Below are 144,179 nucleotides of genomic sequence, written 5' to 3'. Positions count from 1 at the left end.
CCTTGCCATAATATTCCAGTAGATGACATGGTGAATTTCACTTGCTAAACAGAATTTAGACATTTGAGTCTTTGGCTTTATGTAATATCTTCTACTAACTAAGTATGCTACGACAAACTTGACAAATGTCATGCTGTGTTCAGAAAGAGGCCAGTAAGTTAAAATGATATAAAAAGTATGAAAAAAATGGAATTTAAAATTAGTCTTAGATTTAAAATAAATGTTGAAGAACTTTAAAATTATGAAAACTTTAGCCAAATCACTGAAGCTTTAGAAGTTCCTACTTATACTTTGTTGTTGTTGTACTTTAGAATGAATAACAAAATCGTAGAATTTTAGACCTGGAAAATACCATAAAGATCATATAGCCAATCCCCTTTTTTGGTGAGAAATCTAAGCCCAAGAAGTAAAGTGACTTGTTCACGGAAATGTTAGCAGAGCTGGGGCTAAAATCCATGTCTTTTGATTCACCAGTTGCAGTACCTGTTCCACTGTACTATACTTCTTCCTTTTTCCCTTTTTTGGTGAGGCAATTGGAGTTAAGTGACTTGCCCAGAGTCACACAGCTAGTGAGTGTTATGAGGTTGGATTTGAACTAGGTCCTCCTGAATCCAGGGCTGGTACTCTATCCACTGCACCATCTAGCTGCCCCTATACTTCTTCCCATTAAGGAAACCAGAATGATACAAATAAGAGCTGGAGAAACTGTTAATGTTTTTACTTACAATATTCATGTAACATTTTAAGTATTTCTGATATTTCATCCAAAATTCATATTTCACTTTAAATATGCAATTTCAAAAAACAGTTGTGTTATTAAGTGTGACCTAGGACCAAATTATTCTTCCATGCGACTCTTATTTCATAATGAAAATAGAAAAATTACTTAGCAGTAATTTACTTTAAGGGAAACTTTGTTGAAATATATCTGTTTTGCCAAGTAAGGGATTTTTCTTAACAACAATTAAACTACATTGATTACTAGATTGTAAATTCTTTGAGTGCAGATAACTTGTCCTATTTTTCTTCAGGAACTTGCACTGTTACACATAGTGTGTGCTTAACATGAAATTCCATAACAAACATTTATTTTGCTCTATAATGTTTTGTTCTCCAAACCTATTAGAACATCTAAATTAACTGACAAGTTCTGTTTTCCTTTCTTTCCTTTACCTACTTTTTGATTGAAATGAGAAATATCCTAAAGTTAGGTGGCAGAAGAGCAGAAGAGAACAAAGAGCTTTGATAATACACCAACAGGATAATTAGATACAAAATAATTGATGCTACTCTGCTTCAGCAAAACTTATCTACCACAAAGACAGGGACATTTTTGGATTGATAATAGATTTTACGAATGTTTTGACCTGAAGTTGAAGAGATATAGATATAAATATATAGAGAGATATGGAGACAGAGAGAGAGAGAGACACACACACACACACACACATATACATATATATGTATGTATACATGCACATATATACATATGCACACATATACATATATGTATGTATGTATATATGAATAACATTTTATTTTCAAGCTTCTAAAAATGTTATTTAGATTTTGTTCGATTTAAGCAGAGACTGTTAATAACAACACTATTACTTTTTCCACAGCTTAACAAAAAAAAGAAATCACATCTGATTTATAAACGTGGCCAAAATTGAGTGGCATTCTACTCCACAAATCATGGCACTCCCCTTCCGAAAGGACTTGGAGAAGTACAAGGATCTTGATGATGATGAACTCCTTGGTAAACTTTCAGAGACTGAACTAAAACAGCTGGAAACTGTTCTTGATGACCTTGACCCTGAGGTGGGTATTACTGAGAGAGAGGATAAAAGTATCTTGTTTTTCATCCAAATACATTTTTAGTCCCTTCTTCCTCTCCAGCTTTTTCCTCTTCTACATAGAAATCACTGTGCTTTCATTGTTTCCCACTATAGGCTTTATTCTTGCTTTTATTGACATTGGTACTCATATCCAAAATGATCTCCCCAAATCCCTATCTTCAGAACCTCTTAGAACCATGTCCTCTGTGAAGTGTTTGTTGACTGAACTAGAAGGTTGGGTGTAACATGGAATGTAGTAAGATGAAAATTCACAAAAGCTATTTTTCTATCCACTTCTTAAAAGCTGTTTTGCTTCCAGGATTATTGCCTTCCAGAGAATCTTTGACAAGTCTTACTTGGCCCTACATCAGGTCATCTGTAGTCTGAAGAATGCTGATCGAATGAATAATTTTAAAGTTGTCTTTCAATGGGCCTCAGGTAGCTCTACAGCTCCTAGTAAATTAGAGCTTTAGCAATACACAAAATTCACTCTAAATCTATAGTTTGACCAGAAGCTGAGCCTCCATGGTTTTCTTTGAGTTAGAAGTGGCCTGTGGCTGAAGTAAAGAGCTATGTCAATCTTGATTTAGATTTGTACTCTTCAGGACTTCCTTAGAGTCGAGTGATATACTTGGGGAAATGGCTGTTTGCCAAATTACATCCTATTCCATTCTAAGTTGCTTTACTTTGCTTATTGAATATTAATTGATGATAACACTGCATGCTGGGACATTAATTATAAGTGCTTATTTAGGATAAATTTTGGCTTTTCTTTAGTAAAACTTTTTTTGATATTAAAAGTAATCTACTGTCACTACCACATGTATATTTCTTTTGGGTATAACTTCCTTGTTTTTGTATTTTTAGTAAGACTAACACTTTGTTTTTTAACACTTAGGTAATCTGATTAGGTAAATATTGTAGATAAAATACTTCTGTGATGGATTCTATGATAAATAAAATTCACAATAACAGAAATATATTCTAGTCTGGAGGATTACCCTGTAATAATAATGTTGTGTTCATTTTATTGCCCTGAAGTTCTGTGCTTGGAATAATCCAACATGAAGAATCTGTCATCCCAGTATAGTACAGTGGAAAGAGTGCTGCATCAGAGGACCTGGGGTCGCTCTCTGGCTTTGTCACTACTTGTGTGACCTTTGGAAAATTTTGTTAACCTCTCCGGACCTCAGTTCCTCATCTGTCAAATTAGAGGGTTGGATTAGAGGCCCTCCCTTCCAATTCTAATTCTAAAAGCATATTTAACAGTCACATATTGTAGCAGAATAGTTTTTGACACCAAATGGATACTAATAAGCCTTATTTGTTAATAATTTACATTCTACTTCTTAGAAAGACTTGACTCCCAACCTCTTTACATAGCATTTTTTCAGACTTCCCCACCCCACTCCCAGATGTTGCTAGTTGAGTCTTTGAATAACATGATTTATTCCATGACATTTAGCAAAGAAAGGGTGCTATGCCATTTTACAAGTTAGGGTGGATTCCTCTTTATCCTCCCTCTGTCCACATCTCCTCCTTCACTACAGTGGGAGTTGGATTCTAAAGATATTAACTGGCATCGTCATGTGAAAGTTAAACAGGAAAAGGAATGCCAAATTCTTGTGACTTGTTTGTTTTGCTCATAGGGAGAGACATTTAGAAGCAATTCAGTGTTCCTAGGTAGAATAATAGCAAACCCAGTTGCCTTAGCCAGAAAAACATATTAAAGATCCCACCAACTTTACTTGCCCTTAGCAGGGATCCAGGAGGCAGGGGAGAAAAATGAAAGGTGGGTGGGGTAAGAAAGATTGTACAAGACAACTCTTTGTAATATGAGAGTTTGTCTTCCTCTTCCCTACCATTTTCAGTGTACTAATTCATTGCCCATTTCAGAGTAGTTATACCACAAGCACAGAATGTTTGTACATCAGCTTTTATGTGTCATAACTAACAAGGAATGAGAAAAAAATATTTGGATTCCCAGGAATTCCATCTTAATGAGAGCTAACCTGCTTATTAATTTTTATTTATTATTAGATTGTTTAATTAGAGCATGTTGCTCAGGGTTCATATCCCATGAAAGCCAGTTAGCCATGATTTCTTTCATGATTCATACTCACAAAGGTAAACCAGGATCCTAACCAGCCATTTCACAGATGTGTTTTATAAGGGGAACGAACCTGGCAGGAAAGTACTGATGAAATTTGTGGTAGTGTTGCAAAAAAAACAACTTAAAATACATACCCTTCTGTAATGTCTTCATATGTGAAGGATTGCATATTTTGTTGATTTGCTTTGAAAGCATTCCAAAATCTTTTTCATGTGCATATGTCATATGTCTCCAATTACATTATTAACTGTAAGGACAGTGGCCCTCTCTTGTTTTTTAAAATTCTAGTGGAAAATTGGAGTTGGGAAAAAAACAAAACATGCCCAATGCAGTATCAGGAACTGACTTCAAAACTTTTTTTTTTCCATAAATGAATCAAATTGTTCTATAACAAGTACCATTACAATATAAATGCAATTAATTATGGATCCCTGCAGATGGCCCATTGGGACTGCAGAATTCTCTACAGTGAGTTATCCAGTACAATAAATGTTTTCTTTGGTCAATCATTTTCTTTAAAAAGCGATTTTTTTTAAATGAAAAAATATCCATTACCTGATAGGATCCATGGGGACCAGTATTACCACTGTCACTAAGGTATATTACAAAGCATCATCAGTCTTCCTTTTTGCTTCTTGAATGGATTCTATTTGTCATCTGTCTAATAACAACACAGGAATGCCTAGAAATGGAGACAACCACCTCTGTTTGACCTTTGTTTTTCTAAAAGGGATATATACTACTTTTAGCTGTTCCCATGATGTGCTGGTAAGATCCTAGAGAGACAGTTTATTCTGTTGTCATTTGAGAGCCAAATTCATAATGCTTGCCATTTGTGACCATTTATGATTATTCTTGGACTATACTGCTGAAAGTATAGTATGGGGAAAACAGATGCCCTTTTTCCCTTGCCTGCAGCAATCCCATTCCCTTCAGGCCCTTATAGCATTGCATTGTCATGTAAGGAACCTGATAAATAGCCCCTACTATGGGCTTCTTAGGAGAGTTCTAATGCATTTACAGCAGCCGTGAATTAGTTCAGGGGCTGTCAGTCCACCTATGAAATCTGCAGCAATCAGCAATAGAGCCACTGAAACTTAGATTTGAAAGGAACCAGAGTGATCATCTGATCCAAAGTGTGAATGCCCTCTACAATATAATAATAATAATAACTAACATTTATATAGTGCTATAAGATCTGCAAAGTGCTTTATAAATTGTTGTTGTTGAGTCATTTCAGTAACGTCTGATTCTTTGTAACCCTATTTGGAGTTTTCTTGACAAGATGCTAAAGTGGTTTGCCATTTCCTTGTCCAGCTTATTTTACTGATGAGGAAACTGAGGCAAAGAGGGTCAAGTGACTTGCCCAGGGTCACATAGTTAGTGTCTGAGGCAGATTTGAACTCAGATCTTTCTGACTCCAGGCCCAGCACTCTATCCACTGGGACACCTACTTGTCCCCAAACTGAAGTTTATTTTATTTTATTTTATAAATAGTATTTCATTTGATCTTCACAACAATCCTGAGAGGTAGGTGCTATTAATATCCCATTTTACAAAAGAGGAAACTGAAGCACAGAGAGATTAAGGTAAAAGAATTAAACTAGTGCATTGATATAGCTACTAAGCATCCCAGGCTAGATCTGAACTTCCTGACTACAGGTCTCACGTTCTGTCTGCTCTGCCTTTTCCCAACAAGTGTGGTCATCTGGCCTTTGTTTGAACACCTGCACATGAGACAGTCCATTCCGTTTTTAGATAATCCTAATTGTTAGGAAGTATCACATTAAACTTTCCTAAATAACTTCCATTCTAGTCTTTCCACTGGATCTATGTAGAAAGGTAGTTTCTCCATGAAAGCCCTTCACATATTTGCACATAGCCATCATACCCTCCCTAAGATCTTGTCTCCAAGCTTACATATCCAAAGCCTTCAGTATTTCTTTAGTATAACATAGTTTGGGTCTTCTCACCATCTTGGTCTCTCTTCTCTGAATGTATTTCGTTCTTTCAGTTTCAGTGCATCTCTTAAAATATGGTATCTAAAAGTGAATTGAAAAGGGGTCTGACCGGTACAGAGAGTAGTGATATTGTCTTGTTCTGGAGTTCTCCAAATTGTAGTATAAAATCACATTAGCTTTATTGGAAATCAAAACCACACTGTTGGCACACATTGAAGTTGGAGGTAGCTTCCCATTCTCAGTTTTGTTGATTTTTTGAACCTAAATTCAGGAGTTCACATTTATGTGCACTAAAGCATCCAGATATCTTTTTGGACCCTGTTATCTAGTACAACAGTACATTTACTCAGAACAAAAGCAAATGGTTTGGTATATCACTTAAGTATTTTTTGCAACAAAATCCTATTGCAATGAAAAGAAAGTTCTTCTTGACAGGAATTTTTGCATACTCTATGGTATAAGGTCCTGAATTCCCCTGGCTGGGGAACCGTGTAACTCTCCTATAACCATATGATGTTCTTTTTGATACCCAAAGAAGAGGCCAAGGATCTCCAGATTAATTGTAGAGAGTAGTGTAATCAATCATTACAAGTACTTACAAAACGAGGACAATCTGGGGCAGCTGCCAGACAATTCAGTGGATCCCTGCAAAGGAAGCCCCAAAATCCCTGTGGTAATTATAGAAGATAGACAAAGGGAGGAGGAGCTAGAGAGTGCATCACTACTGATTGGTGAATATTTTTGGTTTTCTGCTTAGTAATGAGCTTGGGCATTAAGCCAATGTTATGCCCAACATAAGTTTGTATATTGATCATGTACCAGTTACAGATGGGTCACGATATTCTTGTTACAGCTTTCATAGGACATAACATTTGAAGTTATGACTCAGTGTCTCAGTTATGATTTTTAACAGATTACCATGTCCGAGCTTCCACCTTTCAGAGTTTAAGTTTTTATGGCATTTCCCCAATTGGGGCCCCACATGTGGCATTCCTTTTGTGCATGTTAAAAAATATAAATACTAGAAGATCTTCCTCTGACACCTCACCATGGAGTGGAGGTGAATCCCAAGTGCTTCAGGGCTTTCAGTGAAAGTTCAAGCTTTGAAAGCTTCTGCAAAGTTGTAAAGGTATCAGGTATGGGTGTGGATTCTGCCTGTTATCCAAGGACCAGCTAGCCAAGTTTGGAGAAGTTCATTACCACATGGACTGCAGAGTAGTCATCTTTTACAACCATTCCTGCTCTGGAAGACTCAACCAATGTGTAAAGAGCTTGTTATACATTAAACATAGAAGTACCTAATTGAGGAAATAATAGATCCTTGAAATATTGAAAGCACAGGTGGTGCGGCCTTCTGACTGAATTCAAGTTTTACAGAACAAATCCTTTTATTTAGGGGATTTGTTCTGTGAAGTTTGGATTCAGTCAAAGGGCAGCAGTTGAGGACCTAGAGGGCCACATGTAGCCTTGAGGCCGCAGGTTCCCACCCCTGGTTTAAAGTATTCTTTTTTTTTTAAAATGTTTAAAGTATTCTTCTAAGTCATTTTAGATATCAAGAAAATTCGTTTTGTTTAATGTCAAAAGGATGTGAAACTGAATCACTAAAGCATGTTCTATGAAAAAATGAATTATTGACTGATAAAATGAATTCTGTCTAGCGAAACTATTTTTTGTAGTCTTAGTTGAAGAACTTTAATATTTGTTCTCAAAGGTCATGCTATAGAACATTTAATGTTGATACTATGATATTGCTGTGTTGATACACTTTTTCTATATTTAAGTGATATATTCATTTAAACTTATAAAATCATTGACCTCACATAGTACCTGTTTGTAAATGAAAGATATTTTCATGTAAACAAAATAGTCTGACTTATGTGTGGTCTAAATGTAAATTGCCATTGTAATGGTTCTTTTTTATTTTGGGGGTAGAATGCACTTCTACCTGCAGGCTACAGGCAAAAAAATCAGACTACTAAGAATGCCACAGGACCTTTTGACAGAGAACATTTGCTCTCATACTTGGAGAAGGAGGCATTGGAACATAAAGACAGGGAAGACTTTGTACCCTTCACTGGAGAGAAAAAAGGTAAATCCAGGGTATTAAAATTATTTCCTTGATAGAACTTGTTTTATGGTAGATATGGAGGGATTCAGACTTAGAGTTAAATTAATTGGTTGCTTTAAAGATTTTAAGTTTTTGTAATTGCTTTGAAAATCCATTGAATTTTTTAACCCAGTAACAAATTCTTCATCAATTTGGTAAAGAAATTTGTCCTAATTAGTTTAAGTGAAGTGAAATTTTACTGTACTATAATAATTGTTTGCCTTATGGTTTTGTGGGTCAACATAGTGTGGGGAAAAGAGCACTTGACCTTGAAAACCCTGGGTTCAAATTGTAACTCTTCCACGTGATAGCTCTCAAGTTTATTGAGCTTCAGTTTTCTCATCTATAAAATGGAGACAGTAGTGCTTGTACTACCTGTTTATCCTGTGGAATTGTGATGGACAAAATAAATGAATGCTTAGTGGAAATAGCATGGTATCTGTAATTAGAAGAACCTGGGTTTGCAACCACGGTTTTGCCAGTTTAGTACTTAAATAATCTTGGATAAGTTAGTTCCCCTTTCTTAGCCTCATAATGAATGAAATGGGTAGTTAGACTAGCTGATTCTTAAAATCTTTTCTAGCTCCATATGCTATGATTTGCTCTCCAGTGGCTTACTGTGTGCAGATCATTGTGCAGTTTAGATAAGACACAATCTGTATCCTAAGGAATTTGCAATCTTATAAACTATGATTATAATAATATTCTTTATAATGGTGATAATAATTATAATACAACCTCACATTTGTATGAGGGCAGCTAGGTGGTGCCATGGATAGAGGGCTGAGGCTGGAGTCAGGAAGACCTAAGTTCAAATCCAGCCTCAGACGCTTACTAGCTATGTGACCCTGGGCAAGTCACTTAACCCTGGTTGCCTCAGTTTCCTTATCTGTAAAATGAGCTGGAGAAGGTAATGGCAAACCGCTTGAATATCTCTGCCAAGAAAACCCCAAATGGGAACATAAAGAGTCAGATGTGACTGAAATGACTGAATAACGCCACCACCACCACACATTTTTATAGAGGACTTTATGTGATTTTATTTGTGTGTGTGTGTCTGTCTGTGTGTATAATTTGATCCTTACAATTATGTGAGATGTAGTACAAGTATTATTTATATTTTATCTGTTCTTGGTTTTACTGTTTATAGCAATTTCTTATTTGTGTAAAACTAGATTTACAAATTGATAGAGTATCTTAGGACGTAAAGGACTTAACTCTTAGATCCAGTCCTGCTACAAAGGCATTTTAAACTATTGTTTATTTTTTTGTTAGACTTCCCTGGAAAGAGATTTCTCAACTTTCTGGGTAACCTAGTTTCCCATTTGATTGTAGTCATTTTAGGAAGTTGTTTTTGTTTTTTTTTTCCTGAATCCCACACATTATAGTTTAAGCCCATTTCATTTTGTTTTGTCCTTATTGGAGATAGAGAACAGATGCTTTTTGTCCCCCATATGATAATTATTCTTCTACATGAAGTCAGATAAGACTTTCAGCGTCTAGCTTCCTTTAAATTTTTCTTTTGGGTCTTAACTGGCCGGCTTTTCAGGTACTATAATATGAAATGACAAACTGAATTGCCTAATTTTGCACCTATGTATGAACTGTTTAAGCAATTATTAAAACTTCCAGATTCCAGATTCTACCTTATTATATTTCTTAATCAAAATATCGCAGTGTCGTGTAGAAGAGATTGTGACCTGGTAGTAGCAATTGCAAAAGTAGAGGGCAGCTTTTGTTGGCCTCTCTTGTTGTCTCACTAACCCCCAAAATCTGATCCTTGTTAGTAGTATTCAGTAACATCTTTATACAATCTGGCATAGCTTTATGTGGTTGGAAAGCCACAAGACCAGCTTGGCATTCTATAGACAGAGATGGTATGACAGTTTGTTTGTTTTTTAAAACCTCCACAGAGAGACAGTTTCAAATAATGCTATAGCCATACACCAAAGAACCAGATGTATGTATGTATGTATTACATCTAGAAAAATGGCTCATTATGTATTAATCTGGACAGTTAGACCTACAGCAGAGAAAGAATGATTAATCACGTTCAGCATTAACTTCATATAAAAGATGTGATGACCAACCTGTCCCTGTGGCTTGTGTTCCAGGCATATTTCAAAAGGGATAAAGTTTAAAAACGAAAGAACGTGAGATGTTGAAAAGAAGAGGTACAAACAAAAGGATAGAAGGAATTGGGAATATATTTCATATATCAGGAAACAGGTTATGTAAAGAAAAACCTCAATGCGTTGAAATTACACCTTTGTAGGAAAAAAAATAGTAATAATTGTCTCTAGGGGAAAAAAAGTTTGGACAGTATGTACAAGAAATTAAAGAAAAACAAAGCCATGACACCTACTAAAACCTGTCAAAATAGTTCACTGGTGTTTCTGCAACTATAAAATAGCAGTCAGTAGAAGCAGCCAGGATTGCTGTTTGTATAACAGCTCATTTATATGTATGGCAAAAATCCAAACCTATGTTTGTGCCAAAGAGTAGATGCAGTGTGCCAAGATGCTTACTATTTTTTCAAAATCACTATCTGATGTGAACCAGGTTAACAATTTTTGACCCAGGTACCTTTGAATCATAGAACGATAAGCACTTAGAGTTGGAAGAGACCTTAAAGATCATCTGATAGTCCAACTCACTTTACAGCTAAAGAAACAAGGACCTAGAGAAGCTAAGCAACTCTCCTTCACCACAATGTCTCATTGTGCTGACACAAGGCTGGCGCTGCCACAAATGTCTGTCATTGAGTGATACTCAAAATGCCCTTTCCTTTGCGTAGCATATAATCTAAGTTGTAGACCAGCCTGATTGAAATTGGGATTGTTCTTAGTTGTTTCAACTTTATATAGGCAAAAGACTCTTTTAATAGGATTCTAATCTAAACAGTACAGCAGGGAAGGAGTTAGGTGGCCACGTCTTCCAAAAAGAAATCTGCAGAAATGACATCTAGCTATGGCATTAGGATAGAGAGGGAAAAAAAGGAACGTAGCTTTGTGAGCCAGTCAGTTCTCAACACTACTGTGTATTGGGATGTAATCATGATTAGATGTCCGCCGTTTCTCTGCCTGTGTCTATGCCTCCCTTTTATATCTCTTCCTGTGATGTCCCCATATTTTAAAACAGCCCAAGGCCAACTCAACTATAAGAATTCTATCATCATAAAGGGGCAGTTAGGTGGCAAGTGAATAGAGCGCTGGGCTGGAGTCAGGAAGACTCATCTTCCTGAGTTCAAATCTGGCCTCAGATACTTCCTAGCTATGTGACCCTGGGCAAGCCACTTCACCCTGTTCGCCTTAGTTTCCTCATCTGTAAAATGAGCTGGAGATGAAATGGCAAACCGCTTCAGTATCTTTGCCAAGAAAACCCCAAAAGGGGTCACCAGGAGTCTTAATGTAACTGAAAGACAGCTAAACAAAAAGAGCTTTTAAAGGATCTGTATTCAGAAAGTTTTGCCTATCATTGATAGTGGCTATTGTTTATATATTATACTTTACATTCCCTTCTATGATACCTGGGTTGAAAGGGAAGGCTTTGTATTCTATACAATGTGGCAAAAGTATCATCAGCCCTCTGGGGATTTAGCCCTTATCTCTGGCAGTTTTTATATCACAACCTAATCCATGTAGCTACTATGGTTAACTTCCTCCGTTTGAAGTTTTTTGAACTAACCTCAGCCCATAATGATCTTTTTGCTTCATTCTGAATTCCTTTAATACTCAAGTGTTCACTCCATCTAGTATTTGTATATGAATTGCCAAGTGCTGTCATTTGAACTTCTCATATGACACATGATATTCTGGCCTGTATTAGAAAATGTGTGCACATTTTTCCTCTCCCTTGAGATTGCAGATTTCGCCAGGGTAGGAACATTCTCTTCACAATGTTTGTACCCCACTGTATCTAGCACAGTGCTTTTCACAGAGAAAAGTTTAATTATTATGTGTTGGATGAAGAATCATAACTCAAATAGCATATTGTACAGAAGATATCCAGATAATAAGATCTCAAGAAAGGTAGAAATTTATAGGGAGCCAGGTATTTTCAAGGTAGAAATTCAACCAAAAGTTAGGCTAATAAATTGATCAAAGGAACAAGGTAGCTGAAAAGCAAGCTAAACTTCTTCTGAAATTATATAAAATTTCAGTCAGAGTCATAGAATGTTAGGGCAGAACAGGACTAAAGAGATCACATAGTTAAATTCATTCATTTTACAAATAAGAATAATAAAGACTAAGCATTACTCTTCTGCATAAAAGTCTACACTTATTGCATAAGAAGTAATTGAATACAGATTCACAGGTTCACAAAGATAAGAGATAATCACATTTTAACATAAAAATTAAATGAGACAAACATGCGGTATTTTATAAAAGTAAACACTGTATAACTGTAAACAAAATAACTTTTGTTCCTTAGTAACTTATCTATTTACATTTGTGTCTTGCTACCCAAGCAGGAAATGAGATAAAACTTTAAAAAGACACAAAAGGAAATAGAAAATACCCTGTTACAATAATTTTGAATGTAAACTTTTTCTTATTTCTCCCAATTTCTCATTTGTTCCTTCCTCCTTTTTTATTCTTTAACTTTCCTTATTTTTCCTTTTCTCCTTGCTATTTTTTACATCTCGTTTTTCTTAGTTTTGGCTCATGTTTCCTAACTACTATCATCTTTTCTCTCCACTCTCTCTATTCCCCTAATACCCTCTCTTAAACAACTGGAGGTAAGGCAAATATTATCTTAGAATCATACAGGTCTACTATAGTATAGTAGAAAAATTTGAATTCAGATTACATGGGTTTAAATCCTGGCTTTCTCACTTATAGCTGCTAACCTTAACCTTAACAAACCTGATGTACCTTAGTTTCTTGGTAGGTAAAAAAGAAATAATAATACCTGCACCAGCTATGCTACAGGATTATTGTGAGAAAAGTGGTTTACAAATGTCCTTGAATGTTGTTCTCCATGACAACACTTTGACGTGTTTGCATATTACAAATTGTTGTATATGATGTTATATATGGTAATATAAATTTATTCTATATTTCTATATTAAATATTAAATATATTACAAATTTATAATAAAACATTACATAATATGAACATAAAATTATTGTATATGTTATGTGAATATGTGACATATTTATATGTTACAAATAGTTGTAATAAAATCAAGAATTATTGTTAAATGGTTATAATAAGTTATGTATCAGAAATCTTAAAGACTATAGTGGATATTGCTTATACACACACACACACACACACACACACATATATAGCATATCTATTTGTAAATACACACACACACACACACACACACACACACACATACATATGTATAAAATTTAAAAATCCCTTAGAGGAGCAGTACGGTGTAGTAGAAATAGCACTGAACTTAAAGTGATAGGCTTGGAGTTTGAGTCCTGGTATAGCCACTCACTGCCTGTGTGACCGTGGATAAGTCATTTATCCTCTCTAGGCCTCTCTGTCTTCATCTGTAAAATTAGGAGGTTTGGACTAGATCACCTCTGACTTTTCTTCCAGCTCTAAATCTATGATCTTAGGATCCTGTGATCTGATGTGCTTTCTTAAAAGATACCAGTAGAGTCACTTTATAAAATAACTGGGTGATACCAGGGTATTATAGATACAGTTTGAGAGGCATGAATTGGATGTTTGTATCAAACTCATATAACAATAATAATAATAATATCTATGTAGTGTTTACTTTGTGCCAGGCACTTTGCTAAATGTTTATTTATTATAGATGGATAAAGCTTGGCTTATGGACCCTGCTCCTGCTCTTAACTACTAATGGCACCCTCAGTTAGAACAGCTCCAACCACTCAATAGTACTGCCATGTTTCCTGCCTGCTTGCTGCAAGGTACATGAGGTTCCACCTTCCAATACCAGTCCTCCTTCATGATCAAGTCAGATCAACCAAGGCCCTGATTTGATCCTCTCAGGAGCTCCAGGAGATAAGTACTATTATTATCCCCGTTTTACAGATGTAATAACAGACTTTTAAAAACAGTGTCGTATGTCATAGTTTTCTTGGTTCTGAGTTCATAAAACATGGTATATTTAACAAATCCAAGAAGCATTTATTAAAATAAAAAATTTAAAAAGAAGCATTTTTTAGGAGTAAACTTTGTGACATCCAGTCAAGATAGCTGCTTGAATGGAAGTAGGCAGCTCAGCTCCCATATATCTACTCCAGGGGAAAAAAATATATAAGAATAATGACCAAGAAATCCAATAGGAGAATACAGTAAGTGATTTCATCTACCTCAGCTGCACAGAAAGTTAGCCAGTGGCCCACAGGTAGTAGCAAAGGGCCAAAACCCCCCCTAAAAATCCCAGAACCAGTGTAGGCAAACAATATGTAAGTCTCCCTAACCAGAGATGCCTGCAAATCTCACAAAAAAGTCTCAATATGGTCATAAGCCCACCGAATGGATTTTGGAAGCAAACAGGATTGGCAGTGACTAGTATGGGTAGGACAGAGTTCACTACCATAGTTCAGGCCCTCATTATCACCTCTTGCTTAGACTTTTGCAATAACTTTCTAACTGGTCCAACACATATTCTGCTCAGCTGCCAAAATTATTTTTCTAAAACAAAGTTCTGATCATGATACTTCTCCTCCTAGTAAAGTCTAATGAATGCTTCCTATTGCCACCAGAATCAAATATAAAGTCCTATACTTGGCATTTAAAGCTCTTCACAACTTAGCTTCTTCCTTTTTCCAATCATTTCACATTTTATTTCCACCCCCCCGCCCCACATGCTCTGCAGTCCAGCCGTACATTTTTGCTTGCTGTCCCTTTTAATGCGTCACCTTGTCTTCTGTCTCGGTCAATGCCCAGTAGATGTCAGTGCTCTCTCAACTTGCAACTATCAGAATCCTTGGCTTCTTTTAAGACTCTGCTAAAGCACCACCTCCCCCAGAAGGCCTTCCCTGATCCCTCTAGCTGCTAGTACTATCTCCTGTATGGCTGCTTGTCTGTGTAATTATCTTATATGTTCTGATTTAAAACTTTCCCATTAGAGTATAAGCTCCTTGAGGGCAAAAACTGTTTCACTTTTTCCTGCTGACTGCCTGGCATACAATAAGCTCTTAATAGATAGTTGTTTCACAAGATGAGAAACGTTAGAAAAAAAATTAAAAGATTGAAAAATACACTATAATATATGTGCTACCAAAAACAGCTAATTGGCAAAACAGAGTTAAATTAAGAATCATCAAACTCCCTGAAAACCATGATTTTTAAAAAAACTGTACACTACATTCCGTGAAATCATTAACTAAAATTGCCTTGATTTGTTAGGACCAGAGAGCAAAGTAAAAATAGAAAGATTTCACTAAGAGCAGAAACAGGAGAATGTTGTACACAACAACAGCCACATTGTGCAATGACTAACGTTGATAGAATTAGCCCTTCTCAGCAATGCAAGGATCTAAGACATCTCCAAAGGTCTCATGATGGAAAAGCTGTCCACATCCAAAGAAAGAACTGTGGAGTTTGAATGCAGATCAAAGCATGCTCTTTGCTATTTTTTTTTCTGTTTTGTTTCCTCTTTCTAGTGGTTCCTCCTATTGGTTCTAATTCTTCCTTACAACATCACTAATGTGAAAATATGTTTAATAGGAATGTGTATATATATATATATATATATATATAGCCTATGTCTGATTTCATGCCATCTTGGGGAGGGAGGGGGAGAAAAATTTAAAACTCAAAAGCTTATGGAAGTGATTGTTGATAAATGAAAATAAATAAATTGATAAAAAAAAATTTTAAAAAGAAAGTCGTCACTAAAAGACTAAAATAAAAAGACTCCTCCTAAAAGAAATCCCAAAAGGAGAAGTCTCAGGAGTGTCATGGTCAAAATCCAGAGCTGCTAGGTCATAGAAAAATACTTCAAACCCCAAGAAAAAAAATCTGCTTAAGTACAAAGGACCAGCTATCAGGATCCCACAAGATCTGGCAATTTCTACCATAAACAAGAAGAAATTTGGGGTATAATATTCTGAAAGGCAAAAGATATACGCTTGTAGCCAAGAATAACTTATCCTGCAAAGCTGAGTTTAATTCTACACAGGGAAAAAAATAGACCTTTACTGGGATGGAAGACTTTCAAGCATTCCTGATAAAAAGACTTGTGTTGAGTATCAACTCTGAAATGAAAGTACAAAAGAAGATTGAACACGCATACATACATACACACACACATATCCATACCATGCATTTATACACAAGGAGAGTTAAGTGTAAAGATATACCAAACTCAGCTGAGAAATAGGATGAGGTTTTAGAGGAAGTGTAATACTGAAGAGGGAATAGTCATAAGTAAAACAACTTGAACTTCTGAGGGCAAAACAATTTCAGACAATCCTGAGACTACTTGTGTGTGTGTGTACATATATATATATACTGAAGCAGAGTCAACTGAGTAAAAGCCAGGAGAACAATTTATACAAGAATAATATTGAAAGAAAAACATCTTTAAACGCTTTAAATACTTATCTTTTCATTTTGGTAGGCAGTGGGGTTAAGTGACTTGCCCGAGGTCACACAGCTAGTGAGTGTTATGTGTCTGAGGCCGGATTTGAACTCAGGTCCTCCTGACTCCAGGGCTGGTGCTCTATCCACTGCGCTACCTAGGTGCCCATAAATACTTCTTATCAAAGCAGTGACCAATTGTGTCTCCAGTGGACTTAGAATGAAGTATGTTACCTACTACTTGACTGAGAGGAGACTGACTCAAGGTAGAAAAAGAATCATACATTTTTAGACATAGTTACTATGTGCATTTGTTTTGATTAACTAAGCTTATTCATTATTAAGTTTTTTCCCATTTTAAATTTGAGGGGTTATTGGTGAGGAAGGAGCTAACAGTGGGGATGCCAGAAGAAAAAGGCCATTGGGAATATTTCTTAAATGTAAAAAAGAGACCAGAAGGAAACACAAATAGACATTACTGTTTTAAAAGCAATGTATTGAGTTTATTACATATCTTTAAAAAAAGAAAACTGGCATAGAAATTCATGATTTCATATCCAATCCTCTTTTTATGTTTGTATATGAAAATGTTCACTTTTGGTTGAAAGGTTCAGAAAAAAAAGAAAACAAAAAAAAGAGTCTGCTCCATGCAAGTGATAGGAATGCAAAGATGAAAAACAAGATAATCCTTGTCCATGAGGAACTTAATTTTCTGCTTTGAGTGGTAGTGGGGTAACAACATTCACAAGAGGGAAAGTGATGGAGTAGAAGAGTTGTACTCAAAGAAGGAAAATTTGAAGAGAGAGCACTTTCCACTGGGGGCTTGGGGAAGATTACATGTGGGGTATGGCTTCTGCTCTGTGTCTTGAAGGAAGAGGAAGAATTCTGAAGGGCAGAGATGAGGAAGCAGTGCATCACAATATGAGGAACAGACACTGCACATGCATAGAGGCAGAAGTGTTGAATTTGAGGAACACCCAGTGGTAGTAGTAGTAGTAGTAGTACAGTTTGGCTAGACATTATATTATAAAAAAGGAAGTAATGTGAAAGAAAGCTTGAAGGGCAGTTTGGAACCATTGTGGGGAATCTATACTAGGTCTGTATTTTGTTCTAAAAGAAGAATCTCCGAATCTTAGGCTTGGAAGGGCCTCAGAGACTGCCTAGTGACAATTAATAACTGAATAAGAATCCTTCCTAAAACATACTTGACAAGGGGTCATCCTGCCTTTGCTGGAAGACTTGCTGTGGAAGAACTCACCAGCTCCCAAGGCAGCCCGTTCTACTTTTGGAGAATTGTGGTTATCAGGAAGGCCCCCCCTCCCTGTCCCTCCCCATCAGCTCTACACTCGCATTTGTAACGAATGCCCATTGCTCCTAGTTCTGCCCTCTGTATCACCTCTCTTGTCTGCTATTTACTCATCTGTTTTTTCTTTTTCTTTTAAGGAATTTATCGTCCTAAACCTAGTACAAATATTAAATGAGGAGAAACATATCAGGCTGGGATAATTCACATGGATTACTGTAGCTGTAATTAGGTGTGTATATATACACACGCATATGCACACACAGTACTTTTAATCTTCATTCTTATTTTTAACATGCTAAACTTAAAGAAATAATGTTGGTTGCTTTACCTATTATCTCTCCCCTTTCCAGTTAGCCCAGTTGTTTTCGTTAATACGGATGGATCTACATCTCATCAGCGTAATCACTTTTTCCAACAGTGCAGATCAAAACTCATGCATGCTTTTTAATCTTATGCAGCTTTTGTCTTTGTCCTGCCATAAATCCTCTACAAGGGATCCTCCTAATGTATGGGGAGTCCTTTTCTAGATCTCTCAACATCATATAGATAGCAATGAAGCACCCAATCTGTTCATACCTACCATGTTCATCTTCTTTTAGGTGTAAGTCAATTAGGTGAGTTACAATTTTGACTCTTTGGAGATTGTGGTGTTCTATTATTCCAGCCATACACTACCACCAGATTATTTGTGTTAGAAAGTGGGGTTTTATTTTTGTTTCCAGAAGAAGCCTGGAGTCATAGAAGCACTGTCGTGTTTCCTGGATACAATCCAGCAGCTACTTTCTTGTTCATTTCTGAGCTAATAATAAGAGGATTGCTGAATAAAGTTCTCTTGCTATATTTTTCATTTTTTTTCCTTTTGTTATTTATTTTTGGCATTCTTTTTAAATTTTGAGTTTCAGATTCTCTCTCTCCCTCCCACACCCGATGAGAAGGCAAGCAATATGATATCAGTTATAGATGTGAAATCATGTAAAACATTTGTTTTAGCCATATTGGAAAAAAAAATGAGAAAAATAAGGAAAGTGAAAAGATCATACTTCCATTTGCACTCAGAGTTCAATCAGTTCTCTCTGTGGAGGTGGATAGCATTTTTTCATCATGAATCCTTTGGAATTGTCTTGGATCGTTGTATTGATCAGAGTAGCCAAGTCTTTCACAGTTGATCATCATTACACATTGTTGTTACTGTGCACAATAATCTCCCAGTTCTTCTCACTTCACCTTGCATTACTTCTTGCTATGTTTTTTTCTGAAGCCACCCCCACCTTGTCATTTCTTATAGCAAAATAATACTTCATCACAATCATATACCACAACTTATTCATCCATTCCCTAATTGATGAACATCCCCTTAGTTTCCAGTTCCTCGCCACCACAAAAAGAGCTACTGTAAATATTTTTGTACATACGGATCCTTTTCCTTTTTCTTTGATCTTTTTGGGATACAGATCTACTAGTGGTATTGTTGGATCAAAGGATATGCACAGTTTTATAGCCCTTTGGACCTAGTTCCAAATTATTCATCACTGTGGTTGGAGCAGTTCACTGCTCCACCAACAGTTCATTAGTGTACCTATTTCCTCTCATCCCCTCCAGCCTTTGTTTTTTGAGGTATGAGGTGGTACCTCCAGAGTTCTTTTAATTTGCATTTCTCTAATCAGTAATGATTTAGAGCATTTTTTTAATATGACTATAGAAAGCTTTGATTTCTTCTTCCGGAAAACTGCTTTTTTTTCCCCCTTTGACCATTTATCAGTTGGAGAATGGCTCTTATTTCTATAAATTTGGCTCAGTTCTATACTCAGTATGTATTTGAGAAATGAAGCCTTTATCAGAGAAACTTGCTGTAAAGTTTTTTTGATATTACTTCATTTTCTGTGGTACCTTTTAGAAAAATGTAGTTTCCCTGCTTATCTCTTTTTAATTAGGTCTGGTTTTGCTTTCACTTTGTCTGAGACCATAATTGCTGTCCCTGCCTTTTTTTTTTTTAACTTCAGCTGAAATGTATTAAATTCTGCTCTAGCCCTTTATGTAAACTCCATGTATGTCTTTCTGTTTCAAGTGTGTCTCTTGTAAACAACATATTGTTGGATACTGGTTTCTAATCTATTCCGCTATTTACTTCTGTTTTATGGGTGAGCTAATCCCATTTACATTTATGATTACTGTGTATTTCCGCCCATTCCATTTTATCTTATTCTTCCTCAAAAGTTTATTTTGCTTCTAACCAGTGCCTACTTTAATCTGCCCTCCCTTTTTTTTAATCCTCCTCCTTTCTCTTAATCCCCTTCCCCTCCTGCTTCCCTGTTGGGTAAGTTAGATTTCTGTACACAACTGAGTATGTATTTACATTCCTCCCTCTTTGAACCAATTCCAGTGAGAGTGAGGTTCAAATGTTACCCTATTCCCTCCTCTCCTGTAAAAGCTCTTCCTTACGTGCCTCTTTTATGGGTAAAAAAATTTCCCATTCTACCTCTTCCCCCTTCTCCCAGTGCATCCCTCCTTCTTTGAACCCCTTCATTTTTTTGGGAGATCATTCTAACATAATTGACTCACTATCTATATAAACTCCTTCTAACTGCCTTAATAATAATAAAGCTCTTAGTAGTTATGTGAACCATCTTCCCATATAGAAATGTAAACAATTTAACCTTATTAAGTCCCTTATGATTTCTCTTTCATGTTTATCTTTATATTACTTCTCTTGAGTCTTCTATTTGAATGTCATATTTTCTGTTCAGCTCTGGTCTTTTCATCAGGAATGCTTGAAAGTCCTTTATTTCATTAAATATCCATTTTCCCCCCTGAAGGATTGTATTCAGTTTTGCTGAGTAGGTTATTCTTGATTGTAGTCCTAGCTCCTTTGCCTTCTGGAAGATCGTATTCCAAGCCCAGTATCATCTATATAGAAGGTTCTTAGCACTTAGTACAGTGCCTGGCTCATAGCAGAAGCTTAATAAATGTTTACTGATTAATTGAATCTTTCTGGCTGCAGTCCCATATCACCACCTGCCTATTTAGCATTAGAAATGGATGTTCTGTAGGCACTTTTCACAAATGTAATAGTATATAGAAAGAAGACAAGACAGAGACTTTAGGGGGGAGGAACAGGAGGATTACGACAACAATAATTAGGGAGTATAACATAGGTGATGAATCAGGAAAGGAGATTGAAGAGTAGATAGGAGGAGAACCAGGAAAGAGCAATGTCAGGAAATTTAGAGGAGAAAGTATCCAGATGGAGAGCATGGTCAGCAGTGTCAGATGCTACAGAGAGGTCAAGAAGGATGCAGATCGTGAAGAGGCTGTTAGATTTGGCAATTAAAAGATAATTGGTAACTCAGAAGACAACAATTCGAATTAAGTGATGAAGTCAGAAATCATATTACTTAGAATTTAGAAAAAAGGGGAGCATTTGGAGGCAAGTTCATAGAAAACTTTTTCAAGAAGTTTGTCTGTGAAAGGAAGGATGTGTGTGTGTGTGTGTGTGTGTGTACACACATATATAAACTTGAAGAAAGAGTATGTCTAATGAGAGTTTTTCAAGGGTGAGGGACAGGTGAGGCTCAGCCATGTTGGGTGGGCTTCTGAGTAAGCCAAACAGTGCCTCCTCTGTGCATTTCAGCCAGCACTGTGAGCAGAACTTATAAGATGACAAGAAAAATCGAAAGAAGTATGTATGTTGGAAGCCTTTCCTTTTATACAACCAAGAAACAAGTCTATGAATAATGGCAAAAGTGGTGACATAAAGAAAATCATAATGGGCCTGGATAAAGTGAAGAAAATAGTACATAGATTCTGTTTTGTTGATTATTTTTCCAGAGCAGATGCTGAAAATGCCAGGCAGTATATTAATGGAATTTGCCTGCATGATCAAATCATCCACATAGAATGAATGGGATGCAGGTTTCAAAGAGGGAGATAGTATGGATAGGGAAAATCTAGGGGCCAGGTAGAAGATGAATATTGAAAAGACTGTGATAATAGGAGAGGGAGCAATGGGAAAATATGCATAACCAATGAGTGATGAAAGCCCATATTTTAAAAACAGACAGCTAACTCTTGCTTGCCTCCTCAATGAAGGTGGGTGAGGAGGGAGGAAGGGAGAAAATTTGGAACACAAAAGTTTAAAAAAAATTGTTTTCACATGCAACTGGGAAATAAGATATACAGGAAATGGGGCATAGAAATCTATCCTGCCCTACAGGAGAATTGAAGGGGAAGGGGATAAGAGAAGAGATAAGAGATAGAAGGGAGGGCAGATTAGGAGAAGGGATATTCAGAATGCATGCCATCTTGGGGTGGGGGGAGGGATGAGATGGGGAGAAAATTTGGAACTCAAAATCTTGTGGAAGTGAATGTTGAAAACTAAAAATAAATTAATTTGAAACTCCAAAAAAACCACCCAAAACGAAACAGACAATTCTGACTGACAGATCCTGCCAAGACCAACACTGAAGTTTTGAAAGCAGTTTACTTCTAATAGGTTCTAATTTATTTCTCTGCCTCAGTACAAGAATTAAGCCCCAAACCTCTATGTGACTTTCACTGAAAATCATTAAAATGTAAGAGGGAATAACACATATTCACTTGGGTATAGAAATCTATCTTACCCTACAGGAAAGTAGAGGAGGAAGAGGATAAGAGAAAGCAGGGAAGGGTAGTAGAAGGAAGAGCAGATTTAGAGGGTAGTCAGAAGCAACTCAAGGGACAGGGTGAAGAGAATAGGGGCAGGTTTGGGGAATAGGGTGGAGGGAAATAGTTAGCAATAGTAACTGTGTAAAAAATTTTGAAGCAGGTTTCTCTGATAAAGGCCTCATTTCTCAAACATATAGAGAACTGAGTCAAATTTATAAAAATAAGAGCCATTCCCCAATTGATAAATGATCGAAAGATGAAGCAGTTTTCAGATAGAGTAATCAAAGCTATCTTGTAGCCATATGAAAAAGTATTCTAACTCACTATGATTGAAGAAATGCAAATTAAAACAGTTTTGAGGTTGTATCTCATAACTATTAGATTGGCTAATAGGACAGAAAAGGAAAATGACAAATGTTGGAAGGGATGTGGGAAAAATGAGATATTAATGCACTGTTGGTGAGATTATGAAATGATTTAGCCAATCTGAAGAGCAATTTGGAACTATGTCCAAAGGGCTGTAGAACCATGTATGTACCCTCTGACTAAGCAGTGTCTCTACTAGGTCTGTATCCCAAAAGAGATAAAAAGGAAAAAGGCATATATGTATAGAAGTATTTATAGGAGCTTATTTCTAAGTGGCAAAGAATTGGAAATTGAGGAGATGCCCATCAGTTGGGGAATGGCTGAACAAATTGTGGCATGTGATTATGATGGGATACTATTGTGCTATAAGAAAGGATGTGCAGGATGCTCCCAGATATACCTGAAAAGACTTACATGAGCTGATGAAAAGTAAAATGTACCATGTACAAAGTAGCAGCAATATTTAAGATGCTCAGCTGTGAATAATTTAGCTGCAGTGTAGTGATCCAAGACAACTCTGAAGAACTTATGATGAAAAATGCTTCCCATTTCCAGAGAAAACTGATGATGTCTAATTACAGATTGAAGCATACTTTTTTTAACTTTCTTTATTTTTCTTGAGGATTTTTTTAATTTATGTTTTCTTTCACAACATGACTAATATGGAAATGTTTTGCATGACTACACATGTATAACCTAAATGGAATTTCTTGCCTTTTCAGTGGCGGGGGTAAAGAAGGGAGAAAAGGAGAGAAATTTAAAAATGAATGTTAGAAATTGTTTTTACATATAATTGGGGGAAAATAAAATACTAAATAAATTTGGAAAGGAAAGGGAGTGTCCTGGGAATTGGATAGATAGTAGACAGTAGTATATGGATTGAGTGTTACATTTGAATAATGTGAACCTCACAGGAATAAAGTTTGCTGAATGATGGTGATAGAGGGAGAGTCTAGACGCGATAATGGGAAGCAGAGTATTCCAACACTCCCACCTCACCCAGTGAGTTAGGGGTTATGAGAGAAAGTATATCAAGTTCTAGAAAGGGTAGTGAGGGAAGTGGTATTGTCAGAAGGGCCGTGCAGCAACCAGTTTAAAACAGCTCCGCGAGCCTCTTGTTATACTCTCAGTGTGAGCATTTATACCTGGGACATCAGCTAACACTAAAAAGGCAAGGTTTGGTTTACTGGTTGTTGTTTTTTTTATTTTCTGGACTTAAAAAAGTGATGGAGAAAATATCATTAATACAAATTAAGCTTTAAAAAAATCGTTAAATGTCAGCAACATTAAAAGTGGCCCTAATGTTGGAGCCTTGAAGTCTTGTCAGCTTGACAGTATGACTTCCTATCACCTTTGAGAACAGTTAGTAACTGAGCAGATCTATTAATAGACATTAACCTAGCAGAGCATACTTTTTCTTTACACAAGATTTAAAAAGTCTTATTATGATCATGTTACTGTTCATGATTTCAGGGGTTAGAATTGTGTGGGATGCCACTCAAATTAAAAAAAAACATGCTTAGAGGTTTTTCAAGGAGAAACAGAAAGTTAATTTATTTACTATTCTTGAGACTAGGGTGTTCCTCCACCAGGATGATGTAATGAGGGGAGACAAGGTACAGAAAACAAAGAGCCAGATTAAATAGCCCTAATGGGTAAATTCCCCCTTCCCACCAGCTGTCCACTTCTTGGCTCACAATCTCAACGAGAAATTCTACCATAGAAATTGAAAACAAAACAAAGAACAATATACATATCCATATTTTTTAGTTTGCTGAAGTAATATTAAAGAAGCAATTAAAAATGTGCAGTCAAGCTAGACACTGTACTGTGTAGCAAGGTCACCATGACCGAGATATAGCAACAGGTGTATCAACAAAATACCGGGGGAGGGGAGGGGTGTCCAAGGGTTTAAGAATGGCATGGGGCGGGGGGGGGGGGGTACCTGGGGCTAGATTCCCGTAAATCAGGTGATTTCTAGTAAATCGAAACTTAGGCCTGTCAGGCTGCTTTGCCTGCCTGGAGTCTCAATACAATTTCTGTTTATTCTTCTAAGAAGTCTTCACAGGTCCGCTCATCCCACTCAGCCTTATCCCAAACCTTAATTACACTGAGAAGTCTTCACTGGGACATCCCATTCAATATGATCATTTAGAAAAACACTACTAATGTAATTTATATGAAATGAGTTTAATGATTCATGCTCTGTTAGCAATACTTTATAAATTAGGACTATTTTATTTCTAAGCTTTTGGAAGATGTTCCATATTTCCAAGGTGGTTTCTAACCCATAAAGATTGCTAGGGAATTCAAGGATGGAGGAGAGACTTAAGCATAAGCATAGGGGATGATAGGGAGAGATTTAATATTTTATAGATATTAAATTATGAAACAAATTTTAAAGATTTTTAAGTTAGTTTGAATCTTTTGGGTACATATCAACTGAATGTGAAGGAATTATCTTAGTAAGGTGTTAGGGGTGACATAAATAAATAGACAGGGATTAAAATTTTTCTGTGATAATCCTTAAGGTGGATAATTTATGTATGTAGAATTGAAAATTGACTCTTTATGAGGCCTAAATATGCATTTTAAGTACTTTTCTGCCACCCTCCCTCCAGCACAACATTTTTGACTGCCTACATAGCATTTCCAGTTGGGATGTTTTGTTATGGTTAAAGTTTAATTTGTCAATAATAGAATTCATCATCAGCAATGAATCACCCATTCCTGAAGCCCCTTGTCTCTGAGCCTCAAGGTTTTGTAATCATTTTTGTCTCCTTTTCCTCTTGTTTTTATAGACAATCCCATCACCAAATCCTGCTGATGCTTTCTCCTCAGCAATTTATTTTGTTGTTAGGAGTGTCTTTTCCATTTTCCCAGGCTATGAGATGTATAGCCCATACGAAACCCTTGAAGGCTTTCCAGGTATAATTCCATAGTTTATTTTGCCTCCACCCAAGGAAACCCTGGGAATGTAATAATCTGGCTCTTTGTTCCCCACCCTTCCCCAGCCTCTAGGTTAACAAAAGCATTTAAATACACAGTAGGTGGGTATTATTATTAAAGGGCATGCAAAGAACAGAAAAGTAACTTTTCAAATCCAGTTAGCAAGGGAGCAATTATAGACATAAAAAACTATTTACAGCTGTTAATCAGATCCCCACTTTATCAGCTGCCCTCCTTTTGAGGTCTGAACTCTTTGTGCTGACCTGCTTTTGTGTAGATTAGCTCCTGGATCTCCTGCTTTTATCTTATCAGCTGGCTTCTGGCTACTGCCACCACCTCTCAGTGTAGCCTCATAGTTATCCTGAGACCTATCCTAGTTTATCTTGGGCACTCTTTGGTGCTTTCCTGGCCAGTGTGTCCAATGCTGATGCCACCACCTCTTGGCTTCTAGACCTTGTTCCATATAACTATGTGACCACACAATCTGGAAGGCTCTTCTTCCTCATGTACCTCAGGCCTCAGTCATCATGGGTAAAGAAGCCATTTAAATTTCTTTAGCCTTAGGTTTATGATATCTGGGGAAAGGTCACCTTTGCTCCTTTCAGAGCTGCTCATTTCATTACCTTCTCCAACGCTAGTAATAGAATTGGCAGCCCCTAAATGCTGCCCCAGGTACTTGTAATACTGTGCAGGTACATGGTTCATTATCGTGCAGCAGCCATCACATTACTACATGTAGCATAGGTTCATTGCAGAGTATACCAGAGTCATACACAGTTACCTATTTACATCACCCAGTAGAATTGTAAGTAAGTGTTGTATACAGTAGACCGTACATATACTATTTTCTGTGTACAGTCCTTTCTTGGAGGCAGTGTGTGGTACTGTGCCGGTGAGCACCACCAAGCTATATGGATAGAAGCCTCACCCATCAGCCCTGGGACATTAGAGATCAGTTTGTTCACTAGTCAGATAATCCAGTCATTTCTGTGTTAGCTATCTGGCTAATGCGTTCATCCTATCCTAGTTGCAAAGTAAGGGAGAGAGGGTCCAGGGGTTAGGCATCCTTAGTCTTTTATCCTGTAGTACCAATCTTCATTCATGGCTTCATCCCAGGGATGATAGAATAAATGATAGTATCTCTAGCCTCTAAGGGGCCCAAACTCTGCAAATGGCCTATGTTCTCCTATGAGTTCCACAGCTGAAGTGTTTGGAAGCAAAGGAAATGACTTCTAGATTTATTTCCTATCTCTGTACAGACAGAAGGCCACTACAAGCTGGAATATTCTTGCAATCTTCCTAAAACTCAAGAAAATACTAAAATTTGGCTTCCGGATTTTGATCAGGATTTTTACTATGTGAGCCATTGTTTGGTGCCATATCACCCTTCCTTTATTCCAAAGACTTTTACTACTGTTTTTCTGAGCAGCTTGTTGGTAACCTTCTTTCATTTTTATGAAGTCATTTCTTAGCTTTTATTTTAAGAAATTGTTTTGTTTTCTTTCAACACAAGAAAATAGTTTAGTGAAGCACCTACAAATGTGATTATGACTTAATAGTGTGTGTTACTTTCCACTAGTAATTCACCCTTGTTTGTTATATTTTATATTAGTTTTATTACTTCTTAGTATTACTTTATAGTTATTGTGTATACTATCCTTCTGACTGTGCTTTCTTCATTATCCGCCACTTTATGTGAATCTTCCCGTTTCTCTAAATTCTTCATATTTGTCATTCCATAAGCTACAATAATATTTGATTGTTTTTATAGTTTAGTTATTCCTCAGTCATGGGCACGTATTTGTTATCCTACATAATGCTGCAGACATTAATGTGCTAATGGTGGTTCTTTTCTTACAGTCATTAGCCTTCTTGGGATATAAATGGGACTCCTGGTTTGAAAGATGTGGGCAATATAGTAACTTTTCTTTTCTCTCTCTCTTTCTTTTTTTGGCTACGCAGTGGGGTTAAGTGACTTGCCCAGGGTCACACAGCTAGTAAGTGTCAAGTGTCTGAGGCCAGATTTGAGCTCAGGTCCTCCTGACTCTAGGGCCAGTGCTGTATCCATTGTACCACCTAGCTGCTCCAATATAGTAACTTTTCTTGCATAATTCCAAACTCTTTTTTTGTTTTTGTTTTACAATGACTAAACAAGTTCACAGTGACACCCAAAGTAAATTAGCATGACTGGCTGTCTTTTTTTTAATTGAATACTAGATGGTTTTGATACTTATGGTTTTGTAATGTAATTTGAGATCTAATAGCACCAAGCATCCTTTATTTATTTCCCCATGATGTAGTTTGAGATCTAGTAGCACCAAGCACCCTTTATTTCCCCTTGATATTCTTGAACTTTTATTCCTTCAAATCCATTTCATTTTTGTTTTGTCTAATCTTGTAAATTATTTATTCAGTAATTTGATTTGAATAAGTCATAAATGGAGAGGTTAGAGTTATGGATATAGAGGTTAACTTCTAGCAAAAACCATTGGATGTTTTCATCTCCTCAGTTTCTTAAAACAGTATTCCATTTCTTTTGTGCCTCCTATTTGTATTTTCTAAATAGTAAGCATTTAGTAAAGTCTTGTTGGTTGCTTGAAGAATTTACAGTGCTACGCCATGTACTTCATAATCCTCAAAATCTGACTCAATTCAGGGCTGGGTCTGACCTTAGATTCTGCTCCCTTGTTCTTTCTTCTGCCATCTTTTTGTTACAGAGTTGTGGTCATCTACAATTCATCTACAACTAGCAGGTAGGTGATAGAGAGCAGGACCATTTTAGGTTAAACATGGAGCAGTAATAGAGTGTATATTGTATATAGAGTGTGTAAGTAGTAAAGTAAATATTGCAATCTGCCCATTGTAGGCTCCAGGAGAACAGGAGCTGTTTTTTTGTTTCCTTTGTAACTCCCCACGTAACATGTGCAGTGCTTAGTGTACCCTTGTCATCAGTATGTACTGTATGTATGATGAGATCAAATAAAGCTCTTTCTCTCAGGAAAGCAATAGACAGTCCTTAATTATTAGTAGTTATTAGTCTTTGCTGAGATTCAGCCCCACTATACTGACTTAGATCTAAGTTCAGCTGGCAGTGTAAGACAAATCAAACCTGTTGTTTCTGGACTATTTTATGTTATGTGCACTAATTCTGGGCTACCTTTACAACATTCTTTGCGGTATATGGGATTACTTTGCTCATAGACATACGATTAAGGATTACTTTGCCATGTTGGCTGGCAGACCCTTGAGTGAAGAAAAGAAAGAGTAGTTTTACTTGACATTTCTTGAAAATGGGACTTCTGAAATGAACTCAGTTAGGGAGAAGCCAGAAAACATCTCGTGATAGCCTCTCCTGACCTGTATATAAGCCTCTTGTTTCTGGATCACCTTATGGTGTAATTGAATCATAATATTGGTCTTTACTCATTCATTATTATTAATGTTTGTCAAATTACTGCCTCGTGAGACCACATGGGGCCTCTTAATCTCCTTAAAAGGATTTGTTCAGTGAAGTTGGGATTTATTCAAAGGGCTGCACTTGAGGACCTAGAGGACCACATGTAGCCTTGAAGCCTCAGGTTCCCACCCCTGGATTAGAGTATGTTGATTCATTTTCCTATAAAAATTGAGGCCTGTGCTTTTTATTGATAACCAACTTTTAAAAGGTGAACTTGTTGAGAGGGAGATACCATTGACACAGACTATGAAACTAAATGTATGAAACTTATGGAACAGTGATCAGAAATTTTACCATAGACTTTTGGATATTTACAACTTGTTGAAATTAGGACTTTGTGTTCCTGAACTTCCACAACCTTGGTCAACTCTAAAGAGATGCTAGCTATATTTATTATTTAGTTATGATAGTTAAAAAAATTTTTTTTACATCTTAATGCTGAACGTTTTAAGCTTAGGTAGTATGCTCCTAGAAGGAGATGTAATTTAGGGGGCAGCTGGGTGGCACAGAGGATAGAGCATTGGCTCTGGATTCAGGCGCACTTGAGTACAAATCCGGCCTCGTATGTGTCACATGTACTAGCCGTGTAACTCTGGGCAAGTCACTTAACCCCATTGCCTAGCCCAAAAAAAAATAAAGGTGTAATTTGGTATATGGTGATTAGAAAACTTCTCAAATGATTATTCCTGTTTCTTTTACTCATAGTACTACTCCTATAATATTTCAAAAATAGGTTCATTTTTGCATATCTAAGGATCAAATTAAATTATTAGAGATGTTTATCTACTTAGGTTTTTCAGTTGCTTTGATATTGCCTTTTTCTTCAGCTATAGATACATATAGGTAAGTATAATATAAATCCTATGATAGTAAGTCAAGAGGATTAATAGGTTATTTTATTTTACAGGGAAAATATTTATCCCTAAACAGAAACCTATGCAATCTTATACAGAAGAAAAAATATCCCTTGATCCAGAATTAGAAGAGGCTTTAACAAGTGCTTCTGATACAGAATTGTGTGATCTTGCAGGTAAGTATCTCTTTCAAAACAAAATGTTGTAGGGCTCATGCACGCGAGCGTGTGTGTGTGTGTGTGTGTGTGTGTGTGTGTGTGTAAGTGAAATTCCCTTCGTTTTAAACCTTCTTCCATGTTATGGTATTCACAGAGACTTGGCGTCTTTCAGGCCCTTTCAGCATCTATGCGGCCCTTTTTCTCATACCCCATAATGTATTGGTCCTTTATGAGGGGAGTCAGAATACCCTTTATCCTCACTGCTACTCCCAGACTCTCCCTTTGACACAGTCACTCAGCTTCGTCTCTTCCTTTGAGATTCATATTACTCAAATTTTATCCAATCCAGATCCTGGAGACAGTTATCTTTTGGCTGTCAAGTCATACTCACTAACCCTCCCTCCTTTCTCAAGGAGCTCACTACCTGGCTCACAGTCTTCTTCTCCACCCCAACTCTTGCCTTATACTTGGGGACTGTTGTACTCATAACCACTCTTATCTCCTAATTCCTTGGCTCATGAGACCTAGTTCTCTACTGTAGCTATATATACATAGGGAAGTTTGTAACTTTACTCTCACCATCAAAAACAGGAATACTACTTCCACAATTAAAAATTATAAAATTCCTTTATCAAAATTGCTTCCTTTTTACTCTGGTCTCTGATTAAGAGTTGGCCTTCCTCCTTGCTAAGGCCAACTTCTTTACATGTATATTCTGTATTCTCTAGCCAATTGCTCCCAAAATTATCCCCTGCCTCCAGCTTCAGTTTCTCCCTGTCTACTGGTTCCTTCTCTGTTTTGTACAAATGTACCCAAGTCTCCCTTATCTTTAAAAAAACCCTTCAATATATCCTGCCATCCTCTCAAGCTACTATCCCATGTCTTTGCTCCCTTTCATAGCCAAAACCCTGGAAAATTCTGCCTACACTCATTCCCTCCTCTTCTTCACCACTCGCTCACTTCTTAGCCGTCTGGGGTCTGGCTTCCTACTTTATCACTTAAATGAAATAGCTGTCTCCAGATTTACTAGTGGTCTTTTAATTTCCAAGTCTAATGGCCTTTCTGGATCCTCATCTTCCTGTCACATTGGACACTGACTATCCTCTCTATTCACTCTTTCAACTTTGTGGATTTTCTTGATATTTGTTGCTCTCTCTTGGTTCTCTTTTTCCTATCTGAAAGCTCCTTCTCAATCTCCTTTCCTGGATCATCATCTCTGTCACAACCCTTAGATATGGATGTCCCCAAGGCTTTGTCCTGGAACTCTTCTCTTCTACTATATTCTTGGTAACTTGGTGACCTCATCAGCTCCCATAGATTCAATTAACATCTCTTTTCAGATGATTCCTAGATCTCTACACCTGCTTCTCTAATGATACACCATCTCTTGTCTCCATTCCTTTGCATTGGCTGTCTCCAGTGCATGGAATGTATTCACTTCACGTCTTTTCCTCATTGAATCTCTGGTTAATTCAAAACTCATCTCCTAACACCAACTCCTACATGAAGCTTTTTTGATTTTCCCATCTGCTAGCCCCCAAAATGACTTACATTTTACATACAGGGTGTCCCAAAAATCTCAGTTCAGTTTTAAGCTTTTGGGACACCCATCTATATGTGTCTGTGTTTGTTTTGTCTCTTCCCTCACACCTGACAGAATTTAACAAGCTCCTTGACGACAAGCACTGTTTGAGTTTTGTCTTGGTATCCCCAGCGTATAGCATTGGTGCTGGTACGTAATATGCTTAATGACAGCTTATGGATTGACTGATTGTTTAAACTAGAAGGAGGCCACTTCAGGAAGCCCCTCAAGGAAGCTGAGGTCCAGAGAGGTCAAGTCATTAGCTCACTGAAGGTTGTGTACTCTACCTAGTGGTAGAGTTGAGATTTAAGCCTAGGTCTCTGACTCTTCTAGGTCTTCTGGTGTTCTTTATACTGCTTTGTCTCCACTAATACATGTATATGCAAATAGGTATATGTTCTTACCTCAGCAGAAGATTAACTATTATCTCATTGGTGTTCTGAAAATATGTTTGATTTTAAACTTTGGCTCTGTCAATCTCAGAGAAAAGGTTTCCACTAAATCTTATAGTGCAGTTTTTATATTGATATGGTTTATTTTACTTTTAGCTTGTCCCAAGTTGACAGTTGCAAACCAAACACAGAAATCTTTATAAAAATATTTTCTCAATTGGCAGGTTTCCCATAGGAAGGGAGAGGCTGGGTATCAACCCAAATATTTAGGCAATAGAAGGAGCCTTTTTTTTCCCTTAAATCAGTGCTGAGTTTTTCCCTGTGCAAGCACATGATTCAGATGGCTGGGCAGTAATGACTGGCAGGTAGCAGAGTGGTTGCTGTTGCTTGGTCATACTTATTATTCTGCTTGTTTTCCAGAAGTGGTGAGGGGAAGAACCAGAGCTGTCACTGTTGCTTTCAAATGGGCCACTCACGTGGCCTAGGCACAGAACATATGCTCTCTTTCTCCCTCACTGGATGGAAAAGGTGAATAGTGGTCTTCAGGAGGAAAAAAAAAGCAACAGTGATAAAGACTAGCACCTAGGGCATAGTTAGGGTTGGTTCCTCATTAGTCAGATGGACAGAGTCATGGCTGATCCACATTTATCTACTCTAAGTATGTATTTGATATCTACAGCAAATAATGATATACAAGCCTACCACCTTCCATAGTATTTTATAAGGTAGATATAAGGATAATAACTCTTTACAATAATTAAATGACATGTTCATCAGAATGGAATGTACCGAAAAGCATTTTATATAACTTATACTTGGAGCCTAATTTTTGTGAAAGATGGCAAAATAAATTTCCCCTCCAAGTGGCACTTTTGAGTAGTGCAATTATAACTTAAACAGTCTGTTCCCATAACATGGTGTTTTTATATGCCTAATAGGAAGTCAGATGTTTGTTGATAATGATGGTGAGGTTGAACAACCTAAAACAAAAAAACGAGGGACAAACGGAGTACAAGAAATTTTGTGACATACAGTCGGTTCTGGCTCAATCCCTAAAAACTGGTTTGGAAAGCAGAACTTCAAAATATTAATATTTTAAGCCTCATAATCAAGACTGTGGGCAGTCTTGATAGAGGGGCTATAATAAAGAGTAGGTATAACAGGAAGACTTGGGTTCAGATTTAAATTGGCCTCAGTCATGATGATCTGTGTTGAGTTCTGCCTCTGACACTAGCTTTGTGACCCTGAGCAATCACTTAGCTTCTATGTGCCCGGGGTAACTGTTTAATACTATAGTTTGTAGGACAGTTGCTAGCTGACATGCTTTGGGAGAGGGGATTTCCTCCCCAGGAGTTTTATAGACTAATGAAATGACCAATCTAGACCGAACTCTGAAAAGTAGGTGAATTTGTAGTTACCTTTTTTTGCCAGAAGAGGGTGGTAATGTTTGGGATGATGCAGAAGATACTATAAATGGGGGAACTGATGAATAAACAGATTACAGTAGGGAGGGAATCCAGTGATATTAAGGCTCAGCAAATTTGAAGGTTGAAAAGTAAGGACTTAACTACCTTTCAGATTAATAAGAGATTATTTTAAGTTGTTTACTTAGGTAGTTGAAAAATAAATTATGTATATCCTAAAGGGATTTGAATAAGAAATAATTTTTCCTTTTTCTGTATTTATAGCAATCCTTGGAATGCATAATTTGATAACCAACACCCAGCTCTGTGATATAGTAGGAAGTAACAATGGTGTGGGCAAAGATGATTTTTCAAGTAAGTACTTAATATCCATTGTATATTCAAACCCCCTTTTAATGTAAGGTAATTTTATCACATATATATTCTTATCACTTAAACTGAGTTTTATATTGATAATGAGTATGACATCTACTAATAATGATGTAGTTAATCTATGAACATGCAACATTAAATATTTAATTGCTTAGCTAAAAGTTTATTCCAGAGGGTAAAAAACACTACTACCACCACAACTGGAAATTAGATTGTCTGTAATAATAGAGTCTAATAAATAAAATGGCAGGTAATCCAAAAATCATCTAGGTTTTTATAATGACATTTTAATATAAGAATCTTTGTTCTGGTGCCCTACAACAGTTCCAATAGAATAATAAAAACATATTGTAAAGCTCTGATTCAGGAGAAGTTAGAAATGTGTGTATAGCTTCTGAACCAGCATGTCTCTGTGCACATGCTGGAAACCTACTAAATATGCTATATAAAAATATATATCAATACAAATTTGTGTATGAATATAATTATTCTGGATTCACAGAATCAAAAGATTTAGAATTGGAAGGAACATAAAGGCCATGTAGTTTAACCTTCCACTCTTGGTAAGCGCTTCTACATCATTCGGCATGGTGAGCTTTCAGCTCCTTCAGCCTTAAGGGTAGGGGAGCTCCCCATCTCCATTAGAGCCTATGTAGACCTTGTGTCTTCTTCTTTGTAATTCCCTTTCCTAGCTCTCATTATTTCTTTAGGGGCAACACAGAACAAAATCTGTTTCCTCATCTGTGTGACAGCTCTGAAGGTGGCAATCTTGTCTCCTTTTGTCTTCCTTCTCCAGGTTAAATGAACTCAGATGACACAGTTTTTAGACCCCTTGCCCTTCTTTTTGATCTGTCTTTGGACATATTATGGTTTGTCAGTTTCCCTCAATATGTGGCCTGACATTAAAACTCTTACCTACCATGTGCTGGCCCCATACCACCATTAATGCCCCACAAGATTGTACTAGGTTTTTTTTTTAATTAATCCTTTCAAGCTGTGGTTCGTATTAATCTTGTCACTGACCAGAAATGCTCTCTTTCCTTTTTCATTACTATTTTTGTTCCCCAAACCTGCACTGCACCGTCAAGCCTTCGCCTTGATTCATACTGTCCCTGGTGTTAGGAAAGCCCTCACTTCTTTCTCTTTCACTGGACTGGATATACTTGCTACTTCAAATCTAAGATAACGTTTTTTGTATTCAACTGCCTAAAAATGTTCAGCAGTGTTAAAGTTTAGAGTATGTGAGTAATCATGAGGAACAAAATCTTCTACTAGATGATGGATTCAGTGATTCTGTTTCCATAATAAGCATGTGAGTACCGGCAACCAGTGAGTCAATCAGTGAGGTTAGTGTTCTTGATTCATTTATGTTATAGATGTGGTAAAGGGTGAAAAAATCCTACCAGTGTTTGATGAACCACCAAATCCTACAAATGTTGAGGAGAGCTTACAGAGAATTAAGAAAAATGATTCTCGTCTTACTGAAGTAAATTTGAATAATATAAAGGTAAGTTCTTAAGAATTAATAATACTATATTGTATTGCTTTTATTCAGTTGAATGTAAGAAGTATCTAAATTTGAATGCATCAACATCTACACTCTGTACATTCACCTATCATAACAGAGAACCATCCCCAGTTTTATATGAATATAAAGGTAGGTTCTTAATTTAATAAGGTCATATTGCATTCCTTTTTATCCATCAGAACCTAGAATAAGAGTTGGCTGGGTTTTAATTAGTATAGTTACTTCTTGTTATTACTTAAAGCTAGGATTTTACCTAGGAACTATATATTATAAAAATTATTTCCTGCATTGCCTCATAAAAGGAAAAATCCTTGAGAGAAAAGCTGAATAGAGAGTGCTGTGAATTAGGGTGAACAACTGGAGCAAGACAAGAGGTTCATTGACCTCTTATTTTCCCTGGGCTAGGCTTGCCCCCTGGAACATGTAGAAAATTACCAGTTCAGCTTTTTTGTTGGTCCTGAATCCTCTCTCTACTTAACACCTCAAATTTCTAAAAAAACAAAAAAAACCCTGCCTAATTTTAGTTTACTTTGTCCCTGCCTTTCCTCAGTTATGTAGAAAAATTTAAAGCTACAGCAGAATCAGCTCATATTTTCTATGGCAACACAGGGAATCATAAAGTGTGGTCCTTCTCAGCAGGGCTAGTCGTGCTTGCTTCCACTGTCCTAACATCTTACCCTCAAGATCACAGTTAGGTTTAACCATTTCAGCTTCTAAGAAAACAGTGGAAAAGGTGTCTGAGAGGGCTTTTGGGATTGTGGTGGTCTTTATTTCCCATTTTTTTTTTTTATTAATTACACAAAAGTAAAATTAAATAATTTAGCTGAGGTACTGCTTTTGAGGAGCAGATTATTATAGATTTAATAATAGTTTAAATTTACTGCTTATTTACTGCATTTTGCCTTCTTTCTAAAATAAGAAATGAGGTCATCCAGAAATTTTAAGAATTTAAAGATATAAAAATTTTAAGAAACTAAGTAATCACCTGGAGTTGGAGCTCTTTTGTTGGCTTTTTATCCTTGCCAGTAAGTAGCTGCATGTAACAAGCCACAGTTGTTATTTATGGGAATGCAGTTTCAAAACATCCTGATTGTATTCACTCCTGTATGTTTCTTTCTTTGTCAGAGACAGCCAGTTGAGATCAAGTTATATCCTATTACAGAGGTTAGAATATGTCATAAACATACCTTTCCTGATCGTTTCAGGGAAAAGACTTCTCATTCTTTTATACTTCCCATGATAGGTCCTCGAGGCAATGAACTGTACACATCAATGGTGCCTCAGACTTGCCAGACTACCGATTAATGGAGGATAGTTTTGTCATTGATAATCAGACAACTTACTTTGAAATGTTTTGGTTTGGTTTTGCAGTAGATACATTTTATTTTACTTTAGGCTAATATTAAGATGTTCTTATTACCCCAGAACATAAAAATAAATTGAAGACAGCTGGCTCAAAAATGGTATCTTCATCTATAATATTAGTGAATTGGACTAGATGGTTTTCTGAGGTCCTTTCCATCTATGAAAGTTAGTGATTCAGTGATTCCTAATTTTAACAGATTTGAAACACTTCAAACCAAATTGGATTTTCACCTTATATTGTTCTTTAGTCATTTTTCAGTTGTGTGCAACTCTGCGTGACCCCTTTTGGGGGATTTTCTTGCTCATTTTATAGATGAGGAAACTGAAGCAGACAGGGTTAAGTGATTTGCCCAGGATCATAGTTAAGTGTCTGAGGCTGGATTTGAACTGAGATCTTCCTGACTTCAGGCCTACCTCTTTATCCTCTGGACCACCTAGCTGCTCAATTTAATTAAGAATATTCAAAATCAGAATCACTCATTTGTGAGATGAAAAGGATTTCCTGGATAGTTACTCATTTCTCTAAATATCTGAGGTAGTGAAATCACACCCTGAGGCTAGAGTTTGTAGATTTAAGAGTATGTAGAACCCTTAGGCAATTGTTTATTTTTGTAGAATCCTAGTTGTATTACTATGCATATTCTTTCAGGGAGCTGGCTTTTCATTACCAAGGACTTCTTATAAGCATTCAATTGATAATAGATGACTCCTTTTGAAAAATAAAAATATTTCAATTTTTTTCAAATTCCTTTTTTCAAGAATATTCCAATTCCAACCCTCAAAGAATTTGCAAAAGCTTTGGAAGACAACACCCATGTGACATGCTTCAGTCTTGCAGCCACCCGAAGCAATGACCCTGTTGCTGTTGTACGTAAGCTTCTGTTGGTAATATATAAAGCCAGGTGTGAGGGGGTGGAAGGGGGAGGCCATTCGAAACTGCAGCCTTTTAATCACATTTACTGTCTTCTTCTCTGATTGTTTAGCTCTTTGATAGATTCTTTCTTAATCATTAATTATGTCTTTGTTGTATATGCCTTGTCTTCCCAGCTGGATTGTAATGTTCCCTTTTGTACTCCTCAGCACTTAGTGCAGGGCCAGCCAGAGCAGATGCTCAGATAATGCTTATTTATTACTTGTATTCTGTATTCTGTCAAAATGCAGATTGTATAATCATGCGTTTTAGGCAGCTAGGTGACACAGTGGATAAGCACACTGGGCATGGTGTCAGGAAGACCTGAGTTATCTTTGGTCTCAGACACTTCCTAGCTATACAACCTGGGCAAGTCACTTAACCGCTGTCTGCCTCGGTTTCCTCATTTATAAAGGATAATAACACCACCTACCTCCCAGGGTAGTTGTGAGGATCAGATGAGATATTTGTAAAGTGCTTTGTACAGTGCCTGACACATAGTAAGCTATTTAAATGTTAGCTATTATTTTAGAATTATAGAACCTTAGAATGCCAAAGGGCCTCATCTCATCCAGCTTCTCCACATTATAGATGAGGTCAGTAAAGCTCCAAGAGGTTTGGTGAATTGTCTGAGGTAGTGGCAGAGCCAAGACCAGAGCCCAGGTCTTCTGATTCCCAGTCTGTTTCTCTTTCCTCTGTAGCTCATTGCTTTCTCTTCAACTATACGTGCTTAGTCTTATACCTCACATCCTTAGATTGAGCCCTGCTTCTTCCTCCTACCTCAGCTTGGTCTTGCTCTCTGATCCTTCTGACAAAAATGTTAGTCCTGTTCTCTAATCGGAGCATGAGATCGTCTGACCCTCATTCTGTTATTTCCAAGGACAATCTCTCCCCTCCCCTCATTTCAGTCAGTCAGCAAATACTTATTAAGGGCAGTGACCTTTGGACTGGAAAGAATTGAATAAAAAAATGGCTCATAGGAAGTTGAACCCTGAGATTAGGATGATTAAGAAAGCACATAGCTATTTTGATAAGTTTAGGTCACTAGATTTAGAATCTCACAGTACTGAAAGTACATACTGACATGATTTCTGGAGAATGGTCAAGGTGCCAGGGGACTGGAGAAGGGGGCTGTCTTAAATTGCCAAAAAAGAAAAAAGAAAGAGAGAGAGAGAGAAAGCAAGAGAATGGGGGTCAGTTGACAAAATTCTAGAACATTTTTCAAGGGATAGTGAATATCTAGAGAAGGAAATGATGATCACAAAGAGCCAACATAGCTTAATTAATAAAAAGTTATGCCAGATTAACCTTATTTCCTTTTTTAACAGAATTAATAGACTGGTAGATTAGGAAGTGCTATAGATTTAGTTTATCTTGATTGTAACAAAACATTTGACACAACCTTTCATGCTTCTTTTTGAGAAGATGGAGCAATGTAGCCTAGGCAGTAGCATAATTTATGGGAAGTCAAAACTCTCAAATTACTGGATCCCCAAAATAATCATTGATGAAGGTTGGCACTTTGGCAGAAGAACTCTAGAGGAATGCCTAGGGATGCTTGGTAGGGAATGCTCTTTAACATTTTGATCAGTGACTTAGATAAAGTCATAGATATGATTATCAAATTTGCAAGTGATGTACAGCTGAGAAGAATAGATAATATACTAGCTGACAAAGTCAGGATTTCAGCAAGCTAGAATGTTGGGCCAAATATAGTAGAATAAAACTTACAGGGATAAATGTAAAATCTTAAACACTTGGGTTTTAAAAAATATCTTCACAAGTACAAAATGGAGAGGAGCATAGTTAGATAACAGTTCATCTGAAAGATATCTTGGGATTTCAGGGGAGTATAAGCTCAGTATGAGTCAGTAGTGGTGATATAGCAGCCAAAGAAAAACTCTAATGTAATCTTAGGCTGCCTTAAGAGAGAGAAAGTGTGCAGAATGAGAGGGTGAAAGTTCTGGGTACCATGTTTTAGAAAAGACATTGAGCAGCCAGAGAAGGGTGACCAGGATGATGAAAGGTTGACTTCAAGATCATGCCATCAAGATCATGGAGAAGAGCCTGAAGAAAAAAAGATTCAGTGATGGATATGGTCTTTAAGTTTCTGAAAGGCTGTCAGTGAATGTAAACTGGAGTTAATGGTAGCACCTACCTCCCAGAGTTGATGTGAGGCTCAAATAAGATGCTATTTGTAAAGTGTTTTGTAAACTTTAAAGTTCTAGATGATGATGATGATGATGATGATGATGATGATGATGATGATAATGTTGCAGAAGATGGGAGTTCCCTATACCAATGAAATTACAGTTCCAATCCCAATCCTAAAAATAAAGGCCTCTGGCTTTAGTTAGATATGGTACATTAAATATGTCAATATTTTTTATAAATTGAGGAATTAACAATTTTAAAATACCTGTGAAGATTCCATGACCAATAACTGTTGACTTTCTGAGACTATTATGTGCATATTGATAGAAGAGTAAATTTTGTGTTCTCTGTCCTAGGAGATCAAGGGGATTAAAAGATTTAGATGTCCAAATTTTCCCAGAATGGAGATTGGGGGATTAAATTATACAGGTAGAGTAGAGCTAAGATAATATCATGTAAAAAAAAGATGTCACATAAAGGATTATCAAGTAAAAACAAAGTATTAACAGTATCTTGAACTTCTTAAATCTAGTCTATGAAATCTTAATTTTGATTTTTGTTTTCATTTTTAGGCATTTGCAGACATGCTGAAAGTGAATAAAACATTGAAGAGCTTAAATTTGGAGTCCAATTTTATTACAGGAGCTGGTATTCAAGCACTGATTGATGCCTTAAAAGAAAATGAAACTCTGGCTGAAATCAAGATTGATAACCAGGTTAATTAGATATAGTAATAATACATTATAATTATAGCACAAAGCAATTCCTGCAGTGCTTTGGAGGTCAAGAAAAGGAAGGGTCAGAGTCTGTAGGATCCATGGGAAGGGCTCTCTGGGTGGGTAGTGGGCTGGAGAGTTATGCTTATTAAAATTTTCATTAAGCCTTTGCGTAAGTGGGAAGTTGTCAAGGGCATACATGTATTATTAATCTTAGCTAAATAGTCTAATGCAGGACTTTAAAAAACAGTTGAATTGCTTTTGCTTCTTATGGCAGATTTCTGCTTTTTCATGAGCAATGATCAAGGGTTTTCCAGTCACCGTAGGATGCTATTCAGGTAGCAGCTCGGTTTTTCAGTTTAGCAGTGTTCCACTGTAAAGTAAGACTGTTACTGCTTTTCCTTCAGGCTGGACCTGTCTATCTCCTAATACATTCAAGTACCCTCATTCATTCAAGTCAGAGGGGAAAACATGGGAATCTATATGAGGGCATGCCAGCCAGTCCATTATGAAATTTTGTGATTTGATAGTTTCCATTTCTCCTGAATAAATACAGGATAACATTCTATATATTCCTTTCTTCCCCATGCCCCCAAGATAAGCACTGATTATAGAAATAACATGGAACCAAAAGCCTGTGGAATGGCCCTAGAAAAGAGTGTAAGCATTTGACTCAAGCACTGATAATCAAAAAAAAAATTGAATTTCTAATTAGAAAAATTGTGAGCAGGATGTCATCCAAAAACTTCAATTTAACAAGTGTGTTTTATGATCAAAGTTTGGAAAAGAGGCCATGGAAAGGAATGAACTATCGTTTCCAGCTTCAGTACTACCTATGAAAAGATACTCGGTAATTACCATGCCAGAACTTGACTGGCCCTTGGAGAAGCTGACCTATTGACTTTTGAATGACCTGAATGGAAATGACCCTTAAAGATTATCTCAGGACCTTAGTTTAGATTTCATATTTGTCAGTTGTCCAGGCACATCCTTATTGGAGAATATGGCGCCCTTTTCAGAAGGGATTGATGGCTGTTTTCACTCAACTGTAAAGCTGGATTGCACATGGAGGGGATTTGTATTCATTTGGAAATCTGGAGGTAGGGTCCCTCAAGAGCTTATATGTAGATTGTCAGATTTCACTAGTGTTACCAAGCCAGGAGCCCTAGTGATGATTGTGATGTATAACTGACCCTCTCTAGAGCCTCGGGTTCAAGTAATAAGCAGCTGCTTCAGTAATTTGTTTAGCTAACTTTTGCAGTTTAGTTACCAAGTCCATTAGAACCTTGTCTCTCTGGTCCCTATCGTCTGGTTTCCTTAGTAATTGGGATAATTTTTGGCTAGGGCAAAAACTAGAAGAAAAGATAAAAGAGGCCCAGTATCAACCCTATTCTGCTTTCCTGTATTACTATTGGGCTCTAGCCACTCCCTTCCCATATGGGCATTGCAGCTCACCGTTTGAAATCCTAGGGCTAGGAGGTGGGACCACCCAGGTCAGAGAGCAGTGAGAGATTGTTCTAAATAAGCACATGGGAGAAGGGCCTCTGGTTTTCTATATTTCCTGACCATGGTCAGTGCCATGCAGCCCACAATCTAGTTTGAATATCACTATTAATAATTCAGGTATTAATATCTGTCAGCTAGCACTTAAAACAATTTTGTTCTCTGTCAGTTTTAGATAACTAAAAAAACCCAAGGGGCAAGAAGAAAGCAAAGAAGGCCTCTGAGATGCCAAAGTTGATGGCGTAGTGCTAGTTCATTAAAACATATGCCCTTTATTCAGGAAAACCCCACAGTTGTGTATTTACTGTTTACTCTGGTTGCGATAACATATAGGGGCAGCTAGGTGGCGCAGTGGACAGAGCACTGGCCCTAGAGTCAGGAGGACCTGAGTTCAAATCCGGCCTCAGACCAAACACTTGACATTTACTAGCTGTGTGACCCTGGGCAAATCACTTAACCCCAATTGTCTAAAAATAAAATAAATTAATAGCTTATATGTTACAAAAAGTAATAAAGGTGGTGGGGGAAAGGGAACCTCTTAGAGACAGACATGGTTACTGCTGACTTCCTAAAGAACGAGGAAGGAAAGAAAAAATAACATAAAAAGGACAAAACGTTAAAAAGCATGGCTGTCTGAGGCTATTTCTTCAGTGGAAAAATTGTTCAGCCCATTCCGTAGCCCATCACCGTTACAGCACAGTGTAATAATTGATGTTCAGACCCTGAATAATCAAGAAAAGGCTAAATTATGTCCAGCATACCATAAAATAAGAAAGTATAGTTAAAAATGATCTCCATCCAAAACAGGTGAAGTAAAAAGTTTTAGCACTTTGAAGAAAACTTTACCATGTAGGGATAACACATTTTTCCAATGATAAATGAGTTGTTAGCTGTATATGATTTTTGAAAGCTTACTACTATTCTTAAAAAATGCCTTTGCAAACTCATAATTTGATCTCCATCCTTTCTTCAGAGATAACAAATTCAGAGTGGTCACCTTTTGTACTACCTAGAAAAGTCATGACTTCACAGGAAAGAGAAAGAAAGATCTGTACCTCAAAAACACAACACAGATTCAGAATTTAAACTACAGCTTTTCACATCTTCTTTTAGAGAACTAAACTTTTGAATCTTGTTCATTTTTCTTATGTATTTTGGCATAAATTTGAAGCGAAAACAGTACACGTTCATATGCTCCTGACTATTTGTATTAGGCCTGGCTTTCTGTGGGAAGTAATTTATTCAAGTTTGTTAATAATATTCTGTTTGTAATTACATTCTAGAGGCAGCAGTTGGGGACAGCTGTTGAACTGGAAATGGCCAGGATGCTTGAGGAAAACACAAAGATTCTTAAATTTGGATATCAGTTTACACAACAGGGACCACGAACCAGGGCAGCCAATGCTATAACAAAAAATAATGACTTGGGTAAGACGTGTTCTAGAAAAAAGGCTATGGTGTCCAGTAATGGTGCTTGTACTTGGAGTTTTTTAATGCATTGATGATGGTGGATATTTTAGAAAAGAAATAATCTTCCTTAAAGGAAGAGTAGTCTTTCTCAAAGGGAGTGAAATTCTTTAAAGTTGTATTTAATTATCATTCTCAATTTGTTGGGACCTAGAACAGGAAAATAAAAATTAATTCCTGTAAGTTAGGACACTGTCAGAAGTGGATCAAAAATAAATGACCCTAGTCAGGAGTACCTGAGTTCAAATCCGGCCTCAGACCAAACACTTGACACTTACTAGCTGTGTGACCCTGGGCAAGTCACTTAACCCCAATTGCCTAAAAAAAAAATGACCCTGTCTTGACAATAGTCTTGCAAGCTTCAAGCAGAGGAGTTTGCCATCTTAATGTTTTAAAAAAAGAGAGAGAGAGAAAGACTGAAGCAACTTCCATGTTTAGTTTATTAACTAAACATTCCAGTAATTGTCTTAGTACTATTTTACTAGCTACACTCTTGCCTCCTCCTGGTACTCTTTGCTTTCTAGATCATCCTAAGTAGGATGCAAAACAGTTGCCCCTATTACATTTTAATGGTTAGTTACATATTTATGTTATGCCTATAATCTAAGAAACCCCATGTGTAAATTTATGGTATTAAGTTCTACATGCCCTCTTATGCCCAAATTAAATTAGTAAAGCTAATGAAGAATACTCAGATATTCCCATCATTCTACAATAACTGAAATTAAATTCATGTTTTGGGAAAATTAGCATTAAGGATCTGGTTTAAAACTCTCCTTTTCTCCCCGAACACATTAGACCCACCTTGTTATGGTCTTTTTTCTCCACCCCCACTCCTCACCCCAGACAAAAAAGCAAACACCCCCCCCCACATCATAATCTCTGAGTTCTAGGAATTTCCTTATTTATGCTTTAGACACAGTCACTGGACCTTTCAACTACAAGTGGGTATTTGACATTCCATTCTTTGTTCTATAATGTGAGCAGAGAATATCAAAATATGAGCTTAGTTATAAACATAAATCCCTGCAATTTAATCCTAAAGTAACCCCTGTTCATCCTAATCCCTCCCTTTCACACACATTCTTGTTGTTTCTCCCTCTCTTCTCTTCCCCTTCTCCATCTTAACTTTCCCCAAATTCTTGGCTGCAAATTTATAGTACAGAGATCTCAGCAAGTTAACCATCTGAGCTGAAAAATAAAAAATTATGGTAGCAGGTTGGAAGAACCAATCAGTGGAAGGCCTTGAAGAGAGATCATAGAATCCTAGTGTTAGCGATGTTAGGAGCCTTTGGTGAGGTGAGGAAACCGTAGCCTAGGGAGATGAAGTGATTTGTTTCTGGTCACTCTGGTAGTACATATGAGAGCCAGAATTTGAACCAAGAACACTTGACCCCAAATTCAGCTCCCTTTGCCATGCTGCATGAATAGGATCTTTTTTTCAAGGCAGTTGAGAGTCATTTTGAACTAGAGAAAAGATATCTATCATCAAAATGATGCTTATGCATTAAGATAATTCAAAGGAAAGGTGGAGCTGGCTGGGAGAGAATTAAAGTAGATGATTAGAACTTAGATCAGGGTAATCATTGGCAAAAGAAATAAGAAGGAGTAGGTCCAAGCAATATAGTAAAGGAAAACCTTGTAGAATTTGGTGATGGATTGGAGATTGCCAGGAAAGGAGCAGGAGAAGGCCAACTCCATAACAAGGTGGAAGAAGGATTATAATTAGTTTCTTCTGCCTGCTTTTATCTTTTCCTCAGAATCAGCAGAGTTTTGCCATCAGTTCTTAGTTCTAGTTCCCACTCTCATTTTTGCCTTAAGATCACAAAGTGGGAAGGGGCTTTGTAATCTAAACAAAATCCTAAGAGTTAAAAATAGTCACAAGTTACACAGCTTAGAATTGATCTGGTACACAAAACCTTTTAGAAACTTTAATTTTTAATTGTCCAATTTCTTTTTTACTTTAGCTTCAAATCTGGAAAATGGGGGAATGTCTTTTTCAGTTACCTGATTTTGATATGTTTTTTTTTTCCTCCCAGTTTCTTAGTCTGAAGTATTCAGAAATATTCCTGCGTAATTTTTTTCCATGTCTCCAGCCAAGAAGTTTCAGGGCTTCAGCGGAAAAAAAGGTTATGGAGTTCACCCAAATGGCCACTGAGTTTCATGTCTGTCTTTATACTCACTTTTTGATCTGCTGTCTTTGTCATTGGTTTCTCACATATTTTGCTTTACTGCATTTTATTTCTGTCTCTCACCTTTGCCTGTTTACATGAATCTTGGCCATATGTTTTAAAAGTTGGTTAGACTACAATGGTACTTCCATTGCACTTGAACCAGTTCCACAGTCTTATTTCTTAAAAGTACAGAAGTTGAACTCTAAAATGAGATAATTAACCTGTAGTTTGCTTTTTAGACATTTCTGTACTTTCTAAGATCATGTGTTAATGAAGTTATTTTTTATTTTGAACATTCTAAAATTTTTTTATTTTTCCATTAAAGCCCAATTATTACATAATCTGTCTTTTAGTATTCATTAAGATTAGGAAATTAGAATCAGGAGCAGAAATTAATCCATTTTCATTAAGCAAAATATGAGATATACATCATCCTACAATAGTATTTATTGATTGCTTGCTGAATACAAGGAACTTTATTAGGTCTTCTAATTTTTATTTTCCTTGTTGGTAGTCTCATAATGCCTTTGGAAGTATTAGAATCACCTGAGCTCATCCTTGAGCCCTGAGCCCAATACTAGGGAAGAAGAAGGTGTTACTTCATGTGACATTAAGTAGGAAACACAGAATCTTTGTCCTGATCATGAGATCAGCTACATATATTAGCTTTCTTTAATTTCTGGAAAAACCATTTGAAGAAAAGCAAACAAGGCATAAGACAGCCATTTACTCTGCTTGCTTTCATTATTTGAGCAAAATAAATCATCCCTTGACTCTGATCTGTAAATAGTCTGTGCTTCTATTTGGAGAGAAGAATGAAAGATTAAAGACAAGGGACTAACAGGCTGGTTTAACATAAGAATTTACTAATTTAAGAATGAAAAGATAATCCTTAAAATACAAAGCAGCTCATTAAGTGAATCTTAAAACTAAATGTTACCAACCATTTCTTTGTCTGTTATAGCAATATATAAAATTTTGCCTTAAGCCAGAAGTTTTGACCAATGAGCCCTCCCTTCCGAGAGAGACAGACAGACTGACTGACAGCTTCTGGTTTCCTGAAGACCTCAGCCTGTTCTCAGTCATTTATGCATTGTCACACTGGAGAGTCTTGACACTCTTGGGAGAGAAGAGAATAGAATGATAGCTAGGACCTTCATGATCATCTAATACAAACCCTTATTTTACAGATGAATAAAGTCCCAGAGAAGTTAAACTGTTAGTTACATTTCTGTCTTTGTATCCATCCCTAGTGTCTAGCAGAGTGCCTGGTATATGATGGGCACTTCATAAGTGCTTATGATTTTTTTCAACCAAGATCATTTAGCTAGTTTAGTGGTATAACCCAGCCCAAGTTAGTCAGACCCTTCTGCTTTCAGCAACTGAGCTGGTTTGTAAAGTCCAGCTGGCAAGACAAAGATTATGGCAGCCAAAAGCGACCTTGAAATCTCAAAGTCAATAAACTGGGAAGAGGTCTTAAATCATTTTAGCTATTTTATATGAAAGACACAGAGGGAGGAAAATAGGGAAAGCAATGAAAAGTTGTATCTATAAAGATAAAATGTGCATCTTTAGTCTGTTACTGCCCTAGATTAAGTAAATTCATTGTACTTTGTAATCAAAAGAGCATGTGACTACTCCTTAATTTCACCTGCCTGAGTGTCATCTTTACTTGATTGTTTTAAGGTAGTTACTTATTCACTAACAAGCAAGTTTTGAAAAATGGTTATGAATCCTTTAAGGAGTATATTGCATGTTTAACAAGTTATATGTTAAGGATTCAAATCTTTGACAGTGAAAACAAGGTAGGAAACACAGACTCTTCTACAAAATTACACATATTAACCTAAGAAATATTGACTGATTTTAGTTTTAGATTTCTAAAGTTTCTTTGGTGAATATATAGACGTTTAAGCAAAGGGTCTATAAAATATTGTAGTAACATTGTTTGAATACTCTTCCCGGGTCAATATGTAAATTAGAAAGGTAGGTAATGCAAAAACTTAAATTTTAGTGAAAATTTAGAATTGAAAATATTAAAAACTAAATTGTAGCATAACACTAATACTTGACAGTAGCTTGTTTATTTTCCTAAAGGTTAGCATTATGAAAACTATTAATTTCTGAGATATATTCTTAAATTATTCTTACAGTTCGCAAGAGACGAGTTGAAGGAGACCACCAATAAATTTGCCAAGTTTGGAAGACTTCAAAAGGTCACCAAGGCCTTCCTGTTGATTTCAGATTTAAAATTTGCCTAGGTAGAAGGGAAAAGACTGGAAACTTCATTCCTTTTTATATATATATATATATTGTATAGATCCTTTTTTCACCTGTGAGATGTTAGCCGCATCAAATAATGTAAAATCAGTAGTAGATGATCTTTTTTATGTTTTGGAGCATTTTTTTCTGCTTTCTGCTCAATCAGTTTTAGTTTAGTTTAAAAGTACTTGCTTGTAAGGAATCATTGGGTAAAGAGGAATCCACTTGATTCCCAACTGATTCCCTTTGAAACCCAAAGGAGAAAGTTGTGAAAGTCGTTAAGTGGAATAGTTAATTATTTTTAGAATAATTTTTTTATTGAAAAGGGACACTGCAGACATTTGCAGTTATTACAGTTGCCGTGACTTTTTTTAGACACTTGGCACTTAGGCTTTCATGTGATTAATCTTAAAATGTCTCCATTTTTAGAATGTGTGCCTGCAATAAACTGGTTTTCTCTTACAAGAGAGAATGTCAGAATTTAGAAACACATTACTTAAAATATAGCCTTTTAAAAGCAAAATCTTCTAGGTAAAAAAAAATATGTTTTTGATACATTCCAGAGTACTAAGCTCTCTGATCTGAAATGTCTAGAATAGTACACATTCAAATGTATTTCAAATATGGTTGTCAGCCTTTTCATGTTACATAACTATTCAAAAATACAGGCAAATTCAAGTTAATGGTAGTTTTTCTTCCAGATAGAGTGTGGTAGACATACTTTCTGTAAAGACACTTCCCTCATTGAATGAATTCTAGGAACATCTATATAGGAAAGCATTTTATAGATGCCTCTATAAAAACATATGCAACTTACTGACTTATTTTTGGTTATTTAGGATAACAGAGGAATTCCTTATTATTGAATACCTCCAAATTATAGATAATAGGACCTATTAATGTTTCCATGTAATCTAATGGCCAGATGTTAGTAAATTTGAAATAGGCATTTTTGCAAATTATTTTAGATATAATACAGTGCAGTAGGAAATGTCAAGCTAGCCATATATAACTGTGCAAACAGTATTTGCTCAACACTGTAACTTTACCAGTCAGTAAGAAAAATTGCTGTTCTTTTTGGTAATTGTCTAGTTTTTCTATTTATTTTTCTTCCTGTTTTGTATTCATGCTGTGCAAAAATAACTCCACACATGAAAAAAAGTTTTCCAGTTGCTATAAAAGTGCCCCAGGGAAGGGAAGAAGCCACTTACTTAGATGATCTGATTGATTAGAGACCCAAGAATCAAGACCCACACAAGAGAATTTGCTTTTGATTCACTCATCTCTGGGATGCCCTTGAAGCAATGAAGTGGCCAAATATATAAACAAATGAAAGAAGTTTAGGAAGTAAGGAGTCTAGTCAACCTCTACTGCATAATTGAGGGTTATAATATTTTTAGGGGGAATTTCTAGAGGAGGAAATTGAGTTTTTAGTGTTTTGTCTTTTAAACTTTGTTGTTGCATTATGTCATCTGCTCCTTGTATTTGCTCTGGACTATCTAATAAGCCAGGAATAATCCTTTTAACTTATGGATTAAGGCTTCTCTCATCATGATTGTGATGTTTACCTTTGTCCAGGGTTTTACAGAGTCTAGAATGGTGGATAATAGTCAGCCTGGCTATTAGTTATTTATGATTATAGGCCTTTTAATTACTTTTTAGATTAACCAGGCTACTCTTTGAATCAGTAGTCAATTTTTGAATTGCACTATGTATTTAAAATACTGCACAATTCCAACAAGATTGAAGTTGGGCTAGGAGTAGAAGAATTCTGCACTGAAAGGTATTGATGAGTTATACCTAATGCCATTTTAGCAAGCCTTCCTCGCTTATGTTCTCATATATATATATATATATATATATATATATATATATATACACACACACATACACATATATATATATATATATGTGTGTATACATACACACACACACACATATATATATATACACACACACACACATATATATGTATGTAGGTATATACTAAAAATCACTAAAGTTATTTTTGAATGTGTAGGTTCTCCCTTCACACCCCCACTTTCATTAAGGTTTAAAAATTTTATAGGTAGATAGTATACATTGATCCTACCTGGATTTTTGTATCATACTTACAGAAATGTCTTTTTCACATGTTCTGTTTATTTAGAGTATTACTGTGTTGAGTCATTCCAGTTAGTATCATTCCAGTGCCATATTGTAATTCAATACTTAATTTGGGGGGGGGGTGGAGAAACTATTTCTCTTGAATTCTCTTCAAAGATAAAGGTGTATCTGTTTGAATGTAGACTATCTTCCATAAAAGAATAAGTGACTGTTTTAAGGGAGGAAACTGATGCTTGCTTTCTAAAAATCAGCACCCCATTAGCAGACTTTGAATACATTTCAGCGATTCCCTCATGCTCTAAAATTTATATTGGCTTAATTGACCAGATACTTCATTGCTTACACCAAAGATTTTATTTTCTAACAATGTAAGTTTAAAGTCCAACCACAAACTTCAGTGTGGTCGTCTTTTTTGGTTTTGGGTTAAAGTTTTTTAGCGCTTTTATTAAAGCTTTAAAAAAAAATTAACAGATAACTTTTTTCAACCGAAGATAACTTTTCCAATATGTTTGCATGTGATTAATTATATGAATTATAAAATCCACCAGTAATGGCCAATATGAGTTTTTAAATGGGTTTTGGTGCTATATAGATGTGTCCCAAGTTTGACTTAGTTATTGTATAAAGTTAACTAAGTAAAACTTCATGTTTATTGAGTGCCTGTCATTTAAAAGACCAAAAAACAAGAATTTTTGACAAAAGTCATCTTTCTGTCATCAAAAAATTTGCATATTCTTATAATATAATTCAGACTGAAAAAGTATACTTTGTATTATGTAATAGGTGCATTTCTGGAAAAGTTGCATGTAAATGTATATTTTTATAAATCAAATTATATTTTCCCATTGGCTTACTACTTGAATTTTGGTCATGTGTTCCTACACATGGTGGGGAGGGGGGACTCTACACATTTGAAAAAGGACACTTAAACAGGAAAAAAGATACTGTGATAATAATGCCATAATCTTATATAAATTTTACTCCTGCTGTTTTATTGTAAAAACTGCAGGGTGAAACAACCCCAAAACACTCCAGAGAACCTTTCATTTTGAGCTTTGGCTGTTTTGAGGTCTACCTTACCTTTTAAGGTAAAAATAGCTGTCTTCAAAACTGTTACAAGTGGTATCTTTTCCTTTTGGGTTTATAGCCACCCCTATTCTTGTAGATTTCAGTACTACCAGGACCTTGCCCTGAAACTTAGAAAGGTGTGTTTTCTGATGCTTTCTAGTGCCTCTTTTTTAAGTATTCCATCAGTTAACTCCTAACACAGGGCTAGCCACAGAAAGAGAGAACAGTGAAATGTCAGAATCAACTCTTGTTACTTCTCCAGAGTTTATTTTGAGTGCTAAAGTTTAAAAATTCTCCCTTTGTCTCGTCCAGTACCTGTCAAGCTTACTCAATTTGTTCCTTCTGATTTGTCAAAATAATCAGAGCTCTATCATTAAGAGACTCCTAATGAGAAAGTTAAAGGAACCTCATATGAATTCTTCTACATATATATATATATATATATATATATATTTTAAACCCTCTTTGTACTGTGAATAATCACATTGCCTCAGATTTTGTATGCTGGAGATTTCATGTTTGAACCCAAAACTTTCTGTATGGGACCAGCTAGATGATGCAGTGGATAGAGTGTGGGCCCTGGAGTCAGGAGGACTGAAGTTCAAATCCAGTCTCAGCCCAGCCACTTGACTAGCTGTGTGACCTTGGCAAGTCATTTAACCCCATTGCCTAGCCAAAAAAACAAACATTCCTATGCTAGGAATGATTTTCTGCATCTGTTAAGATAAATATTAAAAAACCGTTCTAATTCTATGAAAATTAGAAAACTTGAGGATTTATAATAAAAGTTTCTGTAAAATCTTATTCATTTGGATTTCACTTGATGGGGATTTGTAGTAATTCAGGTGACATAGCTTAGTACTCAGTAAAGGAAAGTTTTGATAGACAATCTAAAGAGGATGGAAAGGAGAGTTAACCTTACGACACTAATAATATTCAAGAATAATGACAAATTACTTTTACTATATTCCCTAATATTGCACTTCTTCCAACATTTGATCATCCTATATTATTAGCCTAGTTACTGAATGTTTGAAAATGGCAAAAAAAAAAATCTCATTTCTTTAAAAACCATTTTGTAATTCACATGATCTCCCATTTTTAATCCTAATAGGATTTTATAAAACCATAAAGTCCCAAAGTGGGGAGGAAACTTCAGTACACACCTTAGCAGAAACTCCTTTATGACTCTCCTAACAAGGGATAATCTCCTTTCTGCTTGAAGACTTCCAGTCATTGGGGAACTATCTCCTGAGGCAACATGCTATACTTTTTGGAGAGCTCTAATTGTTATGACATTTTACCTTATATCAAATCTGCATTTCTACCACTTATGCTCATTATGCCTAGTTCTGCCCTCTGGGACTAATCAAAGGAAATCTAACATCTTTTCTATCATAACAGTTCTCAAGGGACATCAGTCTTGTCTTCTCTGGTATAGTGGAAAAGAGTACTGGATTTAGAGTCAAAGGACCTGGATTCAAATTATGGATCTGCTACTGCCCTTGTAATCTTGGACAAGTTATGTAACAGCCTTCCTTGACCTCAGTTTTCTCATCTGTAAAATGAGTGAGTTGGACTAGATGATCTCCAAGGTCCTTTGCAGCTCTAAATCTGAGCCTTTTCTCCAGTCTAAGCATGCATAACGTGGTTTCTGGTCCCCTCATCTTCCTGATAACCTTGCTCTATCTAGCTGGTCAGTATCCTTAGTGTTCTATATGGGATCTCACCACTATAAAGTGAAGTAAACCACTGCCCACCACCCCACTGCTTAACACTGTACTTCAGTTAATACAGCCTAAAATTGCTTTGGATTTTTTGGCTGCTGTAGTCACATGGTTGACTTATATCAAGACCATGGACCTCAAAGTCTTTTTCAAAGAATTAGCATCTAGTCATAATTCCTTCATCTTATATTTAAAGCAAATTTTTTTAACCCAGGTATGTCATAACATTTTTCTCCATCAATCTTAATTAATCTCACCTATTGTTCTAGCCTGACAAGATCTTTGTGAATCTTTATACATATATACTCTATAACTTTAACCAAGTCATTGATTAAAATCTTAAATTTTCTATACGTCAGTCTGATTAATTCAGGTCTTCCATGCAATGCTTCCTAATTGGCCCAGAATTTCCTTCTCTTAGAAAACTGTCAACCCCTATTAGGACATACCAACAGGACAGTGTATAAAAATTTACATCATAGCTGCTGTTTTTGTAGGTATGGCCAGCCACTTTTATGAGCTTTATAACCCCCTTCAGTTTCTAATAAGAAAAATAATTCTAATTCCTTGACTTTGTTCTGAGATTTAAGACTTAGAACTTGGGATATAAAGTACACCTGGACTTATCACTGATAATATTTTGTTTAAAAAAATGCCCTGTTTATGCTTTTGCAGTCTGCAGTAGACTTTTAGGGAGGACATAATTATATCTTGATTTTTATTTTTTTACTATTTTCTTAAACACTTGGGTTTGTGTCACATTAAATGAAATGTCTACAAAACAAAGAGTCTCAAATCCACAATAAAAATTATTTTACTTCTGGAAAGAAGAATGTGAAAGGGCTTCATTACACTGAAACTTGAGTGTTATAAATCATGAATCTCAGATCAGTTAAATTTGAGGAAACACAAGTACTGCAGGGTATTTGGAACAATTGTATTATTTGTTTTTTAAAGTAATTCAATAAAGTTTATAAAATGTTTCTTTGGGTTCTGGCTTCTTTAAAAAGCAATCTCATATTCTCTTTGCATATTAAGAATTGGTATGACCCTGAGTTATTTCATCCCACTCCACTTTAACAAGCTGTTTGACCATCAAAAGAGCTAGATTTGATTGGCATATGGGAAGAAACAAGGCTTGATTTAATGTTAACTTTTATTTACCTTTTTTTTTCAGTTAAACATTGATTTTCTCTCCTCCCCCTCACCACTGAAAAAAAAGAAAAACAAAACTCTCGTAATACATATGCATAGTCAAGCAAGACAAATTCTCATGTTTGTCATGTCTAAAAATATATATTTCATGCTCCACCCTTGGTCCATCAATCACCCTGGTCAGGAGATGGACTTCTGGAATTGTAGTTGATCCCTCAATTGATCAGAGTTCTTAGACTTTACTTCAGCTGAAGCATAGATTTTGTTCTAGTGCTTTATTTTAATTGTGCCAATCTATATTTTCAAGGGTGTGTCTTGTTAGCAACATGTTTTTGGATTCTGCTTTCTAATCCATTTTATGGGTGAATTTATCTGATTCAGTTGTGATCATTGTGTATTTCTCTCCCTCTTTGTTATCATATAGTTTCCTTTGTTTCCCAACCCCTCTTTATATGGAACAGGGTAGAGTGGTGTGTTCTTACATTGGCATCTCTATTTGCTGCAGTCAGCTTCTGCTCCCCTGCCTCTCTTCTGTTTCCCTCCCAGCGCCCAGTCACAGGTTCTTATCGTTTTTTCTTTTAAATCCCTCTTTCAGATTCCCCTTCCTAAAAAGTTTGTTTTGCTAACCTTGAAAGACTTGCATGAGCTGTTGCAAAGTGTACTGTGTACAAAGTAACAACATTGTAAGATGATCAGCAGTAAATGTCAATACAGTGATCCAAGACAACTCTGAAGGACTTATGATGAATGCTGTCCGTTCCCAGAGAAAGAATTGATGGTGTCTGAATGTAGATTGAAGCACTGTTTTTACTTTATTTTTCTTGAGTTTCTTTCCTTGTCTGTTTTCTTTCACAACACGACTACTATGAATGTTTTGAGTGACTACACATCTATGACCTAGATCAAATTTCTTGCCTTCTCACTGCAGCAGTAGGGTGGGGAGGGAGGAAGAATTTGGAACTTAGTAGTTTTAAAAATGAATGTTAAAAATTGTTTTTACATGTAACTGGGGAAAAATAAATACTAAATAAAAGCTTTTAAAAAGTTTGTTTGCTGAAGACTAACCCTCCCTTGATCTCCCCTCCTCTTTCCTTACCTTCCTCTCAAGTGAAATGTATTTCTGTACTCAACAGTGTGTGTATTCTTCTCTCCTTTGACCAGTTCAGAATAGAGGTTTCAAGTACACAGTAAATTTCCCCACCCTTTCTTCCTTGTTTGTACTAGCACACCCCAATTATGTAAAATAATTTTCCCCACCCTTTTTCTGCCCTCCCCCACCCAACATACTCCTTTCCCCCTCCATTTCCATTCTTCTTTTTAAGCTAGCAAATGACTCCTGAACCTTCTGTTTTATTAAGATGCCCTCTATGACTCCTAGATAACAGTGCAGAGGGGAGATATGTATTATTTCCCCATATTAAAATGTAAAGTTTATTCTTGTTTAGTCCCTTATGATTATTCACTCAAATTTACCTTTTTGTGTTTATCTTCACTCCTGTTGAGATCCCAACAGGGGGGTAAAATGAGTAAAACTAGAATCTTGGAATTGGAAAGGATCTTCCAGGCTGGTGAATCAGCCTGCTTCAAGTCTCTTGCCACTCTAATCCATTGTCCATCCAGCCACCAAACTGATTGCCTAAAGTGCAGGTCCAAACATGTCTCACATACTTTTTTTCAAGGCAGTTGGGGTTAAGTGACTTGCTCAGAGTCACACAGCTAGTACACATACTTTCTACTCAAATTCTAGTGGCTCTCTAGTATTCAAAGCCCTTAAAACCTAGTTTCCTCCTACCTCTACAGTCTTCTTACGCACCTTACCCCTGACACACACTCTTTGATCCAATGACAACATTGGCCTCCTGGTTGTTCCGCAAACAAGACACTCCATCTCTCAGCACTGGGCATTTTCTCTGGCTGTCCCCCATGCCTGGAATTCTGTGGATTCGCCTCCATTCTGCTAGCTTCTATGGATTCCTTCAAGTCTCAATTAAAGTCTCATCTTCTGTAAGAAGCCTTTTCTTCTCAATTATTTCCTATTTATCTTACATACTGTATGTTTGTATTTATTTACTTGTTTCTCCCATTATATTATGAGTTCCTTGAGGGCAAGGACTGCATCTTTTTGTATCCCCAGTGCTTAGCACAGTTCCTGGTATACAATAGGGGCTTAATGTTTATTGATTGATTCCTTCCTGCTGTATTACTCTCTCTAAATTACAAGTCATAACATTTTCCAATTAAATTCAACAAAATAAGTATGATATGCAAGGCACTAGGGACACAGGTGAAAAACACCATGAACTCATTGGAAGCAGGAACTATTCAATAACGGAATACATACACAACTATGGTAAAAAGCAAAATGTGATAAGAGCCAGGACAGAGTCAGAAAAAGTACTAAAAACATTTGAAGAGGAAAAAGTCATTTTCAGGTAAGGCATCCTAAGAAAAGTGGTAGCTGATGTCAGAGCCTTAAATGAAAATGTTTTTGATAGATAAGCAGAAATATAGTGGGAAATTTTTGTATATGGAGCCCTAGCAGTAGGATGGAATGAGGGAATAGAGTGGTACTACTAGCTGGTTTCTTAAGTCATAGAACTTACTTTTACAAATTTTATTTACACTAAAATGACACAAAAAAGCATATCAATTCATTTTAATCAAAATAATTTCATCATGTTACATCTGTTATAAAATAACTGTACAATCCATAGAAAACACACTTCCATTTTATGAAATTCAGTCATCATCTTCCTCTTCTTCATCACTAATCACATACTTCTTGTGTTTTTTATTAGCTTTGTCATCATCCTCTGCTTTCCTTTTTCCAGAAGTTTCACCTTCCTAAAGGGACACAAATAAAATTAAAGTTCAATTATGAACTGAGTTATTTCTGGTGAATTCCCCTTTGTTGTTTTGGCCCAGACCCTGTGTGAATCCACCCTCTACCAATGCAAATTGGCAGCTCATCCATGGATTATAACATAGCTGCCTGGCACACTCAGAGATTAAGTGACTTGCTGGTCTTCTGGGAGCAAGGGTGTGGAACTATGCAGATTTTACACCTTTTTTTTAATTCTGTGGAACGACGTTTTTTCCCCAAAATCTTTGTTATAAAGGATGGCCAATTCTGGAAATGTAGGTAATATGAAACTATATAAATCAATTAAAATTATTTTTTAAAGGGCATACTGGTCCCCTGATCACCAAAAAAATGAAAAAAGTGCCAATTTGGAAAACCTTCACTCGCAGAAGAAGCAAAGGTACTTTTGAGAGTTAATAATGAATTTTAAAGATCCCAAAGATAGAACTGCCAGATTAAAATCTGTTGTCTATACTTCCTTAACATATTTTAGAATGTAAAAAAAAAGATTTCAAAGCCTCTCTAGTATTCAGTTTTCAGACTAAATGATTTCTGAACACATGATAAATAGTTTCATTGCATAGGTCTGTACAGTTACAAACGATGCAGTATGATTGGGGAAATGCAATGTGCTATCCTATTAATTGCTACAGATATGTAAAAACAGAAGTTTGAGTAGACACCCATTACTTTAATAATTTAGAAGAAACTTGGAGAGTTTCCATTGAGTAATGAATATTTTCCAACCATAGGTGGAAACTTCTACTGTAAGGCAGGAACAGAAAAGAACAGCTATGGAAGGGACAAGTCCATGTCTGGTAATGTTTAAATCGGACACAAACCTAAAACAGGCATGTGCAGTCCTGGGTATAAGTTGGTGCCTTTTAGTTTCTGCCCCAGTTCTAAACTCAAATTTTTAATTTAACAAACTTTCTATCACCTATGCATAAGGCATTGTGCTAGGCCCTGGAATGACCAAGATGAAATAATCCATTCACTCAAATAATGTGAAATGCCTTAAATACAGGTTGCCCTTGTGTCCACCCCTAGAAGAGGGAGAACATGCTCAATTACATGACAGCAGCAGGCGAGGCCTTCCCTCTGAACACGCTCAGAATCAATGTTTCTACTTTATCATGTGTAGTTTAGTCTAAATCGTAATTTTGAATCCTTCATGTCCAGAACTGTGTCCTCAGTAAGTAAATGTCACCTATTTCTCATATTTCCAACAGAAATCTTAAGGCATGTCCCTTTACAAGCTCTACAAATAAGCCAGGCTTAATTAGTTGTAGAGCAAGAAAAGGAGGCAGGCCAGGTGTAGGGTCGAGACAGAGCTCCTGGAAACAATTGAGCAGAGTCAAGTCAAATGGGACCTTTGTTCAACTCTAACCCTGAATGTGTGTGACCAGGGATTAATCAAGTCAATTAAACTCTCTGAGCTTCCTCTCTAAAATGAGAATAACACCTGCAGTTCTAGTCTCCAGAGACTGGCCCAAGGATCAAATGAGTATTGATGGTGTCTGTAAGTTCCGAAGTGCTCAACCTTGTATTTGTGCTTCTTATTAGATAGTGCAGTCAGATGCCTAGGCCAGAGGCAGGAAGAGTATGGTACCACAGAAAGCCCTGGAACTGGAGTCATTCTCTACCTGGCTGAGCAGAGCCAGGCACTTAACTAATCTGGCCTTCAGTTTCTTCACTTATGGAATGAAGGGGATGACCTCTTCTTTCTAATGTACCTTCCAACTCAAAATCCTTATGTACTCACCATATGCAAGATGATTCTAAGAGGTAATCACAGCCCTAGTCCAATTTACAAACTAAAATGTTATAAGGAAAAAATGTCTTTTGTCACCTATTTATTCTGAGAAGAAAAATTACATACAGGCATTATCCCCCCCCTCCAATCTAATATCCTTAAGTATACCCTTAAATAAATTTAAGGGAAACAACTTTACAAGGGGAAGTTAAAATCATATTAGTAGTGTAAATAAAAAGGAGACCTACTTTTCTGGTTGATCAAAATTCCAACAAATAAATGCTTAATAGGTACAGTAGATGACACTCCTCCTTTCAGCTCCCTGTCCCCACTCCAAAGACAAGATTTTTCACCACGAAAATGAATGGGGAAAGGAAACAACTCCCTTACATCTCTTTTTGTGAAGAGGAAAGAGGTAAGTAATATTTTTGTTATGCAATGGTTTCATCACACCTTCCCGAACCTTCCCATTTTCCCCACACTCATCCCCACCTCCCAGCCTCTTCCCTCTTTGGTTTTTCCATTCACATATATTTCCAAAGCCCTGCCACCACTCTAGCCAAGTAAGAGATGGCCCAAGATATGTCCAACAACTATTTTATGATTAGACTCCCTGCTTTCTACCAGTAAGAGTACTTGCCACCATCTTGAATTACTAAACAGCAGGGATTCAAGTGACTCAAGGCAGGGTTTTGCTATTAAAGTCATGAAAAATGACTAACATAGTAATACGTTTTGCATGACTGAACACATTTAACCTATATCAAACTGCTTACTGTCTCAGTGAGGGAGAGAGAAAATTTGGAACTCAAAATTTTTTAGAAAGAATATTAGAAATTATCTTTACATGTAACTGGGGGAAAATAAAGTATGTTGAAAAAAAATTTTTAAAAAGAAATTGTACAATAGTACATATTCAGATAAAGGCCTAAGCTCCAAAGCGCAGGGGAAGGGGAAGGGTGGTCATGAAAAAGCCCCAGCCTTCTATTCCTGTCTTATAATCATACAAGAAATGAGCAGCCTTGGTACTACCATGAATACCTGTCCTTTAGGGTTTTGTTGAGTGTTCTGGGATATTGGGTGGGTCTGGTTTTACTGACAAGTGTGAGGCAAGTGGTGCCAAACACAGGGATTAGGACTCTGTGAACCCTGGCCGAGAGAACAGGATGTCCCACCGGGGGTGGCGGGGGGACACCTTAGCACAATTATTATTTTAAAGGGGGAAATAATTTTTGATGTATAGATTTTAATCCTATGAAGAATGTGAATCTACATAAAGGATTCTATATTAGGGATTCTACCATGAGTCCTAATTCTGCTGTTTGCCTAACAGAAGCAGGGATTCCTCACAGATTTCCTGTAACAACAGTAGGAGACTGACTAGAGAAGAGATTGGGGGTTTTCTCACACTTGGTCCTCTGGGTCTCCAAGGGACACACTTAGGCTTCTGCCAGGAGAATGATGCAGCTGGGAGGCACAGTGGATACAGTGCTGGTTCTGGATTCAGGAAGACCTGAGTTTAAATCTCACCTCAGACACTTATTGATATTTATTAGCTGTGTGGCACTGGGCAAGTCACTTAACATCTGCCTGCGTAAGTTTCTTCCTTAGGATAGCTATGAAGATCAAATGAGCTATTTGTAAAGAGATTCGCAAACGCTCTCTCTCACTCTTGATCTGTGTGTGTGTATATACATGTATGTGCATATATACCAACATATGTATATATGCACATATGTGCACACACATACATATATACACGTATATTTATAGTTGTTAGAATTATTAACAATGTTTACTGCACAACTTGAAATGGGGCAATAGTATATCTTATCAATATCAATACTTGAAAGTTTTCCTAATTGGATCCTCTTCCTGTTATGAGCCTCTGATGATCAAAGTATGTAAAATGAAGTGGGGGCTGTTTATTAAATAAGCTGCTTATTCATATAGTCAATCAATTGTTCTGAATACCTACTGTGGAAAAGGTAAGATTCATCTGAGTCTCAGTGAGATCCTCTGAGTTTGTGTTAGGTTCTTTCCACTCTCCCCATCCACCAATACAAGTATGGCTTAGGGTAACTTTAGGCAAGAGGGAGGCAGGCTGAGTCTTGAGAATTGTGAAGCAATGGATGGATGGATCAGTATGGATCAACCTGAGACTTTCCCTTTCCCGAGCATCTCCAGGGGAGATCCCTTTTCACCTACTACCCTTGAGATACCACAACCTAAACTATTCTCTCAAAGCTGCAGGCTTGTTTACAATGTCCTCTACCATAATAACCATCTACCAACCACGAAAAAGATAACCAGGAAAAAAAAAGAGTAGAGAACTTCTGTGGACAGAGGCCACATTAACTCTGCTGAACTAGATTTCAGGTATTGCTGAAGAACAGTTTAAGTTTCAACCTGTGGGCAAGATGTAGGTCTATGGGACTGAAGGAAATGGCTCTGCCTCCTATCAGAGAGCAGAAAGTAAAGGCAAGATATCAGATAGACTGACACACCTATCAAGAGAGACCTATAACTTGGCTATTACACAGACAGCTTGTTCCCCTAGACTATCAATGTAATCAAGCACTTGCATTTGTATGTTTAACTATTTGTACAGCAGACACTGGGGCGGGGCGGGGGGAGATATCAGGGGAAGGTAAAAATGACAAGTCATGAATCTTGGGGTCCAATCACTAATAAAAGAAATCCTCCCTGACCTCCCATATGGTGGCAGTGGAAAGCTACCCAACAGAACCCTGCCAGGTGGCTGCCTGCTTGTGTACTGGCCTGGATGATGCAGTTAGGGGGGAAGGAGGGCACAGTTTGCTGGCACTGAGTGTACCTATGTGACTCATTACCCACCTGCCATTGTTTCTTCCTGAACTGGGACAAGAACCATCTCTAAACAGGTAAAATGGCATTTTAGTTTAATTTTGGATGAAGTTTAAATATTTTCCAAAACCTTATATTCTTTACATACTATAACTGAATTTAAAAAGCTTTTAAATGTTAAAATGTAAATGTCCCTTATAGCACTAAAATGCCCAAAAACCTTTAAATGGTTTCTGGCACATGCAACCTTAAATCAGACACTTGGCATGTTAATTCTGAAAGAATGCCAGTCCCTAGTCCAAGTACAACCTGTTCTGAAAACATCACGGGTGCAAGGGCAGGATCTAGGAGGCAGTCAGGTTTACATGGATGCTGTTTGTACAGAAGTTAACCCTGGAAAGCCCAGCAATAGACAATCCTGAAACTTTGTTCTGGGCAAGTTACTGGCTGGGCTCTGCTGGTTTACCCCTGTCAGGAATGATTCTCATAGCTCCTTAAACTTGACTGCAAGAAGAGCCATATGCCTGCAGAAGCTCAGCTGCCCAATGACAAACATTATCTTTTTTGGCTAAGGAATGGGGTTAAGTGACTTGCCCAGAGTCACACAGCTAGTAAGTGTCAAGTGTCTGAGGCCGGATTTGAACTCAGGTCCTCCTGACTTCAGGGCCAGTGCTCTATTCACTGCACCACCTAGCTGCCCCTTAGGTTGAACTCTTTCAAAAGACCCCTCCTACCTTATGGAGTTTGGGTTATTAAAGTTTGCTGGAAGGTATCTATTCTATATATTATTGGATGCTCACATGCTAATTAAATTCACAAAGTAGCACAACTACAGTTGCTGTAGCTAACTACAGAGCTTGTTAAAGAAAATATGGCTACAAAATATACATACCTACAGAATATAAGCACTTAAATATGAGTGGAAAAAGAGTGACAATGCTCAAGCTGTTTCCCTTAAATTCTTATTTTGTCTTATAAAAAACCACAGCAAAATGACCCATTGGTGATTTCGAATGCCCTAAAAATAAGGGGTTTGGCTAAAAACTACCTTTCAATTTTAATTCACAGTTTTTGCCTGCCATGAACCAAACTGCATCTGTCTAGATGATGAATGCCCTGTTTGCCAACTGCTCAGCATACTGTAAATATGCCATTAGGATATTTCCTCATCCTGATGAAAAACAAATCTGTTCCAAGCCAATCCATCAATATCTGCCAAGATGTCACTTCTGAGTTCTTTGGAAACATTAAATTCTATAATTCATATCCCAAAAATAGGCAGGCTGGCTGTGGAGACTCTACACCACAAAGGAAATCTCTCAAAGTACATTTAACTGAGGGCCAAGCTGTGCACAACATTTTATAATTGAAAATAAGAATGGAAAAGAAAGGAACATGAACCAGGTAAACTAACTAGGCACATTTTATATATGTGTATTAGAACAGCATCCAAATGTGTACTGTAGAAAAAAAAGATGCTTACACTTACATTGTGCCTTTATAGTTTTAAAAGCATTTTCACATTATCTCATTTGATTCTTATGATAATCTCCTGTGGTAGAAACAGCAGGTGCCATCATAGCGCCACTTTACAGATCAGTAAACAGTTCAGACTGATTAAGTGATTTGTGCCTTGAACCCAAGCCCTTGGACTCCTAGGCCAGTGCCCTTCCATCCTACCATACCACCTGCCTCTAGCTTGCCTCAGGTCAAATGAGATAAGATCGCTTAAAAGGCTCTTAGTACGGTGGCCTGGCACACAGTAGGTGCCATATAAAGGCTTATTCCCTTCCCTTCATGTCCTGCAGCAGCTGTTGACCCATGTGTATGAAAACATCGTTCAACCAGAATTGTAGTATTACGTGAGTATGGATAAAAAATGCTAATACTGACAGAGGAAACATGCCTGGAAATCATTTAAAATTTGTGAGAAAATAACCTCGAGACATTAGAAGTGCCCAAAATGCAGCAAAAAGAATAAAGGAAATAAAGGAATACCAAGGTTTGATATATTTCATTAACAGTCACATTATAACAACATTTTATGCTTTTTTTGTGATATGTGAGTGAGGGACGTTCTTTCTGCTGTGTATATTACATCGCATGGTAGTTATAGCCTATTAGTTTTAATTAAAAAAAAAGTTATCACATTTTGAAAGGGGTCTATGGGGGAAGAGGGAGAAGTGAATAAGCATTTATACAGCACCTACTATGGGCCAGGCACTGTGATAAACACTTAACAGATATTCTCATTTGATCCTTACAACAACACTGATGGGTCCTATTATTATCCCCATCTTACAGTTGAAGAAACTGAGGCAAGCAGAGGTTTAAGTGACTTGCCCAGGGTCACACAGCTACTAAAATGTCTGAGGCCAGGTCTGAACTATTGTCTTCCTGACTCCAGGCCCAATGCTCCAGCCATTCATTGTGCCACCTAGCTGCCTCTGTGAAGCAAATGTTTAAATTATCAGAAACTTGTGATAAATACAACCAATCAGCCCTGTTCACCAAAGGATTTATAATTTTTCACTGGAATAAATGAGCCTTTAAATCTTTGTGTCTGTTATGTTATAATCAGCTAACTGATCGGGTAATAAAAATTAAGAGTTAAAAACTACTTCCACAAATTTGTTTTGGTCTGAACTTGTGATTTCATCAGCATTAAGAACTCTTTGTATGGAAACATCCCGTGACTTGTGGTGGTACCTGAGGCAAAGAGAAGTTAAATGACTCAGCCCCAGAGTTTTTCTGATGACAAGGCCTCTATCCACTACACCGTGTGGTCTCTCATTTTTACTATTAACCCAGAATAAATCCTCAGCCACCACTACTTACACATGAACAAGGTGAACACACATCTTACCTCATCGCTGGTCAGTTTCTTTGCTTTGAGTAATCGTTGTGCTCTGTCATCATCGGACCCCTCATCACTATCAGAAGAATAGATCCTAGCTCGTTCCTCTGAAAACAAAAGTGAAGTCACTGAAAACGTCTAATTTATCTTGGAAGGGAAAGCTAGAAACAATTCATCCGAGTAAGATCTGGAGGTTGTAGGGGACATCAAGCCCGATGAGTCAACAGCGTGATATGGCATCCAAAAGAAGCTAGTGAAATCTTGGACAGCACCGAGAAGCACAGCTTCTAGGAAGAAGGAGGAATTAGCCACTCTCTACTCTGCCTTGGCCAGACCATATCTGTAATGTGGCATTCAGTTCTAAGCACACCATTTTAGGAAGGACAACAATAAAACTGGAGAGCATGCAGAGAAGGATGGTGACCACCATGGTGAAGGAGCTTCAGCTCATCACATAGAGTAACCAATGGAGAGTTTACCCTGGAGAAGAGAAGAATTAAGTAGGAGATGGTCGCTTTCCAATTGAAGAGATGTTGGAGGCCTGGGTGACTCGGAGGATGATGGGGCTGTAGACAAGGAAGTTTGGAACAAGGGAGGATTTGGGTGGGAAAATGAGTTCTGTTTTGTACATGTAAAGTTTAAGATGTCTATGGGACATCTGCTTCAAGATGTCCAACAGGCAGTTAAAAATACAAGACAGGAGGTCAGGAGAGACACTGGGGCAAACAGATCTGAGAATCATCCTCATAGACATAGCTGAATCCCCAGCTGGTGAATCTCTCCCATGCCTCACAAAATTACTTTGTATTTACTTATCAGTGGACTTGTCGTTTCCTCCAACAGAATGAAAAACATCAGGGCAAGGACTCTCATTTAGTATTTGTATTCCTGGCGCCCAATACAGTGCATGGCACTTGGCGGGCTTAAAGAATACTTAAAAATTTCAATCCATTTAATTTCATCTAAAAAATAAAAACTTACCTCTTATGCCACCTTTATATCTATTTTTAATAGCTGCCAAGCTAATTGACTCTTCCCCCTCATCCTCTTCATCATAGCGATCTGGTTCTAAATAGTTTGCACTAAGTCCTCGCTGATGTTGTTTCTCTCTCATTCTGCGCTGCTGAGACTCTCTGCGAATGGAAGCTCTTAACCGTTCCTCCTCTTTCTGTCAAGGAAATCGACCACAGTGAGCTGACTCAATACAGTACAAATAATTAGCTTCACTGATTTCTGAGCTCTTAAAAGGCCTTTTTTTCTTGAGATTACTAAGCCATTTTTCTGTTCATTAAGCCAAATACCAATGCTATTTTTCTTTAGTTATGGAAGTAAGGGAAATGTAAAGAGGTAAGATGAAACATATTCCTCATCTAGACTGGAAAGAACCTACAGAGCAATATTCTTTAGCAGATGCAGATTGCATTGGAGCTTCTAGTTATATCCCAAATTATGGCTACAAAGACGCTGTGAAGACGCCCATACACAAAAGATTCCTGAGGCTTGCTTGGTGGAGCAGAGAAGGTTATTTTTGGCCACCCTGGAGTACTGGATACAGATTTATCTATCTAGACACTATAAACTGATCACAAGTCTTAGGAGAGTTATGTCTGCTTCCTTCAAGTCACAGACCTTATCACAGCTAAAGTGCACTGGTCATGGGAAACATAGGTAGGTACTGAACTACAATATGGAGACTTAATTTCACTTCATTAGTAGTTGCAGTGGCTGAATTCCTGTGAACTAAGACATATCCAATGGTGTTGATTTCTCCATAGCATTTCTCTGCCCTTCTCACCTCAGTGTGAGCCATTTTATATAAGTACAAGTTCATAACATTAAAGTCCATGCATTTTTTTTAATTTAGCAAAATTTAGTCGTACTAAAAACTTTTTTTTAAAAATCACATCCCAGGGGCAGCTAGGTGGCACAGTGGATAGGGTACTGGCCCTGGAGTCAGGAGGACTTGAGTTCAAATGTGACCTCAGACACATAACACTTACTAGCTGTGTGACTGAGCAAGTCACTTAATCCCAACTGCCTCAAAAAAAAAAAAACCATGTCCCAACTGCAAGAGCTGGGGACAGACTAGCTAGAGGCCAGTTTAACTATAAAAATCTCCACTGAAGCTACTCTGAAAAATAAGTGAAAGAAACTCCCAAGCTAATAATACGCCATTCACTTTTAAGGAGATCCCTACTAGACTCTCCCACCACTCCTGCATGGTTTTTGTCCTCCTCTCAGGTGGTTACAAAGAACAACTCGGGATTTTATGGCTTTTTCCAGATAAGTAAATATCACAGATTCATGTGTTGATTTCACAGTGGCACTATGGCAATACCTAGCTTTGCTGAACCCACTTCTGAGGACAAGAAGGCAGGTTTCCAGAGGGTAAAATGACAGGGTTGGCAGAAAGAGATACAACCAGCAAACTAAGCTGACAATAAAACTGGAGGGCAGGGTGCCATAGAACCTGGCTGACTCCTACCCTCTTCTTCTTCCTGTAACCGTCTTTCCCAAAAAAGGGAAAGAAGCTATATAGGAAATATGGCTCAAAAATGAATGACAAGCACACTTGTCAGAGACAGGGGGTAAGAAAGAAGACTGAAAACACGAATGTCTATAACACTTATTTTGTTTATCAGGAAATATAAGTTATCAGCACAATACCACTCAACTGTCTCTCGGAGGCACCTTGCCAGACAATTCATGCCCTCATTTATGAATTCCACAAATTTCAAATTCTGAAAAGTATACCATCATAAATTAACCTAATACATTCCAACCACCAACTGGTAAGTCCTATTCTGATCTTGATCTACTTATCAGTCCACCTGTAGTTTCAATTCTGTCTCATCCTATACCTAATGAGACTCTCTACCATTTTTTAATTTATTAGTATCTTCTGATTTTATGTCACCATTTCCAAATACCTCTCTCACACACTACCCCCCCACAACCATACCTAGTCACAAAGAAACAAAAAAGATTTTTAAAAAGTAGTTCAGCAAAACCAATCAACAGCAACAATGTGAAAGTGTAAGCCATCCCACACCCCTAGTACCCCATCTCAAACAGAATCTGTAATATTTCACACCCTTCTACAAAGAAAAGAAGAGCATTTTCTCAATTCTTCTCCAGGAATACTTATCATTTCAATCCAACTTTAGAATAAAGTTCTAAACTGAATCTAAATGGTTATTGAAATGTCTTTTCAACCACAGCTTAAAACAAGCAACTGAAAAACTGCTGAAATACCTAGATGAAAACCTGAATCAAACTTTTAAAAAAAAAGTACCTTGAGTTCTACTTTGCTACTATCATCAATGTTGTCATTATGACCACCCTTTAGTCTCATCCTATGCTTAGGGATTTCTGATCATATGAGCAGGTAATAATTATAACATCAGCCAACTAAAGAGCAGGTAAACAAAAATGATACTCTTAACGGACAAAATCATAGGACAAACCTAAGCCAAAAATACCTTAATCATTTCTGTGCGCTGGCATTCTGGATCGCGACCAGCCATGGGTAAGATTCTAATTTTCTGTGTCTTTGAACATCTATCAGCAAGTGACAGGGTCATCTTCCTGTGTGTGGCACTGTCTGTAGAGTGAGGTCTGTCAAAAAATGAGCAAAAATCTATTACTGTTTAACAAATACCTTTGAAAGCTAATCATAATACGACATGAACATGTACATATTTATAAGAATTAACAAGCAACATATGCTACATCCTTTAAGTCTGAATAAAGGAGCTATTTCTAAGCCTTTTTTAATTGTCTAATATACTCATGAACGTCTACATCTGTTGTGGCCCTCAAGGTGACGGGGGAAGAGAGGAAGGGCTTCTGTTCTATATTTCCTAATAACCACTGATTAGAGGAAGTAAAGTGAAGGAATTCAAGGAAAGGGAGGCATAGAGAAGTCGAGCTTTTTTTTTTTTTACAAAGTGTGTCCAACTATGATACTCAAGGTGGAAAAAAAAGTGAAAAATAACAAAGCCAGCTCGGGTGCTAGAGGACCGAGATGAGGAAGCATAGACTTTGTCTGCAACTACATTAATTAGTTCATTTCAGAAGTCCTAAGAAATTAGTTGCAAAGTTCAGGAAGAAGGTCTTCTTAAGAAAGCATGACACAGTGAAAAGAAAAACAGTGTAGGAATCAGAAACCTCAGCTGGAATCTCAGCAGCACACTAACTTGTGTGACAACCATGGATAACTCACTTCCCCTCTGAGGCTTAATCACCTATTCAAAAATTCAACAATTTGTTAAACTCCTACCATGTGGCACATACTATGTTAGGGATCCAGTACAGAAAGATAAAAATGGCAGACCTAACCATCAAGGAGAATATATCCTAAATATACAGGCTTCATAAGACTTGGCAACTTATTAGATGAAAGAAGTTAAGGATAGAAAAAAGTCAAAGACAAAGCTAAGGTTTTAAGCCTAATGATTAGTAGAATATCATTATCAACATTCTATTAATAACATGATGACAATAATAATACTAGCTACCAAGTGGAGTGGACAGAGAGCCCGGTGTTGCAGCCAGGAAGACCCAGGGTTCGGTTCCTCCTCTGATACAAACTGGCTACATGCAAAAAGTAAGTTACAGAGTAGTTGTCCATCTGTACTGGTGGAAGAAATTCCTTAACTAGGAATTTCCTATACCAATAAAGTCACAAACCTGGATTAAATAAACTACAGTTTATTTAACTACAGTAAGAGCTGGTAATATTTTTAGAACGCATAGGACATGATATACTTTGACAAAGGGAATAAAACAGCATAGAACAGAGGTGTCAAACTTAAGTGGGAAAGTGTTTAACAAAATAAATAAATATACAATACAATACAATACAGATAATGTTAATTTGTGGTTTTCTAAGTCAGTGTGGGCCAGCAGAAATCCATTTCTATTTGAATTTGACATCACTGACATAGACTACTTCTAGAAGTTGACAAATAAATGAGAAAGGTGTAAGACAATAATTTGAATGGATAACAGAGGAAATACTTGAAAATACCTGAAAGTATATTTGTAATAAGTGGGTAGATGATTAAAAAGATAAACTCCCACAGAAAAGAGAATATAAAATAAGGGAGCTGGACTGTATCACATCTACTAGATTTAATATTCTATTCTATCAGCTATCATACTATTTTATGACCTAGGCAAACTTGTTTGCCATGATACAAAAATGAGGACGTCATACTATATGTGAGTAACTCAACACAAAAGATAAGAAATATTATGCCAAGTATTATGTTCTCCTATGTGAGCCAAACAAGCATCTATATGCCTTAAAGTACTGTATAATAAATGTTAGTTATTAATGCCACAAGAAATTCCTTTTCTTAATATATTTTACCATTTCACAGTCCTGTCAGGCAACTGATGTCACAACGTAACTGAACATTAAGAACTAGACCTGTGATTTCAGTGAAACTCAGAACTTTCCTCAATACAAATTAGCACCTTCTCTGAAATTTTTAGTCTTAGGAATTGCCTAGAGCTGAGGTGTCAGCACCAATCAGATATAAATGTAACTGGGAAATATTTAACAAACTAAAAAAAAAACACAAAACAAACAATTGAATTTAATATCACTGGCCTAGAGCAGGGGTGGGGAACCTGCTGCCTCAAGGCCACATGTGGCTCTCTAGGTCCTCAAGTGAGGCCTTCTGAATCCAAACTTCACAGAACAAATTCCTTTAATAAAACAATTTGTTCTGTAAAACTTGGACTCAATCAAAAGGCCTCACCCAAGGACCTCGAAGGCCACAGGTTCGCCACTCCTGGCTTAGAGCATTGAGAGGTTAAGTACTTCTACAGGGTCCCACACGATCATGTACCAGAGGTAAGGCCCTGGTTCAAGCCCATCTGGCTTTGTGACTGGCTCTCTCTATCCAATATAATACCACAATGTTTCTCAACTGAACAGAATTATCTTTAGGAAATTCAATATTCAAGAATTTCTTATCTCCAGGAGCAGGGAACAAGAACCTATCATTTGGGGGGCAGCTATATGGCATAGTGGATAGAGCATCAGCCCTGGAGTTAGGAGGACCTGAGTTCAAATTCCACCTCAGACACATACTAGCTGTGTGACCCTGGACAAGTCACTTAACCCTGATTGCCTCCCTTCCCCCCCCAACCAATGCACTGCTAGAAATCACATTCCTAGATTTGAAGATTAAATAGGTCATTCCCTGCATCCACAGAACAAAAACATGTTTTTTGAAGCAAGTAAGTGAAGAAGGAGCATACTATATTATACGTATATATCCTCTGTTCCCTCTTTCCTTTTTCTCTTATTTAGGGTTTCTGTGTATAGTTTATGAGTTGAAGGCATATTTTGTTCAGGGAGCGAAGGTGCAGCAGGATGAGTGGAAGTGAAGGGTGAATACTCTAGTCAAGGGAAAAAACTAAAGAGTTCAGCTTTAGCGCAGCTCTCCCCTTACCAACCACAACATAAATAAGAATCAAGTTGTTTTATTAGAGATCAAATGTTACATGGATAGCAACCAAAGAAAGCATCTATGAACAGTATTATTGATTATGTAACAATGTCACTGGGTCAGCAGCATACTGCCATGGGCCACCTGACAGGATAAAGACTGTGCTATATAAAGGGCGTATACATATTTAGTGGGTACATTTTGTAAAAGAAACTCACTGAATATACTGCCACAGATATAAATTCTGCTTTATAAATAAATTCAAAATAAAATGAAAAATTAATGAAAAGGAGAGGTAGGATTCACAAAACTTATTTCCATCTTTAAGGCTGCTCCAATTTATTTTAAGCCTCAGGGCATACACTAATTTGAATGGCTCCTTTTTTTGTGGTACACGCACATGGTACATGCACACGCACATATGCCTGCTGCCCAAGCGAGTGTCACTTTACTGGCATGACTTGAATATTATGTACATATATGGCAATGAAGAAGGGAGAGTGGGTTCTATTGCTACACAGCTCCAGCAAACTCTGAGGAAGGTTTCTCCCTTGCTGCCATTCATTACCCAAGAAAGCCACTGGACCAACACCACAGTGGTAAGAAGAGGCACCAATCAGGGTTTTCGGAGGCAGCAGACAGTGACTGCCAGCACCATTAGGGACATTTAACCCACACTGGAAACCACTGCTACCTTGGGAAATGCTCCAAAACTGTCAATTTCAGTAGCAGTCTAAACATAACACACACAAACACTTTCAAATGGACAGCTATGTGACTCCAGACTTAAAGAGTACAGACAGCCACAGACCTCTAGGTAAAGTGATATTTACATAATGAGGCCGATGCGGGGAAGGAGGGAGGGAGCCAGGAAGAGGTCCATGTGCCCACAAAAGGAGGGGGCTGGCGGCCGGCACACAGTTCAAGGATATGTGTGGGCCAGGCATAGAGAAGCAAGAGCAGGAGGAGGAACACACAGAGGCCAGAGCCAGCCACGTGGAGGCCTGGCCGAAACGGAGAGGAAGAACACGTGCGGGGCAGACACACGGGGGCTGGAGACAGATAAAAAAACAGGAGACGACGAGAAACATGCAAGGGCCAGGGACAGACATGTGGTACCAAAGTGGATGGATGGAGGACAGACATACAGAGGCTAGACCAAATGTCTCCTCTGCTCCTGAGCACCAGGCACTGCTAGAAATGAAACCATGCAGTATCCACTGCATATTCATGCTTTCTAAAATAAATGGTTCCTGGCTAATCTAGCTAATCATTTTATTCATCTATAATTGACTCCCTAAGTGTATTCCCTAAGACTGACTGGTTATTCAAAAGCTCTCTCATGACCCCATCTCCATCCATAGAAGCAATGCCCCTTTCTCAGAACACGGTTCTTACTAAAGATCAAGGCCATACATAGCGAGCTCTCTCATCTTTCATCTTCCACATCTCAGATCTCTCTCTGTCCCCACCTATACTATCAGCTTTTGCTCTATCTCCGAGTCTTCCCCCTTGCCAAAGATAAACCCTCCACTCGTCAGATGCCCTTGAGCCTATCTTTCCCCATCTCTTCAGAAAGCATGCTCAATAGGCTTTTCTCTCATCTCCAATTTATCATTAGATACTGGTTCCTTCCAAGCAACTTATACAAATCATCAGGTTTTCCCTAGCCTATAAAAACAGCCCCAACAACCCCAAAACCATTGTCCTCTAACCTCTTAGAAAGAGTAGACTATACTACCTGCTTCACTCACTGAGTTATCAGCCTCTTCTAATATGGCTTCCAATCGCACCCAACTGAAACTACTCTGCCCAAGACCACTGAGGACATTTCCTCCCTTGATGTCTGTGCCACTGGGCTCTCCTGATTCTCCTTCTTTCTGGCAGCTTCTTCTCAGGATCTTTCACTAGTTCATCTTCCTCTTCTTGCCATGTGGGTGTGCCCCATATTCCTGTCCTCAGCCCTCTCCCTACATTTTCTCCCTTGATGATATATCCTATGCATCCCCATAACTGCTATGATCACATCTGTACAGATGACTCCAAAATCTATAAATCTAATACCCATCTCTAACCTGAGTTTCAGTGTCACATCTCCATCTACCTGTTAGACCTCTCTATGTGCACATCCTGTTGGCTTGCACAGATAATCACTCGTCAAATCCTGTCACTCAAAGCACCATATCCTCCTCTCCTAATTCCCTCTGCTGCTACTGTAATTCAGATCTCTCTTCACTCTTTTTCCAGTCCAGATTATTCTTCACACAGCTGCCAGTCACTGTCCAAATGCAAGTCAAACCATGCACACACTCCCACTCCAAAAACTTTCAAGAGACCACTATTCCTAACAGGTGAAGATACCAACTCTTTATCCTAGTAGTTCAGACCCTCACAATCTGACTCCAACCTATCATTTCAATCTACTGTCCTTTAAGCATGCCACACTTTAGCCAAGCTAAATAACTATGACTTTCTCAATCCTATCCAGACCATTCCTGACTCTGCCTACTTGTACAGGCCACTCCCCATGCCTAGAATGCACACCTTCAGCATTTCTGCAGAAGGCTCAGATCAAGTACCGCCTCCTCTAAGAAGGATCTTCCCTGATCCCCCACATGTAAATTCCTTTACCCTCAAATTTTCTTAATATACTCATCTGGAGCTCTCCTTTACCCTCATGATAGCCTATCTTGTTTTAGATTTATACGATAGTTATATCCCCAAAATAAAATGTTTGCACCTTGGGTGCAAAGCACCTGCATGGTGTCTCATACTTAACAGGCACATAATAAATCTTTCTTGTTTGAGTTGTTGAAGTAAAACCAGAGAAACCACTAGCTATCTTCCACATTCCTCCAGGAACAGTGCAAGGTACTGAGAAAACCCTCAGGAAGATTACATTCTATCAGGGGAGACAATATGTACGTATATACAAAACACATTCCACATAGATAAGGCTGGGGTGATCAGAAAAGGCTTGTTTTAGAAAGTGGCACTTGAACTGAGTTCTGAAGGAAGTTAATAACTCTAAAAGGCAGAAATGAGAAAGGAGGGTACTCCAGGCATGAAGGACAACCTGTGCAAAGGCACAGAGACGGAAGATAAACAGCAAGAGGGCTGGTTTGGCTAGATTTGAGAGAGTGTGAGGGGAGCAATGCATAATAAACCTCAAAAGTGGGTTTGAGCCAAATTTACATGCCAAAAAGGGGAGTCTGTATTTGATCCCTGAAGTAATAGAAATTCACTGAGGTTTATTAAGCAGGAGAGTAATGAGGTCAACCCTGTGTTTTAGGAACTGCTGCAGCTTGGTGGAGGCTGGACTGGAGGGAGCAACTTGAAGCAGGAAAGAGTCCAGGCCACAGGTGGTGGCCATGTGAATAGAGAGAAGAGACAGAAAGAAGAGATGTTTTTGAAGCATACCTGAAAAGATTTGGCAAATAACTAGCTATATGGGATAAGGAAGAGGGAAAAGACAACTTTGAGTTGCTAACCTGACTGACCACAAGAATGGTGGTACCCCTGGACAGAAAGAGGTCAAGTATGGGAAAGGGGTGGTTATAGTTTTGGAGATGTTGTGTTTAAGATTATAGGACACTCAGTTAATAATATCCAATATGATGGTAGTTGGTGATGTACTAAAGCTCAGATAAGAGACTAGGGCTGGATATCTAGATCTGTGAGTCATCTTCATAGAGATAATAATTAAAGCTATGAAAGCTAATGAGATCAACAAGGAACAGAATATATAGAAAGAGGAGAAAAAGGCCCAGGACAGAGCCTTATGGTACACTCAAAGTAAAGAGGCTAAATGTATACGATGATCCAGCAAAGGAAAAAAAGGAATGGTCAAATAGATAGGAGAACCAAGGCAGAAGGGTGTCATGAAACCCCCAAAAAGAAATAATACCCAGAAGGAGAGGGTGATCAATAGTGTCAAATGTTGCAAAGAGGGAAGAAGGATAAAGATTGAGAGATGGTCATCAGATCACTGATGTATGAAAAAGACCTGAACGGTTTGGGTTGATTGCCAACTCAATATGAGGAGTAGAGCACACAAAATAAGAGAAGTAATTATTCTATTATATTCCATACTTTCCATAGCATATCCAGAAAATCCTGTTCTTATCTAGGGCCTACTTTTTAAGGAGGTGTTGATAAAGTGGGGGAGGTTATGGAAAATGTCATACTGGGAACAGGTGAAGAAAATGATGATGTTTAGCTTGGAAAAGAGAAGACTTAAGAGGAACACAACAGCTGACTTCAAACACCTGCAGCACTACATCAGGGAATATGTTTTACTACAGGACTTCCCAAAGGTGAAGCCAAGATGGCAGCTAAGAGGCAGCAATCCAGTTGAACTCTCTCAACATTTCCCTCCAAACAAGTTTAAAATAATGCCTCAAATCAAATTTTGGAGAGGCAGAGCCAACAAAAAGTTAGGGTAAGACATTTTTTTCAGGCCTGAGAAAATTTAGGAGTTCCACAGGAGAGGAGACCTGTCTGGAGCACACAATTAATGAATGGTTGAATAAGTTGCAACATACAATTGTGATGGAATACTGCTGTGCTACAAGAAATGATGAGCAGCATGCTTTCAGAAACCCAGGCACTGAACTGACGCAAAATGAGAACACTGTAACAGCAATATTACATGATGATCAATTGTGAATCATTTAGTTATTCTCAGCAATGCACAATCTAAGGCAGTTCTGAGGGACTTATGATGAAAAAATGATAACCACCTCTAAAAAAAGAACTGACAGAGTCTGAATGCAGATTGAAGCATTTAAAATTTTTTCTTATCATTCTTGCTTTTTTTGGTCTGTATTTTCTTTTCTCACATGGCTAATATGAAAATGTTTTGCAGGACTGCACATGTACAATCTATATCAAATTGCTTGCCTTCTCAAGGAGCAGACAGAGAAGGGAGGGAGGGAGAGAATATGGAACTCAATTTTTTTAAATGAATGTTAAAAATTTTTGTTTACACGTAATTGAGGGGAAAAAATTAAAAATTAAAAAAAAAGAAATGACACAGGTGGTAGTTTTAGAAAAACATGGCAAAACCTATATGAATTGATGCAAAGTGAAGTACGAACTGGGAGACAGTTGTGCATAACAGCAATGCTATAATGATGATCAACTGGCTACTCTGCTCAATACAATGATCCAAGACAATTCCAAAGGACTCACTATGATATCTATGTCCATAGAGACAAGTGATGAACTATGAATGCACACTGACGTGCCATTTTTTCCACTTTTCTTTTGCTTTTTTCCCCCCAATATGGTTACTATGGAAATGTTTTTCGTGATTTCACATGTATAGTTGATATCATATTGCTTGCATTCTCAGTACGTGAAGGGGAGGGGCAGTAAGAATTTAGAACTCAAAATTTAAAAAGAAAAGAATGTTTAAAATAAATAATAAAAATGTTAAAGCATTATTATATATAGCTACAGAAAGCTAAGTTAGGAGCAAACTGATGAAAGATTCTAACAAAGTTTGGTTAAATATATCAATCAATCAACATGTATTTATTAAGTACCTGCAATGTCCTGGATTCCATGCTAGGCATTGGAGATGAAAATATAACAAATGAAATTATCTCTATGCTTATATGAGGAATATGAGAAATAGGGAAGCGTTCATATATAAGTATATATAGACCAAAAAAGTATATGTTTGTGTGTACATACACACATATGTATATACACACACATTAACATATACACACTATATGGACAATAAGTGTGTATGTATGTGTGTGTATACACAAATATATATACATATATATATATATACAAAATAGAATAAATCTAAAGAGAACAAAGTAAATAAGTATAATGTAGTTAAATAAAAGGTAGTTGGAGAGGAAGAACAGTAGCAGTTGAAGGGCTGAGGGTTGAAGGAAAAGAGAAGCTCTATGAAGCAGAGGTGTGGAGGGAGTACATTCTTGGTCTGGGGGATGGCCAATACAAAAGGATGAATGTCAACAGAAAGCCAGCTTAGTATGATTGGAGAGATATTTTGGGACCAGGTTTTGAAGGGATTTATAGTTAAAAAGAAGCATTTATATTCGTTGCTGGAGGCAATAAGGAACCACTGTAGCTGAGTGGGGGGGGGTGTCACGCAGACAGAGGTGAGCAAAATCACTCTGGCAGCCACACATACAATGGTCAGAACAGGGAGAATCTTGAAGTAGGGAGACCAATGAAGAAGATATTGAGATAATCTAGGCAAGATGCTATTGAACTAAGGTGGCAGATGAACAGGGAGAAGGAGTGAGGTAGCAGAGATGTTGTAGAGAGAAAAACAGTAAGATTTGGGAACTGACTGGATAGGTAGGGTGAAGGGGAGTGAAGAGCGAAGGAAATTCCCAAGGTTACAAAGGTTAATGTACTAGTAATCTGGATATTTAATGAGTCAGGAAACATTCTTCCTTCCTAGAAGAGAGACTGAAAGGCTTCAGCAAAAATAAGGAAGTCTGGGAAGAGAAGAGTGTTGAGGAGAAAGGTAATGAGCTCAGTTTTTTGAATTTGAGATATCGCTGGGACATTTAAGTCTGAAATATCCAACAGGCAATTAGTAATGGAGTACTGAAACTCAAAAGAAAGAATGGGACTGGATATATACATCTGTGAATCGTTTACATAGAGACAGAGTTAATCTCATGGCAGCTGACAGGTTACCAAGAGTGTAGAGTTAGAAAAGAGCCTGGGAAAACATTGGGGAACACCTACTATTACGGGGAATAATATGGTTAATGAGCTAGCAAAGCAGACTAAGGAGTGGTTAAGAAGTAGGAAAAAATAAGTGTCATGAGAACTCAGAGGGGAAAGAACATCCAGGAAAGGGTGGTCAACAGTGTCATATGCAGGAGATGTATCAGTCAAGAAGGATTAAGACTGAGAAAAGACCATCTAAATTGGTAGTTCAGAGATCACTGGTAATTTATTAATATTTACCTGAAAGTTAGTTTTGTCTTGAAAACAGCTTGTCCCTGAAGACCAGTTCCTTGTCTTATAAACAGATGATTATGATCCCCTTGTAATGGTGCTTTGTAGACATCAAAAACTTCATTACCTAAATGAAGTGACATGCTTAAGAAGGAAAAAAAAAACTTAGCACGTTAGCAATGTATGGATATTTAAGAAGTCATACAACTTTCTTTCCCCTCATTTTTTCATTTAAAACATTAAAAAGTAATTGATTCTAATGAAAATTAACCTTCCTTCACATTACAGGTGGGAGATTCTTATATACACAGGGTACTGAATATTCTGTCAGACTCAGCTGATACGTCGGTTGGTTTTACTGAAATGTTTTGGAGGGATACATTCAGAAATGAATGTGATGTAAAGACAACAGGTAGTCATAAAAATCTTTTAAGGGAACAATACTACCACTAGCAACAAATAATTCAAAATAAAACAAAAACAGAAATGAAAATAGATGGTTCAAAAAATTGACCTACTGCAGTGAAATACACAAAGTTAAAATAAAATCTATCCTTTCAATTAGAACACAACTGACCTAAAATTTTTCTAAGACCGTTAATAAACCAATACCAACAGTTTCCAAAAATAGTAAACTGCAATTATCCTCCATCCTCATCTGCTGTAGCCAATAGGGAAGGCAACGTTTTATTGCCATCGTAATCAGAGATGTATCATATCTTTTATTGCCATCTTTATTAGATAACAAACTCACCCTCCTCTCCACTTACTTTTACAATGTCCTATGAAAAACTAGAGATCCAGGAGGTGAGCAATTTCTTGGTTAATCTGGTTAAAGTGCCTATTCAAAGGTCCTAATCCATCCAACATCTCAAACCTCTCAGACCACCCCCCTGCATATTTTAAAACTTTTCTTTCATTTTATGAAAACCAGAATGTTAATTTCAACTAACCTTCCATCTGACCACTTAACTATTCGAGCATTACTTTCACGAATATCATTTCCTTCTTCATCCCTCCTCATTCGCCACCGTATAGTGTTCTCTACCTGTTAAAAAAATACATTCATTAGAAAGCCAAACTGTATAAAATTTTTTTTTCTTCCCCTTGTCCCACCACCTACCAAAGAAAAGCATAATCACAAAGCAAGAATAGGAGGATATGTGGCAAAATGTAAAAAGCACATAGGTCTTCATGCCAGGAGACACACTTCTGCCACATACTAATTAGAGCCAAGTGACCTGAGGTAAGTCACTGAGTCTCTCTTGGTCTTATTTTTTCATTTGCAAAAAAGGAGATAATGCTACCATGATCTACTGCACAGGTTTACTGTGGGGCAAAGCTCTCTGTAAACCTTAAAGGGATATGTAAATTTGTTATCATTCATACTAATAGAAAACTGCAAATTCCCATTGAATTTGTCAACTAGTAGGTGGCAAATAACTCCTCCCTATGCTGACTAGATGAGAGGAGGCAAAACCACATTCCCTAAAGCTCAGTTATTAATTTAAAACCAATCATTAATAAACAATCATCTAAATAAGAGTTTCCACTATCTGCTTTGTGTGAAGCAGGTATTTCTACCATCCTGTGGATCTACCAAAGCAGCCTCTCTGAGATGCTGTTTAACCTATCTTTACGATTCAAGTTCTACCAGCCCTTCTCATAGATACCCTCCTCCCTGCTTTTTTCCTCCCCTCAAAAGTCACTGCAACCAGACAATCAAAAGAAATGTCAAAGTAGTGGTCATTAATCTTGCCTTCCCTTTCCATACAAAAAAACTTGGAATATACGCATACAACAATACAAATAAATGAACAAAATTTACATATTAACTGACTGACCACTGTGTGAAAAATATTCTACTATGGAATTACAAAATGAATCAGATGTTGGCTTTCACATACAAAAATGATGCAACTAAACCACTGTCAGCAGGATATGCTGAATTCTTTCTTCACTAATTATACGAGATCTACCCGTGCCACTCCATTTGAAGACAAAGATGTAGCCTTTTAAATATGTATGAATACACGCCACAAGTTAGAATTTGTTGCTGAAGTTGTTTCTGTTAACTGTTTAATTCAGGACCTGCACACATTGTTTCTTATTCATTAACCAATTCACTTTATTACCAGCAGATAGTATCCAAGTTCTTATGTAAACCTAAAATTTGACTGATCTACTTTTTAATGTTATAGAGAAAAATATCAAAATTTCTTATTTTTCATGACATAACGAGGTTTTGAAGTTTTAAAAATTCTGAGTTTCATATACTCAAGAGCTCAAGATTAAAGAAAGTGCCAAGGTCTGGGAAGAAAAAAACCGGGGAAAAATGTCTTCTATTTCAAAAATGAGTGTCTCACAGGTTGTATGGTCTAACAAACCAAAAACCACACACTAAGAAATATCATGAAAAGTAGGAAAAGGAAAGGGTAAAAATGAGGAGACAAGGCAAACTCACAATAAACCTATTACAGTAGAGCAAAGACAATAAAAAAAAGGGAGAGTAGCTATGAAAAAATATGAAGAGTTAAAAACAAAATGGGGATTAGGAAAGGTAATCAACACACCAATGAAACATCATTAATATTTTATAAATCAGAAAATTAACATTATAGGCAGACATAAAAATATTCAGTGCTAGCAGGAAGATGTATGTTCTCAAGGGGAAAAAAAAAAACTAGGCCAAGAGCCAAGAAAGAATTTAAACAATGTCAGCTCATAATTGTTAGGCCTTGGATAAAAGTTACTTAACCTCTATTCATCTCCATTTTTTTTAATCCAAAAAATAAGAATATTGCTATCTGGTGTTATAAAACAAAATAATAATAATGATAATGATAATAACACATAGGAACCACATTATTATGTTATCCTTGGGCTTTGAGGCGCTTTCTAACAAAGTCCTTAACGGCATTTGAGTATTAAACCCACTTGGGCAAGATTCAGGACAACTTTGTCTCATAATGGATTCTGTTCGAAAGCCAAACAGTATAACAAAGAAGTTGCTCAATTTGTATATTCTACCTTCACTGGAACTCTCATGTGTAGCCTCTGCTCTACCTTCACTTGACAGGCAGCCTAATCAGGCCCTCATCACCTCTGGGGATGCTAATGTGCCTTCCCACTTGCAGTCTCCCCCTATTCTAATATTTCTTAACACTGTCTCCTCCGGGACAGAATACACATGCATCAGCTAGGTATGTTCGGCCTTCAGCCACCTGGCTCCACCGAGCCTTTCCTAAGCTAATCACAGAAGACTCCCCTTCATGTATTCTACGTTGCAGCCAAACTGGAGTACGAGACATTTCCTGGAACTCAACTATGTATTTGTGCAATCTATCCCCAAAGCAAACCAAATGGAGTTGATCGACACTCCAATCTACCCTTTAAATAGCTGCCAAAATGATTTTCCTAAAGCACAGATCTGACCATGTCCATCTCCTACTCAATAAACTCCAGTGGTTCCCTATTACCTCTGAGGTAAAATACTAATTCCTTTATTTGGCTTTTAAAGTATTTCACAACCTGGCCCCTACCTACCTTTCCAGCCTCATTATTTATTACTCCCCTTTCTATGCTCTGTAGTTATTCAAACTGGTCTTCTTAGTGTTTCCTATACACAGCACTTTCTGTGCCTTTACACTAACTTCCATGTCTGGAATGTCCTCTCCACACCTCCACCTCTGACTCCCTCGCTTCCTTCAAGACTCACGTAAGCACTACTATGTGAAACTTTTCCTAATCCTCCCCAAGGAGGAGCTAGTGTCCTCCCTTCCTAAACTACCTTGCTGTTCTTTTCTATGTATTCTATATGTGCACATGTATAGGTAAATGCTGTCTTCCTTGATAGACTGTAACATTCCTGAGCAGCAGGGATTACTTCACTTTTGTCATTCTCTACCTCTTAGAACCCTCTTGTAATTTCAGGTCTCAGCTCAGTCGCTAGATTTCCTCAGTTGTTAATGCCTTCTCACTTCTTAAGTTATTTTATTTACTTATCTGTGTATACACTATATCCTAGCAGTAGAATGTAAGTAAGCTCCAGGGATTCTTTGATTTTTTCTTTATAATGCCAGAACCCTACACATAATAGAAAAAGGAACCTTAAAGATGATATAGTATAACGTCTTTATTTTACAATTAAGGAAACCGCGGTCTAAGAGAGATTAAATGATTTATTCAAGATCTCAACTAGTAAATAACAGAGCTAGGATTCAAACCTAGCTCTTCTGACTTGACATCCAGCACCCTTTCCACTGACTGCACTTCCAAGGTTCAACCCAAAACCTAAGAGTAGTAAAACTCTTATTTGTTCATATTCCAAATTAGCTTAAGATAATTTACAAAAATGTATAGATTCTTTTAAAAAGTAGTATGTATAGGAAACACTACAGATTATAGGAGTGCAGTTTCAAATATCTGAGGTCTAACCCGTCAAGCTTTCAAGAGCTTCAATGTCTCCTGCCATCTAATGCCACCCCAGCCTCACAGACTAAATGTCTGAAGCAGTCTTCTATACTAAAAGGCTGATTAATTGGCACTTCTTTTTAGCGGAAGATTATCCAAGTTACACAAGGTGTTGGGTCTCAAGGCTTAGTACAGTTTTAAGCTCTATAGTTTAAACTTAACCTTAAGCTTATGGAGCTCTATAGTTTAAAACAACAATGATTTCTGGGGTACCTTGTATGATATTAGGTGTAAATAAGAACTCACAACTTAATAGAGGTTCTTTCACATGTAAATAAACCAAAAAAAAAAGCTAAAGTCAATAAAAAAAGAGAGGGCTTTAGAAACATGGCAACTACCCAAAGTATTGTGTATAGGGAGCAAATATGTTTTTGAACATAACTATGTACCATCCACAGAATCGAATTCAATTCAGTAGCAGACACTGAGCATCCACAATGTGTAAGAAAGTATACTGGATGCTATATGACAACCCAATATTTACCTATTTTAGGTAGATAGCTAGAATACATTTCTTGGGAATAGGTACTGAGGGAAAGGTCTGTCAACTAATCTATAAGAGAAGTCAAGAAATTATTACTGCAAGTAGGTGTAACAAAAGAGCCAAAAATAAGACAGAAAAATTATACATCTTCTATCAAAAGAAATTATTTTTAAAAAGGTAAGCAATTATTGATTGTATTCTGATTTACCTGCTGACAGAATATGAAACAGAAGCTCAATTTAAAAAGAAACCTCCAGTTATTCCATGTCTTATTTAATGAAAAGGATGCAAAAACTACAAAAGGGGAATATATGATACCTTAAGCTTTAACCTGGTTCTACCTTCTTCATCAAGCATCTCTTCATCTTCAAATTCATCCTCATAATACTGAGGGTCAAAAGGTCTGCAAATGGACAAAAATACAAATCAATTCAGATACATTTGGTATGTGATCAGTATTACAGGAGAATTCTTCGGCTACACACACACACACACACACACACACACACACACATATCTTCTAGGGACAACTAAGTGGAACTTCAAAATATTTTCATTACAGTAAGATTCTTACTGAAATGATACAAACTGTAATGAGATATCACGTGACCTATATTACCAATTAAAAACACACATGCACAGACACAATGTTTCAATGTTTTATTAATAAGGGGAACAAAAATAAAAACTTTTAAAATATAATTATATTACTATGTTTTCCTGTCAGTATTTTTAAGCCAGAAGATAATTCAAGATCATCTTGACTCTTGGATTTAAATGCTTTCTTATTAATTTGTTGATTATGATTTTATAGATGTGCATATCCTCTCCATTGATGCAATAAATCAACAAGTATTTATTAAGTGCTTACTGTATGTTAGGTACAATAAACTGTTGGCTTTCTCTACTTTCACATCTCATCAGATTCTAACATACAATAATCTAGGTCTTCCTCTTGCTTTCCTTTTAAATACTAATGGATTACCCAAGCTGTCTATCTGCTGGATCTTATTAAAGGAGGCCCACCTTCTTTTGTGCTTGTACATTTCTTGGTAATGACAGTTATGCTAGTTCTTACATATGGATTGCTGGTAACAAGCTAAAGTCTGAATATGTCCACCAAACATCTTTCCACCAGCCTTTGAGTCATTTATGATTTTAATTCTTCTAACATCACATTGTTCCAAGTTTGTAACTAAATAGCATAACCAAAGGGAGAGGAGTATTAAAGAAATTATTACTTCTGTGGCTTTTGTGGCAACATGAAGTTTGGGGTCACTGAAAGCACTATTCAGCTTTCAAAAAGTGACCCAGCTTCTCCTCCTCCTATCCTGGGCCTCTGGAGAGCTTGTCCAAGATAAGCATATGGAAGAACTAGCCAGTCTGCATTCCAGCTACAAAACAGAGGTCTGAGCAAGATGCATTTTTCATTTATTTTGTTTTTATAATGTGGAATATTAAAACAATCCATCTTATTTTAGATCTTTGGATTTCACTGAAGAGACTCTGAAGTGTAGAATAAAGTCATCAACTAGTGGAACATTTGGAAAAGCTTACTATAATCGATTTTTCTTTTGAACTTTACTTAAAGTTATCTTCCATAACAATAGCAAACGTGATCACACATCTCCTTGTTAAACACTTTAACTGATTAAATTTTAGACAATCAAATGAGGTGAAGGAAGAAAAAAAAAGTACTACTTCCATTTGGCTTTTTCAAACTAAAATAAACCTTTGTAGATGATAATGGGGTTATTTTATTAACAGATACTTCCATGAACTTTAGAGCCTCCAATACAAAAAGCTGAGAAATACTCAGTTTTAAAGCTACCATTTAACCCAATTAAAAGATAAACTTAAATAAATTCTGAGATACTGCTAAAAAAGTCTTCTCAACAGTCACCTCTAACTTATCTGACAAAGGGCAAAATGGATAACTCAAATAACCTTTATGTGATCATCACTGATAGATACTCCTCTAACCGTATAATGCCACTCTTATTTCTCTTGGTTAAAAGCATTATGAGTTAGAAAGAGGAAACTCTAATGGAACATGGCAAAGGACATACCGGTCCATCACTCAACATTCCTGGCAATAAGAAGAGATTACAAAACACATTTGGGTATTTGAAGGAAACTACCTGGAACAGCTCAGATAACATGAGAAAAATCATGCCTGGAACAAAACTGAAAATGCAAATATACAAACTACTAAACAGTATATATAATTCTACTCTATCCCTACATAATGAATGACATGGTTTCATATTAAAATTCCTAAATAAAGTTTTAGAAGGATTTCTCATATTCTAGTTATAAAAATATGGGAGATTTTTTTTTACAAATGTATTCAATTACATATAGTACAAAAAACACTGCTCCTACTATAAAACGTTTGTTCTGAAAGTAAAACTTTAAAAAGGAACTCCCACATACATCCTTATCTCCTTTCCTCCTATCCTGTTTTCATCGATGTCACTTTCATTCAAGTTTGAATAGAAAAACAAAAGGACTCATTTGCCTTTCCTTTTACAACTTCATTATTCATTCTAAACTATTTCAGGATGATTCCTGAAATAATTTTCCTTTGAGCTGGATCTTGACTAAGAGGAAAGATTAAAGTTAAAACTCAAAACTAAATTTAAAAATACTAACTCTTGTCAAAAAGATAATTTTGCACAATTTCACTGAAAAGCTTTGAAAAAGGCTCTTACTACCACCACCACCACACAGCCCCTCCCCGGCACCTCTGCTGATTGGTTTAAATGGTTAGAATAGGGTTAATAAGGAAAATTAGCTTCACTTTCTTCTATGATCATAGGTTGGAAAATACCTGACACTGGTCACAAGCACAAAGAGACTGTGAAAAAACTGCTAAAAACTGGAAAAAAAATTCTGAAAGAGTACCCTTCAGCAATTAAATCATATTATATTATCTTCAAATACAAATGATATGGCTATAAAGTCTCAGACTATAAGCAAATTGGGAGACCAAGAAATAGTTGACCTGTCAGATTTATGGAGAGCAGAAGAATTTATGACCAAACAAGAGATAGGGAACATCATGAAATGCAAAATGGATAATTTTGATTACATTAAATTAAAAAGTTTTTGCACAAACAAAGCCAATGTAACCGAGATTAGGAGGGAAGCAGAAAACTGGGAAAGAATTTTTACAACCAGCATCTCTGATATGGGCTTCACTTCTAAAATATATAGAGAACTAAGTCAAGTTTAAAAGAATACAAGTCATTCCCCAATTGATAAATGGTCAAAGGAGATAGACAGTTTTCAGATGAAGAAATTAAAGTTATCTATAGTCATATGAAAAATGCTCTAAATCACTACTGATTAAAGAAATGCAAATCAAAACAATTCTGAGGTACCACATCACACCTATCAGATTGGCCAACATGACAAAACAGGAAAATGATAAATGTTGGAGAGGATGTGGGAAAATTAGAACAGTAATGCATTGTTGGTGGAGTTGTGAACTGATCCAACCATTTTGGAGAGCAATTTGGAGCTATGCCCTAAGAGTTATAAAAAGGTGCATACCCTTTGACCCAGCAATAGCACTTCTAGGGCTGTATCCCAAAGAGATCATACAAATGGGAAAAGAACCCACATGTACAAAAATATTTATGGCAGCTTTTTTTGTGGTGACAAACAATTGGAAAGTGAGAGGATGCCCATCAATTGGGGAATGGCTGAACAAGTTGTGGTATATGAATGTAATGGAATACTACTGTGCTATAAGAAATGATGAACAGGCTGACTTCAGAAAAACCTGGAAAGACTTCTATGGTCTGATGCTGAGTGAAGTGAGCAGAACCAAGAGAACGTTGTACACAATAACAGCCATGTCGTGCGATGACTAATATTGATACGCTTAACACTTTCCAGCAATACAAGGATCTAAGACATCTCCATAGGCCTCATGATGGAAAATGCTATCCACATCCAAAGAAAGAACTATGAAGTTTGAATGCAGATTGAAGCATACTATTTGCTGGGTTTTTTTTTTCCTATTGTGTTTTGTTTCCTCTTTCTGGTGGTTCCTCCTATTGGTTCTAATTCTTACTTATAATATCACTAATGTGAAAATGTTTAATGGGAATGTAAATGTATAGCCTATATCAGATTCTGCACCGTCTTGGGGGAGGGTAGTGGGGAGGGAGGGAGGGGCAGAAAAATTTTAAACTCAAAAGTATATGGAAGTGATTGTTGATAAATCAAAATAAATAAATTTTTTTAAAAATGGGAAAAGGACTCACATGTACAAAAAATATTTATAGCAGCTCTTTCTGTGGTGGGAAAGAATTGGAAATTGAGGGGATGCCCATCAATTGAGGAATGGCTGAACAAGTTGTGGTACATCAATGTGATGGAATACTATTGTGCCATAAGAAATGATAAAGCAAGTAGACTTCAGAAAAACCTGGAAAGACTTATATGGACTAATGCTGAGTGAAGTGAGCAGAACCAGGAGAACATTGTACACAGTAACGGCCACCCTGTGCAATGACTAACTTTGATAGACTTAGCTCTTCTCAGCAATGCAAGGATCTAAGACATCTCCAAAAGTCTTATGATGGAAAATGCTATCCACATCCAGAGAAAGAACTATGAAGTTTGAATGTAGATCAAAAAATACTATTTGCTCTTTTTTTTCTTCTGTTTTGTTTTGTTCCCTCTTTCTGGTGGTTCCTCCTATTGTTTCTAATTCTTCTTTACAACATGGTTAATGTGAAAATATGTTTAACAGGAATGTATATGTAGAGCCTATATCAGATTACATGCCATCTTGGGGAGGGAGACAGGGAGGGAGGGGAAGAAAATTTAAAACTCAAAAGCTTATGGAAGTGATTGCTGAAAACTAAAAATAAATTAATTAAATTTTAAAAAAATACAAAGGATGATGCCCTTTGAAGTCAGTCAACAAACATTTAATAAGCACCTACTATGTGCCAAACATTGTGGGGATAACAAGGCAAACAAAAATTTACCCTAGAGGAGATCACAACTTAATAGGGGAGACAACATACAAATACAAACAAGCCATATAAAGAATAAATTATAAATAATCAACAGAGGGAAAGCATCAGAACTAAGAGAGATTGAGAAAGGCTTCCTATAAAAAGTGGGACTTGAAGGAAGCCAGGGAAGGCCAAGAGGCAGAGGTGAGGAAGGAGAGTATTCCAGGCATGGAAGGCAGCCAGCAAAAAATGTCATGTCAGATTATTTAGGTAACAACAGAGCCAGGGCCACTGGATCAAAGATTATGTGACAGAGTATAAAACTAGAAACATGGGGATAGGAGGGATGGGGGAGAAAGAGGCACGTTAGAAAGGGCTTTGAATGCCAAAGGAGTATATTGAGTAGAATCGGTAATGTAGTCAGACCTGTGCTTTAGGAAGACCCATTTGACAAGTAGGTCGAGGATGGAATGGAGTTGGGGAAAACTTGTGGCAGGCAGATCTATCAGCAGGCTATAGCAATGGTCCAGGCATGAGGTGACGAAAGCCTGCACCAGGGTGGTAGCAGTATTAGAGGACAGAAGGGGCATATGAGAGAGATATTACAAAGGCAGAATTGACAATAGATCAGACGTGGGGGGAGGGAGTTGCGCCACAGCGTCAAAGTCAGGATGCGAGGATGACATCTAAATTATGAGCCTGGGTGACTGGAATTCCTAAAATCTCCTATAGTCAAGGCTTCAAAGTTATAAATTACTTTTACTAATGTGATAAGGCAACTTAATCATTAGCTACAATGTAATAGAAATCCCCCCAGAAAATATAAAATGAGAAAAATTATCAGAATCTCAAAAGTGCTGTTCCACTGTTAGAAAATCTACAATTCAGGACATTACCTGGGTTCCACACTGAGAAAGTTGGGCAGTTTGACAAAATACAAGTCATTTCCTAAATCAGTGTTTACTTTGGGTATTTCCACTTCTATTCTGGTCTCTGGAATAGGCTCTTCTTCCTGCTGCTCCTGAGGCAACCCATTTTCATCCTAGTAAATAAATTACAGAACTGAAGGACTAAAAGGGACAGTAAAGATCATCTAGTCCAACTACACTGTTCAGATGTACATGGGAGAAAAAACAAATATACACTTTAGGAACGATGCAGTGCAAAGAAACCACTGATAGTAGTAACTTTCTGGTGCCTCAATTGCTTGCTTTTAAGAGACTTAAAAACAATGAAGATTAGGGATTTTTTTTAAATTTTTATCTTGCATAAAATATCCAAACTTAAAAATCAACAAATTATTATTTTAATGAACCCTAATTAAAATCAGCAAAAATGAGTACCACAAACTGAGAATCCAGATTTGGGCTAAAGAAATAATAGCAAAGGGGCAGCTAGGTGGCACAGTGGATAGAGCTCCGGCCCTGGAGTCAGGAGGACCTGAGTTCAAATCTGACCTCAGATATGTGATAGTTACATTTACTAGCTGTGTGACCTTGGGCAAGTCACTTAACCTCAATTGCCTCACCAAAAAGCAAAAAAAGAAAAAAAGAAAAAAAAAGAAATAATAGCAAACATTCAAGTAGTGCTTTAAAGTTTGCAATTTACTTGACAAACATTATCTCATTTGATCCTTACAATGACCAAGGAATGTATTATCCACATTTTACTGATGCAGAGCCTGAGGCTCAGAGAGGCAGATCTGACTTGCCAAGATCACAAAGCTAGCAAGTATGTGAGACAACATTCAGGTCTGCCTGACTACAAGTCATTTAGAGATATGGAGCTGCCTATTAGATTTACCGTCTCTGTCTGCATACAGCAACACGGCACTGACAGAATAGCTTTAAAATACTAAAATAGCTTCACTGTAGAATGTGATGCTCTTTCTCCTTGTGCAAACAAAATACCCTTATTTTTAACACGTAAATCTCATCTGTATTTTTTTTAATCTTTTTTATTTTTAGGCAATTGAGGTTAAGTGACTTGCCTAGGGTCACACAGCTTATAAGTGTCAAGTGTTTGGTCTGAGGCCACATTTGAACTCAGGTCCTCCTGACTTCAGGGCCGGTGCTCTATCCACTGTGCCACCTAGCTGCCCCCTATTCTTATTTCTTTTAAAAGGTATCAAGTTAATACTGCTGAAATGAATGATACCTGAAACACAGAATAAAAAGTGTCTACATACAAAATACAGCATGAGGACAAACTTCACAATGCCCCAATTCACATTTGTTTAAAAAAAAAAAAATAGAAAATATACTTGATCAAAATGCGTGCAGTAAAAGAAAAAACTGCAGACTAAGCTCCTGTGTGTACAGGCAACCTGAAAGCTTTTCCTACATGAGGCAAGATAACAACAACAATAACAAGCTGGCATTTACATTTATTTGGCACTTTAAGGTTTGCAAAGTGCTTTATAAATTTGATCTCATTTGATTCTGACAACAAAACTGAGAAATAAGTTTTATCATTATCCCCCTACTTTACAGATGTGGAAACTGAGGTAGGCAGAGATTAAGTTACTTGCCCAGTGTCACATAGCTAATAAGTGTCTGAGGTGAGATTTAAACTCAGGTCTTCCTGAATCCAGAACCAGCACTGTATCCACTGTGCCTCTCAGATGCATCATTTTCCTGGCAGAAGCCTAAGCGTGTTCCTTGGAGACCCAGAGGACCAAGTGTGAGAAAACCCCCAATCTCTCCTTCAGCCAGTCTCTTACTATTACTGTGGGTCTGTGAGGAATCTGTGCTTCTACTAGAAGATGAGAATCAAGATTCATGGCAAACTTATAGTCATGGTAGGACTCCTGACATAGAATCCTTTATAAAGATTCATATTCTTGGGGCAGCTAGTGGCACAGTGGATAGAACACTGGCCCTGGATCACATCTGGCCTCAGACACATAACACTTACTAGCCGCGTGATCCTGGGCAAGTCACTTAACCACACTGCCTAGCCCACCCCCCCAAAAAATGAAGTTTCTGCCCACAAGGAGCTCTCATTCTAACTGGGAAGAAGACATGTAATGTGAATTGAGAAAAAATGGGGAAAAAAAGGTTCATATTCTTTATGGAGTTGAATTTCAAATTTCTAAAATCATTTCCCACTTTTAAACAGTAACTGGTGAGAAACACAACACCTGTCCTTACCCAAGGTGCAGAACATCCTAATCTCTCAAAACCAGGATCCACACAGTCCGGGTCCCTGAATTTAGCACCACTTGCCACATACTTGGCAGTAAGGCCAGAACCACCCAACATCCAATAACATACAACAAAGCCCTGAAGGCCAGACACTCATTCTATGATCACAAGACAGGAAGAGAAGACTCTGGGGCTTATCTATGACCTTTTAATAAGAGTTCCAATTCAGGATAGGTATTTACTCACAATTGGCTGTCCTGGAGTGGGTGGCTTGTCTTCCCCATCACTCCCTGAAGAAATGTCATCAGCACCTCCAAATAGATCCATGGCTTCACTATTTTCTTCAGTGAGTGAAAAGAAAAAACACATCACTTTCCCATAACTAAAGTCATATGGAACACAGCTCATATGAATGGATATGTGTACGTGTTATAAAATGCCCCCTGATACATACAAAACTGTGTCCAAACCATATGAGGATCCCTTAGATTTTTACAAAGGTTGTCATGGAGCCAGCTCACTAAAGCTGGCTTATTCAGTCAAGTCAACAAACATCTATTAAGCACCTACTATGTGCCAGGCACCATGCCAATATCTGGGAACACAAAGGAAAAAAATGGTGCCTACTCTCAAGGAGCTCACCATTCAAGGGAGATATCCAGGGACCTGACAACAGTTAAATGATAGTCCTATTTAGCCTCAATAAAGAGAAGAAAGGCCAGGTGGGCGGCAAACCCATGTTTGCAGAGAGCTTTGAAGTTAAAAGAGCACTTAATTCACAATAATCCTACAAAGTAGATGGCACTAGTATTAGCTCCATAATTTACAGATGAAAAAACTGAGGCTCAGCAAAGTTACAATTTACCTATACTCACCTATATGACCACATTTATCATCTCATGTAGTCTTTACAACAACTCTTTGAGTTGGATATGGCAGATATCATTCCTATTTTTCAAAAGGAGAAGTAACAAGACTAGTAAGTGAGGGAATCAGTACTCTTGACAAAGTCTTGTGACTCTTTGTCCCAAGCTCTTTCCATCATACCATGCTGTACGATGCCGGCTCCACTCCTAATTAAAGGCTGTCAGTTCACAGTAGCACTGCATGCTAACAGATTTCCTCACACTCCTTCAACTGGTGACGTCACAGAGCAGCTGAACTTTCAGTCAATCAATCAACAAGAATTTAAGGGTCTACTATGGGCCAACCACTAGTCTAAGCACTAGCAACACAAAAACAAAAGTGAAAACAGTCCTTTCCCCACCAAGAGGCTTACATTCTAATGTGGGAAATATGTGCACATACTTTACACACATATAAAAAATATATGGGGGCAGCTAGGTGGTGCAGTGGATAAAGCACTGGCCCTGGAGTCAGGAGGAACTGAGTTCAAATCCAGATTCAAACACCTAACACTTACTAGCTGTGTGACCCTGTCACTTAACCTCACTACCTAGCAAAAAGAAAAAGAAAAAAAAAAGAATATAGGCAAAATTAATACAAGGCAGTTTTGGGAGAGGAAGGAGCATCCAGAGTAAGCCTAGCTTCTTAAATTATGTCAATTAACATATTAATCAAAATTCTTTAGGGTTAGTTTGACATCTTGAGTAAAGCACTGAGAGAGTATTATAGTTTTTAAAATAGAAACAAAGATTACCTTTTTGTCCTTCTTCATTATCACTATCCGCTTCTGAATCAGAGGCTATTGCTTTCTTTCGCTTCATCCGTAAAACTTCATCCTCACTATCACTTCCTCTTGCAGATTCTACAGAAAGTACAATTAGGACTTCACCATAAAAATAACTTCTCAGTTTTAAACTAAATAACTTAAAAAACTTAGATTAGCATTTTAATTACGATGAGATTTAAAGGAAGGAAAATAACGACTGCCCCTACTTATGAGCAAGGTGATATACAAGAGGTTAATTTCATTCTAATACCACTTTCCCAGAGCTACTTATTTATGCCAGAGGAGTACTTCTATACTCCAAATAATACGTGATTTAATGTATATGTTTCTTTTTTCCACTGGCGTCCTTGGGTAGGTGGTAATGTACCAATGTAAATAAATGTAAATAATAACCCTTCATGAGATGCAGAGGGGCAAATGTCTGATGAAGAGTCCTTCTAGACGAGGCCTGCACAACCTGTGGCCCCACTTACAGCCCTCGGACATGCCAAAGGATTTTGGGTGGCCCACGAAAAATGTAGAGGAAAACATCTTCTACATTTTTTAAGGGCCACCCAAAATCCTTCGGTGGGTCACAAGTTGCCCATGGACAGCAGGTTGTGCAGCCTGCTCTAGATTTAGCAAGGCTGAAAGATGACAGTCCTTTATCAGGCCCACAAACAAAGCTTCTTCATCTTGGTTGGACTAGTCGGAGCTTATGCTCTAGCGACAAAACTTTCGAGAAATCAGGGGCCACCTCCACACAAAAATACCAACCCCAATCTCAAAAAAATAAGACTTTAGAAGGGTCATTTAATTAATTTTTATCTCTGATGGGAAAAGTGGGCTAGCAAATGATTGCTATTAGTAAGTCAATTTTAATGCCAGAATGACCAGAATTTAAGAATACCTCAAAGGATCACAACTGTTAGTGTGTTTACTGTTAGTATCCATACGATAAAGAAAATAGAGACAGTAAGATGAAATTTTTTTTACTTCAAAATAAAAATCATACTATTTTTGTGTCAACTGACATACCTAGTCCTTCTAGTGTTAAAATGTTTTATTTGCAGAATATTTAAGATGAAAACTTTTTAGTACAAATAACCATAACAATAAAACATTCCTTTTCCTTTTAGTTAATTTCTGATAAATGTGAATTGTCCACTCCATCCACCCAAGGAATCCAATGGAAAAAAGAAAGAAAAGAAAGGCCTTCAAATAAAGTATTTATAGCAGCACAATCACAGCAGCAAAGAAATGGAAACAAAGTACATAGCCATCAATCAGGAAATGGTTAAACAAGGTGTGGCATAGGAATATAATGGAACATTACTGCATTATTTTAAAAAATATATAAATACAATAAAGTAGAACAGGAGAAGATGTATGAACTGAAACAAGGTAAGTAGCAAGACCATGAAAATAACATCCATGAGGACTACAACGATGTGAATTAAAGGAACAACAAAACAATCAAAACTGAACGCTGTGACATTATCATGACTAAGCTCGGCCCAAGGAAAGACCTATAAGAACGCATCTCCCCCTCCTTTATTTGTAAAGACAGGAAATTATAAATGTAGAATATCATATAATGCTGGACTCAGTTTTGCTGAATTTTTTTCTTTTTTAAAAAATTCTGTATTTTAAGGCTCTCTGGAAGGAGAAATGGGAGAGACAACTAAAGAAATGGTGGTATAAAAACAAAACAGCAAAATAAAAATATTAAAATATATGTATTGCTTTCTTTTCGCATCTGTTTATGTTTGCATAAACTGTAGATAACTCAACTAAAACTTGTCTTCTTATCTAAAATACAAATAGCACAAAATCATATAATTTCCTTATTTAAAAAAAACTATTCCTTGAACAAAAAAAAAAGTCCTTTTTATGAAGGTTTATTCACTATAGTTACAGGACATTTGACAACAGCTCTAAAATACAGCTAAGTAACAACGGATAGAGCTCTGTACCTGGAATCAGGAAAACCTGAGTTCAAATCCAGCCCTAGCCACTTAATAGTTATATGATCCTGGGCAAGTCACTTAACCTATTGTCTCAGTTTTCTCATTGCTAAAAGAGTAATAATAATGGCACCCACCTCTCAGGGAAGTGGTGAGGATAAAATAACATAATAGTTGTAAAGCACTTAGCACAGTGCCTGGCATATAATAAATGCTTAATTCCTTTCTTGATGTCCTTTCTTTATAATAGTGTTTAAAATGGGCCTTAACTGTAAAGCATATTACATCCTCAATCGGCAAACAGTACTGAATAAAGAAAATAGTATCATATTTACTTCAAGTATTGTTCTTCAATTAATTACTTTCACTTTCAGATCAAGAAGGTACCACCTTTTAATGATGTTAATCATGGCATTAATCAACTTCCCCTAGAACACATTCAGTTGATATTTACTATGCAAGCCATCTCTTCAATGAACACTACCAGCTAACTCAGACAGCTTTATGAGCATCTCTTTCAAATCTGTCTCTCTGCAATCTTATGTGTTCATCTACGGAAATGGAACAAATGCCATTTCACAGCTACTTCCCTATTAAAAATCTCCTCCCAACACTTATTTATTTTAAGGACTTCTTTCTACTGCATCAGATCATTCATTAACAAATGGGAAAAAAGAATGAAGTATTAAAAGGTACTAGAAGAAAAATAAGAAGACCAGATTAGAGAAGGCAAGGGTAAAGAATCTGAGAAGAAAAACCAGGGCCAGCAAGACAGTCCACAGTGTACATTATTATACTTCTAATTAACATTCTATACATAACAAATACTACACACACCTGACTTATGGTCTTGTTCCTCTTCATCATCTGACCGCCTATGCTCTTCATCAGAGACCTGCGGTCTTTCATCATCAGAATTTTGCATTTTCTCCTCATCAGAGACCTGTGGCCTTTCTTCATCATCAGAATTCTGTAGCTTATCGTCATCGTTGTCAGAGGCTGCTGGTCGTTCATCATCAGAATTGGCCATTTTCTCTTCCTCAGACAGCTGCAGTCTCTCATCATCTGAATTCTGAGGCCTCTCGTCATCATCTGTGTTCTGCATTTTATCATCATCATCAGAATTCTGCAGTTTATCTTCATCAGAAATTTGTGGCCTCTCGTCATCAGAGTTTTGTATTTTCTCATCATCTGACTGATCACTTTTATCTTCTCTGTCCCACTTCTCAGAACCTTCAGCCTCTGACTGATGGCTCCCTCCATCTGACCTATGGTCTCCATCTTCATCCTCATGAGGAGCTTCTGATCCACTGTGCTGATCAATATCTGACTGGTCATTTTCTTCATGGTCAGAATGCCCAGAAACCTCCGATCGATTGTCTGATCTTTCAGAGTGATTATCACTGCCACTATGATGAGAAAGTCCCTCATCTTCACTGTCATCTCCAAACAGCTCCTTATTACTTGGCTTTACCGAATCTTCTCTATCATCCCCTTCACTGTCACTTCCAGAGGGATTACTACCAGAGGCAGCATTCTCATGATCAGAATCAGATCCAGAATCAGAATCAGAATCTAAGAAATAAAGAAATTATATACATATTATTCTGCCAACAAACATAAGCAAATCTAAACATTGATATTGATTCAAATACTTTTTCCTCTTTTTATGAGTACCAAAATGTATATAAGTTGTTGGGGCAGAGCCAAGATGAAATAACAAGGGAAAAAAAAGGCACAGTGAGCTCCATCCCCTCTCCAAATAAAAACTTCTCCAAACAAATCTAGAAAATATACCAGACCAAATCTTGATTGGGAGATCCAAGAAAAAGAGATTAGAGTGAATCATCTCAGGACAGCACAGGGAGACAGACTGAGAGTTCTTTTCTACTTTCCACAGGTAAAACCAAGCACAGAAGGCATGCTGTGGTGACATATGGTTACAGACTTCAGAAAAGGCTGGGTTATAGCGGGAGCAGAACACTCCAGCTCAGGAAAGGCTGCGCAATAGGGAGGAGAAGGTCCTAAACCCAAAACGGAAACTTCTGTAGGATATAGGAACATGTGTCAATTGGCAATTCTGTCACTTATTATCCAGTTTAGGGTTACAGATCCAGGACAAACTGAGGGGACATGCAACTAGATTCTGGGGTCCAGTGTGAGAAACAGTCATTGGACCTAGATTGTGAACTGAGCAAGAAGTAGCAAGTTCAGAAACAAGCAATGGCTGTATGGTGGAAGCAGACCCAGGTCTCAGTTCCAGCTCCTAGCCCAGTACAAAGCCTGAAAAAGAAAAACCAGGGCAGGAATCCCAAACTAAAGGGAAGCTGAAAGCTCTGTCACTGTGAAATGGCATAGCTTTCCACTGGCAAACAGTGGCTATTTGATTCACTCTGTCTTTTCATGGGTTCTGCTGCTTTAGAATTTCTTTAGAGCCATTTTTTACAGGTATTTGGAGGGTATGGGGGAGAGCTCAAGCAAGTCACTGCTTTCACTCCGCCATCTTGGCTCCTCTGGATAGTGGCTATTTGAGTCCTGCAGTAATCTAATGAAACCCCAAACGTGGCAAGCCCACAGGTCTATTGCTCAGACCCAAACCCAGGACAGGAACTTAAAGAGCCCAGACCAAGAAAGCAGTGATCAGGTTTTTCTCTGCATCATACCAATTTAGGGGCACTGAATAACTGCAGGTCCCCAGCTTGAGTTGTCCCTGAGATCCTGGGCTATCACAATATTCAATACCCCAAGAAAACAGCAGCAGTACCAGCCAGATATTCCCTTCAGAAGTGCACTGAACCTGGTGCTAATATAAAGCCCGAAGTCAGGAAGTAGGCTGGGAAAATAAGCAATAGGCGGCACAGGGGATAAAGCACCAGCCCTGGTTCAGGAGGACCTGAGCTCAAAACCAGCCTCAGATACATAACACTTACTAGCTGTGTGACCCTGGGAAAGTCAGTTAACCTCATTCCCTAGCCAAAAAAAAAAATTTAAAAAGTAAGAAAAAAAGATAAGAAAATAAGCAAGCGAACAAAAAAAGAATCCTGCTACAAAAGACTATTATGGTGATAGGGACTCTAAAGACACAAACCCAAAAGAAGAGGACTCCAAAACATCTACAAACAAAACTTCAAAGTAAAACACAAATAAGGAAATGAAGCAAGAGGTTTTTTTAAAAATTCAGGGTTTTTTTATAAATTAAATGAGAACACTAGAAGAAAAAAATGGGAAAAAATAAGTTATGCCCAAGTAACAAATTCCCTGAAAATTAGAATGAAACAAACAGGAGCTAATGACTCTATGAGACAACACGAATTATGACAAAAATCGAAAGACTGAAAAAAAAAAAGTAAGGTACAGTCAATTCTCAACAAGGAAGATCAAGCGTTTATATAATTTTATTAGCAATCTCATTTTTACTTTACTGTTAGCTGTGTGCAGTAGAGGCCCCCCAAAAATGAGAGGCCCAAGAAGTACTAGCTTGTGGTGCAGCTGGTCACCCTATCACTGCAAAGGGCTCCCTGTGCATTCTATGTATATTTTCATTGTTTGCTGATCCCATCATTGGTAGAAGCCTCAAGGTTAAAAGTCAGCCCACCTCTGCTAAACTCCCATACTCCAAGATCCATAAGAATCTCAAATGGCTCACAAAGCAGATGTTAAGGATGGATTATTTCAAGCAGGTGCATCCTTCACAATCTCCAACGTCAGCCAGGAGACAGTGTCAGAGGTGATGTCGAGGGCATTTTCTGAGTCCACTAAAATCCCAGCAACCCTTCCCTTGGTTTTCACAGGGCAACCAAAGTAGAGAGGTCTACAGCAGCATAGTAGTATACAGTAAAATGACCTGATGCCACCATCTGACACAGTGGAAGGTAAGATTCAGGTTACAAAACGTTTTAATTTTGAGAATTTTATTTGCTATACGATATTTATGATACTATAGATTTCAGGTGTTATGAAAAGTGTATATAGTCTGAAATAAATTTTTTTAATTGAGATGTTAGCACAAAAGATCACAGAATTCTAGGGAATTACTAGCAAGAAAAATGTTCTACATGTTACCAATTTTATTTTGTGTACTGCATTTTATGGCTTATTTCATGGTTACTATGTAAGGAAAAATACATATTGTTAGAATTAATGGTTTATTACAAAGAACTGTATAGAGAAAAGTGCCTTTTTAGCAATCTTTAGCAAAAGATTATAAAATATCTTATTTGATCTTCTCAATAACTATTCATCACTAGCAGACTGGTCACCAAGTGAATTTTTTGGCCCTTGGGACACAGCAAACAGATAAAAGTCCATTGTGAAACAGATGAGTAGGACAGTTTTGAAAGCAATGTGTTGAATTTATTATATGCATTTAAAAAAAAAACAGGCTGTATATAAGAGAATTTTACTTCTATACATAATCCTCTTTTTCTATTCTACTTTGTATATGGAAATGTTCCTTTTTTTCGAACTGCTTAAGTTCAGAATGAAAATTTTTTCAAAAAAGTAAAAACAAATAAATAGTTCTTAGTCCTGTATGGTACTACCTATTGTAGTGAAGCAACAGGCTGGCAGAAAAATGGGCAGAGTGTTAATAATCCTGACTTTTAGATTGTTATAAACATTTAACTATTCAAACTTTACATATGAGATCTCTGTCCAATGAAATACTTGTTAATTGACTGATTAAACTGATATACAACTGTAAGAAGAATTGAATTACATCAATATTAAAAATGACACAATTAATATAAGTTATAAAGAAGTTGAAATTAAATCTAAGGCTAGCTCACAGGTTCATCTTAAAGAGTTCAATACAGTACTGTAATTAGTGGAGCTAGTTTCATCCTGATCTAAAAGTAACCAAAAAAACCCTGTTTTTCATGGGAGGCATTTGTCTCTTACAAAGAAGTGATCATCATAGGCATAAGTACAAAAGCCACAATAAACATAACTGTAGCTTATGTACCAATAACTGGTGATAAGAAAAATAGAGCATTTCTATGCAGAACAAGTAAACCAATCAACAAACATTTTTAAGCACCTACTATGTGACCAGCACCATGCCAGGTGTTAGAGAGACAACGAATGACAGTCCCTACTTTCAAAGAGCTTACAATCCATCAAGGAAGATAGTGTGTGTGTGTGTGTGTGTGTGTGTGTGTGTGTGAGAGAGAGAGAGTGAGTGTGTGTGTGGTGTGTGTGTGTGTGTGTGTGTGTGTGTTAAAACACACAGTTGTTATAACAACATAATTAGAGAGGAAGGGGTCTAGCATTTAGGAAAATCAAGAAAGGCTTCATGTAGAAGGCAGCACCTGAACTGCATCTTTAAAGAGGAGCAGGATTGTTTCTATGAAGCAGAGATGAAGAAGGAGGACATTTCTGGCACGGGAAATGGTCAGTGCAAAAGATGAGAGATGGAGTCCTACATAAAGAACAAAGGGAAGGCCAGTCTGACCAGATTCCAATGTGGGAAGGAAAGTAATGTATAATATGACTGGAAAGATAGTACAAAGACAAAATGTACAGAGCTTTAAAAGCAGCATCAAAGAGTTTATATTTTACCCTAGAGGAAAAAGAAGCTACAGGAGTTTGAGTAGGGTAGTGATATGGTCAGAGCCATACCTAAGAAAAATCACTTTGGCAGCTATGTGGAGGATGTCCTAAGATGGTAAGAGAATTGAGACAGAGAATAATCAGAATGTCAATGCAACAGTCAAGGGCAAGAAATGCTATGGGCTTTAACTAAGGTGGTGATTTTATGAGCACGGAGAAGGAATAGCGTGCAAGAGGTACCGTGTAGGGAGACATGGCATGATGCGGCAACTGAACTAAATGGGTTAAGGGAGAGTAAGGAGATAGATACTGCCAAGGCTACACAGCTGAAGGACTGCCATCAACAGACATACAGACGCCCGGAGTGACAGGTTTGAAGAGGGAAAATGGCGAGCTTTGGACATGGTGAGTTTGAGAAACCTCCATGACATTCAGCCTGAAATGTCCAAAAGGCAGCAGGTGATGCAACACTGAAGCTCAAGGGTGAGACTGGGGCTTCTGTATAGAGAGATCTATGAGTTATCTGCATAGATTATTAAACTCACGGGGAACAAAAGACACCAACCAACCAGTCAGCAACGTTAAACACGTCACAGAAGTCCTCTAGATAGCTGAGGACTCATAAAAAGAAAATAATATATAGTAACTTCAGTTGAGCGATGGCATCATAAGCTAGACTGCAAAGGGCTGAGGAATGAGTAAAAGGAGAGGAATTGGCGGCAATAAACGTTGCCAGCTTTTTCTAGGAGTTTGTCTGAATAAAGGAGTGAATGAATGAACTTACTACTTTTGAAGCACTGTGCTAAGTACTGGGGATACAAAAATGAAAAGAGAGACCCGGCTCTCAAGGAGCTCACATTCTATTGGGGGAACAACATATACGGAAGGTTTCAGGTGCAAGTCAGACGGAAAGGTTCCATAGTCCTTAGGGCTCAGCAGCAAAGCAGATGGTAACACCTATACTTCAATGTCATTTCTGCTGCCAAAACAGTCTCCATTTCTGATGCTCAACCATTTGACAGGGCCAAGGACTTTGGGGACAAGAACTTTATTTTGGGGGTCTTCAAAAGATCTGGCTGTAGCACCTGCAGGAGCAGTTACCAGGCTGCATTCTCAACAAGGATTGCATCTCAAGATGATGAATACAGACACTGGCAGAGAAGCACTGCTATCCCAAAGGCTCTTGAGTTCAGTGTTATGAGCTGTCTCAGAGTCTGAGGGTAGATGTTGACCAAGGTGATGGTGGTGGTGGTTTAATTTGTCTAGATGAAAATGGGAGGAGAGATATAAGACAACAGCTTGAGGGATGAGACGGTCTAATGAATTTTTTCTTAAAAATGAGAAAGACTTAGGAGGCGACGGAATTACTGGCACACAGAGAGGCATTGCCCTTGGTGAGGAAAAGGGCCAACTCATAACAGAGATTGTTATCAAGACAGTTTGAGATGGAGAAGAAAGCGCTCATGGTAAATGGCCTAAATTTTCTCAGTAAAGGGGAGAAACTCAGCTGAGAGATTAGGGAAAGGTATGGGAGAATTAAGAAGAGAGGATTTAAAATAATCTCTATGAAGACTAAAATAAAGAAATAATTACAGAGGAACAAAAGGACTGCCTTGCTGAAACAAGGGCTCAGTTAAAGTTATTTACATAATACAGTCACATAATTTGTTATGTACCCAATCAACATGGTTTTGTGACCTCCTCCAGCTTCATTCGTCAGCCCATAATTAGGAATGGAGGAGGAAGATGGTGGAAGGAATCCTAGGCTAGCATGTGACAAGGGATGAGCAGCAACAGAGCCAGCGTACAGATGAATTGGTTAACGACAGGGTTGAGACTGGGAAGGGAAGAAAGTGAAGTCACTGACATACACTGATATTTGGTTACTTCAATTTAAAAGTATACAGAAGGAAAGACAATAAAAATCACAATAGAAAATATGGTTTAAGTTTATTAAGCCTAAGAGGCCAAAAATCTCATACCTCACCTAGAAACCTAACACCTTTATAACATTAATATTTTCCCTGAGAAGAGAATTGGAAGATGTTAAGAAATATCACAAAAATGAAACTGACTCTATCTTGACAGAAATGATTGCTTATTAATGTGGGAAATATTTTCTGAATCAGTTGGCTACATGCAGTGAGACCAACTAGTTTGGTGTTAATTTTTGCCTTTGCTCAAAGGAAGGATAAAAATGAGAAAATCATATCCTGAGTGCAATTACAACAACTTCGAAATGACTTACTTAACTGTCTACCATGCTTTTTTCCTCCCCCCAAACAGGAAATGAATAAGAGTAACAGTAAAAGTAAACTAGTAAAAGCTATTATCACCACTTCTTGTGGAAGTTAAACCAGTTCAAAATTATCACAACAAAGAATCCAAAAGGGCCCAGAAACTTCCTCATCTACCCAACATCTCTTCATTCTTCATTCCCCTACCCTCTAAATTTTATCAGAAACCTGCTCTTACTGATTTTGCCTCCTCAACAACTCTTGCTCATCTCTTTCTCTCCATTCACAGAGTCACCACCTCAGGCCTCAGGCCTTTACATCTTGCCTGAACTACTGCAATAGCATACCAAATATCTCCCTTCCCTCCTTCCAATCCATCCTCCAAAGCTAGAGTGCCAGCCACTGAGTCAAGAAGACCTGGGTTCAAATGTGGCCTCATATGCTTATTAGCTGTGTGACTTTGGCCAAGTCATTTAGCCTTGTTTGCCTCAATTTCTTCATCTGTAAAATAAACTGAACAAGGAAATGGCAGACCACTCCAGTATCTTTGCCAAGAAGGGCAAACGTGCTGCTCAAGAAGTTTCACTGGCTCCCCACTGGTTTTAGAATAAATTTAAACTCCTCTGTTTAGAATTTAAAGCCCTTCACCATTTGGGTCCAACCCATCTTTATAAATACATTACTCTCCTTTACATACTCTATGTTCCAACCGAATTAGTCTAACTAGGTGGCCCCCAAACAGGACCTGTCACCTGCTATTCCTATACCTTTCCACAATTCTGCTCCCATTCCTAGAATGACTTCCCTGCTTTCCTCTGCCTCTTGAAATGCCTAGATCACTGAAAGAGTCATCTCAAGTACTGTTTCCTACAAAACACCTTTCCTAATCCTTGTGGCCATTAATGACCCTTTGCCCATGTCAAGAAATCACTTTGTATTTATGCTGCATGTGTTTTACATGGATTTATTTGTGTAAACATTGTCCCCTTTCCTCCAAGAGAATGTAAGCTCCTTGAGAGCTGGAACTATTTCACTTTTGTCTTTGTATCTCCTATTGCTTGGCACAGTGCCCAGGCACAAAGTGAGTGCTTAATAAATGTTTATTAATTAATTGACTAAACTGAACATTTGCCAAGTAGAATGCCATTCCAGGTAAGGGCAAAATGGCATAAAATACCAGCTAATTCACAAAACATTACTCAGGAGAATGATAGAAATTCCAAAAATTTGTCTCACAGAACAACAAAAATGAGTCAATAGGGTAAGGAACCTACAGAAAAACTTGCATGAGATTAAGGATTATCCCAAGATCATTTATAGATGAACCTGGAAGAACAAAATGATTCAAAATGGAAAATTTTTAAAAGTATTTTAACAGCAATCCATTCTTACCATCAACAAGGAATGAGGAAGTATATAAGGAAGCAGAAATGACAACTCAAAGAAAATGAAAGAAGCAGATGGACCTAACCAAAAGCACTCAGAAGAAATTGGTGCCAACCAAATTTTTAAAAGGCACTCAAGGATATATTTTCAAGATCTAAAGTAAGGAAACATTTCAAAAGAATGAAAAAGGTAATAGATGGCACTACAACCAATCAATAAGCATTTACTGAGTGCCTACTATGAAATGGAGAGTACAAATACAAATGTGGGAAAGCCTCTGCCATCAGGGAGCTCATTCTCTGCTAAGGGAGATAATGAGGACAAAACATGTTCACCAAGAAGTATACCTCCCCCAAAAAAAGTATACAGAAAATGTACACAAAGTGAACTAACAACTCAGTGGATCAGGAAAAGCTTTCTGAAGGAGGTGACACTTCAGCTGAGCCCTGAAGGAAGCCAGGCATACCAAAAAGCAGAGGTTAGAAAAGAAAGCATCGAAAGTACGAGAGACAGCCTTGTGCAAAGGCAGCAAATGAAATGCTCTGGGCAGACAATAACAAGTAGGCTGGTTTAACTGAAGTGCTTAGTATGTGAGGAGTGATATGTAATGAGTCTAGAAGAGAGGCTAAAGCCAGAATATGAAGGGCTTTAAGTCTCAAACACAGAAGTTTGTATATTATCCTACAGAGCATCACTGAAACTTCCTGAACAAAGAGTGACACAATCATATCTGTGCTTTAGGATATCAATTTAGCAGCTGTACGGAGATGTACTGAAAAGAGGAGAGACTAGGTACAAGGACATGAATTAGGAAGTTATTGCAATAGTCCACGCAAAAGATAATGAGGACCCTACGAGGGGATGCTATGTGATTAGAAGATCAATTGTTAGATGATAAGGCCTAGTCTAGAGTAGTTGTGGAAAAAGGGGATGAATGCAAGAGACACTGAAGAGATGAAATTGATTTTTAAAAAAAGGGACTAAGAAAATAATAGAAAGGGCCCACATGGCTTCATCAAAAACAGGTTCTGCAAAGCTACTGTGTTCAATTGGTTTTCCCACTTAAACTGATATCCAGATATAACTTTACTGACAAAAGGTCCATATAGTCAAAGCTATGGTTTTGTCAGTAGGAATGTATGGTCATGAGAGTTGGACTATTAAGTGCACAGAATCAACACTTTCGAATTGTAGTTCTGAAGAAAACTTCTGAAAGTCCTTTGGACAGCAAGGAGATCATATCAATCAATACTTAAAGAAATTTAATTCAGGCTATTCACTGGAAGGTCAGACACTGAAGCTGAAGCTTAAATACTTTGGCCACATAATGAGAAGATGGGATTCACTGTGCACTCAATTCAGCCAGTGAAGCTGAGATGCAACAAAGTATGGATCAATTCTCTGCTGCTTGTGCTAATTTTAGCCTAAAATTAACACTAAGAAAAAAAAGGTTCTCCACCAGCCAGCACCACACCATCCATATGTAGAACCACCAGTTACAGCAAATAGAGAAATTCTGAATACTGTGGGTAAGTTCACTTACCTTGGCAGTATACTTTCCAGGGATGTACACAAAGATGATGAGCTTGACACATGAATTGCCAGAGCTAGCTCAGTGTTTGGTAGGCTCAGAAAGAAAGTGTGGGAGAAAAGAGTATAGGCTGCCTACAAATCTGCCCATCTACTGCGCATTTGTTTCTGAACTCACTGTCTTACGCCTGTGAAACCTGGACAGTATACCAGTGCCATGCCAGGAAACTGAGTAATTCCCATTTGAATTGTCTTCTGAAAATCACCTGGCAAGATAAGGTACCAGACATTGAGGTCCTTGCTCAAGCTGAACTGCCAAGCATTCAAACTTTCTCCAGACATTGAGGTTCTTTCTCAAGCTTAACTGCCACACATTCAAACTCTACTCCAGAGGGTACAACTCCAATGGGCTGGACACATTGTTAGAATGCCTAAGAGTCTATTTTACAGAGAACTCACACAAGGCAAGTGCTCACAATGAGGTCAGAAGAAGCAATACAAGGACACCCTCAAACTCTGGAATCAATTGTGTGATATGGGAGACACTGACAAAGAACCGCCCTGCATGGCCTGCCTGCCTGCGTCAAAGAAAGTACTATGCTCTATGAGCAAAGCAGCATTACAGTAGCTCAAAAGAAATGTGAGATGTGCAAACTTAGAGACATTTCCACCCCAGGTGTTCATATGGCCTACTTGGGTCTGACCTGTGGTAGTCTTCCAAGTTCGACTCCAACACAGTGATGTCATTTTGGTCCTCTTTGAGAACTAAGGACAACAACCAACCATACAAAGGATTCTTGTTCAGGTATGTGTTAAGACTAGATAATTTCTGAGGTACTATGATTCTGTGATAACGATTTGAAAGTCATTTGCATATGGAGGATAACTGAAGCCTAAAGAGTAATTAAGATCAAATCTGGCTTCAGACACTTGACCCCTTACTAGCTGTGTGACCCTGGGCAAGTCACTTAACCTCGACTGCTTCACAAAAAAAAAAAATAATAATAATAATAGTTAAGATGACCAAAGTAGGGGAGAGAAAAATCAGAAGAGCACCAAAATGAGTAGGGGAATAGACATGAATTTAAGGGGCAGGAAAAAGGAAGTGAACCAGCAAGGAAGATAGAGGGAAGGAAGTGAGACAAATAGGATAAGAACCAAGAATCATGTTGGTAGAAGCCAAGTGGGACAGAAGCTAAGGGAAGAAGTCTTTAGAAGGAAGGAGTGGTCAAGAGTATCAGATGCTGCAGAAAGAACAAGGAGAACAAGGACCAAGAACAGGTGACGTCATAAGAGCAGCCCTACCCTACACACTTTTATCCAGGCTGATGTTTCAACATACTTTTAATACACCCCTTATTCTCTTTTTTTTCCTTTTTGGCTAGGCAGTGGGGTTAAGTGACTTGCCCAGGGTCACACAGCCAGTAAGTGTTATGTATCTGAGGCCAAATTTGAACTCGGGTCCTCCTGAATCCAGGGACGATGCTCTATCCACTGTGCCACCTAGCTGCCCCAATACACCCCTCTTTCTATCAACCACTCATCCTCGTCCCATCCAAACACAACTCTTTCACACTGAAAGCTTCCTGATACAGACTCCATTGACTTGGGCAACCAATGAACATTTACTAAGCACCTTTGTACCAGGCAACCTGGTAGGGACCACAAAAATAGTATTGTCCCTGATCTCAAGGAACTTATGTATTTAATCAGGAAACAACACATACACGTCCAAAGAAATACAAAATGAATGAAACATAATCAGGGATTGGGAGAGACACTAGCAACTCACATTATCAGAAAAAAACTTGAGCTGATCTTTGAAGGAAGCTGGGGGTTCTATGAAGCTTAGATGAATTCCAGGCATGGGGAACAGCCTGTGCAGAAGCACAGAAATGGGGAATGGAACACCACGTTTGAATAACATGGAGACCAGTTGCCCTAGACCAGGGAGCTCATAAAAGGGAGAAACACGTAATAAGTTCGGACTGGTTCAGCTGGAACTGAGGTTCCAGGAACGCTTCTATGCCATCATGAATAGTCAGAGGAAGACTTCTGCCAGTTTTACATCTCCAGTTCCTTACTCCCAGTAAAATATAAGTCTCATAAAAAGAGTCTCAGCCCTTTTCCTGAAAGCTGAGACTATTAAGCTAAAGTGTTTGCCTTCCCAGTGCATGACAGATATTTAATATATGCTCCCTGAATAGAAGAAAAGGTTAGGATGGGACTAAATTGTTCAGGGCTTTAAATGTCAAAACAAATCAGTAATACTTTATCCCACAGGCAATCAGGAGGTCCTGCAGCGTTTTAAGCATAGGAGTGCCATGGCCAAACCCACGCTTTAGGAATACGAATTTGGCAGCTATGTGGAGGACTGAGTGGAGAAGGAAGAGAGCAGAGGCAAGGAGACCAACTAGGAAGCTCCTTCAATAGTCACAGAGAGAAGTGGTGAGGTCCTGAACAGAAGAACAAACAGGACGGTGAAACACATTCCTGCACAATGCCTCTAAACCTCAGATATTCTTTAGCTATCCCCTTTCTCTTTCTCCCACAAATACTCTCCAGCCATCTCCCTTTCTCCCACACATCTCCTCCAGGCATCCCCCGTCTCTTTTTCCCTACCCCAATCTCTAAAGCTCCCTCCATCATCTATTTTCTCCACTTTCAAGCAGTCAGCCCCACATCAAACACCCTCCACTCAGATTCCTTCAAGAGGATTCTCGGGGCATGGTGAGCCCCTCACCCATTTCCACTACATGGCCCCATAATATTAGAAACAGATTCCCCCCCCCTTCGTGCCCCGGGCACCCCCCCCCCGCAGCTGTTCCCCAACATAACCAGCCAGCAAAGGCCGGCGAGCTCTCCTCCCTGGCTCTGTTTACCCACACACACACACACACTTCTACACCCCCCTCCCCACACCAGCTCACCCCTCCCCCCACCGTTAGGAGCCGAGGCAGGGCCGCTAGGGATGCCGTGCGAGTTGTCCGGCCGGACCGAGAAGGGAAGCCTCCACCTCCGGCCTCATCGGCTCGGGCTGCGCCCCCGCCACTGGCGGCCCGGGAGGCTCCAGAGATGGAGCATTAGGGGAGCAGGCCCCGACAGCCCAGGGGCTCTCCCCCTTCCCCACGCCGTGCTGGCGCCCAAGTCCTCCTGGCCTACCCCCACCCTCTTCAACTACCGAAGCTGCCGTCCCAGTCCGACCTTTGCGCTCGATGTCGCTCTCCACATCGCTTCCAAAAAGATCCTCCATGTCCGCCATCCTGAAGCCCCAGCAGCCGGTGACTAGCTTTCTTTACGGCAAGGAACCGGCGCTCCTTACGACACTGTCGCAAAAAATGTAGCTAAGCAAATAAATAAATAGATAGAACATCTCTTCTCCTCCCCCTGGATCCGCCTTCGACGCCAGCTCCGCCCTAAGTCTCCGGGAATGGAAGGAGAGGAAGAAGTGGGCGTGGCAGGCGTGAGTGGGAGGGGCTTCTCGAGTGGGAGGAGCTATGCGGAATGAGCTGCCCTAGTTGGCGAGAGCTGGGGGAGTAAGCGAGGTCACAGTGATGCAACGCCAAGATGAAAATCCTTTGTTTCTTGTTTTTTTGAGTTTTCTTTTCCTCCTAAAAAAAACCCTTAATATTGCTGTGATATACTAATACGTTTCTGAGTTAAGACGTTAATAACTTCTGAGTCCTTTTGTAAAAGCTACTTTTTTTTAAAAATTTCTGTATTTGATTAGAGACTATTAGCTCATAAGGTTAGATCAGGGAGCAATTAAGGTCAAGGATGGGCGGGACATCCTGCAAAAGCCAATTAGCTTCCCAGATTTTAGTCTGGAGATGTGGGGCAAATTCCAATGTGGAAAAAGGAGGGGTCTTGGGCTGACTGGCTCTTTCTGACTGTTCAAATAAATCCAAAATGATTATTTTCCTAATGGTTCTTGCTTAGGTGAGCTGATGAGACAGTCCGACAGTTCTGTCCTGTCCCGTGGCCACGGACACTCATCCCTAACGATAACCAGATGGCTTCCTGTGGTTATAAGGATTAGTTAAGAAAGGTTAAAATTGATTACCATCAGACTGAAGGAAAATGCAAGCTTTATGGTATTCCAGTAAGATTTTCACATGTAATGTGAGCATTTCATGGGTTAATAGATTTAGAGCTGAAAGGGACCTCTCAGGCCATTGGTTTTCGACTCCCTTTATTTACAGATGGGGAAATTAAGGCACCAATAAGGTTAAATGACTTGCCCAAAGTCGAGCTCGAGCGCGAGCGCGCACGCGCGGACACACACACACACACACACACACACACACACACACACACACACACACACACACACACACACACACACACACACACACACACACACACACACACACACACACACACACACACACACACACACTCCCCCCAAGCAGCCACTTATCAAGCATTTATTAAGTGCCTACCCTAAGGCAGACACAGCTAAACACAGGAGATACAAAGAAAAGCAAAAACAGATAACTGGAGCCAGGTGCTCATACTCCAAATCCTGCCATCTATTCACTGAACCATAATATCCATTTCACATATATACATCTGTACATACCCACATGTCTACTGTGAGTGCATAAATCAACTGCTAATAAGTGGAATTGTTTTCCCATTGATTTGTATTAAAGTTTTAGAAATAGTTGTCTACATTTCTGATGTGTCTACAATTAGCAGTTGATGTTAATAGCTTGATTTTAAATTCCTTTGTCTCCTCTCCCAGCCCAAGACTTTTCCTTTAGCTACTGAATAGATCATAGGTCCCTGAATCCCGGGGCCATCACCAGTCCTCCTGATCTATGTATTGCCACTGGACCTAGATGGCTCTGGAGGAAAAAGTGAGGCTGGTGATTTTGCACAGCCTTCCCTCACTTAAATCCAATTCGCTTGCAAGTCATGGCATCACCTTTTTGATGTCATGGTCTTCTATGAAAATGAAGGACAAACAACAACTTGTGAGTAGTCCAAGCTGCCCCACTGGGGACCCAACTGACCAGTTCCAGTTGAGCAACACAGCTCCTTCCTTTCTTCCCTCCTTCCTTCCTTCCTTCTTCCCTCTTTCCTTTTTTCCTTCCTTCCTTCCTCCCTTCTCTTCCCTTTCCTCTGTCCACATAGGGTTTCATACCCTTACCGGCCAGTGCTCTGCCTGAAAGAATGTAAATTTTGATGGCTGAAACCTATCAAGATAAGTTGGGGTTTACTGACTAGATTTCTTTCTTAAATAAAGACCATGCCTTAAATCCAATTCACTCTGGTTCTCATGGATTGGCAACAATAGATCCTAACCTAAGCCCCACTTAGTGGTCATTGTCTGGGCCCTGATGGCTCAGAGTAAATAGCATTTTTTCTGTTTTGGCTAGAAACCCTGAGGTCTTCCCTTCCAGACTGATTTTTTTTATTAGGTAAAACTAAGGGATCATTCTTTGGCTCATTTCTTACCTACCCTTAGGTTACCTCAATCAAAGTGAGAACTTGGAAAGATCTTAGCTTAAAAAGGCCAAGGTCTCCCACAGTATCCAGGGCCATCTCCAGTCATCCTGATCTATATCTTGCCACTGGACCCAGAGGGCTCTGAAGGAAAAAGTGAGGATGATGACTTTGTACAGCCCTCCCTCATTTAAATCCAATTCACTTGCAAGTCATAGCATCACCTTCCTGATGTCAGGATCCTCTTTGAGAATGAAGGACAAAGATCACAGAGCTATAAGATTCTTAAGATAGAAAGGACCTTAGTTATCATCCTTTTAGATATCTTCTTTTTATAGGAGACTGAGGCCCAGAAAGGGTAAGTGATTTGCCCAAAGTCATACAATGACAGAGCTAGGATTGGAACTCTGAACTTGTGATTCCAAATTAAAAGGCATAGGGAAAGTTTATATGTCTTAAAGGAATCTTAGTAAATCCTTTTACAATGTGAAATATAATACTCTAATGTGTACATTATCACATGTAGCTTGTCAAAGCATCTTTTGGGAAATTACCAAAAAACCAGATAACTGTATACAACTATATATACCATCTTTTAAACACTTCCATGCCCAACATTCTTGTGTTGATAAGTTTCAGCTGAAAATTGGCTAATGAATAAGTTCATCTTTCCCTATATTCTGATTAGCAAGTATAATAGTTGACTCTCTATTAAAATTTTTATTTCATGAAGGAACTAATATTCTATATCTTCTTGAAGCAGCATTGTGGATGGATCTAATGCTAGTAAAATGAAAATGTATTCATCCTCAACACCTCTCTCACTCTCATTCCACATATCCAATCTATTGCCAAGTCTCCTCATTGCTATACTCTTTATTCTCTCTACTCAAACAGCCACCACCTTGGGTCAAGCTCTCATCATCTCACCCTTGTGCATCGAATTAGACTTCTAATTTGCACCTGGCCTCCTGTGAGCTTCTTGAGAGTAAGAACAATGGTTTTGCCTTTCTTTGTACCCCCAGTGCATAGCACAGTATTTGTCACTTAGCACTTGATAAATCCTTGTTGAATGTCTGAAAGAAAAATTTCCCATTTAAAACTTCTCCTATGGATTTTTTTTTCATTCATTGAACTCAGATTTTGAAGATGGGATATGAAGCAAACACATAAACTCTGTGCTTTTAGGGCTCTTGTACGTGTTTCATACAACCTCTCTAGTGGAACAAATGAAGAATTATTGGATTTTAAATTTGCTAATTAGGTTGTTATTTTTAAATTATAACATTAAAAGAAATAGACTTGTAAAGATACCTTGAAAATACGTATTTACGTGTGTGACCATGGATATGTCACTTAATATCTCTGGTCCTTTTTCTCCAGGGGATCTTATATTTAGAGCTAAAATGAGAGCCTTTTAAAATTTAGAGCCCTTTTCTTCATCTAATGCAATCCTATGATTTTACAAATGATGGAGATGGTAAGTCAATTGACTCCTTTCAATCTCAATTTCCTGATCTGCAAAATAATAGCTGTTATAGGGTTTGCAAGGCACTTTACTAGTATGTCATATGAGCCTTACAAAAGCTCAGAGGTGATGCTATTTTTATCCCCCCTTTATAGATGAGGAAATTGAGGCTGAGAGGTCAAGTAACTTTGCCCAGGGTCACACAGCTAGCAAACACACGAGGCAGTATTTGAACTGAGGTTTTCCTACCTCCAGGCCCAGGGCTCTATCCACTGTCATCTAGCTGCCTCAAATTGAAAATAATGTTTTATACTACTTCATATGTATACTTGATATCATATTACTTGCCTCCTTAATAGGTCAGGGAAAGGCTAAAGGGAGGGGAAGAAATTGAAACTCAAAAAAATGTTTAATGAACATTCTAAATAAAATTTAAAAATAACTTTTTTAGGAAATGGAAATAAAAACACTTACCTCACAGGGCTCTTGTGAGGATCAAATGAGAATAAGTGGATGTGTATAAATATATACATAAATATTTCATTTATTATGTAGAATCACAACATAACTGTTGTTTATATAAATATAAAATATTTGATTCATAAATATAAAATTGTTTATATACGTATATGTGAATAACTGGGTGTTGTACATGTGTGTAAAATAATAATGACTTTAAACGTGTGTTTATATATGTAAATGTACACATATATGTATTTGAGCATGTGTGTAGAATAATAAACAGAAAGGTTCTTTTATGTATGTAAATATATATATATATATATATGTGTAGGTGGGCACATGAAATAATGGAAAATTTGTTTTATGTATGCTTATGTGTATAGATATACCTGTACGTATTTCAGTATATGTGTAAATAACTATGAAATGTTTATATGTATATGTTTATATATGTAAATATACACACATATGTGCTTGGATATACTATATAAATAATAAATATAATTTTGTTTTGTGTGTACTGCATATATGTAAATATACATGCGTATTTGGGCGCATTGTATAGGTATGTGTGTGGAATAATAAATATTTGCTTTGTACACACAAGTTTATGTAAGTATACACACATCTATACTTGGGCATATATTGTGTATCTACATGCACATATATGCAGCAGCAGCCAAGCCTACAGAGAAGCCAGCTTGTACCCACGCAGCATACCTGCCCCCGCCCCACAGCAGACTGACTCATCCAGTCATTTGGTTGGGCTGGGCTGTGCAGGTCAGTTGGCAGCTACTTCTTGACTGGTGGGCAGGCCACTCAGAAGTTGGGCAATGCTGAAATGGGCAGTACCAGTCACTGAGCTGCTGGCCTCATCTCAGGAGGCAGTGTCTCTGCTGGACCCGCTGACCTCTCCAGGCTTGCTCTTGGATGTATAGCTGCAGACTTTGCTCTGCTTTCTCTTCATTCAACTAGAGTGTTCCTGTGCTCTCTCTGCTAGGACTATGACCCTTACCCCTGGATTGGCAGAAGGCTCTCCTCTTTAACTCCCTCAGAACTTCAGCTCCGAGGTTTGTCACTTCTGAGAAGGAGACAGGAGAGGTCTCCTCTCTCCAGCTAAATAATCATTCCAGCCTCAGGACCAGTCTCTTTGGCCTAGGACAGTTTTGAGGCCCACAAGGAGAGGTCCCAATTCAGCGAGTCCTTCTGAGACTCCTTGTGGCATCTCCTGCTGACGAGCAGCTAGAGGGAAAAGGTGCAAATGCAGTCTATGCCCTAGAGGTAAGTTCATTGCCTTTACTTGCCTTTTTATATGGAGCTATTAAAGTCTGAAATGTTTATTTGGAGTCCAAAGGACTCTGCTTTATAATTCATTATCTGGTTTTGCCCCTTTGGACTTTTCCTCTTCGCTAAATCTCAGACTATCACACAGATTTTTAAAAACTAATATAACAAACTTATATTATGAAACATCAAAAGTCTGATTAAATAACACTCAAAATAAGTAGCATAATATGAACACAAACTAAGTAATAGTGAGGGAGGGGGCCTTTGCACTTTTTCATAACTTAAGGGTCTTAAAGGAAAATAATAGCTTTACTAAATTAAATATATAACAACAAAAATGTCACTCAACTTCTATTAAACTCTGTTCCCAAAACAAGGCTTGTTATAGCTTTCCTGAGAAGTTCTTCCATTTCTTAGGTGATAATGACTAAAGCAGCTGCCAGGGACTAGCAACCTATCTGCTCTTCACAATGATAGCTCCTCAGCTTCTGGCTCCCAGATTCCTGTCACTTCTTCTTCTTCTTTCTCCTATTAGTTCAAAGAAAACAGGCCAAAATTCTTCTGGGAGCTGAAGAAGAGAATGCTGGAAATTCTCCAGCATCCTGCTCTCCTTGCAGGCAGCAAGTCAAGATCTCAACAATTCCGTTAAGCATTTGTTTCACTCCGGCCAGAAGAATGAATAGGTTTATTTTCAACTGCTCAATATCAATTAGCTTTTACAAAGATCTTCAAAGATATGGCAAGAATGAACATACACTTTCCTAAAATACCTCTGGGGGCATACTCGTTCTGATAAAGACCTTCTTCCTTCTTAGCATCAGTTTGTGTTCAGAAGTTAGGACTAGGGGGTAGCTAGGTGGCAGTTAGGTGGCACAGTGGATAGAGCACCGGCCTTGGATTCAGGAGGACCTGAGTTCAAATCTGACCTCAGACACTTTATACTTACTAGCTGTGTGACCTTGGGCAAGTCACTTAACCCCATTGCCTAGCAAAAAGAAAAAAAAAAAGAAGTTCAGGACTGCTAGATGAGCCTATGTCTCCCCTACAGCTGAGCTGTGGTCCTGAAGGTCACTCCCAGAGGTCTCTCCTTGCTCCTTAAAGCATCCATGTAGTTGTTGTTGTTCAGTTGTTTCAGTCATCTGACACTTCCTGATGCCTTTTGGGGTTTTCTTGGCAAAGATACTGGAGTGGTTTGCCATGTCCTTCTCCAGCTCATTTTACAGATGAAGAAACTGAGGCAAACAGGGTTAAGTGATTTGCCCAGGGTCACATAGCTAATAAGTGTCTGAGACCAGATTTGAACTCAGAAGATGAGTCTTCTTGACTCTAGTCCTAGCACTCTATGTTGTACTGACTCCGAAACGTGGACTCCAAAACTGTTGCATGTCGAGGAGACCTGCAGTCTCTTCCTCTGTAAGGGGAGCTTCAATGCCGAGTTGACCTCTCACCTGAATTCTGGAATGACATGATGCCAAAGAACCCTCTGGACTTTTCAAACTCATAAGGTCATAGGCTCTACTTTTGTCACCAGTTTCTGAGCTTCTCAAGGGCACTGAGGTAGAGTCAGGTGTAGCTGACTTGTGCCCTTTTGAAGATACTAATAGTTCTGTCTATCCAACCAACGGGGAAAGGCTGTTCCCAATTACATGGTAGGCCAACCAGAAACAGTTACACAATGTTCACATGTGCACTAGTCCCTCCAAGGAACTTCTCTTACATGTATCGTGGTTCATTGAGAAGCCATTCCCTAGCATCCTCTATGTGGAGAGATGCTATCTTCTCCCTAGGCTCACTTGGAGATGCAGTCTAAGGCTTTCTGGGTATACATAAGGCCCCATTATGAAAGGACTAAAGAAAAAAAGAGTAAGATCAGTATGAAGCAAAGTAATTCAGTAGGCTTCTTGGACAAGATGACTCTAACTGCATAAAATAAGTAATTCAGGAACACATTGATTGCCATAGATTGAGTACAGGAACGTGGAGATTCCATTTACTGAAGGAGGACAAAAGTCACCAGTTCTACCAGTTCCACATGACTCTCTTCAGACTTGCCCGTGATTCGATTTGCATGGATGGCACATGGCATGATGAAAATATAAAGGAATCTCCTCACCACAGTTCCATATAGATCTTTTGTGGTTTTGCAGAGTTGAACTACTGGGATAATTTGTAAGAACCCAGGCGAGTAATGCAGTGTATGATAGGAGTTAGAAGAAACTTTCAGACAATGACTCAAACAAGACTTATATAGAAGTATAGTAGATTGAATGCAGATCTTGGAGTTAGAAAGACATGGTTTCAAATCCCATTACTTATACTTACTAGCTTCATGGTTGTGGGCAAGTCACTTAAAACCCTCATGTCTCAGACAACTAGTAATTAATCTAACAAATCATATATGATCTATAATCTGCATTAGCAGAGAATTTCAATTCAACAGACTTTTTTTTTATTAATTTGTTTTGATTTATCAACAATCACTTCCATATGCTTTTGAGTTGAAAATTTTTCTCCCCTTCCTCCCCCCTCCACCCTCCCCAAGACAGTGCACAATCTGATATAGGCTTTACATTTACATACCCATTAAACATATTTTCACATTAGTGAAGTTGTAAGTAAAAATTAAAACCAATAGGAGGAACCATCAGAAGGATGAAACAAAACTCAACAGAAGGTAAAAATAAGTGATAGCGATTCGACTTCCATAGTTCTTTCTTTGGATGTAGACAGCATTTTCCATCCCGAGACCTCTGGAGATGTCTTAGATCCTTGTAATGCTGAGAAGGGTTCAGTTTAACAATCTTAGTAATTGCATAACGTGGCTGTTATTGTGTACAAAGTCCTCTTGGTTTTGTTCACTTCACTCAGCATCAGACCATATAAGTCTTTCCAGGTTTTTCTGAAGTCAGCCTGTTCATCATTTCTTATGGCACAATAGTATTCCATTACATTCATATACCACAACTTGCTCAGCCATTCCCCAAATGATGGGCATCCTCTCAATTTCCAATTCTTTGCCACCACAAAAAGAGCTGCTATGAATATTTTTGTACGTGTGGGTCCTTTTCCCGTTTGTTTGATCTCTTTGGGATATAGCCCTAGAAGTGCTATTGCTGTCAACAGACATTTATTAAGTGCTTACTTTGTGCCAGGCACTGTGCTAAGTGCTGGAAATGCAAATTAGAAAAAGGAAGACAGTCCCTTTGGTCAAGGACTTTACCTATCTAATGGAGGAAGGCAATATATAAAAGGAATCTGGAAAAGGGGAGGGGACACAGGGGGTAAAGGTTGGGAGGACCATCTTGTTCTATGGAGTTGAAATCAAGCAGAGCTGTGGATAGAAAGTGGAATGAGCTGAACGTTCAATTTCTGCTGTCTATAAAGGAAGGCTCCAGTCCTCCAGTCAGAATAGAAATGTGCTAACCCAATGCTAACAAAGCACAGACCCTTCAGATTTTTAATTAAATAAAATAGGAGTTCAAGCTGAGGGGCATCAGGGAGGTTCAGTTCATAAGACAGATTTAAATCCCTAAGGGATTTCTGAACTGGCTGATTAGGGCCTAATATCACAAAAGTGTTAGACTAGTATGTGGGGCTATGAGTTAACTGAGCTGATAAGACTCCTCTCCCTAGGATGAGCTAGCTAGTTGGATACCAATCAATCCTATTTCCAATGCTGTCAAAAGAAACAGATCATTTTAGTAACCCCACCGTAATGGAATCAGAGATATTTACTAGTCTTGAATAGATAACTGGAAGAAAAGGAAAGGGGGACTCCCAGAACTATATCCAAAATGAGATCTCCGTAATCGAGGCCCTTCTTTGTACTGCATTGAGTGGCAGGAAGCCAAATGTCTCTGTCAAGCCAAGATAAAGGAGCTCTGGGATATTCCTCCTAGCTGTGGGTGAGGCCTCTAAGACACTACAAGCTAAGAGCCCCAGAAGAGAACCATTGCTATCTTCCTAGAAAACCACAGGCAGAACATTGCCACACAAAACAGCAGGATAAGTATAACAAGAAGCAGAAATGAGGAGCTACCATGCCTGACATCTGCAGAGAGCTGCTGGGAACAAGAAAGGTGACAAGTAGAACAATACCTACTGAGGAGCCACAATGGAGGCAAATCCAGTGGGGAGCCTCCTCAAGAATGACTGTAAAGGAATAATGTTGTACAGATGGAGGGGGAGGGAAGGAGAAGAGTTGCCCATAATCAATTATCTTGATTTTCCACAAGATCTGCAGAATATTTGTTTTCTTTGATTTGTAAAAAAACAAAAACAAAAACAAGACCAAAAGCTACCCATTCACCAGGCTTGGTGAAAGTTTTGAAGAGGAATTGGCCAATAGAGCCATCTTAGCCATGCGACCTTCAGGCATGGCCAAGGAGATCAGGGACGCTGGAGAATGATATCTTTTGGCATTATTTGAGCAAAAATTTTCCAGAATCCTCCTTTTTGATCCCCTGAAGAATTTTGGCCTTGTACCTTCTAATTTGTGGAAGCAAGAAGTAATGGAAGCCAGGAAGGCAGAAGTTAAGGGGTTGTCTTACTGAAGAGTAGGCAGGAGGTTGCCAATGGGCACAGGACTCCTGATCCAGCGTGACATGGAGAAAACGTTTAAGAACCATGTCCAGTTAGATACTACACTGGGAAACTCGACTGAATGCTGAGGTCAGTAACTTTTAATTTTCCCCTCCTCTTTCCCTTTTTCTCCCAGTAGGTCAAGTGCACAAACTTTAAACCTCATGCTTCCCTGTAGGATCTGAGAGGCATTTACCTCTCTTTAAAAGTTTCTTTGTTTTCTTAAGCCAACAAATGTGAGAAAGATGCTGATCTGAGGAACGGCTCATCTGTCTGTGATTGCTTGAGCACAGCATTGAGGGAGATAATTTGGAACAACCTATCAAGGGAAAAAGATTTAAAACTGTGCAAGATTTTTGGCTGGGGATTTGTTTTCACAAAAGAAAAGAGAGAGAATTTTATTGTAATAGGTTTACTTTAATGACTTTCCAGAGTAGAAAGAATGTATTCAACACAATTCCTCTGAGCACCAAAATGAGTGGGCCTGTGGGAAACTAACTGGCTGCCATTGAGTCAGGCATCCACCATTACCCATGGCCTAAATGGGAAGAAAACCATTCACCCAGAGGAAAGGAGGCTAAGGAAATAAGAAAAGAAAAAAGTCAAGCCTCAATGAAGGAATAGTCTGCCCACAATAAAGATGATATTCTGCCACTAAAGTGACTTTTCTAAAATGCAAGCTGCATCATGTCATCCCCCCTACTCAATAAACTTCAGTGGTTTCCAATTGCCTCCAGGAGAAAATACAAAATGCTCTGTTTGGCATTTAAAGCCCTTTATAGCCTAGCCACCTCTTGAACCTTTCCAGTCTTCATGTACTCTTTGATTCAGTGATACTGGCCTGAGTTGCTCAATTAACAAGACACTCCATCTCTCCTCTCTGGCTGCCTGCCGTACCTGAAATACTTTCTCTCCTCCACTCATAATACTGACCTCCCTGGCTTCCTTTAAGTCCCAGCTAAAACCCAACCTCCTAAAGAAAGCCTTCCCCAATCCCTCTTGATTCCAGTGCCTTCTCAGTGTTAATTATTTCCCATTTGTCCTGTGTATAGCTTGCTTTGCATGTATTTCTTCCTATGTTATCTCCCCCATTAGATTGTAAGCTCCTGGAGTACAGGAATTGTCTTTTGCCTCTTTTGTATCCCCCTCCCCCAGCCCTTAGCGCAGTTCATACTACATAGTACGTACTTAATACATGTTTATTGAGGTGAGGTGGGGGCAGGACAAGTGAGAAAGATGGATAGTAAGTTGATTGACGTCTGCTGTTGGCTTACCAACCTAGCAACAAGCTCTTATAACAGTGACAACACCCTGGGAGGTGGTAGCAAGTGAAGTTCCCATATGATTTTGGGAAGGAGTGGTAAGTGAGCCAGAGAAGTGAGAAATCTTCCAAAATGTACCCTCGGGCCTTCGTGTTATATGAGAGCCACTGACACCAGGGTCACAAGTTGTGCTCTAATTGCTATATAAATAGTTCTGGAGTGCAATATATGACAAAAATTAAATTCACTTCATTAAAACTTCCAGAGAAAAAATGAGTATGGGGATTTCTAATAAGAGAATTGATGTGTCCCAGTTCTTAAGATAATTAAATCCAAATTTATAACAGGTAAATTGGGGAAAGATTCTATTTGTATAATTTTTCAAGTACTTTATATACACAATAATAATAGCTAACATTTATGTAATGCTTACGATGTGCTGGGCACTGTGCAAAGTGCTGTGCAATACACATGTACATTATTTGTATGATATACACAATATACAAATACATAAAATATATATATGTCTATGCTTATATAGGTATTACATATATTTCTTATGTTTGTATGTATAATATATATACATACATTTACATATATTTAACAGGACATGTTAAGGTTAGGTTTGAATAACATCTCGATTCTTATATTTTTAGAGATGAACTTATCATCTCAGAATAAAATAACATGTAATATTTAGCCCATATGCTTCTATTTGCCACTACTAAAAAAAAATCAAAATTAATGAGAGGAATGACACCACTTTGATGAGACCTAAGTACAGTTTTGATTCATACTAGAAATCCATTTGTTCAGAAAATATTAAGTGCCTACTGTGGGCAGAGTTTCATATTAGGCATTGAAGATATGAGAATAATTTTGATACCCCTATTCAACTGCATCAATATTTACTCAGTTCATTGTGTTTTACTAAGTATCAACGATTGCTTTAGTTAGGTGGGACAGAATTGAGTTTGGGTTAGTTAACACTGTTAGAATAGGAGTTATGTGTTAAAATTAATTAACCCACTATATATAGATGATTATATTATTTCTATCTGATTCATGGGGTGGATAATATTTTCTTATTTATAGATTTATATTTTAGTAGTTAGGCCTACATTGACTTATGTTAAATAACTACCCTCTCACTCCTATGAATGTACTATGAGAGCTATACTCCCCAAACCTCAGTTTTCCTATACTTTTCTGTTTTTTTTTGCTTAACTTTCATAACTGCTTGTGAAAAGGCCCAGAGTCCTGTTGACTAAACCCTGACTAAACACTGGTATTTGATGAACATCTCTTTTAGCCAATCATAAGATTCTCCTCCTCCCCTTTCTAGAACTGATCAATCATGAATTGTGCTGCTTCCTTCTACTTCTGACAATCTCTCAACGTCAATATAAAGGGCTGGAGTAAAAGCAGAGGGGTCCTTGACTGCAGAGAAGAGTCTTGGATCCAATTGTATTAGTGATTGTCCATCTCCCATAAATTGAACTGTATTAGGAGCTTTGCCTCTGTTGCTTTTGTGATGTGTTGGATTTCTGGGGGACCACAGAGATAATATGAGATTTATATGCACTGCCCCTAAGCATATGGATCGAGCATTCTTGTAGGGGATAAGACATAATTGCAGAGAACTATAATGATTCCCCAAGGGCAAAACTAGGAGTAATGTTTAGATGTTTCAGAGAGATTCATCTAAATATGCTCCCATAATTAGAACTACTTAAAAACGGAATAGGCTGCCTTGGAAGGTGGTGTGTTTCTACCAGAGGTGTATTGGAGACAAATCTTACCAGAAAACCAATTGTTAAATTTTCAGTGTGGGCATTTATTTACCTCAGCAATACAAATCAGGGCTTGATTCATTGCTTTATTGATTGTCTAGACCTAAGAAAGTGAAGGAGAAAATGTTAATGATGCAGATTAAACTTAAAATGTTATTGTGTGTACATTCCCCCTGGGCTGGCTGTTAAATGTTTGCCAGTGTGTCCCAGGTTCCCACTTATTAGAGGTTTTCAGACAGGGATTGTATGACCACTTATTGGGTATATTGTTAGAGGCATCTCATTTCAGTGCAGGTTGAACTAGATGCCCTCTGAGATCACTTATCACTTCTAGCTCTGAGATTCTGTGATTCTGTATCATACAATATCATGCAGTGAGTGCAATAGAGAATTACAAAATAAAATGCCACATGAAGGCTGAGGAACAAAGTTGTTATATAACAGGATCAAGGAAGGTACATAGAGAAGATGGCATTTGAGTTGGGGATAAAAGCATGGGTGTGAATAGAATGGATGAAGGAGAGAGAAAGGTCCAGATAAGAGGAGCAACATGAGAAAAGACACAAAGGCAAAACAAGGGCTATATCTGGAGCAGTTCAATTTGGTAGAAGTGTTGGCGGGGTTGGGGGAGTTGGGAATATAAATTGAGCCTGGGAAGAAAGAGTGGGACCAGCCAGAAATGTGGAAAGCTATGAAGATCAGGACAAGGAGTTTGAATGCTACCCAAGAGACAACAGTGGACCACTACAATGATTGATGAAATAACATGAACAGATCTATAGCCTGGAATACTACTGTTGTTGTTGTTTGTCCTTCGTTCTTGAAGAGGACCACGACATCAGGGAGGTGAGGCCATGACATTCAAGTGAATTGGATTTAAGTGAGGGAGGGCTGTGCAAAATCACCAGCCTCACTTTCTCCTCCAGAGCCATCTGGGTCCAGTGGCGAGATATAGATCAGGACAACTGGAGAAGGCCCTGGGCACAGTAGGAGACCTTGGCCTTTTTAAGCTAAGGTCTTTAACAGGTCTCCGTTTGACAGAGGCAACACCCTTTCAGTGATTAAGGTGATTCAGTGATTCTAGGTAAGAAATGAGGCAAAGAATGGCTTCTTTTACTTAGTCAAAAAAAAAATCAATCTGGGAGAGAAGAAATTCAGAGTTTCTGATCAAAACTGAAATAACTGCTATTTACATTCACTTTGAGCCAATCGGGGCCCAAACCATGACTAAGTAGGGCTTGGCCTGGGACCTATTATTGGCCAATCAATGACAACCAGAGTGATTTGGGTTTAAGGCTCAGTCCTTAAGAAAAAAAGGTTTCAGTGATCAAGATTTACATTGCCTTTGGGCAGCAGGTAAGGGTATGATACTCTATGTGGACAGAGGGAAGGGGAAGGAAGGAAGGAAGGAAGGAAGGAAGGAAGGAAGGAAGGAAGGAAGGAAGGAAGGAAGGAAGGAAGGAAGGAAGGAAGAGAGGGAGAGAGGGAGGGAGGGAGGGAGGAAGGGAGGGAGGGAGGGAGGGAGGAAGGAAGGAAGGAAGGAAGGAAGGAAGGAAGGGAGGAAGGAAGGAAGGAAGGAAGGAGGAAGGGAGGGAGGGAGGAAGGGAGGGAGTAAGCTGTGTTGCCCAACTGGCCAATTGCAGTTGAGTCCCCAGTGGAGCAGCTCCTTTTCTACTCACAAAGGTTGTTATTTGTTTGGGGAATACCTACTATAGTAGCTATATGAAGGATAGATTGAAGAGGAGAATGGAAGCAAGGAGATCGATAGGAAACAATTTAATAGTGTAGGAGAGAGGTAACAAGGGCCTGAACTTTGGTGATGGCTACCTGAGTGGAGAAAAAGGATCAGATGCAAGAAATGTTGTGGAGGTAGAATCCACAAGGCTTAGCCATTAATTGGATGGGGGAAGAAGGGAGGAGGAAGTAAAGACAAAAGTAGAAGTTGATGCTAAAGTTGTAAACTGGGAGGTGACTAAGAGGATGATAGGCAGGCAGGAGAAGGCCTATACCAAAGTAGACTTACCTTCATTTGAGTTCTGGAGCCTCAAGGAAGGAGAGGCCTGTGCCAGAAGATGCAATAGAGAGCTAGAACTTTGGATCACGTGACTAAGAAGATGGAGTACTAGACATTTTCTTTGAACCTCATATCCTTAGAAACTTCTCTAAAATAGAAATTATGCACAAGAGATAAAGCAATTTTAGCTGTCTCCGTGATCTAGGACACCAAGAATTTTGATGAGGTAAAAATCCAATGAACTAATAGTAGAGAAAGCTAATCCCTAACTCCTCACATGTTCATTCATGCTCAGTCCCCAAGAGTGAATTCTCAAGAGATCATTGAACCACAGTTGGATGTTTCTGAATGATTTAAAAAAGAAATAATAATTGTGAAAGAATTTATGAACTGCATAGCATAACTAATTGGCAGAATAGAAAAACTTTTATTCTTATAGCAAGTCTCACCAATGTAAATACACAGAATAAAAAAGGAATAACAAAGAAAGAAAATATGATCTCCATAAAAGCAAAATATATTGATCTTCAAGATGGGATAATGACAATTCAAGGATTACAGGTTCTCCAAAAGAATAGAAGTAAAAAAAATAATAAACACCATAATTCAAGAAATAACAATAATTTAAAAACCCAAAAACTTCTGAACACAGAAAACAAAGTGCCCATCAAAAGAACACATACATCACCTCCAGAAAAGGAAAAAATGAAATGAAACCCTATGCTGCAAACTCCAAGGCATATAGTAACTAAATTAAATAATTCCTGTGCCAACAAATTCTGTAAACAACTAGGAGAAAGACTTACAAATATAAAGAAAATTTGAATAACAAGACTTCTGCAACCACTACATACAGCAAGATGAAATGGAATGATGTGTCCTGAAGAGCAAAGGAGCTCCAGATGTAGTCCAAGGTGACCTACTCCTGCCAACCTGAGCCTAACCATGAATGAAAAAAGATGAATGTTCAACAAATAAAGAGATATTTGAAGCATGCCCAGAAACAAAACCATACTTGAACAAATTATTTGCTTTTCAAACAACTAAAAGAGATACATGAAAGGCAAGTAAGTTGAGCAGCCAAGAACAATAACAAAATAATAACAAAAAGATTAAGAGATTTCTTTCTAAAAGTACAGAAACAAAAGTGAAAGTTGAAGACATATAAAAGTGATGGTGAAGAAATATGCCTGAAACATCATAGCTTCCTATCTACAGGTAATTCAATGGATTAAACCTCATAACATCCTATCTACAGGTAAACCATGATTTTGTGGGACTAAATTATAGAATAGGAGGGCACACAAAAGAGAGAGGTGAATAAGAAGAAGGAGAACATGTGTTGTATCTTAATCAAGTCAAAGGTTAACAATGAAGGGAAAGTAACACCTGTGGTCTCTTAGGAAGAAGAGAGCCTATAAGTAGAGAATGGGCAAGGAGGCAAAGGGAGGGATGGAAATAGGGGTAAAGAAAGAATTTTGTCTCATTTCACTGGTGACAGAGGGTACCACTGATGAACACTCCCATGGGGAAGAGGAATATTCTGTAAAGGGAGTTGGGGACCTTACAGGGGGTATCATCCTAAAATATCAAACTAATATGGCAATACTTTTTGTGATAGCAAAGAATTGGAAACAAAGTAGATGCTCATTGATTGGAGAATGGCTAACCAAGTTGTGGTACATGAATGTAACAGAATGTGATGTAAGAAATTGTGAATGTGATAAGTGCAGAGAAGTTTGGAAAGATCTCCTTGAACTGATGCAGAGTGAAGTAAGCAGAACCAAGAAAACAATCTCCACAGTGACTACAACAATATAAATGGAAAGAACAACCTCACGCAAAAATCAAAAGTCAAAGCAGCAAAATTATAAAGAACACACATCATTCAAAAGAAGAGATATGGGAGGATACCCCACCCCTTTACAGGCATGGGAGGTCTACAAGTATTGTACATCACACACATTTTAAGTCTTTTTTTTCCCCATGTATTGATTAGTTATGCTGATTTTTCCTCCTTTGTCATGGCAGGGGCCACGGTGGTATCTTATACTATTTGTTACATGGGATGACTCTCTGGAAGGGAGAGAGAAGGGGATGCTGAGGGAAATTATGGTGATAGAAAAAGAGACATCCATAAAAACTCATTTTTAAAAAAAGAAAACAAAGAAAGCTGGATTAGGATTTTGTATTCAAATCCCTGCTTTTCTACTTGCTACTTTAAGCAACTCACTTAATCTCTCAGCCTGTTTCCTCATCTATAAAATTAAGGGATTGGCCTAAATGGCTTCTTAGTTCCTTCAAGTTCTATATTTGTGATCCTATGATCCATTTGAAACCCTGAGCAGCTTGGTTAGAGATCCTAAGCCTTAGGGCACAAAATATAATAAGCACAGGCTTCTGGGAAATTGGTTTGGGAACTGGGTACTTCTTCCATGAGTAAAGTATCTTCTAGCTGTACCTCAGCACCTGACATCTTGTGGTAAGGCTATAGAGTTGGCACCAACCATATGTTCAGTCCCACCCCAGGGTCCCAGTTGCCACAGTTGTCATCTTCTATCTCAAGCATTTCAGAATCATAAGAAATTGCAAACCTCAGGGAGTTAGAGATAGCAGAAGACCTGAACTGAGAAGAACTCACATCTGGACCAAGGCTTTTAGCCTTGGAAGATGTTGAATCTACATGACAGGGATTGGGGGGAGGAAGTCAGAGTTTACTAGACATAGAAAGGGGTTGGGGGTGGGGGGAATACCAGTTGATTAAGGCGCCTAAACAGCTATATGAGCCAGTTCTCTCTTATTCAAGATTTGGGAATGGAGGTAGCAGTTAGATCAGGTCAGATTTCTGGGTCAATAAGTATCCTGAGTCAGGTCCCCAGGACCCAGAACGAATTCCTATTCAATTTCCCAAAATGACAGGGGCACATCCAGAGAATACTACACATATCTAGCATACCCTGGATTCTTGGTTGGGCCTCATTTCTAAGGCCATGGTTGTTGTCTTTCATTCTTGAAGAGGACCAAAATGACATCACTATGTTAGAGTCAAGTTACACATCTTGGTGGAACCTTGGTGTGCAGTACTAAGGCCATAATCCCAGATGGGGAGATGGTTCTGCAAGTTGCCTAGTGCCTGGGCAGAAAATACTAGAAAAAGTGCTGATTTGGAGTCAGAGGTACCACATCGGAACCCTAGTTCTTCTATTTACTACCTATGTGAGACTGGGAAAATCATTTCACTTTTCTGGATCTTAATTTTCTCATCTATAAAATATAGGAGATATATATGTATATATATATATGGTTGAGTAGGTTGGAATAAATGACACCTACCATTCCATCTAGTTCTAAAACTATGATCTTTGGAATGAAGAAGGGATAATTACTAGAGAGGGGATACATAAACCAAAGGAAGCTGAAAAAAAAAAGTAAGAGAGAGTCTAAGTTTCAGACCAAGGGTGCCATAGGAGCCCTAGTCAGCCCAGAAGACTCAAGTGTAGCTGCATCCTGAGAGGGGTCCTCAGTTGGAAGCAGATTGTCAGCACTGAGATCAAGACTCTTCAAGGCACTCATTTGAGGCTTATGTGGGCTTGGGAGGTTACATTAAATCATTGGTGGGGTTTTTCTTTGTTCTCATTTCCATGTTATTTTGCTGCTTCTGATATATTTGTGGTGCATGCTTGAAAGGGTGGAGTTGGGCTATTCATATTATACAGATTTTTCCAGGATTCTGGGTGGGCTTGCAGCAGAGAAATATCCAAGTAACTCAAGCAATAAAAAGTTCAAAGGAACAAATGGGGGATTCAAGATCTTATTCCAGCACACCTCATGCAAGTGTTGATAGTTATATACAACAAAAAAACACAGAGGAAAGCAAGCAAATCAAAAACCATTTTTTTGGGAAAACTATCCTTTTGAAACTTTTCATATATATTCATACTCATATATATTCATATACACATACATACACGTACACACACACATGATTTAGCTTCCCAGAATAAATGCTTCTCAGTTAGCTTCCTGAAGCTTTTGAGTTACATGTAATCTTTCGCCTTCAGGAAGCTTCAGTAGGCTTGGCTAAGCTACTAAACTCTATTTAAAGGAGGCAAAGACAAACAACTCCTGTGAAAATTGGAAGAAAGAACCAAAGAAAGCTGTGTTTGTGGGTGTGGCTGTGGCTATTAGAGAAGAGTTGGCTGACTATATGAAGCATCACTTCACTGCTAGTTTTAGGGTGGAAAATGAAGGGGTTAGACCAGAAGTCTTCTAGAATTTATTTCAGTTTCTAAGATTCCATGATTCTATGAACTGCAGATAGCAGGGGAAGACAAAGAAACCACACAAAGAGTAAGGAAGAAAAGGGGAAAAGAAAGCAAAGACAATCATAAGCAAAAGAGGTGAATAAGAGTAAAAGAAAGTACTGGAGAATGATCTTAACCAGTACTGATCAATTATAGAAAAAGAAAGGAGAAAAAAGTTTGGAAAAGGGTACAAAAAAGCTGGACAACAATCAAGAACGATGTAGGTAGAAATTGCCACCTAAACAGAAAAAAATATCCCATCATTATGCCAATGAGGCAAGGTAGAAGAGTGGAAGCTTTATTAAAGCTACATTCAGATGTTATCATCCACTGAATCAGGAAGAGCGGCTGACTCAGTAAATTTTAAAAGGAGTGATTCCGCCTTCTGTATCTCAAGTTTCCTTCAATGTAGAACATGTGGCAGGCAGCTCTCCCTTTTCCTGGAATTTCCCAAGAGAAGTATATTCCCTATGGGATCTCAAAGCCCTCACTTCCCTTTCTGTTTGTAGAGCATGTGTGGGGATAGGCCTATAGTGTGGGCCCAACACTTCTCCACAGGAGGAACCAATTCCTGCTATGTTATAATCCTATGCTCCAATGACCTAATTAGTGATATTTCTTAATTTCCAGAGCATTAAGTTGGGAGTTTCCTCCATTGAAAATGACAAATAGAAGGGAGTTGATGAATCTCTATGTTCCCAAACTTCAGGTAGGAATTAAAATACTTTTCATAGAAAATTTCTGACAATGTTTATTCATTTATCAAAGCCTTCATATATTCAATTCCATTCAATAAAATATGTATCTAAGCATATGCAAGGCAGAGAATGCTGTACCAGGTATTGAGGATGCAAGGAAGAAAAAAAAATGGCATTCTCCGCCCGCAAGGAGTTCACAATCTAATCAAAAGAATGGCATAGGTATTTGTTCAGTCAATAAGTTTTTGTTGTGGTGGTGGTGGTTGTTGTTTTTTAGGCAATGGGGTTAAGTGACTGAAGTCACATTTGAACTCAGGTCCTCCTGAATTGAGGGCCAGTGTTCTATCCACTGCACCACCTAGCTGCCCCAATAAGTTTTTCCTAAGCACTTGCTATATTTCTTTTGTGTTGTCTTCTCCCTTTAGAATGTAAGCTCCTTGAAGGCAAGAACTATTTTTCTTTAAGTTTATGTTTGTATTCCCAGTTTAGTACAGTTCCTGGCACAAAGTAAGCACTTCATAAATGCTGTTTTGACTGTTCTAGGCACACAATAAACAAAAATGAAACAGTCCCTTCCCTCCAAGAGAGTACATTTTACTGGGGAATGAATAATATGTACATAGGTAAATAAATATAAAATATGTATAAAGTAAATACAAAGCAATTTCTCAGGGAAGGTCACTAGCAACTGAGGGGATCTGGATAAGCCTTTAATAGATGGTGGCTCTTGAGATAAATTGTAAAGGAAATTAGAGATGATCAGAGTAAGGGAAAGAGTTCTGTCACAAAGTGGATTATGATAGTAGTCTGCAGTTAGGACAGACTTAGGTTTGAATCCTGCTGGACACTTGCTAGTCCTAGGACCATGGGCAAATTACTTCACCTCATCAGTAAATGGAGGCACTAATATCTACCACATCTACCTCACAGAATTGTTGTGAAGATCAAATGACATATATGTCATTTTATAAATCTTAAAGTACTACATAACTGTCAGTTACTGCAATTACTATGTGTAGGTATCCACATAAAACATATATAGCTTATCAATATACGCTTAGGTGAAGATCATAATTTAAGCAATGTGGGTGTTCCCCCCAAACACACAAGTGGTAACACCTCCAGGCTTCAGTAGATAGTGAGTTATTGAGGTCCAAGAATTCCATCACTTAATAACTAATCCTCTTGTGATTTCCAAATTCCTTTGATGACAGACACATGACCGATCACTAGGCTTGTACTAAAGCTTCTTTTGGCTTGGTAAGACATATAAGAGTTTGCTTTTGGGGACACAGTCATCTTTTTTGCCACAATGAGTTATTAACGTAAGACTGTAGTGAAAGACATATGTACACACACACGCACATACACATACACACATATATACAGTCATCTGTAGCTCCAAGAAGCTGTAGCATGTGCAATAGCCACACCCTGGCAAAACCATCTCAGCAGATGGGCTAAACTGAGCTGAGGGTAACCGACAGGTCTCAAACTCATTCGTGAGTTAGGGGGATGTCTACCCCCAGCATGTGAAGACTTCTCCCAGCAGAATGGGTGGATGAGAACAATTTGTTCCAATGGTCTCTTGACCAGGTGGCTGAAGCAGGTGTTGTGGAGCACTTAGAGTTTGGTCAGACATTGAAGATGCCATGGTCATCCGCTGCATTCTGGGCCATCTTCAATTATCTTGACTTTTGTTCTGCCACTGGACTTTGATGACTGTGGAAGAGAGTGAGGCTGATTTCTTTGTGCAACTCTGCCTCACTTAAATCTAATTCATAAAGTACCAATATTGTATTTAATCCTCACAATAACCCTAGGAGGTGGGTGCTAATTTTATCCCAATTTTACAGGTGAGGAAACTTAGGCAAACAGGATTAAGTGACTTACTGAGGGTCAAATAGCTAGTAAGTGCCTGAGGCCAGATTTGAACCCAGGTCTTCCTTACTCCAGGCCCAGCACTCTACCCACTTCACCACCTAGCTATACAACAACCACCACCCCAGATTATAGACACCTGCTCTAAAGATCCCAGTGATTTAATTACTAAATCCAGTCACCTTTTCTCAGGCCTCACACTCTTTGACCTCTGGGCAGAGACTGACATTGCAAAGTACCTGCTCCCTTCTAGAATATCCATCTCTCTCAACTTTGGTTCCTCTGCTCTCACCTGGTTCCCCTCCTACAAGACGAAATCAAAGGTCTGGACAAAAATGAAAGACTGATTACAATAGTAAAATATTGAAATTCTGTGACAAAGTGATAGGATTTGTTGTTATTGATCAGTCATTTTTGGCTCTTCAGGACCCCATTCAGGGTATTCTTGTCAAAGATACTAGAGTGATTTGCCATTTCCTTCTCCAGCTCATTTTACAGATGAGGAAACTGAGGCAAACAGGATTAAGTGACTTGCCTGAGGTCATAACTAGTGTCTGAGATTAGGTTTGAACTCAGGAAGATGATTCTTCCTGACTTCAGGCTTGGCGCTCTGTCCACTGTACCACCTAGATGCCTAATGATAGGACAGGATTAGGAATATTTAAAGATGTTCCAGTCTACAAAATATTTTAATTCATGTAATGACATCTTTGATACCTTTTGCATACAATTTCAGGTGGAGCAGACAAAATGTTACATGTAAGTTTTCTAAACAAAGATATTTTAATTTTCATTTATAGTTATTACAGAAATGTTATACATGAATAGAATTGTTTTTAAAAAGAATAACCGAATGTTTCTTTAAGTTACACAGTTTAAAATAAATTGATGAACACTAACTCCAGTGGATAGAGATTTCTCTAGAGGTTTGATCACAAAAAGAAAGCACAGGAAAAAAACAAAAGCGAAAGCACCATCCCAAAAGACAACATTTATAGCCTTGTGGGCATAGAATTCTAGGGTCATGAAAACAGCAAGAACATCTGGGGTAGCCCAGGGAAAGAAGACGTTGATCAGGAAAATTAAGCAATCTACAGGGCTTAATTAGTTGAAAGCGTCCCCTGAACATCTACTGGGTTCAGAATACTGTGCAGGGGCTGAGGGAAGGACATAATGGAATTATATGACCTATTACTGAGCTGAAGGACTTCACAGTCAAGTGATTCCTCTGTTCCACTAGAGAGAAAAGTTGAGAAGCATGACAAAATGGCCTAGATTTTTGATAATGCCCTATTTTGGAAAAAAAAAATGAAAACTAGGCACTAAAGACCAATAATAAATGAAATCATTTCCATCTCCACTGTTCAAATTTCTGTGCAAAAAAAATTAGGCCATAAAACTATAGGAAGTGTGGGTGGAAATAAAATAACCTTATGGAGAATATCATAGAAATGACAATATGGAAAGTTAGGTAGGTGTTCCACAGGATATCATATTTACTGTACTGCACATATGTACACACAAGAGATATGCCTTATATAAGGATAAATAATTTTTTCTCATTGCTTTGCAACTGTCTCTTTTGTCATTACACTAGTGTATCACAATTTGTTCAGCCATTCCTTAGTTGTCTAAGAAGAAATTGAAGGTATCCCCTTAGATTCTAATTCTTTTCTTTTATTCTTTCAGAATCAGGAAGTTTGTTTCGCTTGCAGCTATTCCGTCTCTCGTATTATTCCCCCGGAATCCTCCCCCCCCCCCCCCCCCCCCCCCCCGTTCTGCTTCTTCCCTATTGAGTTTAATGCATTTCTACGCTAAACTTTTGCATATACTTTTGCATATATGTGCATGTATATTTAACCCTCCCATGTTCACTTCAATTAAGTAAGGCTCATCTGATACCTACTTCTTGCACCCCTTCCTCCATGGTTGTGTGTTATTCTTCTCATATACTCCATTCATGAGAACCAGCAAATTCTTTCTTCTTCCTTCTTTCTGCAACAGCATATTCCCTTTACCGTCCCATCTCAGTCCCCTCTACAAATCCTAAGAACAGAATCCACCCATGACCATCTCTCTCATATTTAATTCCCTCAATACTGTTTGAAAACATTGAAGTTCTGAAGAGACATTTGTTTCTTCTCCTTCCAATAGAATGTTAGGACTATATTATCATACAGCTCTGTCCAACTGCTCATAAAAATTTACCTTTCTAGGATTCTCTGGGTTTATGTTTATATTTCCAAGTTCTTATTTAGCCTTTATCAGAAATGCTTGAAAGTCCTCTGTTTTATTAAAGGTTCATTCCCCCCTCAATGTTCCCCCAGCTGGGTTATACTTAGCTTTTCAGGGTAAGCTATTCTTGCCTGTTAAGCAGGTATCTTTTGCCTTTTGGAATACTGTATTCTATAATCTTCATTTATAGTATAAGATGCCAAGTCTCATATATTGCTGACTGTGGTTCCTTGGTACTTGAACTTTTTGGATGCTTCTAGAATTTTTTCTTTGATAGAGGAGCTCTGGGTTTTGGCTATGACATTCCTGGACTTTAACTTTTGGAGTACCTATCAGGAAGTGATCAGTAGGTTCTTTCTATATTCACTTTGCCCTCTGGTTCTAATAGAGCTAGGTAATTTTCATTTATGATTTCTTAAAATATACTACCCAAGCTTTATTTTTTTTATCATGGCTTTCAGGGAGTTTAATGATTTTTATATTATTCATCCTTGACCTGTTTCCCAGGTCAGTTGTTTTCTATGCCACTTACATTTTTCTTTTTCAATCTTTTGATTTTAATATTTCTTCTTCTCTCAGAATCATTGATTCCTATATAGTCTAGTTTTCAGGGAGTGCTTACTTGTGTAAATTTCTCTTGAAAGCTATTTACTCTCCTATGTCTTTTCTCCTGAGTTTTTATTTCATGTTTTAGCTCTTGCTTTGTTTTTTTCTAGGTATTCATGTAGTCTGTTGAAAATCCATTTTTTTCATTGAGTTTCTGCTTGCAGTTGTATATGTCTTATCAATATGTATATATTATGTAAACATACACTCAGAAGTCCCCCTTGTACTTTTTTGAGATGCTAGTGAAGGTCCTAAAAATTCAACATACTGAACTAGATACAGTGGGGCCTAGCCCTGAGAGGCGAAAATCTGCTCAGAAATCAATATGACCCAGGACAAAACCAAGGCCAATGACCCTAACTAAAATTCCAGTAGGTGGCTGAACCTGAGCCTGGTACAAAGCTTCAATTTAAGTAAATCAAAGAAAATGGCAAACAGGTTTGAAAAATTAAAGAAGAGGTGTTCCTTCAACATTTAAGCTTCTTGTTTACCGCTTGTGGTTTGAACTCACTTACTGTAGTTTCTTCTTGGATTTCTTCATCATTATTTGGCATAGTGGGAACTTCAGGGTTTTGCTAGAGTAGGAATGTGGGAGCTGGGTAGTTCCACTTAGGCAGTTATCTCGGCTGGAGTTTTACTCTGTATGTATCTTATATGTACCTATTCATCTATGTATTGTGTCCCTGATAAGAAGTACATGCTCACTGAGGACAAGAACTACTTTTTCTTTTTGTGATGACAGCTGAATTGGCCTAGAGGGGGCATCCCAGGGAATGTGTACCCAGGCTCCTGGAAACTTATGGAGATTTCAGAGACAGTGATTCAGTGCTTGGACCTTTTAGGGATAACAAACTTCCTGGCCTTCTTCTGGCCAAATAGTAGCTCAAGAGCTGAAAGTCCTTGGGACTTGAGATGACGAAGCCCTTACTGGCTACTAAGCAGGAAGAACAGATGACTCAGTGGGTATTTTATAAATGAATGGCCCCACCCTCAGTGCTCAATCTTCCTTTGTGGCTTCAGATTCTATCGGGACTGTGTCAAAGGCATTTGCTGGAAGTACTGAGGAGGGGCAATTTGCCCTATTTCCTACTGTGGCTGCCATTAACACATGGCAGATAAAATATGTTTTTGTCTAGGAGAGACTGAGACTGAGTTTGGGTTGAGTATTTTGTGTTTGTTCTCTCCTTATCCTAGATGAACAAGCATATATCTGGAGATCAGTGTGTCTAGGCTTGGAGGTAACCTTGGGAATTCAAGACGCCTGGAGGTTCTGGGTCTTTTGGGTTGGGGTTGACTGGAGATTCAAAGAGGAATCCATAGCAACTACTCCAATGCTCTCGGAGAAGACAATCACCAACAAGAAAGTGGACTCAAGTCCTAGCTTAGCTCAGTAGAAGACAAGGACTTTGAAGGATAGCAAAGGGCAGCCTGCAAAGATAGTGGGGCACAGGCACAATGTGTACCATACCCAGTGGCAGTGCGCCCCAGATTTATGGGGGTAAGTTTCATACTGTTGTTTCTATGTTATCTTAGCAAAAATGTTTTCTTTGAGCTCTAACTATTGGCTGATTATTAAAAGCTCACTGTTGGGAGCTTTATGTTATAGTTTTTAGTAGTATAGTCCCAAAGAGTGCCATTTGAACCGATAGTTATGCCCTGGTGACTCAACCTGGAAATCTACGAGTGACAATTGGGAAGCCAACTCAGAAGGGGTGCTACAAGTTTAATCAAATGCCCATGAAGTGAAGGATGAATTGGCAACAGATAGCTAAAACTCAGAAGGCAGGGAGAAAGTTGTATAGGGCAGGAATATATAGAACTAATGGCAGTGACGTGGTACAGTGGATAGAGCGCTGGGCTTAGAGTCAAGAAAATGAGTTCAAATCCAGCCTTAGACATTTACTTGTCGTATGACCTCGGGCAAGTCATCTAACCCTATTCGCCTCAGTTTTCTCATCTGTAAAATGAGAACAAGGAAGAGAAGGAAATGGCAAACCACTCCAGTATCTTTGCCAAGAACATCTTAAATGTGGTCACAAAAAGTCAGACATGACCGAACAACACATATAGAACTAAAGATTAGATGAATGACAAGAATAGAACAAAGTGCCGTAAAAGTGGAGGCACCAACCTCAATCTTGACTTTCTGTAATATTAAGTCATGCACACTATTCAGGTGCAGTGGGGGAGGGAAAGTTGACTCTCCCATGCCCTGAATCACACTAGATAGTACTATGAGGTTGAAGGGCTGTATAGTTAGTTCCCTATGGGAAATGGAAGTTTTCTGGACTAGTGTTTTAGGTCTGGATGAGTCTTTTCTATTTCTGTGTTATGGTAAAAACCTATTTGGTTATGTAATGTAGCCTTCTCATATCATGTGCCTTTCCATTGCCCTCTGTGTGATACTCATTTTTGGTTCTTCAGAGGCAGTGGTGTTCCATGACTCACTGCCATGGAGAAACACAGGCAAAATATCAGTATTGAAAAGGCAGGCCATCAGAAAGAATCAAAGACAAGTAGCACAACTTTGAAGCTACATGTTGTCTGTTACATATTTAAAAGAAAAGCAAGTTGTACATAACACAGATACAGTTTTATGAGCAATGCTATTCTCGAATTGTACTAGGTGTGTGGAAATGTCCATTTTATTTGGTGTTTAAGTTGAGAGTAAAAATTAAAGTTTAAAAAAATATTAGTCTTTGCTTTTATGAGATACTTGAGGTCAGTGAGAGTTTGACAATTTCCATAAAGCAACCTAGTTTGTTCTCCCCTTCTCAACTCTGGGCCTGGCTAATTGTCCATACGTACCGTCTCAGATATGCATACTGCTGGACAGGCTTTATAGCGTGTCCTTCCAAACGCATGTCGAAATCTGGGCAATAGACATTCTTCATCCCCTTGGTCTTTCCTGTGTGGGTAGATTTCCTTGATTACAGATCTTTTCCAGAAGGCTCCTGGAGATTGATGCAAACAGTATACTACCCATCCACAAACAAGATCACTTCATCTACCCTTCCTCAACCCGGATAATTCATTGCATCTCCTCTATCATAACATCAGATGTCTTTGGCAAACATACATCTTCCTCTTTTATACCTTGCCTGATGTTTATTATCACAGGGTTACTAATCAGGGCCGTTTTTGTTGTAACATGTTGCAAGGAATCTAGAATAAACTTGATATGTTGATGGGAGACATCTTTCTAAAAAGAGCTTATAATGTGGTGGTTATTCTACTGAATCAGATATTTTTTTCATAATAAATAACTGGATATTATATTCTCTGTAACTTTGGATTGAGGTAGTAAACATACGATCCATTGTTTAATATCAATTGTGAAAGCCTGCTTGCTCACTCCCTATGAATACCATCAATATTCTTTTTTTTTTGTAAATACTATTTTTTTGTGAAAGTATTTTTTTTTGTAAATAGTATTTTATTTTTTCCAACTCATTTAAAGTAAGATTTTGAGTTACAAATTTTTTCTTCCTCCCCTTTTCCCCTCTTCCCCCTCCTCAAGACAGCAAGCAATCTGATATAGACTACACATGTGCAGTCATGTTAAACATATTTCCACATAAGTCATGTTGTGAAAGAAGAATCAGAACAAAAGAGAAAAAAAACAACAAAAAAGTGAAGATAGTATGTTTCGAACCGCATTCAGCCTCCATAGTTCTTTCTCTGGATGTGGATAGCACTTTTTGTCATGAGTCTTTTGGAATTGTCTTAGATCACTGTATTGCTGAGAAGAGCCCAGTCTATCAAAGTTGGTCATCACACAATGTTGCCATTATTGTGTACACTGTTCTTCTGGTTCTGTTCACTTAGCTTCAGTTCACTCAGCATAAGTCTTTCCAGGTTTTTCTGAAATCTGCCTGCTCATCACTTCTTATAGATCAATAGCATTCCATTACATTATATAGCACAAACTGTTCAGCCATTCCCCAACTGATGGGGATTGCCTCAATATCCAATTCTTCATTAAGGATATTCTTGATTCACGCATAAATGACTCTCATAAAATTTCATACTGATGTGATGCCACACACATAGTTTGTTATTGATGGGTTTTTTTTGTATTAATGAGATCTGAGATTTTTTCCCATGCCTTTGGTATCTTCCCCTTTTTCAGATACCCCATGTATTAGTATCTCAATGCCCTCACAATTGTATTACCATCTTTTTTTCTCTTTAATACCATTTATACCCTTCTATAAGTACTTTGTGGGCTGTGATGTTAGGGTTCAACTATGGTAGTTCCAATATCACTGTTGGAGAAAACACTTTTTAAAAATGTCTTTTACAAATCTTTACCATTTTTCTTCTGTTTGTAGTCTTCTCATTTTTATCATGACATGCTGTGGAAACTTTATTTAGTTGAATATCTTGCTATGCTTCCTTTAGCTGGTTTTACCACCCTCTGCTTCCCTTTGTTTTATAAGTTGATGCTGGTCTTAATTATCCATCATCCTTCTTCATGAGATTTTACTGTTTAGTTTATATTATAATCACATGTTATCCTTGGTAGCCATGAGGTTTGTTGGTTTCTAGGCTCTTTTGTCATCTTTGTTGTGGCAATTAACTAACAGCAGTAAACTTCTATATGAAATTCTTCTTCTTCTTCTGAGGCAATTAGGGTTAAGTGACTTGCCCAGGGTCACACATCTAGTAAGTTTCAAGTGTCTGAGACCTGATTTGAACTCAGGTCCTCCTGACTCCAAGGCTGGAGCTCTATCTACTTTGCCACTTAACTGCCTCTTACATAAAATATCTTAATTATTTAATTATTTAGTATTGATATCATTTCTGTTGTCCATTCATTTTTAAATTTTTAATTACTTGTTTACATAATTCAGGATTCAACCGTTTTAATTTTGCTCCATATTCTCCTCCTTCACCTTTATTTTTCATTGTTGTTCTTATTAGGGGGAAGGGTGAGACAGATTATAAATGAATATAAAAATGAATTTATTTTTTAAAAACTTTCATCATAACTCTGACAAGTCAATGGTCTGATTGTACAGGATATCTCCCACATCAATAACAAGTTTTTCTTTTGTCTTTTAAAATAAATTCAATTTAATTCTTTATAGAGTTATTTGGTGGTTACCATATCCTGGACTTTATATTATTATTTTTTTAAAAAATATTTCTTTTTTAGTTTGCAGCATTCTTTTATAAGATTTTGAATTCCAAATTTTTTCTCTCTCCCTCCTCCCGAAGGTGGCAAGCAATTTGATGAGGCTATACACGTACAATCATATTAAAAATATTTCCACATTAGTCATGTTGTGAAAGAATCAGAACAAAAGGGAAAAACCACAAGAAAGAAAAAACAAAAAAAAAGTAAGACTAGTCGGCTTTGATCTGCATTCAGCCTCCATAGTTCTTAGTCTCGATGTGTATAGCATTTTCCATCATGAGTCTTTAGAATTCTTAGATCGTTGTATTGCTGAGGAGAGATAAGTTTATAAAAGTTGGTCATCGCACAATGTTGCCGTTACTGTGTATGATGTTCTCCTGGCTCTGCTTGCTTCACTCAGCATCAGTTCATGTAAGTCTTCTGGACTTAATTCCTTAAAAAAAAGTTTACCATATAGAACCATAAAATTTCTGTATCACCTACAAGTCAGTCAAAAAGTCTGTTAATAGTACTCAACAAGCATTTAAGTGCTTACTTTGTGCAAGGCACTGGGCTACGTGCTAGAAATACAAATAAAAGCAGAAAGACAGTCCCTCACCCCGAGAAACTTATATTCAAATGCGGGGTATGGAGGAGCCAGAGATAGCACATAAAAGGGAGCCGAAAAGGAGGGAGAGGGGGACATGAGATGAGTCAGCAGAGCAGCCTGAAGAGAAATGAAGCCTCTTTGGCATAGGTCTCCTCCTCAAATTGTGGGTTCTACAAGTCTTCAAATTCTCTTGTTTCTTTTTGCTGATTCATACTGTTCCATACATTTTCCCTATCCTTACCTTCTCAGACATTTGAATAAATGAATGAATGAAAAAGAAGTTATTAAATACTTGCTATATGCTAAGTGCTGGTGACAAAAATCCAAAAGCCATCTGGGGAGATAATATGATCCTAAAAGTTAGGTCATGGAAAATGAGGCCAAAAGGGAGAATGACATTACCTTATCCAGGACCAACGGACTTGATTTAATTATGGTTCCACAACAGAAGAAGAGAATTAGAGGTGTGGAAAGTAGAAAGGGTATATATACCTGCAGAAGCAAGGCACTCAAGGATATGAGCAGAGAGTAGGGAGTAAAGTGAAATACGTCTGGCGATGTTCTGAAATAGTGGGCCAGGAGAAGCAGTCACTTTGCATTAAAGTCATATAATGATTGGATCTGGAGGGTCTTATCAAGTTCTTCATAGAATTTCTTTATCAGTTCTTTCTCAGCAAGCAGTGTTGGTATATATGCTGCAATTATTTTCCTAGTTCTCTTTCTACAAACATTTACCATTAGTACTGCAATATATAATTACCAAATATCCCATGAAATAATTCTAGTAGCTTGGGGCATACGACAAAATCCATTCCACTAACTCCTTTCATTGCTTCTTCAGAAGTACCTGAGTCATCCTTTCATTTAGCCACAACTTCCTTCTTTCTTCTGGTTTTGGTCATAACAAGAATGTCAAAATCTAAAGTTCAGCCCCTCTGGTGGTATGTCCACTTGTTGGTCACTGGACATGGATCTCAGATTTAGAGTATCAACAGTACAAATGAAGTTTATTAACCGTCTAAAAACTAAATTCTTAGTCCTCTGTTTTTCCTGCCACTGTCACTGAAGAAGAGGAAAGGACCCCATAAGACTGAGGGCCATTTAAAATTTTTCTTTGTTTCATGGGTTGCCATGACCAAAAAAACTGCCACTGGGTAGCCAGACCACTAGTGATACCCCTCTCTGTAATAATTCAGAAAACAAGCTTGTTTTGCTACCATGGTCATACTTCAAAGCCTTTCTAGCACAGAAGGACCTTGTAAAAACTTGCACGCTATTGGAATAGCCTTCAGTAGCCCAAAGCCATCCACTGCATCCCAGGGCAATCGCCAGTCATTCTGTGTCTTGCCACTGGATTTTGATGACTCTGGAAGAGAAGAGTGAGATTGATAATTTTCTGCAACTCTGCCTCACTTAAGTCCTCTTCACATGCAAGTCAAGATATCACCCCTTGATATCAATGGTCCTGTTGGAAAACAAAGGATGTACAACAATCATCTCCATGTCATGATGAGGCATCAGAGTAGGACTTGAGATATGACATGATCATTGAAATCTAAAAGGTCATTAAGGAATTCTTTACCTTGACATATGGCAAAGGTTAAAAAACATATAACAAATAGGTTCAAGAAAAGTTCAGATAAATAAAAGGGTTTGGATTTTTGGTTTTCTTTTGCGGGGGGGAATCTATTTGTTTGGAACAGGCCAGTTTTCAACAGTATGAAGAACTTCAGGTAAGGAAATTTCTCTTACCAACCAAAGAGGCAACTCCTCTGTAATTTATAGTTTTAGAGTTATCAATGGGCACTGAGAGATATGACTTGCCCATGGTAAATTAGCTACACATTAGAGTTAGACCTTGAACCCAAGTCTTCAGGACTTCCAGGCTGTTCCTCCATTTATTAAATCATGCTACTTCTCAAACAAAAAGATATTAAACATATAAGTTATTAAGGTTCATTAGGGGAGTAAAGGAGGTTTGGAATAAATCTTTAAAATTCTCAGGTTGTCAAAACAAAATCAACCCTGCTATTTGACAAAATATCCCTGAGCATCATTACTATGGAATACAAAACTGGATAGATATGTACTACTGATTTGAAATTCTTTGATATTTATGTTCCTAGTAATTTTTCATTATGGTATATAATGCAAGCTTCCAGTGTTTTTTTTTTCTTTCTTTCTAGTGACTCCTAGAGATTAATCAGCCCTTATGGAATTGGCAACCACGTGTCTGGTTCTGTAGAGCTAAAGACCTAGCCAAGTAACCTCTTCCAGACCATCAGAGATTGTTAAACTAAAACACTTGCTACTAATAAACTGCCTTTTATCTTGATAAATAGCTGTTTATCTAGGTCCTATCCACTGGATCCTCTTTGCAATAGAAGCAATCCTGTTAGGAAAGTTTATTATTCCTGAATCTTTATACATTTCATGTTTATCGAGCTATTGTCACAACCTTCCAGAAATGAGTGTGTAGACTTGGATACTGAAGTACTGTGAAGCAGGGTGAATGACCTGAGTTGCAAAATTTCCTTTTATCCCCAAGTTCAAAATACTTATATCTCACTGGGGGTCAGGGTTGCTGTTAGGGGCATTCAGGTGTACCCTTTCTCCTAATTTACTGACTGTGGTTATGGTCATAACCATGTTCTCCTCTGGGATCAGTCATTGTGGTGGAAATACTGCAGTTTTGAGAGCCTCAAGGTTAAAACACAGGGACTGTGTCCAGAAATTTAGTACATCTGTTCTTCCTAGGCTAACAGAACTGTCAAGATAGGAGCACAAACCAGGGCAGCTTGCCAAAGCAAGAGGCAAAACCTGGACTGAATTTCTCTGAAGCCAAGAGACACTTTTATCCTTGTGTTAAGAAGATAAAAATGACTCCTTTAACAACAGATTCAATTATTCATTTAAATCTACCCATCTTAAAATTTGTCCCATTTTAAGAAAATCCTATTTACAAAAGCAAGTAAGTTAGGAGTGATTGTATTATATTTTGACTTACAAAATGTTTCAAATAGGCATTCTCGAGTGTTTTGTATGGTAACTCAAAAAGTTTACAAAACGTTTTTTCAGAAACTTATTTTAATATTACAAGTAGTTCAACTTTTTGCTCTTTTTGTCTTTTATCCCCCAAACCCCCTCACTCCTGGCTTGAGGGCAGAGGCACATGAGAGTTTGATTTTGGGCTTTCCCAGTTTACAGGTAGGATGCCACTGATTAATTCATCCACTTAAAAAGTATTGCCTTGGTAAGCAAAAAAACACTTTTTGACTGTTCCAATCAATAGAAACTAAGTTTGATCAGGACCTGTCCACTTCCTTGAATCACCAAAACCACTGTATGAGACAGGGCCATGTCCAAAGGAATTTATACAAAAGGAGGAAGGTTTAGAAGCATAGAGGTTGGAGCAAGTGTGTGGTGAATTGATATTACCCTTTCCTAGTTCTTCTACTTGAGTTGCCTTTGCTGGATCTTCATCCATGACACACTCAATAATTATGGATGTCCCCAAGGCTCTGGCCTAAACCTTCTCTTCTCCTTCTATACTATTTCATTTGTGGATCTTACCTGATTCTCATGGATTCCAATGTCATCTTTATACAGATGATGCTCAGATCTACTTATCCAGTCCTTACCTTTTTCAGCACGTCTGGTCTTGAATTTCTAAATGGCTATTAAACATTTCAAAGTGGATGTCTGAAAGACATCTTAAACTAAACAGGTCCAAAATCGTTGAGGATCAATCATTGCCCTCTTTAAAACTTCCTTACTCCTGTGTGGACACCATCATCCTCCCCGTTGTAAGAGCCTAAAACTTTTGATACACACCGTATTAGCTCATTTAATCTTCACGACAACCCAAGGAGGTAGGTGCTGTTATTATCCCCATTTTGCAGATGAAGAAATTGAGACAGACAGGAGGTTAATCAGCTTGCCCAGAGTCACACAGTAGTAAATATTTAAGGCTGGATTTTGAATTTGGGTCTCCTGACTCCAGGTCCCGTACATTAGCCACTACCTATACAGTTGGCTGCATGTTTTTCTCCCATTAGACTATGATACAGCTGGGACTGTTTTTTGTTTTTCTTTGCTTCCCCAGCACTTAGCAGCCTGTTGACAAATAGTAGGTACCTAATGCTTGTTGCCTTGACTGAAGTTGGTGTTCCAGCAAACCTCTGAGGGGTGGAGGTAGGCCTGAAGACATAGAGGAGGATTAATTGCTCTATAGGCATCTCTGAGCCAAAGACCTGGGCTGAGGGAACAAGTTCCAGGAAAAGGTCACCTCTTTCCCCAACTTCCCTTTCTGGTTGCTGTCTAATACAGAAACTATAATATTTGCTGCTGTTTCACCACCTAAATATTTCTAGTAAATTGAATTTTGCCTGAACCACAAAGAAGCCAGGGGCTCACTAGAGAAAGATATAAATATAACGTTAGGCAGAGAGTAGGCTCTCTGCCTAAATGTTAAAAATTTTTGTAACTGGGGGCTTCACTTAATTCTGACTGAATTCAGAGCTTTTCATCTAAAATAAATTCTCTAAAGCTGAAAGGAAAGCTCATTACCTCCTTCCTCTCCCACCCTACCCCAGTCTTAAAGAGATGGAAACAGCTAGGGAACTAGTACATTGTCCAGAAGGCCTACAAAAGTTAATTCTGAGCTTCCCTCTCAGGCAAGCACTTTGATTTCTACCACATTTGTGGGGTTTTTAAATAAGGAACTTAGATACTTGACCACTGCCCTTGATGCTGCTATTTCATGAGTTGGGAAAGTCTGGACTCCACTCACCTCAAATCTCCTCTGGGCTTGGCAGAAAAAGCTGTGGGCAAACTCAGTACACTGCTATCTGCTTAGCTCCGAAGGAAGTGGGGGTGGGGAGAAGGAGCTTGATTTAGTTTTAGAAAGCCCTCTTAACTGCATTCAATTAATGACTGTCACTCTCCTTTCCCCTTTAAACCATTGCGGGGGAGGAGGAAGGCCTGCATTCCAACAAAACCAAAAGGGTCGGAGGGCCCTTTTCTTCCGTCAAGCCCCACAGGCTCTTCTGGATTTGTCAAAGGAATAAAC

General features: G+C 38.0%; 2 protein-coding genes and 1 pseudogene across 5 annotated transcripts in view; 2 read left to right on the top strand and 1 right to left on the bottom strand.

The window, feature by feature from the left end:
- The window catches only part of TMOD3 (tropomodulin 3), a 79,844-nt gene extending 25,835 nt beyond the window's left edge, over window positions 1-54,009 (top strand). For all 3 annotated transcript variants that reach the window (XM_020980890.2, XM_020980898.2, XM_020980908.2), the window contains 9 exons: window positions 1,623-1,821; window positions 7,845-8,001; window positions 30,172-30,294; window positions 33,939-34,028; window positions 35,423-35,553; window positions 37,699-37,806; window positions 40,576-40,719; window positions 43,506-43,650; window positions 48,017-54,009. In XM_020980890.2, the coding sequence (XP_020836549.1) occupies window positions 1,696-1,821; window positions 7,845-8,001; window positions 30,172-30,294; window positions 33,939-34,028; window positions 35,423-35,553; window positions 37,699-37,806; window positions 40,576-40,719; window positions 43,506-43,650; window positions 48,017-48,051 (1,059 nt within the window). In that variant the 5' untranslated portion in view covers window positions 1,623-1,695 and the 3' untranslated portion in view covers window positions 48,052-54,009. The remainder of the gene's footprint in view (window positions 1-1,622; window positions 1,822-7,844; window positions 8,002-30,171; window positions 30,295-33,938; window positions 34,029-35,422; window positions 35,554-37,698; window positions 37,807-40,575; window positions 40,720-43,505; window positions 43,651-48,016) is intronic.
- On the top strand, window positions 20,479-22,115 carry LOC144456191 (nuclear cap-binding protein subunit 2 pseudogene; annotated as a pseudogene).
- Window positions 54,010-56,822: 2,813 nt separating the features above from the next.
- LEO1 (LEO1 component of Paf1/RNA polymerase II complex) lies at window positions 56,823-108,647 on the bottom strand. 2 transcript variants are annotated; one of them, XM_020980928.2, is made up of 12 exons: window positions 108,539-108,647; window positions 95,469-96,206; window positions 92,653-92,760; window positions 91,239-91,333; window positions 88,743-88,888; window positions 83,186-83,270; window positions 78,864-78,958; window positions 77,920-78,054; window positions 67,966-68,101; window positions 65,465-65,651; window positions 64,493-64,590; window positions 56,823-57,025 (listed from the first exon to the last, which is right to left on the bottom strand). In XM_020980928.2, exons 1-12 carry the CDS (start codon window positions 108,594-108,596, stop codon window positions 56,921-56,923), a joined length of 1,986 nt encoding a protein of 661 aa, XP_020836587.1. In that variant the 5' UTR covers window positions 108,597-108,647; the 3' UTR covers window positions 56,823-56,920. The 2 variants fall into 2 exon arrangements, with proteins under 2 accessions (XP_020836587.1, XP_078007381.1); XM_078151255.1 differs by having other exon boundaries at window positions 56,823-57,021.
- Between the last annotated feature and the right edge of the window lie 35,532 nt (window positions 108,648-144,179).

Source organism: Phascolarctos cinereus, unplaced genomic scaffold (assembly GCF_003287225.1).
Source record: "Phascolarctos cinereus isolate Bilbo 61053 unplaced genomic scaffold, phaCin_HiC Scaffold_3;HRSCAF=262, whole genome shotgun sequence".
Lineage (NCBI taxonomy): Eukaryota > Metazoa > Chordata > Mammalia > Diprotodontia > Phascolarctidae > Phascolarctos > Phascolarctos cinereus.
The sequence above is the reverse complement of the archived record's forward strand: the minus strand, read 5'-3'. Positions and strand labels throughout refer to the sequence as shown.

Coding starts and splice junctions, on each gene's coding strand:
- LEO1 (XM_020980928.2), bottom strand. CDS start 108,596: ATGGCGGACATGGAGGATCTTTTTGGAAGCGATGTGGAGAGCGACATC. Junction 78,959..83,185: donor GAACCAGGTTAAAGCTTAAG/GTATCATATATT, acceptor TTTTTTTAACAG/GTAGAGAACACTATACGGTG. Junction 57,026..64,492: donor AGAAACTGACCAGCGATGAG/GTAAGATGTGTG, acceptor GTGTCCCTTTAG/GAAGGTGAAACTTCTGGAAA.